This window comes from Salmo salar, chromosome 21 (genome assembly GCF_965601325.2).
Source record: "Salmo salar chromosome 21, fSalSal1, whole genome shotgun sequence".
Taxonomy (NCBI): Eukaryota; Metazoa; Chordata; class Actinopteri; order Salmoniformes; family Salmonidae; genus Salmo; species Salmo salar.
In genome coordinates this window covers 54,043,230-54,187,408 of record NC_138311.1, presented here as the reverse complement: position 1 = coordinate 54,187,408, position 144,179 = coordinate 54,043,230, and the positions used below count along the sequence as shown (strand labels likewise).

At 41.6% G+C, this 144,179-nt stretch overlaps 1 protein-coding gene and 1 pseudogene across 2 annotated transcripts; both read right to left on the bottom strand.

Moving 5' to 3' along the window:
* Positions 1 to 32,434: 32,434 nt before the first annotated feature.
* Positions 32,435 to 113,116, bottom strand: LOC106582518 (integrin alpha-V). 2 transcript variants are annotated; one of them, XR_014382078.1, is made up of 31 exons: positions 112,572 to 113,116; positions 110,249 to 110,379; positions 91,935 to 92,026; positions 89,223 to 89,337; positions 88,945 to 89,006; positions 88,217 to 88,262; positions 82,339 to 82,461; positions 81,931 to 81,975; positions 78,838 to 78,881; positions 76,293 to 76,349; positions 74,213 to 74,265; positions 70,804 to 71,009; positions 69,717 to 69,908; positions 67,691 to 67,736; positions 66,879 to 66,986; positions 66,418 to 66,473; positions 63,166 to 63,320; positions 50,920 to 51,057; positions 50,024 to 50,091; positions 49,159 to 49,306; positions 46,683 to 46,775; positions 46,252 to 46,331; positions 44,473 to 44,553; positions 43,875 to 43,980; positions 42,987 to 43,145; positions 42,123 to 42,251; positions 41,641 to 41,754; positions 37,995 to 38,105; positions 37,656 to 37,775; positions 36,408 to 36,904; positions 32,435 to 35,443 (listed from the first exon to the last, which is right to left on the bottom strand). XR_014382078.1 is itself a non-coding variant. In XM_014165693.3 (30 exons), the coding sequence occupies exons 1-30, from the start codon at positions 112,733 to 112,735 to the stop codon at positions 36,806 to 36,808; spliced, it is 3,141 nt and encodes a 1,046-aa protein (XP_014021168.1). In that variant the 5' UTR covers positions 112,736 to 113,116; the 3' UTR covers positions 32,435 to 36,805. The 2 variants fall into 2 exon arrangements, 1 of the variants encoding a protein (XP_014021168.1); XM_014165693.3 differs by having other exon boundaries at positions 32,435 to 36,904.
* A 13,199-nt stretch (positions 113,117 to 126,315) lies between these two features.
* On the bottom strand, positions 126,316 to 131,653 carry LOC106582513 (zinc finger CCCH domain-containing protein 15-like; annotated as a pseudogene).
* Positions 131,654 to 144,179: the final 12,526 nt, after the last annotated feature.

Sequence of the window (144,179 nt, the reverse complement as noted above, 5' to 3'; positions counted from 1 at the left end):
TAGCTAAATGTTGCTATAGTAAAGGCCTAGCTACATGTAGCTATAGTAAAGGCCTAGCTAAATGTAGCTATAGTAAAGGCCTAGCTAAATGTTGCTATAGTAAAGGCCTAGCTAAATGTAGCTATAGTAAAAGCCTAGCTAAATGTTGCTATAGTAAAGGCATAGCTAAATGTAGCTATAGTAAAGGCCTAGCTAAATGTAGCTAATAGTAAAGGCCTAGCTAAATGTAGCTATAGTAAAGGCCTAGCTAATTGTAGCTATAGTAAAAGCCTAGCTAAATGTTGCTATAGTAAAGATCTAGCTAAATGTAGCTATAGTAAAAGCCTAGCTAAATGTAGCTATAGTAAAGGCCTAGCTACATGTAGCTATAGTAAAGGCCTAGCTAAATGTAGCTATAGTAAAGGCCTAGCTAAATGTTGCTATAGTAAAGGCCTAGCTAAATGTAGCTATAGTAAAAGCCTAGCTAAATGTTGCTATAGTAAAGGCCTAGCTAAATGTAGCTATAGTAAAGGCCTAGCTAAATGCTTCTATAGTAAAAGCCTAGCTAAATGTAGCTATAGTAAAGACCTAGCTAAATGTTGCTATAGTAAAGGCCTAGCTAAATGTAACTATAGTAAAAGCCTAGCTAAATGTAGCTATAGTAAAGGCCTAGCTACATGTTGCTATAGGAAAGGCCTAGCTAAATGTAGCTATAGTAAAGGCCGAGCTAAATGTTGCTATAGTAAAGGCCTAGCTAAATGTTGCTATAGTAAAGGCCTAGCTATATGTTGCTATAGTAAAGGCCTAGCTACATGTAGCTATAGTAAAGGCCTAGCTAAATGTAGCTATAGTAAAGGCCTAGCTAAATGTAGCTATAGTAAAAGCCTAGCTAAATGTTGCTATAGTAAAGGCCTAGCTAAATGTAGCTATAGTAAGGCCTAGCTAAATGTAGCTAATAGTAAAGGCCTAGCTAAATGTAGCTATAGTAAAGGCCTAGCTAATTGTAGCTATAGTAAAATCCTAGCTAAATGTTGCTATAGTAAAGATCTAGCTAAATGTAGCTATAGTAAAAGCCTAGCTACATGTTGCTATAGTAAAGGCCTAGCTAAATGTAGCTATAGTAAAGGCCTAGCTAAATGTAGCTATAGTAAAAGCCTAGCTAAATGTTGCTATAGTAAAGGCCTAGCTAAATGTAGCTATAGTAAAGGCCTAGCTAAATGTTGCTATAGTAAAAGCCTAGCTACATGTAGCTATAGTAAAGGCCTAGCTAAACGTTGCTGTAGTAAAAGCCTAGCTAAATGTAGCTATAGTAAAAGCCTAGCTAAATGTAGCTATAGTAAAGGAATAGCTAAATGTAGCTATAGTAAAGGCATAGCTAAATGTAGCTATAGTAAAAGCCTAGCTAAATGTAGCTATAGTAAAAGCCTAGCTAAATGTTGCTACAGTAAAAGCCTAGCTAAATGTTGCTATAGTAAAGGCCTAGCTAAATGTAGCTATAGTAAAGGCCTAGCTAAATGTTGCTATAGTAAAGGCCTAGCTAAATGTTGCTATAGTAAAGGCATAGCTAAATGTAGCTATAGTAAAGGCCTAGCTAAATGTAGCTATAGTAAAGGCCTAGCTAAATGTAGCTATAGAAAAAGCCTAGCTAAATGTAGCTATAATAAAAGCCTAGCTAAATGTTGCTATAGTAAAAGCCTAGCTAAATGTAGCTATAGTAAAGCCCTAGCTAAATGTTGCTATAGTAAAGGCCTAGCTAAATGTTGCTATAGTAAAAGCCTAGCTAAATGTAGCTATAGTAAAGACCTGGCTAAATGTTGCTATAGTAAAGGCCTAGCTAAATGTAACTATAGTAAAAGCCTAGCTAAATGTAGCTATAGTAAAGGCCTAGCTACATGTTGCTATAGTAAAGGCCTAGCTAAATGTAGCTATAGTAAAGGCCGAGCTAAATGTTGCTATAGTAAAGGCCTAGCTAAATGTTGCTATAGTAAAGGCCTAGCTAAATGTTGCTATAGTAAAGGCCTAGCTACATGTAGCTATAGTAAAGGCCTAGCTAAATGTAGCTATAGTAAAGGCCTAGCTAAATGTTGCTATAGTAAAGGCCTAGCTAAATGTAGCTATAGTAAAAGCCTAGCTAAATGTTGCTATAGTAAAGGCCTAGCTAAATGTAGCTATAGTAAAGGCCTAGCTAAATGTAGCTAATAGTAAAGGCCTAGCTAAATGTAGCTATAGTAAAGGCCTAGCTAATTGTAGCTATAGTAAAAGCCTAGCTAAATGTTGCTATAGTAAAGATCTAGCTAAATGTAGCTATAGTAAAAGCCTAGCTAAATGTAGCTATAGTAAAGGCCTAGCTACATGTAGCTATAGTAAAGGCCTAGCTAAATGTAGCTATAGTAAAGGCCTAGCTAAATGTTGCTATAGTAAAGGCCTAGCTAAATGTAGCTATAGTAAAAGCCTAGCTAAATGTTGCTATAGTAAAGGCCTAGCTAAATGTAGCTATAGTAAAGGCCTAGCTAAATGTAGCTAATAGTAAAGGCCTAGCTAAATGTAGCTATAGTAAAGGCCTAGCTAATTGTAGCTATAGTAAAATCCTAGCTAAATGTTGCTATAGTAAAGATCTAGCTAAATGTAGCTATAGTAAAAGCCTAGCTACATGTTGCTATAGTAAAGGCCTAGCTAAATGTAGCTATAGTAAAGGCCAAGCTAAATGTAGCTATAGTAAAGGCATAGCTAAATGTAGCTATAGTAAAGGCATAGCTAAATGTAGCTATAGTAAAAGCCTAGCTAAATGTAGCTATAGTAAAAGCCTAGCTAAATGTTGCTACAGTAAAAGCCTAGCTAAATGTTGCTATAGTAAAGGCCTAGCTAAATGTAGCTATAGTAAAGGCCTAGCTAAATGTAGCTATAGTAAAGGCCTAGCTAAATGTAGCTATAGTAAAGGCCTAGCTAAATGTAGCTATAGAAAAAGCCTAGCTAAATGTAGCTATAATAAAAGCCTAGCTAAATGTAGCTATAGTAAAGGCCTAGCTAAATGTAGCTATAGTAAAGGCCTAGCTAAATGTAGCTATAGAAAAGGCCTAGCTAAATGTAGCTATAGTAAAGTCCCAGCTAAATGTTGCTATAGTAAAAGCCTAGCGAAATATAGCTATAGTAAAGGCCTAGCTAAATGCTTCTATAGTAAAAGCCTAGCTAAATGTTGCTATAGTAAAAGCCTAGCTAAATGTAGCTATAGTAAAGCCCTAGCTAAATGTTGCTATAGTAAAGGCCTAGCTAAATGTTGCTATAGTAAAAGCCTAGCTAAATGTAGCTATAGTAAAGACCTAGCTAAATGTTGCTATAGTAAAGGCCTAGCTAAATGTAACTATAGTAAAAGCCTAGCTAAATGTAGCTATAGTAAAGGCCTAGCTACATGTTGCTATAGTAAAGGCCTAGCTAAATGTAGCTATAGTAAAGGCCGAGCTAAATGTTGCTATAGTAAAGGCCTAGCTAAATGTTGCTATAGTAAAGGCCTAGCTAAATGTTGCTATAGTAAAGGCCTAGCTACATGTAGCTATAGTAAAGGCCTAGCTAAATGTAGCTATAGTAAAGGCCTAGCTAAATGTTGCTATAGTAAAGGCCTAGCTAAATGTAGCTATAGTAAAAGCCTAGCTAAATGTTGCTATAGTAAAGGCCTAGCTAAATGTAGCTATAGTAAAGGCCTAGCTAAATGTAGCTAATAGTAAAGGCCTAGCTAAATGTAGCTATAGTAAAGGCCTAGCTAATTGTAGCTATAGTAAAAGCCTAGCTAAATGTTGCTATAGTAAAGATCTAGCTAAATGTAGCTATAGTAAAAGCCTAGCTAAATGTAGCTATAGTAAAGGCCTAGCTACATGTAGCTATAGTAAAGGCCTAGCTAAATGTAGCTATAGTAAAGGCCTAGCTAAATGTTGCTATAGTAAAGGCCTAGCTAAATGTAGCTATAGTAAAAGCCTAGCTAAATGTTGCTATAGTAAAGGCCTAGCTAAATGTAGCTATAGTAAAGGCCTAGCTAAATGCTTCTATAGTAAAAGCCTAGCTAAATGTAGCTATAGTAAAGACCTAGCTAAATGTTGCTATAGTAAAGGCCTAGCTAAATGTAACTATAGTAAAAGCCTAGCTAAATGTAGCTATAGTAAAGGCCTAGCTACATGTTGCTATAGGAAAGGCCTAGCTAAATGTAGCTATAGTAAAGGCCGAGCTAAATGTTGCTATAGTAAAGGCCTAGCTAAATGTTGCTATAGTAAAGGCCTAGCTATATGTTGCTATAGTAAAGGCCTAGCTACATGTAGCTATAGTAAAGGCCTAGCTAAATGTAGCTATAGTAAAGGCCTAGCTAAATGTTGCTATAGTAAAGGCCTAGCTAAATGTAGCTATAGTAAAAGCCTAGCTAAATATTGCTATAGTAAAGGCCTAGCTAAATGTAGCTATAGTAAAGGCCTAGCTAAATGTAGCTAATAGTAAAGGCCTAGCTAAATGTAGCTATAGTAAAGGCCTAGCTAATTGTAGCTATAGTAAAATCCTAGCTAAATGTTGCTATAGTAAAGATCTAGCTAAATGTAGCTATAGTAAAAGCCTAGCTAAATGTAGCTATAGTAAAGGCCTAGCTACATGTAGCTATAGTAAAGGCCTAGCTAAATGTAGCTATAGTAAAGGCCTAGCTAAATGTTGCTATAGTAAAGGCCTAGCTAAATGTAGCTATAGTAAAAGCCTAGCTAAATGTTGCTATAGTAAAGGCCTAGCTAAATGTAGCTATAGTAAAGGCCTAGCTAAATGCTTCTATAGTAAAAGCCTAGCTAAATGTAGCTATAGTAAAGACCTAGCTAAATGTTGCTATAGTAAAGGCCTAGCTAAATGTAACTATAGTAAAAGCCTAGCTAAATGTAGCTATAGTAAAGGCCTAGCTACATGTTGCTATAGGAAAGGCCTAGCTAAATGTAGCTATAGTAAAGGCCGAGCTAAATGTTGCTATAGTAAAGGCCTAGCTAAATGTTGCTATAGTAAAGGCCTAGCTATATGTTGCTATAGTAAAGGCCTAGCTACATGTAGCTATAGTAAAGGCCTAGCTAAATGTAGCTATAGTAAAGGCCTAGCTAAATGTTGCTATAGTAAAGGCCTAGCTAAATGTAGCTATAGTAAAAGCCTAGCTAAATATTGCTATAGTAAAGGCCTAGCTAAATGTAGCTATAGTAAAGGCCTAGCTAAATGTAGCTAATAGTAAAGGCCTAGCTAAATGTAGCTATAGTAAAGGCCTAGCTAATTGTAGCTATAGTAAAATCCTAGCTAAATGTTGCTATAGTAAAGATCTAACTAAATGTAGCTATAGTAAAGGCCTAGCTAAATGTAGCTATAGTAAAGGCCTAGCTAAATGTAGCTATAGTAAAAGCCTAGCTAAATGTTGCTATAGTAAAGGCGTAGCTAAATGTAGCTATAGTAAAGGCCTAGCTAAATGTTGCTATAGTAAAAGCCTAGCTACATGTAGCTATAGTAAAGGCCTAGCTAAACGTTGCTGTAGTAAAAGCCTAGCTAAATGTAGCTATAGTAAAAGCCTAGCTAAATGTAGCTATAGTAAAGGAATAGCTAAATGTAGCTATAGTAAAGGCATAGCTAAATGTAGCTATAGTAAAAGCCTAGCTAAATGTAGCTATAGTAAAAGCCTAGCTAAATGTTGCTACAGTAAAAGCCTAGCTAAATGTTGCTATAGTAAAGGCCTAGCTAAATGTAGCTATAGTAAAGGCCTAGCTAAATGTTGCTATAGTAAAGGCCTAGCTAAATGTTGCTATAGTAAAGGCATAGCTAAATGTAGCTATAGTAAAGGCCTAGCTAAATGTAGCTATAGTAAAGGCCTAGCTAAATGTAGCTATAGAAAAAGCCTAGCTAAATGTAGCTATAATAAAAGCCTAGCTAAATGTAGCTATAGTAAAGGCCTAGCTAAATGTAGCTATAGTAAAGGCCTAGCTAAATGTAGCTATAGAAAAGGCCTAGCTAAATGTAGCTATAGTAAAGTCCCAGCTAAATGTTGCTATAGTAAAAGCCTAGCGAAATATAGCTATAGTAAAGGCCTAGCTAAATGCTTCTATAGTAAAAGCCTAGCTAAATGTTGCTATAGTAAAAGCCTAGCTAAATGTAGCTATAGTAAAGCCCTAGCTAAATGTTGCTATAGTAAAGGCCTAGCTAAATGTTGCTATAGTAAAAGCCTAGCTAAATGTAGCTATAGTAAAGACCTGGCTAAATGTTGCTATAGTAAAGGCCTAGCTAAATGTAACTATAGTAAAAGCCTAGCTAAATGTAGCTATAGTAAAGGCCTAGCTACATGTTGCTATAGTAAAGGCCTAGCTAAATGTAGCTATAGTAAAGGCCGAGCTAAATGTTGCTATAGTAAAGGCCTAGCTAAATGTTGCTATAGTAAAGGCCTAGCTAAATGTTGCTATAGTAAAGGCCTAGCTACATGTAGCTATAGTAAAGGCCTAGCTAAATGTAGCTATAGTAAAGGCCTAGCTAAATGTTGCTATAGTAAAGGCCTAGCTAAATGTAGCTATAGTAAAAGCCTAGCTAAATGTTGCTATAGTAAAGGCCTAGCTAAATGTAGCTATAGTAAAGGCCTAGCTAAATGTAGCTAATAGTAAAGGCCTAGCTAAATGTAGCTATAGTAAAGGCCTAGCTAATTGTAGCTATAGTAAAAGCCTAGCTAAATGTTGCTATAGTAAAGATCTAGCTAAATGTAGCTATAGTAAAAGCCTAGCTAAATGTAGCTATAGTAAAGGCCTAGCTACATGTAGCTATAGTAAAGGCCTAGCTAAATGTAGCTATAGTAAAGGCCTAGCTAAATGTTGCTATAGTAAAGGCCTAGCTAAATGTAGCTATAGTAAAAGCCTAGCTAAATGTTGCTATAGTAAAGGCCTAGCTAAATGTAGCTATAGTAAAGGCCTAGCTAAATGTAGCTAATAGTAAAGGCCTAGCTAAATGTAGCTATAGTAAAGGCCTAGCTAATTGTAGCTATAGTAAAATCCTAGCTAAATGTTGCTATAGTAAAGATCTAGCTAAATGTAGCTATAGTAAAAGCCTAGCTACATGTTGCTATAGTAAAGGCCTAGCTAAATGTAGCTATAGTAAAGGCCAAGCTAAATGTAGCTATAGTAAAAGCCTAGCTAAATGTTGCTATAGTAAAGGCCTAGCTAAATGTAGCTATAGTAAAGGCCTAGCTAAATGTTGCTATAGTAAAAGCCTAGCTACATGTAGCTATAGTAAAGGCCTAGCTAAACGTTGCTGTAGTAAAAGCCTAGCTAAATGTAGCTATAGTAAAAGCCTAGCTAAATGTAGCTATAGTAAAGGCATAGCTAAATGTAGCTATAGTAAAGGCATAGCTAAATGTAGCTATAGTAAAAGCCTAGCTAAATGTAGCTATAGTAAAAGCCTAGCTAAATGTTGCTACAGTAAAAGCCTAGCTAAATGTTGCTATAGTAAAGGCCTAGCTAAATGTAGCTATAGTAAAGGCCTAGCTAAATGTAGCTATAGTAAAGGCCTAGCTAAATGTAGCTATAGTAAAGGCCTAGCTAAATGTAGCTATAGAAAAAGCCTAGCTAAATGTAGCTATAATAAAAGCCTAGCTAAATGTAGCTATAGTAAAGGCCTAGCTAAATGTAGCTATAGTAAAGGCCTAGCTAAATGTAGCTATAGAAAAGGCCTAGCTAAATGTAGCTATAGTAAAGTCCCAGCTAAATGTTGCTATAGTAAAAGCCTAGCGAAATATAGCTATAGTAAAGGCCTAGCTAAATGCTTCTATAGTAAAAGCCTAGCTAAATGTTGCTATAGTAAAAGCCTAGCTAAATGTAGCTATAGTAAAGCCCTAGCTAAATGTTGCTATAGTAAAGATCTAGCTAAATGTAGCTATAGTAAAAGCCTAGCTACATGTAGCTATAGTAAAGGCCTAGCTAAATGTAGCTATAGTAAAGATCAAGCTAAATGTAGCTATAGTAAAAGCCTAGCTAAATGTTGCTATAGTAAAGGCCTAGCTAAATGTAGCTATAGTAAAGGCCTAGCTAAATGTTGCTATAGTAAAAGCCTAGCTACATGTAGCTATAGTAAAGGCCTAGCTAAACGTTGCTGTAGTAAAAGCCTAGCTAAATGTAGCTATAGTAAAAGCCTAGCTAAATGTAGCTATAGTAAAGGCATAGCTAAATGTAGCTATAGTAAAGGCATAGCTAAATGTAGCTATAGTAAAAGCCTAGCTAAATGTAGCTATAGTAAAAGCCTAGCTAAATGTTGCTACAGTAAAAGCCTAGCTAAATGTTGCTATAGTAAAGGCCTAGCTAAATGTAGCTATAGTAAAGGCCTAGCTAAATGTAGCTATAGTAAAGGCCTAGCTAAATGTAGCTATAGTAAAGGCCTAGCTAAATGTAGCTATAGAAAAAGCCTAGCTAAATGTAGCTATAATAAAAGCCTAGCTAAATGTAGCTGTAGTAAAGGCCTAGCTAAATGTAGCTATAGTAAAGGCCTAGCTAAATGTAGCTATAGAAAAGGCCTAGCTAAATGTAGCTATAGTAAAGTCCCAGCTAAATGTTGCTATAGTAAAAGCCTAGCGAAATATAGCTATAGTAAAGGCCTAGCTAAATGCTTCTATAGTAAAAGCCTAGCTAAATGTTGCTATAGTAAAAGCCTAGCTAAATGTAGCTATAGTAAAGCCCTAGCTAAATGTTGCTATAGTAAAGGCCTAGCTAAATGTTGCTATAGTAAAAGCCTAGCTAAATGTAGCTATAGTAAAGGCCTAGCTAAATGTTGCTATAGTAAAGGCATAGCTACATGTAGCTATAGTAAAGGCCTAGCTAAATGTAGCTATAGTAAAGGCCTAGCTAAATGTTGCTATAGTAAAGGCCTAGCTACATGTTGCTATAGTAAAGGCCTAGCTAAATGTTGCTATAGTAAAGGCCTAGCTAAATGTAGCTATAGTAAAGGCCTAGCTAAATGTAGCTATAGTAAAGGCCTAGCTAAATGTTGCTATAGTAAAGGCCTAGCTAAATGTAGCTATAGTGAAGGCCTAGCTAAATGTAGCTAATACTAAAGGCCTAGATAAATGTTGCTATAGTAAAGGCCTTGCTAAATGTAGCTATAGTAAAGGCCTAGCTAAATGTAGCTATAGTAAAGGCCTAGCTAAATGTAGCTATAGTAAAGGCCTAGCTAAATGTAGCTATAGTAAAATCCTAGCTAAATGTAGCTATAGTAAAAGCCTAGCTAAATGTAGCTATAGTAAAGGCCTAGCTACATGTTGCTATAGTAAAGGCCTAGCTAAATGTTGCTATAGTAAAAGCCGAGCTAAATGTTGCTATAGTAAAAGCCTAGCTAAATGTTGCTATAGTAAAGGCCTAGCTAAATGTAGCTATAGTAAAGGCCTAGCTAAATGTTGCTATAGTAAAGGCCTAGCTACATGTAGCTATAGTAAAGGCCTAGCTAAATGTAGCTATAGTAAAGGCCTAGCTAAATGTTGCTATAGTAAAGGCCTAGCTAAATGTAGCTATAGTAAAAGCCTAGCTAAATGTTGCTATAGTAAAGGCCTAGCTAAATGTAGCTATAGTAAAGGCCTAGCTAAATGTAGCTAATAGTAAAGGCCTAGCTAAATGTAGCTATAGTAAAGGCCTAGCTAATTGTAGCTATAGTAAAAGCCTAGCTAAATGTTGCTATAGTAAAGATCTAGCTAAATGTAGCTATAGTAAAAGCCTAGCTAAATGTAGCTATAGTAAAGGCCTAGCTACATGTTGCTATAGTAAAGGCCTAGCTAAATGTAGCTATAGTAAAGGCCTAGCTAAATATTGCTATAGTAAAGGCCTAGCTAAATGTTGCTATAGTAAAGGCCTAGCTACATGTTGCTATAGTAAAGGCCTAGCTAAATGTAGCTATAGTAAAGGCCTAGCTAAATGTTGCTATAGTAAAGGCATAGCTACATGTAGCTATAGTAAAGGCCTAGCTAAATGTAGCTATAGTAAAGGCCTAGCTAAATGTTGCTATAGTAAAGGCCTAGCTAAATGTTGCTATAGTAAAGGCCTAGCTACATGTTGCTATAGTAAAGGCCTAGCTAAATGTTGCTATAGTAAAGGCCTAGCTAAATGTAGCTATAGTAAAGGCCTAGCTAAATGTAGCTATATTAAAGGCCTAGGTAAATGTTGCTATAGTAAAGGCCTAGCTAAATGTAGCTATAGTAAAAGCCTAGCTAAATGTTGCTATAGTAAAGGCCTAGCTAAATGTAGCTAATAGTAAAGGCCTAGCTACATGTTGCTATAGTAAAGGCCTAGCTAAATGTTGCTATAGTAAAGGCCTAGCTAAATGTAGCTATAGTAAAGGCCTAGCTAAATGTTGCTATAGTAAAGGCCTAGCTACATGTTGCTATAGTAAAGGCCTAGCTAAATGTAGCTATAGTAAAGGCCTAGCTAAATGTAGCTATAGTAAAGGCCTAGCTAAATGTAGCTATAGTAAAGGCCTAGCTAAATGTTGCTATAGTAAAGGCCTAGCTAAATGTAGCTATAGTAAAGGCCTAGCTAAATGTAGCTATAGTAAATGCCTAGCTAAATGTAGCTATAGTAAAGGCCTAGCTAAATGTTGCTATAGTAAAGGCCTAGCTAAATGTAGCTATAGTAAAGTCCCAGCTAAATGTTGCTATAGTAAAAGCCTAGCGAAATATAGCTATAGTAAAGGCCTAGCTAAATGCTTCTATAGTAAAAGCCTAGCTAAATGTTGCTATAGTAAAAGCCTAGCTAAATGTAGCTATAGTAAAGCCCTAGCTTAATGTTGCTATAGTAAAGGCCTAGCTAAATGTTGCTATAGTAAAAGCCTAGCTAAATGTAGCTATAGTAAAGACCTAGCTAAATGTTGCTATAGTAAAGGCCTAGCTAAATGTAACTATAGTAAAAGCCTAGCTAAATGTAGCTATAGTAAAGGCCTAGCTACATGTTGCTATAGTAAAGGCCTAGCTAAATGTAGCTATAGTAAAGGCCGAGCTAAATGTTGCTATAGTAAAGGCCTAGCTAAATGTTGCTATAGTAAAGGCCTAGCTAAATGTTGCTATAGTAAAGGCCTAGCTACATGTAGCTATAGTAAAGGCCTAGCTAAATGTAGCTATAGTAAAGGCCTAGCTAAATGTTGCTATAGTAAAGGCCTAGCTAAATGTAGCTATAGTAAAAGCCTAGCTAAATGTTGCTATAGTAAAGGCCTAGCTAAATGTAGCTATAGTAAAGGCCTAGCTAAATGTAGCTAATAGTAAAGGCCTAGCTAAATGTAGCTATAGTAAAGGCCTAGCTAATTGTAGCTATAGTAAAAGCCTAGCTAAATGTTGCTATAGTAAAGATCTAGCTAAATGTAGCTATAGTAAAAGCCTAGCTAAATGTAGCTATAGTAAAGGCCTAGCTACATGTTGCTATATTAAAGGCCTAGCTAAATGTAGCTATAGTAAAGGCCTAGCTAAATATTGCTATAGTAAAGGCCTAGCTAAATGTTGCTATAGTAAAGGCCTAGCTACATGTAGCTATAGTAAAGGCCTAGCTAAATGTAGCTATAGTAAAGGCCTAGCTAAATGTTGCTATAGTAAAGGCCTAGCTAAATGTAGCTATAGTAAAAGCCTAGCTAAATTTTGCTATAGTAAAGGCCTAGCTAAATGTAGCTATAGTAAAGGCCTAGCTAAAGGTAGCTAATAGTAAAGGCCTAGCTAAATGTAGCTATAGTAAAGGCCTAGCTAATTGTAGCTATAGTAAAAGCCTAGCTAAATGTTGCTATAGTAAAGATCTAGCTAAATGTAGCTATAGTAAAAGCCTAGCTAAATGTAGCTATAGTAAAGGCCTAGCTACATGTTGCTATATTAAAGGCCTAGCTAAATGTAGCTATAGTAAAGGCCTAGCTAAATATTGCTATAGTAAAGGCCTAGCTAAATGTTGCTATAGTAAAGGCCTAGCTACATGTTGCTATAGTAAAGGCCTAGCTAAATGTAGCTATAGTAAAGGCCTAGCTAAATGTTGCTATAGTAAAGGCATAGCTACATGTAGCTATAGTAAAGGCCTAGCTAAATGTAGCTATAGTAAAGGCCTAGCTAAATGTTGCTATAGTAAAGGCCTAGCTACATGTTGCTATAGTAAAGGCCTAGCTAAATGTAGCTATAGTAAAGGCCTAGCTAAATGTTGCTATAGTAAAGGCATAGCTACATGTAGCTATAGTAAATGCCTAGCTAAATGTAGCTATAGTAAAGGCCTAGCTAAATGTAGCTATAGTAAAGGCCTAGCTAAATGTAGCTATAGTAAGGGCCTAGCTAAATGTTGCTATAGTAAAGGCCTAGCTAAATGTAGCTATAGTAAAAGCCTAGCTAAATGTTGCTATAGTAAAGGCCTAGCTAAATGTAGCTAATAGTAAAGGCCTAGCTAAATGTTGCTATAGTAAAGGCCTTGCTAAATGTAGCTATAGTAAAGGCCTAGCTAAATGTAGCTATAGTAAAGGCCTAGCTAAATGTAGCTATAGTAAAGGCCTAGCTAAATGTTGCTTTAGTAAAGGCCTAGCTAAATGTTGCTATAGTAAAGGCCTAGCTACATGTTGCTATAGTAAAGGCCTAGCTAAATGTAGCTATAGTAAAGGCCTAGCTAAATGTAGCTATAGTAAAGGCCTAGCTACATGTTGCTATAGTAAAGGCCTAGCTAAATGTAGCTATAGTAAAGGCCTAGCTAAATGTAGCTATAGTAAAGGCCTAGCTAAATGTAGCTATAGTAAAGGCCTAGCTAAATGTAGCTATAGTATTGGCCTAGCTAAATGTAGCTATAGTAAAGGCCTAGCTACATGTTGCTATAGTAAAGGCCTAGCTAAATGTTGCTATAGTAAAGGCCTAGCTAAATGTAGCTATAGTAAAGGCCTAGCTAAATGTAGCTATAGTAAAGGCCTAGCTAAATGTTGCTATAGTAAAGGCCTAGCTAAATGTAGCTATAGTAAAAGCCTAGCTAAATGTTGCTATAGTAAAGGCCTAGCTAAATGTAGCTAATAGTAAAGGCCTAGCTAAATGTTGCTATAGTAAAGGCCTAGCTAAATGTAGCTATAGTAAAGGCCTTGCTAAATGTAGCTATAGTAAAAGCCTAGCTAAATGTAGCTATAGTAAAAGCCTAGCTAAATGTAGCTATAGTAAAGGCCTAGCTACATGTTGCTATAGTAAAGGCCTAGCTAAATGTTGCTATAGTAAAAGCCGAGCTAAATGTAGCTATAGTAAAAGCCTAGCTAAATGTTGCTATAGTAAAGGCCTAGCTAAATGTAGCTAATAGTAAAGGCCTAGCTAAATGTTGCTATAGTAAAGGCCTAGCTAAATGTAGCTATAGTAAAGGCCTTGCTAAATGTAGCTATAGTAAAAGCCTAGCTAAATGTAGCTATAGTAAAAGCCTAGCTAAATGTAGCTATAGTAAAGGCCTATCTACATGTTGCTATAGTAAAGGCCTAGCTAAATGTTGCTATAGTAAAAGCCTAGCTAAATGTTGCTATAGTAAAGGCCTACCTAAATGTTGCTATAGTAAAGGCCTAGCTAAATGTTGCTGTAGTAAAAGCGTAGCTAAATGTTGCTATAGTAAAAGCCTAGCTAAATGTAGCTATAGTAATGGCCTAGCTAAATGTAGCTATAGTAAAAGCCTAGCTAAATGTAGCTATACATGTTTATATGCCGGTCAGTGTTAAAATGAGGCTCCACATGGTCAACATACACCATGTCAGTTATGAGAGATTCAGGACTCCCCAAGGACCCTCAGACTGGGGGAAACCAACAATGTGTTCATAGATATACATATATAAACAGGACACCACAGGGCAGATTTTAGGTTTAGTCAGAAGAAGCATTCATTTAATTCTGGTAGGAAAACAGAAGAGTGGACATTAAAATGGACTCTGTTGGCATGTGTGCATCAGACTGTAGTCTGAGCAGAGAAGCACAGAGACAGTGAGAGAGAGAGAGAGAGAGAGAGAGAGAGAGAGAGAGAGAGAGAGAGAAAGAGAGAGGGAGAGAGAGTGATGGAGAAAGAGTGATGGAGCGAGAGTGAGAGAGAGTGGGAGAGAGAGTGAGTGAGTGAGTGAGAGAGTGGGAAAGAGAGCGAGAGAGAGAGAGTGAGAGATAGAGAGTCCTTTGTACAACATGTAAGTTTAGCCAAAAATTGGAGGTGTCTGCGATGTAGAGCTGTTTGTTTTGGAATAAGTAGACCTGCAACCTGAGCAGGTGTGGAATGATGTTATATACAGTACAGGTGGGTGGGTTTTCTACACACCACTAGAAGAAAGAACATGGTACTACATCCAGACGTGAATGAGTCCGACGTCGGGAAGTCCAAAAACATTCTGTGTAGCCTAACCTCAATTCGCCATCTCAAAACACGATGTTTACTCCTTAAGGCCAAGGAGTTCCTCTCGGACACCAGACTAGCTGCAGCAAGAGACAGTGTCAAAATAACAGCACATGCCTTGTCAAACAGATCCTGTTAAATACCCACCAACACCCATATTAGAGAGAATTCCCCCAGGCCCCAACAATCATTTCCTCTAACAATCATTTCCTCTTCCACACTTAGAGAAACCACCACACAGAGATGAACCTGTAATAACACTTAGAGAAACCACCATACTGAGAGATGGACTTTTAATAACGCTTAGAGAAACCACCACACTGAGAGATGAACAACACTTAGAGAAACCATCACACTGAGAGATGGACTTTTAATAACACTTAGAGAAACCACCACACTGAGAGATGAATCTGTAATAACACTTAGAGAAACCACCACACTGAAAGATGAACAACACTTAGAGAAACCACCACACTGAGAGATGAACAACACTTAGAGAAACCACCACACTGAGAGATGAATCTGTGATAACACTTAGAGAAACCACCACACTGAAAGATGAATCTGTAACAACACTTAGAGAAACCACCACACTGAGAGATGAATCTGTAATAACACTTAGAGAAACCACCACACTGAGAGATGAACAACACTTAGAGAAACCACCACACTGAAAGATGAATCTGTAACAACACTTAGAGAAACCACCACACTGAGAGATGAATCTGTGATAACACTTAGAGAAACCACCACACTGAGAGATGAATCTGTAATAACACTTAGAGAAACCACCACACTGAAAGATGAATCTGTGATAACACTTAGAGAAACCACCACACTGAGAGATGAATCTGTGATAACACTTAGAGTAACCACCACACTGAGAGATGAATCTGTAATAACACTTAGAGAAACCACCACACTGAAAGATGAATCTGTAATAACACTTAGAGAAACCACCACACTGAAAGATGAACAACACTTAGAGAAACCACCACATTGAAAGATGAATCTGTGATAACACTTAGAGAAACCACCACACTGAGAGATGAACAACACTTAGAGAAACCACCACACTGAGAGATGAACAACACTTAGAGAAACCACCACACTGAGAGATGAACAACACTTAGAGAAACCACCACACTGAAAGATGAATCTGTAACAACACTTAGAGAAACCACCACACTGAGAGATGAACAACACTTAGAGAAACCACCACACTGAGAGATGAACCTGTAATAAGACTTAGAGAAACCACCACACTGAAAGATGAACAACACTTAGAGAAACCACCACACTGAGAGATGAACAACACTTAGAGAAACCACCACACTGAGAGATGAATCTGTGATAACACTTAGAGAAACCACCACACTGAAAGATGAATCTGTAACAACACTTAGAGAAACCACCACACTGAGAGATGAATCTGTAATAACACTTAGAGAAACCACCACACTGAGAGATGAACAACACTTAGAGAAACCACCACACTGAAAGATGAATCTGTAACAACACTTAGAGAAACCACCACACTGAGAGATGAATCTGTGATAACACTTAGAGAAACCACCACACTGAGAGATGAATCTGTAATAACACTTAGAGAAACCACCACACTGAAAGATGAATCTGTGATAACACTTAGAGAAACCACCACACTGAGAGATGAATCTGTGATAACACTTAGAGTAACCACCACACTGAGAGATGAATCTGTAATAACACTTAGAGAAACCACCACACTGAAAGATGAATCTGTAATAACACTTAGAGAAACCACCACACTGAAAGATGAACAACACTTAGAGAAACCACCACATTGAAAGATGAATCTGTGATAACACTTAGAGAAACCACCACACTGAGAGATGAACAACACTTAGAGAAACCACCACACTGAGAGATGAACAACACTTAGAGAAACCACCACACTGAGAGATGAACAACACTTAGAGAAACCACCACACTGAAAGATGAATCTGTAACAACACTTAGAGAAACCACCACACTGAGAGATGAACAACACTTAGAGAAACCACCACACTGAGAGATGAACCTGTAATAAGACTTAGAGAAACCACCACACTGAAAGATGAACAACACTTAGAGAAACCACCACACTGAGAGATGAACAACACTTAGAGAAACCACCACACTGAGAGATGAATCTGTGATAACACTTAGAGAAACCACCACACTGAAAGATGAATCTGTAACAACACTTAGAGAAACCACCACACTGAGAGATGAATCTGTAATAACACTTAGAGAAACCACCACACTGAGAGATGAACAACACTTAGAGAAACCACCACACTGAAAGATGAATCTGTAACAACACTTAGAGAAACCACCACACTGAGAGATGAATCTGTGATAACACTTAGAGAAACCACCACACTGAGAGATGAATCTGTAATAACACTTAGAGAAACCACCACACTGAAAGATGAATCTGTGATAACACTTAGAGAAACCACCACACTGAGAGATGAATCTGTGATAACACTTAGAGTAACCACCACACTGAGAGATGAATCTGTAATAACACTTAGAGAAACCACCACACTGAAAGATGAATCTGTAATAACACTTAGAGAAACCACCACACTGAAAGATGAACAACACTTAGAGAAACCACCACATTGAAAGATGAATCTGTGATAACACTTAGAGAAACCACCACACTGAGAGATGAACAACACTTAGAGAAACCACCACACTGAGAGATGAACAACACTTAGAGAAACCACCACACTGAAAGATGAATCTGTAACAACACTTAGAGAAACCACCACACTGAGAGATGAACAACACTTAGAGAAACCACCACACTGAGAGATGAACCTGTAATAAGACTTAGAGAAAGCACCGTCCCAGGCTGTTGGTGGCTTATTGCACCTACAAAACAATTACACATTTACTATGTATCAGAACATGAATACAATACAATGTGCAATTATTCTTTGTAAAGTGTTACTGCTGTGTGCTAATAAATCAAGACATGGCTGTTCACTGTCCAAACGTTAGTATCCTCACAGCCCCATCAACAGAAGCCTCATCCGAAGTGGAGGACATGGAGAGTGCCCCTCATACTGAATCTAAACCACTATAAGATTCCTCAGCCCTCTGAGCCAACTGGTTCCCTGCATCCTCATGGTGTTTGTGTCCTCTTTACAGGCCATATGATATGAAACAGAGAATGTATCAGCTTTCTTCATGGTGTAGCTCTCTCTCTCTCTCTCTATCTCCCCTCTCTCCCCATCTCCCCATCTCCTTCTCTCTCTATCTCCCCTTTCTCCCCTCTCTTTCTATCTCCTTCTCTCTCCCCTCTCTCTATCTCCTTCTCTCTCCCCTCTCTCTCTATCTCCCCTCTCTCTCTCTCTCTCTCTCTCTCTCTCTCTCTCTCTCTATATATATATATATATATATATATATATATATATATATATCCTCTCTCCTCTCTCCTCTCCTCTCTCTCTCTCTCTCTCTCTCTCTCTCTCTCGCTCTCTTTCAACTTCCTCTTAGCAGATGTTCTCAAATCCAGGGCTACATCCCAAAATGGCACCCTATTCCCTATATAGTGCACTACTTTAGACCAGGGCCCTATGTGCAAAAAAGGGAATAGGGTGCCATTTGGGATGCCGGCCTGGAGAGGCATCCCTGCTTGTACTTTCCGACCGCGGGGTCGAGAAACAAACCACTAAACAGCCTGCTGCAGCACGACTTAAAACAAAAAACTCCCAACGAAAATACAAAAAAAAAAATCTGAAAGGGGGGGTGGGGGGGCTTTATTGAGGTTGCTGGTTTCGGCAGTGCAACCCCTTTTTTATGTGTGAGAAGGGTTCTCTGTCATTTTGTCCCCACCGACACCACCAGAGTGGCTTGTAATAAAACAGGCTTCTATTCTGAGATCCTCTGTAATAGTGGCCTCCTTTAGCTATTACTTCTCATGTTAGAGCCATGTCTTTCTTAGAACCCTTGTCTGGGTGAGGGGTATAGTGAAACAGGTGGCAGATGGATAGAGGGAGGGAGGGAGGGAGGGAGGAAGGGAGGGAGGGAGGGAGGGAGGGAGGGGGGGAGGGAGGGAGGGAGGGAGGGAGGGAGGGAGGGAGGGAGGGAGGGAGGGAGGGAGGGAGGGAGGGAGGGAGGGAGGGAGCAGTCATGGCAGTCAAATGTAAACCTCAACTTGAATAAAGCCAAAACAGACACCACTGACTGAGCATTAAGCCTATTGTATGGGTGTTAGATTATGAGCCAAAAAAAAACACGTTTCGAGCCAAGGTCTTCAATGTTGGCAACAACTTTTTAATGACTAATGAATTACAATTCACTAAATATAACCTTTACTGATATGACATCTCTGACCAAAAAGTTCACATACAAAGATCCCTTTGCCCTCAGTCATTTTGTTTCCCTGAAACAGAACGTCTGTATTGTTTAAATGTCCTCTTAATTGGACCTGTTGGTCTGTCTGTCTCTCCTACGTTCAGCCCTTACTTCAGAGTTTGTAAGGGAGCAGGACATTCCAGTGGTGCAGTGCGGTCACTCGCCCCACTCAATAAACCACAGGCTTATTTTCTCCAAACAGGGTTGAAAAAAAAAGGTATTCGGCCCCAAATAGCACCCTATTCCCTATATTCTACAATACACTATAATGCACTACATAGGGAACAGAGTCCCATTTGTGTCGCAGACCCAAGTAAATAAGACGCACTCTTGTTGCATGACAGAATCTCTCCCAACACAAGACTTGTCCTTTAATACCCAGAGCCTTTCATGTGGCTTCTCCACGATTACACGAGGGAAAGGGAAACCACATGGCCCGGGACGCTGTCTATTATATACTGACTGTACAGTGGGTGTATGTTTAACTCTATGTGTTTTCTTGGGAATGCTTGTAGCAGGACATGCAGCAAAACTTTAAATTGAAATGACACATCTTAATTTGTCAACAACCTCCAGGGGGGGAGAATACAGTGACTGCAGATGAACAAACGTATTGTAATCGATTCACAGGATTTTAATCTATGAAACAGTCTATGAACGGGTCTATAAACAGTCTATGAAACAGTCTATGAACGGTCTATGAAACATTGACACGCACACCCTTTCTACCTCTGTCCACATAGCATCCTCTCCTCTCCGTCTCTCCTCTCTGTCTCTCTTCTCTGTCTCTCCTCTCCGTCTCTCCTCTTCACTCTCTTCTCTGTCTGTCTTCTCCTCTCCTCTGTCTCTCCACTCTCCTCTGTCTCTCCTCTCTGTCTCTCCTCTTCACTCTCTTCTCTGTCTGTCTTCTCCTCTCCTCTGTCTCTCCACTCTCCTCTGTCTCTCCTCTCTGTCTCTCCTCTTCACTCTCGTCTCTGTCTCTCCGTCTCTCCTCACTGCCTCTCCTCTCCTCACTGTCTCTCCTCTCCTATACACTAATTTCTGTCTCTCCTTCCAGGTAGCAAGACGCTGAGGCTAGGTGTAGGGCCGGTGTAGAAAGCTAGTGGGCACCAGAGTAGAGTTGAGCCCGGACTGAAGTGCCACCCCATGGTCAAAGTGTTCCCATTCGACTGCCCACTAAATCCGGTCTGCCACGCATGGTTTGTCAGACACTGGAAAGTTAAAAAAGAGGAGTCTAAATGAAGTGCCCTCTCATTCCAGCATTTCATGGTTTGGTTAAAAGCAGGGTGCCAGATGATTCACATTTTATAAGCCCTCTCTTGCGGTCGGCTGCGTCACCCTGGCGCTTAGACTCGCGGTGCCGTTCACTCTCACACCTCCCCCTCTCCTCTCCCCTCTCCTCTCCTCTGCTCTCCCCCTCCTCCTCTGCTCTCCCCCTCTCCTCTGCTCTCCCCTTCTTCTCTCCCCTCTCCTCTGCTCTCCCCCTCTCCTCTGCTCTCCCCCTCTCCTCTCCCCTCTCCTCTGCTCTCCCCCTCTCCTCTGCTCTCCCCTCTCCTCTGCTCTCCCCCTCTCCTCTGCTCTCCCCTCTCCTCCCCCTCTCCTCTGCTCTCCCCTCTCCTCTCCCCTCTCCTCTGCTCTCCCCCTCTCCTCTCCCCTCTCCTCTGCTCTCCCCCTCTCCTCTCCCCTCTCCTCTGCTCTCCCCCTCTCCTCTCCCCTCTCCTCTGCTCTCCCCCTCTCCTCTGCTCTCCCCTCTCCTCTCCCCTCTCCTCTGCTCTCCCCTCTCCTCTGCTCTCCCCCTCTCCTCTGCTCTCCCCCTCTCCTCTCCCCTCTCCTCTGCTCTCCCCTCTCCTCTCCCCTCTCCTCTGCTCTCCCCCTCTCCTCTCCCCTCTCCTCTGCTCTCCCCTCTCCTCTGCTCTCCCCCTCTCCTCTGCTCTCCCCCTCTCCTCTCCCCTCTCCTCTGCTCTCCCCCTCTCCTCTCCCCCTCTCCTCTGCTCTCCCCCTCTCCTCTGCTCTCCCCTCTGCTCTCCCCCTCTCCTCTCCCCTCTCCTCTGCTCTCCCCCTCCCTCTGCTCTCCCTCTGCTCTCCCCTCTCCTCTGCTCTCCCCCTCTCCTCTGCTCTCCCCCTCTCCTCTCCCCTCTCCTCTGCTCTCCCCCTCTCCTCTGCTCTCCCCTTCTTCTCTGCTCTCCCCTTCTCCTCTGCTCTCCCCATCTCAGACTTTACCGTTCACTCTCCCAACCTCTCCTCCTCCCCCTCCTCCTCTCCCTCTTCCTCTCCTTCTATCTCTCTCTCTCTCTTCTCCCCCTATCTGAGCTGCTTGGGGTTAAGACACAGTTTTTTGAGGAAGAGATTAAAAAAATCAAGAGGATCCAAATGGAAATCAAGTAAAGAGAACGACAACAACAGAGAAAGCCTGGATATGATGTAGCCTGGGTGACAACAACAGAGAAAGCCTGGATATGATGTAGCCTGGGTGACAACAACAGAGAAAGCCTGGATATGATGTAGCCTGGGTGACAACAACAGAGAAAGCCTGGATATGATGTAGCCTGGGTGACAACAACAGAGAAAGCCTGGATATGATGTAGCCTGGGTGACAACAACAGAGAAAGCCTGGATATGATGTAGCCTGGGTGACAACAACAGAGAAAGCCTGGATATGATGTAGCCTGGGTGACAACAACAGAGAAAGCCTGGATATGATGTAGCCTGGGTGACAACAACAGAGAAAGCCTGGATATGATGTAGCCTGGGTGACAACAACAGAGAAAGCCTGGATATGATGTAGCCTGGGTGACAACAACAGAGAAAGCCTGGATATGATGTAGCCTGGGTGACAACAACAGAGAAAGCCTGGATATGATGTAGCCTGGGTGACAACAACAGAGAAAGCCTGGATATGATGTAGCCTGGGTGACAGTCTGTTTTTGTTTTCTCTCTTGCAATTGTCTCCTTAAGGAGTTTGTAAGGGAGCAGAAACAGTCTGGCACCCAGGCTACACCGTATCGAGGCTCTCTCTGTTGTTGGCACCCAGGCTAGATATGAACGGGTGTATGACCGTATGATGGTCATTTCCATCGCAGCACAGGAGGGATGGAAACAAGACTAAAATACACCAAACCAAACCCCAAGCCTCTACTACATTCATCCCAGCAGTCCACACTCTATCTGAGACAGTCAGGAGAATAAGAGTAAATGGTAAAAAAAGAGAGAGTGAGAGGACAGAGAAAAAGAAAGAGAGAGAGAGAAAGAGAGAGAAAAGGGAAAATAAAGTTTATGGAATGACATTCCACTAAATGGAGTTGACAGCCAGTGGCATTCTGACCGCTGTCCTTTATTATTTCCTCATCATGGCTTTCACACACACACACACACACACACACACACACACACACACACACACACACACACACACAGGGCCGCCGTGGGCCAGGAAAAACACCATGCTCCGCAGGACAGGGAGACTCCTGGGTAAAGCACATATCTGGGCGAGGTGAGACTGGACATCACAGATGCAGTAAAGAGGTCAGTGGAACTCGACCAAAACAAAGGAATTGCCATGGAAACGCGTGGAACTCTCCTCATTGCCCCCCAAGCAAAATTAGCCTACATTTAGGATATAGTTTAAATGTGTATTTCACACTATGTTGAGGTAAAAATCGGAGTATAATGCTTGTATGGATGTTAATCCCAACACACGTTCATGTCATCGTTACCAGTTAAAAAAACACAACATTCACTACCAACACCAATTTCTGTATGCTAGCTATGCTAACCACCTTATACGAATGGGAGTTAGCGTTTAGCAGAGTCACTTCTTCTAAACCTGAAAAAGGACAACTTCATATTATGCAGTGAAAACAGACAAATATATTCAATTTGGACTTAAGTAACCACGTTGTGGGTCTGTTACAATACATATGTAATGACGGATTTGACGAACATCCACTGTAAATTAAGATTTGTTGAATGTGTGCCAATCTGGTCAATGTAACATCTGAGCATGGGTATGGGAGATTTAGTTTGGACAGTCACAGCGAGGCAGATGAATCTAAATGTTGGGCTGTACTGCCCCCTCTGGTTGGTCCCTCACAGTGCCATGTATTTAGAGATTTGGGACGTTGAGGTTTCTGCGTTATGATGCATTTACATGACACTACAACATTATTTGGCAGCCGTGTTATCACCTCATTAACAACACCAGGGGAATATTTAAACAATGCTATGTGACTAAATGTCTTAGAATAAGAACAATATTTTATTATTTAAAAATTAAAAACTAATCTGAGTATATGTCTCTGGTTCTTTATAAGACGCTTTTTTATTTTCCAACGGTAACTACATAACTACACAAAAAATACACATCGGTCAACAATAAAAACATTAAAAAAATTAAAAATTAAAAAATATATTGAAATTCAGAATGATTTAATTGGCCATCTGAAACAAATTATATTTGCATAATTTCATTATGTGAGCCATCGTGTTATATGAGCATATTATGTTTCTGACTGTCTGAATTATAGCTGTTTACCACAGCATTCTATGGTCAGACATCTGAAGACATAACTGGAACCAGAGGATGGATAGTGCACTATATAGGGAATAGGGTGCCATTTCAGCCTGAACAGACCTGGTCAAATGTAGTGCACTATATAGGGAATAGGGTGCCATTTCAGCCTGAACAGACCTGGTCAAATGTAGTGCACTATATAGGGAATAGGGTGCAATGGCCTATAACCTGCCTTGCCACTCACTCCTAGAGGAACGTGTGTGTTTGTGTGTATGTGTGTGTACGTGTGTGTGTGTGTGCAGTGAGAGGAAGTATCGTGACCAGCCTGAGGTCAGCAGGAAGAATGGGAAGTATGCTATGCTGAGCTGCTGGTCAGACATAGGGCTTTAGGTTTTCCAGCAACTTAGCACGCCTCCCAAACGGCACCCTATTTCCTACATAGTACACTACTTCTGACCAGAGTCCTATGGGGCAGAGCCTTAAAGTAGTGCACTACGTAGGGAATAGGGTGCCATTTGGAACATATACTTACTGTGGTCCAGACCTCATCCCTCCCATCTCTCTCCTTCCATCTCCCCCCTCAAACCAGTCCTGCTATAAAATGCTTCCTTACTAAATACTGCTCCACCCTTCTCTTAAAACTGAGTGCATAAAAAAAAACCTACAACCCCCACACCACAGAGGAAATAAAACACTCCTTCTCTCCTTGTTAAACCAGCTGAAGGGGAAACCAGTCCCCCTGTTCATTCCACTTGTTCAGGTCCCATGGTTTACACTTTAGAACAGTACGACTAGTATCAAAACCATGAAAAGAATGGCGGAGAACTGGAGGTTGATCAACAAGGTTATTAAGGGCATGAGACAGAGGTTATTTTGTGAATGGGTTACTAGTCAACAAGGTTATTAAGGGCATGAGACAGAGGTTATTTTGTGAATGGGTTACTAGTCAACAAGGTTATTAAGGGCATGAGACAGAGGTTATTTTGTGAATGGGTTACTAGTCAACAAGGTTATTAAGGGCATGAGACAGAGGTTATTTTGTGAATGGGTTACTAGTCAACAAGGTTATTAAGGGCATGAGACAGAGGTTATTTTGTGAATGGGTTACTAGTCAACAAGGTTATTAAGGGCATGAGACAGAGGTTATTTTGTGAATGGGTTACTAGTCAACAAGGTTATTAAGGGCATGAGACAGGTTATTTTGTGAATGGGTTACTAGTCAACAAGGTTATTAAGGGCATGAGACAGAGGTTATTTTGTGAATGGGTTACTAGTCAACAAGGTTATTAAGGGCATGAGATAGAGGTTATTTTGTGAATGGGTTACTAGTCGATGATTGAGAGGTCTCCAGAAAAGCCATACGAGAAGACATTTTCCCCTGAAAATAACATAAGGCCTATTGAATATAAACAATGCAGTCAAATTGTGTATTTAACAAGGTGATAGCTGTCATGCTGTATAGCAACTTTGGGATTCTGGCTATATGATTCTGAATTAGAGCAATAGATTAGAAGTCCTGGATGAATATATGACTTGTTGGCAACTGAAGGACCTTTATTTTGAAAGTGGACTTTTATTCCCGCGCTTCCTGAGCTGTTATCGTGTGATTTATCACATAGAAATATAACGATAAATTACCACTAGATGGAGCTCTAATTCAAATTCAAACTTGACTTTTAATTTTTTTTAACTATGGCTTAATCTCTCGTGGACAGATTCACGTGTAAACGGCAATAAAGTGAACTTTCAAAAGAAATTTACTTCTGGGTAACCGAGATTAGTATGGCTTGACACCAACTAGAGTAGACTACAGTGTCACTGTCGAAATGTTTTACAAAAGTAGCTGTCTAACTAGTTGGCTACAACAAGTACAGAAGAGAATATTTCCTTAGCCAATTCCAGCTAGCTAGATAATTACATTGTGTAGCCTTCCATTCGAATTGTGTTGCTGCAAACCTCATTTTGTAGATACTTTAAATTGATTTGGACATTCAGTTTACGGGACATTGGAACTCAATAGATGCTGGTGTTGGCAATTGATGTTATTCTTCAATAACACAAACTCCAAAGCAAATCAGGGGGAGAAAAATAAGTTTATTTGAGAAGGACAAATGAAGATGTTATGCTAGGAGGTAGATGCTCAGATGTTCAAGTCTCCCCTGTCCTCAGCTTTTCTCCACCGAACAAAGGAACAGGATGCTTCATTACCCCCCACCCTAGTCTGGGGTTGACCAATCAGAAGTCCTTGCAGTACAACTGGCTAATGGACCAAATAACAAGTATCCTGCTCCAGACTCAATGTACAGAACGTAGCACATGTAGCTCTTGAGTTTAGGAGTGACATTCCACAGATTCTAACAGCTGTTGAACTGAAACCCAACTCTTATTTACAATTCCCTATTGACCATTAGTACTCTCGTCCTCTACGTTGTGTATTTATCTTCAAAATATTCTTATACTAGTCAGCCTGAAGTAAACATTGATAAAGGTAAGATATAAAGCATATAGGCTCTATAAAATCTGTGATGCATGCTGAAACAGTTATTTTCAACTTTTTTCCCCTCAAAAAACCTTCCCAATTAAATGTTGAATGCAAAGTAGGCCTGAATTATATCATGATGATTTGTATCAATCGGGTGCACATTTGTTTTGCATACTCTGTCATCACATGAGCAGTACAGAAACACTGCTAGCTACCACAAAAGTTACCTGTTTCAGGAAACTAGGCGAATATTGCGGGCCACTATTTCACAGGAGAGCGGTTTGAACCGCAAACTTATTTTTTTAAACTCAAAATGGGTTTCTTGAAATTTTGGTGCTTCGGCCTCATCAAGCAGCGCTTCAGAAACACTAGAGTGAACACGTTGTCTGAGATTGCTGGTGTTGTGAAGGACTGCACTGTGACAGGGTTGGTTGGACTGGAGGATGGTACACAGCTGGTGGAAAGCTATGGCTAGCAACAACACCTGACTCCATACTTCAGGCTGCCACAGATCAAGTAGTACCAGCACTTCAGGTGAATATCATTTTCATTGCATTGTATGAGGTTATTCTTCTTATCTAAACTTGGGAGGTGAATTGATGTTGTGCAAGGTTGTAATGGCTTCTCAATTTCTTTTGCTATTTCCTGTTTTACAGCTTCGATGCTCTGGAGCCTGGTGTTGTTGTTGCCAAGGAGAATTACTTTCCCATTGTTCCTCAAAAATGTAGTGTATGATATACCATTTTGTAGTTCTGAGTCTATACTTTCATTCAATGTAAAAAAAAAAAACCACTATTTTAAATTTTGCTACATAAGACCTATTGGAGCCGGTCGGTCACAAATAAACTGTGACTAAAACTTGGCTGGGACATGCTTTCAACGGTGCTCTCCAACACCTGACACCAATATAGTGGATTAGGCTTGGAGGGGTTACCCGGACTGGGACTCAAATCCTGGTCCCTGTGACTGTCATTCCAAAACCATTATACTGTCACAATCCTCGCAATATGAGCCATGATACAATTCCTACCAAGTGGGTTAACCCTATTGGCACGATGCATAGGGTGCTTGCCTTTCATGACAATGACCCGGTTTCACTTCCTTGTCCTGCCGTTCGCTACATTGGTTGTCGGAGGTGGGACTACCAAAAGGCTAAAACATCTCTTGGTGAGGTCGCTAGGTGTTGTACAAAGGTTGTTTAGTATTATTACAAGGGGCACAACTTTTATTTTATATTACGAATATTTTTTTATATTTTTTTTACTGGCTTACCTCACAACAACAACAACAAAAAATGGCCTTTGGGAAAATGCAATTATCCCACCTAGACTTGTTTACTTCACCACAATGCAATGAATAATTGAGTTAATGTTTTCAAGTGAGGACAATTTTACTCTGGGCTGTAAGGGCTTGTCAGTAAGCATTTCACGGTAAGGTCTACACTTGTTGTATTAGGCGCGTGTGACAAATTAGGTTTGATTTGATTTTGAAACTGCAGTGAAAATGTCCTTTGATTAATGCCGCTAAAGCCCTGTTATCTGAATCTTTCATTCCAATAATTCCATGTGCATCAGTTGTAGTTCGATTCTTTACAGATTATAAGGTCTAGAAAGACCCAGTACGGGACCGTCTGGATGTACTTTTTACTTCTGATACTGATGCGCTGTCTGTGGCCAATCATCATTTTCCCAAGTCGTCCTATATAGTGTGTCCATAGGCCTATATGTTTCCAGCAGGCCCAGTTATTATTCAGGAAAGCTTAACGTGCGTTCTGCCTCCTTCCCGATCTGATCAGCTATTCCTCGAACCGAATGTTTCAATAATCGCCTAAATATTTTTCATTTCAATTTAAAAAAAAATGTATTACCTTTTATGTGTGGCATAAACACAACCCGTCACAATGCTTTAATCTGATTAGACTACTTCTGTAAGGGCCGGGGATGAGAAGCAGGTACGGGGAGTTGAACATATAATCAGAAACAGACATAAAACAAGACAGGAACAGCGTCAGCACACGGGTATACAAGGACATAAGACAATCAATGTCTGTCTGAAGCAGGGCAGGGAACAGACAGATATAGGGAAGGTAATGACAGAGGTGATTGAGTCCAGGTGAATCCAGTAATTGCTGATGTACGTGATGGGGGAAGGCAGGTGTGCGTAATGATGATGGCAGGAGTGCGTAATGATGATGGCATGAGTGTGTAATGATGGTGACAGGAGTGCGTAATGATGGTGACAGGAGTGCGTAATGATGGTGACAGGAGTGCGTAATGATGGTGACAGGAGTGCGTAATGCTGGGGAGCCTGGCGCTCTCGAGCGCCGGGGGGGGGTGGGGGGGGGGGGTGAGAGTGGGAGCAGGCGTGATGACTTCAAAAGTCCCCTCTAGGCTACCTGAGCATGTTCATCCACTCCGCTGTAATATAATTCCAGCATCCAAACTGGAAAAGCACCGGACATTTGATGAATGGAAAGAGTCATCTGTTACAACACACCGAAAAGTTTCATGACATTCGGAGATTGTCAAACCACGTCTTCAATACTGAGTAGGGAGGAATGTATTTTTTGTTTGTCGAGATTGACATACTCTATTTGATTGTGGCGTTGGAAACACAAACTATGATGAATCACTCGAAGTCGGTAATCAGTATGTTTTGTTTATTGGTTGTGTGGTGTATTGGCACAGAAACCTGTTGGTGGAAATATTACTTGCATAATATGATGAACCACCCTTGCTGTCTTTGCCTGGCCCGGCTCCCCTCTCTCCACTGGGATTCTCTACCTCTGACACTATTTTGGGACATCAAGTCTCTGGCTTGCTAGTGCTCTCCCATGCCGTCCCTAAGGGGTTGCGTCACATCTTGCCAGGCTTTTTTTTGTTGCTATACTCAACTTGAGTGGGTTGCCACTGACATTATCATCCTGTCCGGTCTTGTGCCCCCTCGGGCTCGTGTGGTGGGGGAGATCTTCATTGGTTATACTCCGCCTTGTCTCAGGGTAGAAAATTGGTCTGTTGATATCCCTGTGGTAGTGTGCTTTGGCAAAGTGGGTGGGGTTTTATCCTGCCTGGTTGGCCCTATCTGGCGGTATCGTTGTCCTCCAACCTCTCCCTGTCTCAGCCTCCAGTATCTATGCAGCAATAGTCTATGTGCCGGGGTGTATGGTCTATCTGATGTATTTCTCCTGTTATGTCTGGTGTATTTCTCCTGTTATATCTGGAGTATTTCTCCTGTCTTCTCTGGTGTCCTGTGAGATCTTAATTATGCTCCCTGTAATTCTCTCCTCCCAGAGGACCTGAGCCCTAGGACCATACCTCAGACCTACCTGGTCTGATGACTCCTGGCTGTCCCATCCCCAGTCCACCTGGTTGTGCTGCTGCTCCAGTTTCAACTGTTCAGCCTGCTGCTCAGAACTCTTGATTCAACATGCAGACAGCTGAGCATAAAACTCTTGATTCATCATGCAGCTAGCTGAGCATAGAACTCTTGATTCATCATGCAGACAGCTGAGCATAAAATTCTTGATTCATCATGCAGACAGCTGAGCATAAAAAAACTCTTGATTCATCATGCAGATAGCTGAGCATAAAAAACACTGTAGAGAAACCAAATTTAGACATTGTATATTATTTCCATTTCACGTCATGCTGTTCATAGATGTACATTTCTCGTAGTTACTTATCCTGGCAAACGGGAGTGGGTTTGGACGGTAAATCTCGGTATCTCCGTTCTCTAACAGTGTGAGCTGATTGCAGATATTGCTACAGCAGATATTGCTACAGAGACATCATTAGTGTATTTTCTAATACAGATTTTAGTTCTGGGTTTCCAAGAATAAACCACTTCATATGCATCAAGAAATATAATCTTTATATGATCATGACTTTTTTTTTATGTAACGGGAACATAATCTAACAGGGAATAAAATGATCAGAACACATTTTTATTAAACGTGCTATTAAAATGTCCCTTGCTGTAAGACTCAATCATGGACACTTACTGACAGTTGTGACTGCTTTGCGTGATGTACTGTTGTCTCTACCTTCTTGCCCATTTGTGTTGTTGTCTGTGCCCAACAATGTTTGTACCCTGTTTTGTGCTGCTACCATGTTGTGCTGGTGCCATGTTGTTGTCATGTTGTGTTGCTACGATGCTGTATTTTTGTCTTTAGGTCTCTCTTTATGTAGTGTTGTCTCTCTTGTCGTGATGTGTGTTTTGTCCTATATTTTTGTATTTTATTATATTTTTAATCCCCTGTCCCCGCAGGAGGCCTTTTGGTAGGCCGTCATTGTAAATAGAATTTGTTCTTAACTGACTTGCCTAGTTAAATAAAGGTTAAATTAAAAAAATATATATATAAATAAGCCCGTCTCTTATGTCCTGTGCAGGATGGTGTGGCCTAGGTGGGCTCCAGTGCAGTCACTAACGTCTCTACTGTCAGCATCAACACCACTAACGCCATGCCCATCGTGTCCCCGCCCTCCTTCACTGCCACTGGTCTAGTGCTCTTCAACATCAACCCTCACTTCCTGGATACCGACCCTAACAGCAGGCATGGGGCTGAGTACAGGGTCTGCGTCTGAACATTTTATTGGTTGTCAAATCTTTGCTTCCTCAATCCACAATTCCTCTCAAACGCACAATCGGAATAGAAGAGCTAAGGTCCGCATCTCGGGAACTCCTCCTCCAATGAGCTTTCAGAAGAAGGGCATTGTAAATTATGGGCTAAATTGACATGACATATCCCGTCTGAATTTCATCTCTCACCTGGTGAGTATGAGAGAAAGCTGGGATATATTATTGACCATTATGTATTGATAACTGATTAACTGACAGATGGAAGCTGAGAAATGAAAACTAAAATTGTAGCCTAAATCTATCATTGCTATGTTATGGATTGAGATATCAGCTGATGTATATTTGATTTGATCAGTGATTGTTGTAAATTCTGTCATGTATTGACTGGTATATTGTATTGATTGTTGTCTCGGGGTCTGAGCGAGGGCTCCATGCTGATGGTGGAGACCAGGCTTCTCTACTGGGCACTTGCAAGGCATGACTGTTCGCCACGTACATGGAGCCTAAACAGGTACACGCACGCACGCACGCACGCACGCACGCACGCACGCACGCACGCACGCACGCACGCACGCACGCACGCACGCACGCACGCACACACACACACACACACACACACACACACACACACACACACACACACACACACACACACACACACACACACACACACACACACACACACACACACACACACACACACACCATTTTCTGCATGCATTTTCATGTCTATTTAAAAGGAAAACTCTAACCAAAAACAATATTTTTTGGTATTGGTTTCATCAGTCCGTTGTTGATATAGCCCCAAAAGCCCCAATATTTTCAAGACCGTATAACTTTCAAAATACAGAAATGGAGACGGTATGATGCATTTTGCCTCACATGATGCTGCGTAGTGACCCACGACCCAACCTATCCATATTCAGACAGAACATCCCAATCAGGGATCCACACTAACATTTTCCCCTGGTACCAATAAGCTTTTTCAGTTGGTGGCATCAGCCCATGAATTGGTCGCACCCAATAGAACAAAAAATGAGTCCTATCAAATATCTCAGTTGTAGAATAGTTGCTATTGAGCTCAAAATTGAGAGTTCAGAAATACAAATTATACCTACAGAAAGCTGATAACCATCCAACCTTTATGTCGGATAAAAAAAATGTCACAACAGGCCAAATGTCGACAAAACAAAATACGTTAGATAAGGTGAGATCTTTTTGTGTTGGTAAAATGTGTTACGCGAGAAATTGCAGTGCAAATGCTTTTATGCGCAAATATATATACAGTACATTCGTAAAGTATTCAGACCCCTTGACTTTTTCCAAATTTTGTTACATTACAGCCTTATTCGAAAATTATTATTTTTCCTCATCAATCTAAACACAACATCCCATAATGACATCACTATACCCCATAATGACATCACAATACCCCATAATGACAATGTGAAAACAGGTTTTTAGAAATGTTTGCAAATTTATGAAATATAAAAAACTGAAATACGGTATTTTGCTCTGACATGCACTGTCAACTGTCAGACCTTAAATTGACAGATGTGTGCCTTTCCAAATCATGTCCAATCAATTTAATGTAGCACAGGTGGACTCCAATCAAGTTGTAGAAACATCTCAAGGATGATCAATGGAAACAGGATGCACCTGAGCTCTATTTCAAGTCTCATCGTAAAAGGGTGTGTTTATTTTTAATACATTTGCAAACATTTCTAAAAACCTGTTTTTGCTTTGTCATTATTGGATACTTGATGAGGAAAAACATGTATTTAATCCATTTTATAATAAGGCTGTAACGTAACAAAATGTGGAAAAAGGGAAGGGTCTGAATACTTTCCGAATGCACTGTATATAGTGTATTTATGTCTGTAATGTCTCTTTCGTTATGTGTCATACCCCAGACAGACTAGCTGTCGTCATGGTCCGTGCAATTGGGATCTTTGGGACGTCCCTACCCCTTTGAAGTTAACATTTAAAATGGTACGGGTAGGGCTTGTTAGTGTTTAGGGTAGGGACGTCCCTAGGATCCCACATAGCTCTGACCCATCCGCTAATGGGGATCCTAATCAAATACAAATCAAATCATATATATAGTTGACTGAGTATGAAGCTAATGAAAAATCAGATGTCATCCCCCATTTCACTACTTTTATTTCATTTAGTATTCAGTTCCCTGCTCTTCGTTCTGTCTGTCTGCAGCCTAAACACTAGCCTATGCACCAAGTTTATCTGATAACGTTATCAGTTCCGTAAAAGGTTCAGGTCAGTTTTCAGTTCCGTAAAGGTTCAGTTCCGTAAAGGTTCAGGTCAGTTTTCAGTTCCGTAAAAGGTTCAGTTCCGTAAAGGTTCAGTTCCGTAAAAGGTTCAGGTTAGTTCCGTAAAGGTTCAGTTCCGTAAAGGTTCAGTTCCGTAAAAGGTTCAGGTTAGTTCCGTAAAGGTTCAGTTCCGTAAAAGGTTCAGGTTAGTTCCGTAAAGGTTCAGTTCCGTAAAAGGTTCAGGTTAGTTCCGTAAAGGTTCAGTTCCGTAAAAGGTTCAGGTTCAGTTCCGTAAAAGGTTCAGGTTCAGTTCCGTAAAAGGTTCAGGTTCAGTTCCGTAAAGGTTCAGTTCCGTAAAGGTTCAGTTCCGTAAAAGGTTCAGGTTAGTTCCGTAAAGGTTCAGTTCCATAAAGGTTCAGTTCCGTAAAGGTTCAGGAAAGTTATCAGTTCCGTAAAGGTTCAGTTCCGTAAAAGGTTCAGGTCAGTTATTAGTTCAGATAAATGGCAGATTTTCTCAGACAGCTAAGGTGTGTTAATAAAACAGGATCAAATGTGTATATTTAAACATTTCATTTATGTAAGAATAAGCTCAACCAGAAACATGTTTGTTTCTTGTGGGAAAAGAATACATAATTATCACCATTTTAAAAAATACAACCCAAAGTGAAATATGACCGAGGATGGAAGAGGTGGAAGTCTGAATAGTGGACCGGTCTCCCAGTCCATTCTCTGCTCACAGTGAAGTGTAGCCTGCCACGGAACATCAAACTAAATGAAGATACATAATCAAACCAACAAGTGAGAAGAAACAGGTGTGAAGTAGTGAATAAGTGTTTGATTGGTTAGTGTGACTCCTGTGTTACTGTTTGATTGGTTAGTGTGACCCCTGTGTTACTGTTTGATTGGTTAGTGTGACCCCTGTGTTACTGTTTGATTGGTTAGTGTGACCCCTGTGTTACTGTTTGATTGGTTAGTGTGACCCCTGTGTTACTGTTTGATTGGTTAGTGTGACTGTTTGATTGGTTAGTGTGACTCCTGTGTTACTGTTTGATTGGTTAGTGTGACCCCTGTGTTACTGTTTGATTGGTTAGTGTGACCCCTGTGTTACTGTTTGATTGGTTAGTGTGACCCCTGTGTTACTGTTTGATTGGTTAGTGTGACACCTGTGTTACTGTTTGATTGGTTAGTGTGACCCCTGTGTTACTGCTTGATTGGTTAGTGTGACCCCTGTGTTACTGTTTGATTGGTTAGTGTGACCCCTGTGTTACTGTGACTCTAATATGAACAACAAATGTGATGATCACCCAATATCAGTAAAATCATTCTTGGAAGACATTTTATACAAAACATTTACACAGAGACTTGCGATTTGTCGTACACCTACACACGTAGGAAAATAACATATTACAGTTGAAAACCCTAGTTATATATTAACCGCAATACATTTTTATAGAGCAGAAACAACACATCAATTCATTATTCATCAAAGAATTCATATGAATATACAACCCGTCCCAGAGTATGCCCTGCTATCAACACCTTGCAGTAGCCATACAAAATTATTTTAACACCAATCATGCCGTGTCTTTAAAGATCTTACATTATTATTATTAATAACTATCCCTCTGAGTTACACCACATATCATAATTGCTGTCTCATATTCACATTGTTGCAGCAATTAATTGAACTGAAAGTCTAGTGCACTAAGGCTACGTCTATACAGGTAGCCCAATTCTGATCTTTTGATCAACCACATCAGATCTTTTCACATCAGATGTTTTTCCAGAGCCGATCTGATTGATCCAAAAAGATCAGAATTGGGCTGCCTATGTCGACACAGCTTCTAAGACGCAGAAAAATAAACAGAAGAATAAAAAGGAGAGAGAGAAGAGAGAGAGAGAGAGAGAGAGAAAGAGAGAAGAGAGAATCTGGAAGTCAAAGATTATATACAACAGCACTTAATCAAACCACTATTTTTCACTCCTCTCATCCATAATCGTACAGGAAGTGTCGTCCAGACGCAGCTATATACAGCCAGGTGCCCAGGAGGAGTACTGGTACGGCTGATCCTACATCACCACACTTATTCTGAGATGCTTTGTAAACAGATACAGGACCAGGGCCCCGTATCCACAAAGCATCTCAGAAAAGGTCATAGGAATCCTATTACAACCTGGTTTAAGAACAAAAAACTCCCAGCTCAGAGTAGGTTTTAGGATGTTAAAGACACTGGTCTAGCCATAAATCAACTCAGAAAGTTTATCTCAGCTGGTAATCACGACAGTTAGAGGTTCTGCACAAGGAAAAAGATGGTGCTGACATTGACATGGTTGCAAATGACGGGGGAATTAACCAATAGCGATGAGGCATCGGCCGCTGTGAACTCCACAGCACTCTTCAGACAACCACGGTGAATGTAACTACATCAAATGTTGCAAGGGTAAAACGTTTATCATTTTCATCTGACAATCACTTGACTAATATGTTGGTAAACATAACCCTTTTTACATTATTTTTTTTTTTTAGTTTTTTTACAAATTCAGATATTTTGGATAATGAGATGCATGTGTGCATATTGCAATCATACAGTATGATGGTTGTTAAAATACATATAATGTTACTATCAACACACTGGTCACTCCCAACAATTCTAAACCGCTTTGGCACATTATAGGCATCACGTCACTTGCCGATAATGTTTCCTAACACGTTTGAAAGGTCTATCATTAATCAGCAAACACATTGCCCCTAGATGCTGTCAGCGCCATCTTTAGTTTTTTTAACAACGTGATACGGCGCTCCAAAGGGATGAACTTGAAATAACATGTTGTAGCTGAATGAAATATTCAGAGGAAAAATGTGATTCTTTATTAGCCTAGTGCAGGGCTGCCCAACCCTCTTCCTGGAGATCTACTGTCCTGTAGGTTATCGGTCCAACCCTCTTCCTGAAGATCTACCGTCCTGTAGGTTATCAGTCCAACCCTCTTCCTGGAGATCTACCGTCCTGTAGGTTATCAGTCCAACCCTCTTCCTGGAGATCTACTGTCATGTAGGTTATCAGTCCAACCCTCTTCCTGGAGATCTACTGTCCTGTAGGTTATCAGTCCAACTCTAATTTAGCGTATCTGATTCAGCTAGTTAAGGTCTTGTTGAGCAGCTAATTAGTCGAATCAGGTGTGTTAAATTAGGGTTGGACTGATAACCTACAGGACAGTAGATCTCCAGGAAGAGGGTTGGACTGATAACCTACAGGACAGTAGATCTCCAGGAAGAGGATTGGACTGAAAACCTACAGGACAGTAGATCTCCAGGAAGAGGGATGGACTGATAACCTACAGGACAGTAGATCTCCAGGAAGAGGGTTGGACTGAAAACCTACAGGACAGTAGATCTCCAGGAAGAGGGTTGGACTGATAACCTACAGGACAGTAGATCTCCAGGAAGAGGGTTGGACTGAAAACCTACAGGACGGTAGATCTCCAGGAAGAGGGTTGGACTGATAACCTACATGACAGTAGATCTCCAGGAAGAGGATTGGACTGATAACCTACAGGACGGTAGATCTCCAGGAAGAGGATTGGACTGATAACCTACAGGACAGTAGATCTCCAGGAAGAGGGTTGGACTGAAAACCTACAGGACGGTAGATCTCCAGGAAGAGGGTTGGACTGTAAACCTACAGGACGGTAGATCTCCAGGAAGAGGGTTGGACTGATAACCTACATGACGGTAGATCTCCAGGAAGAGGGTTGGACTGATAACCTACAGGACGGTAGATCTCCAGGAAGAGGGTTGGGCTGAAAACCTACAGGACGGTAGATCTCCAGGAAGAGGGTTGGGCAGCCCTGGCCTGTTGGCTATAGTTATTTAGTCATATCATGTGAATTAGGCCTCTTGTGAAATCGTTGTCAATAGCGACACATGTAAGTCTAGATTATTTATGGGTTGATCATAGAAATAGTTAAACATTCTTTCAACTCAAAAGCAATTGACTGTCTATGGTGCAGGAAACTGTCTATGGTGCAGGAACCTGTCTATGGTGCAGGAACCACTGACTAAGCTGCCTTTTTCTATTATCAAGACACCAACTGGTAACTGGTTAAGACAGCTCATGAGGTCTCCTAAATATCTGCTGGCTAGATGGGACTTTTTTTTGATTTGCGAAATGTTCTACTCGTAAGATGCTGTGTGGATGCGGGTCCTGGTGTTGCATTGAAGCCTGGATACCTCCAGGGGTTGCTGGAGGTCTCAGGCTTCATTGTTCCTGTCACCGTTCTCCTGCGGTGCCAGCTGTTCCTTCTCCGTGTTGTCCTCCTGAGGGGGGCGTACACGCTTGAAGAAACCCAGCTGGAGGGAGGGGAGGGGAGGGAGGCACAGACAATTAGGATCCTACATCCTCTAATTCTACTAATCACTTATTCAACTTCTATAGCGCTTTTTATTACAGAAGGAATCTCAAAGCGCTGTTATCTGAACAGGCAGATACAGTCTACAAAAGGCCTATCACAACTGCTTAGAAATCCATCCACTCCTTGTCAGGACTTGACAGGTTAAAACAAGAAGGTTCAAAAATGACAATTTCTCTCTCTCAAAAAAAAAACATTTCAAGAAATTACAAAATCATTTGTAAACCCTGTTTGTAAGCTTTTAAATGATATCAATCTCAACCGTTTTATATTTTCCAGTGACGTAAACACTCAACCGTTTTATATTTTCCAGTGACGTAAACACTCAACCGTTTTATATTTTCCAGTGACGTAAACACTCAACCGTTTTATATTTTCCAGTGATGTAAACATGGATGTCTCATGGTACTTTGGGATGTGCAAAAATCAACTTTGAGCCCCTTTATCTCATGAATGTTTTGGCATTCAGGTCCAAAACAAATCACTTTCTGAGCACTTCTACAATGGACAAATACGTTTGGAAGGTTTTCGTTCAAATCGAAAGGTGTGCTGTCAAAAAAATGGATTGAATTCAAAATGGATTTACCCTACAGTGTTTCTAGCTTATGCCTAATTTTCAACACAGGCCACTAGATGGACTTTAATGGAAACAAGAGAGGATAGGAGGCAAGGGAAGGAAAGGTTTAACTCACCTTATACATGATGAAGATAAGTAGAGCCAGCAACAGTAGTCCAGCCAGCACAGCCAGGGCCACCACCCAGCCAGGGACAGGTTCAGGATCAACTTTCACCCAGATCACTGACATACTCACCTGAAAGACACATCACAGGGTTTTACAGCAGAACACATCTCTATTCATCCAATACACAGAGACAATGGAAATGACTTATTTGCTGTGGTAGTAGTCAGCCATAAAGAACCATATAGGATCCTATGGACTCTGGTCAAAACTAGTGGACTATATAGAGACTAGGGTTCCATTTCAGAGGCAGGACCTGGTTCATCTCCATGATGCCTTCATGTGACTCACCGTAATAGCGTTGGAGGGCAGTTCAGACACCAGGTTCTTGTTATAAGGCATCTCTATGACGCTGAAGGAAGCGGAGGATCTCACGGTGAACGATCGGTTCTGGCTCTCAGTCTGGATGAAAGAAACACATCATCACAGCTCGATTTTATTACATCAAAAGGTAGCCAACATACTAGGCTTTTCTTTAAGTTATGGCCCATATAGCTAGCCTGGTGGTGCCAGATGTATTTAAGTTATGGCCCATATAGCTAGCCTGGTGGTGCCAGATGTATTTAAGTTATGGCCCATATAGCTAGCCTGGTGGTGCCAGATGTATTTAAGTTATGGCCCATATAGCTAGCCTGGTGGTGCCAGATGTATTTAAGTTATGGCCCATATAGCTAGCCTGGTGGTGCCAGATGTATTTAAGTTATGGCCCATATAGCTAGCCTGGTGGTGCCAGATTTATTTAAGTTATGGCCCATATAGCTAGCCTGGTGGTGCCAGATGTATTTAAGTTATGGCCCATATAGCTAGCCTGGTGGTGCCAGATTTATTTAAGTTATGGCCCATATAGCTATCCTCAAACAGAGGTGGAGGAGTGCAAGGTCTCTAACATCCACCAGCTCCATGATGTCGTCATGGAGGAGTGGAAGAGGACTCCAGTGGCAACCTGTGAAGCTCTGGTGAACTCCATGCCCAAGAGGGTTAAGGCAGTGCTGGAAAATGATGGTGGCCACGCAAAATATTGACACTTTGGGCCCAATTTGGACATTTTCACTTAGGGGTGTACTCACTTTAGTTGCCAGCGGTTTAGACATTAATGGCTGTGTGTTGAGTTATTTTGAGGGGACAGCAAATTTACACTGTTAAACAAGCTGTACACTCACTACTTTACATTGTAGCAAAGTGTCATTTCTTCAGTGTTGTCACATGAAAAGATATACTCAAATATTTACAAAAATGTGAAGGGTGTACTCACTTTTGTGAGATACTGTATGTACATTTCTGACCCACTGGAATTGTGATTAAGTGAAATAACCTGTCTGTAAACAATTGTTGGAAAAATTACTTGTGTCATGCCAACTTGCCAAAACGATAGTTTGTTAACAAGAAATGTGTGGAGTGGTTGAAAAATGAGATTTAATGACTCCAGCCTAAGTGGTGCCAGATTTATTAAAGTTATGGCCCATATAGCTAGTCTGGTGGTGACAGATTTATTTAAGTTATTTCCCATATAGCTAGTCTGGTGGTGCCAAATCTATTTGAGTTATGGCCCATATAGCTAGTCTGGTGGTGCCAAATCTATTTGAGTTATGGCCCATATAGCTAGTCTGTTGGTGCCAAATCTATTTGAGTTATGGCCCATATAGCTAGCCTGGTGGTGCCAAATCTATTTGAGTTATGGCCCATATAGCTAGTCTGTTGGTGCCAAATCTATTTGAGTTATGGCCCATATAGCTAGCCTGGTGGTGCCAGATCTATTTGTGCAGATCTAGTGTGGTGCGTCAATAGCGAGCTTACCAAGCATACACTATCCTTCAACCAGGTGTACCAGGCTCTTGCTCATTAGGGCACACCAGTGGCGACCCATCATTCAGGGCATTTTGGGTTGCCTGTTGTGCATGTTATTTTGGCATTAATACGTGTCGCATATCAGTTTGCAAACAATGTAAACAAAAAAACCCTAAAAATAATTATAATTGAGTTAATAAACCCTCCATACAAACATGGTCTCTTTTTGTCTCTCTTAATGCAGGTGTTTCAGCCTAGCTCAGTGCTTTCTGTGGTATTGGGGCAGCCAGTGGAAAATACGGAGCGTAAGGGTTAGTAATGTCCTCTTGTTGCGCCGTGATTGGCTCAGTGTTCTGTCACTCATGGGGACTACGTCACTGCCAAATCTAAGGGTAGACCTTGAAAATTCAAGCCCCTTGGGTGCTGCCATAGAGTTACATTAGAAGTGCCCATCCAAGAAGGCTTAAGGTCATTGGCCACAGATAAAATTATCAAATCACGTTATATCTACAGTAGCTTTGATTGGACTGATCATGTCAACAGCATACTTGCAAAATCTTAGCTAGCTAAGCTAGCAGTCATCATCATGAATCAAGTCGACAATCTACTGGCAAATCCTTTTTAGTTCTTGTAATATGAAGAGAAATAATGAAGAGAAATTATAGATAAAACATATTGGTGCTCATTGGCCATAAACATTACACAACAAGTTGGAAATCGCAAATTCAACAATGAGTGGTTTGGAAGGAATCTGTGGCTAACTGAAGATCACTGACGTCATCATGATTCGAACTTGTTTTTTTGCCGAGTTCCCAGTTTTGAAAGCACCATAAATCCAGAGAATGACAGACTTTGATGACAAAAAGGACCGTCGCGCCACCTTCCTGTTCAAGTGAGCACAGCACAACAAGGTGAGTCCAAAAATGTGTTGTACACAGCTGCATAAATTATATAATATGCCAGGTAGATGTGTATACTGTCGATAAGAAAGTAATACTAAGTGTATGTTGTGTAGTAAGCTGTTAGTAGCCCATGTGCCTCACCCTAATAATTTGGTCTATTTACCCCTCTTAATTTCACCTACTGTTCTGACTTGGTGTTGCACATGTAGCGTATAACCTGTTTTAGAGAAATGTAATCATAGAATATTGTAAGAGCTTTCATTGTCTGCTTGTATGCCCCCTTTATTTATCCTACGGTTCTGACTTGGTGTACAGGGAGAACACTGTAAGAACGGCCCATGTTCTGAATTCTGTCGCTGTACATTTGAAAAGTGCTGAACAAATAGTTATATTGACTATGTCCATCCTAGCTCGCTCATTAATATCTTAATCGAAATAACGGATTTCCTCTTATCTGCCTGTCATCCCTTTATGCCATAGTTTGTACATCTCAATTGTCTGTAGAAGCCATATTTGTTTAAGCAAGTCAGCCATATCAGCTATGTTTTTTTAAAGGCAGTAAATGAGTCTGAATGAACTGTTTCGCTGCAAGACAAGGCTCCGCTGATAGCCAGGTGTAGCAGTGGTAAGGTGTTGGGACTGCTGTTCGGACTCTGCTGTTGTGACAGCTTTATGTAGATCCTAACAGTTTGTGGGCACCGATTGTCACTGTTATAGTGCAATTCATGTATTGTTTAGTGTTGTGTTGTGTAGTGGCTTTGCTGGCATGCATCCCCTCCAAAAAATGTTGGTTTGCCCCACCAAGATTTACATGCTAAAATCGCCACTGGGGCACACTGTAGCAACATGTCTTGAAATGGAAATCAGAAACTGCATTTCTCATTGGACAGATAGTACCTCCAATGTTTCAGTCCCGTTTGGTGCCTAATGAACACAACCCTGCTGTATGCTTCAACTACAGTATGTGGGACGTCACATCTGGCGGAAGGTGAGTGGACGTACGAGACAGCACAGCACAAACACATCTGGGACCACCAGGCTAGTATATAACCTCTAGGGCCCTCAAACTAAACTCCATACCTCGAAGCCAGTTCCACTGCGTTTTTTCCCCCCATTGTTCCCCTCTAATCAGGGAGTGATTTAGAGGGTGCAATTAATTATCAGGTAGAAAAGAAAACCAGCAGGCTCCAGACCTCGTACATTAAGAGTTGCTAATCCCTGCTCTAGGGGATAACAAACAGGAGTCTCACCTTGAGGAAGGTGGCCACCCCCAGCCTGGAGTGGATGTAGAGGGTAGTACTCTGACCTCTCTCCAGACGGCCCACCTGACACCGGATCTTCAGGCACTGGGCTTTCGAACAGTCCTGAGTGAGGAGACACACATTCAGAGTGACATTAAACACACACACACACACACACACACACACACACACACACACACACACACACACACACACACACACACCACACACACACGACACACACGCACACACACACACACACACACACACACACACACACACACACACACACACACACACACACACAAAATCCATATGGCTAATGCTATCTGTATGATTGCATTAGTACTGTAGCCAACAGAGTTAACGATTCAGGAAGTACATTTCAGACTTGCAAGTTTACTTCCTGAATCAACTGAACTGAAATGGAATTGACCCGAAACCCTGGTATAAATGACAGTACAGCATTAGCCAGGTAATCACGCCATTACCAGAGTTTCCAGGTCTCCCTCCATCTCTTTCTTCGCCAGCTCTCTGCGGTGAACATGGTTCCTGTCCCTCCCCTCTGTATTGTCTCCACTGGTGGAAGCTGAACCATTTGTCTCTCCTGACAGAGGATTCTAGAATGGACAGAGAGAGAGAGGAGAATCCCTTCAATAACTTAGATTATTATGTCACCAATAGCAACGTAGGCTCTATCTATTAACAATCTGTTCCCTCATTGTCTCCCTCCTGTTCATTTGAACTGACAGAAAATGCTGACTGGTGTAACAACGCAGTGGCAGCTTAGTTTATCGCCAGGCTGACGTCCACCTGGGCGCCTGGCTGACGTCCACCTGGTCGCCTGGCTGACGTCCACCTGGTCGCCAGGATAACGTTCACCTGGTCGCCAGGCTGACGTCCACCTGGTCGCCAGGATAACGTTCACCTGGTCGCCAGGATGACGTTCACCTGGTCGCCAGGCTGACGTCCACCTGGTCGCCTGGCTGACGTCCACGGGCGCCTGGCTGCGCCACTGGCGCCTGGCGACGTCCACCTGGTCGCCAGGATAACGTTCACCTGGTCGCCAGGCTGACGTCCACCTGGTCGCCAGGCTGACGTCCACCTGGTCGCCTGGCTGACGTCCACCTGGTCGCCAGGCTGACGTCCACCTGGTCGCCTGGATGACGTCCACCTGGTCGCCAGGCTGACGTCCACCTGGTCGCCAGGATAACGTTCACCTGGTCACTTCTTTCAGATCAGTGCAATAAACGGGAGGAGCAAAGGAGAGGACAGACTGTTTTCAGACAATTGGAAAAAGAGCCAGTGTCTAGTCTGAATGGAAGTCTGAACGGAAGGGAAAGAATATCACATACTGAGACATTGAGTGGGTTGATCTCCATGTCTGTGCTGCAGTTCATTCCTCCGTCCACCTCTAGTTTAGTGATGTAGAGTAGAGAGCCGTTGTTGAACCTGTAGGGCCACTCGATGTCCAGCATGGCCTTGCTGAAGGTACTGGGACCTCTGTTACGCAACTGGAATAAGACAGATTGTAGTTACCGGTACTGCTCCAGCCTTCAGTGACTTATAATGGTGATTAATGGTATTATGTGAAAGGTCAGCTATGTCCGTTTTTACATTTATCAGTTGAGGGTCTAATGTCACGACACGGCGGGCCTAATGTCACGACACGGCGGGCCTAATGTCACGACGCGGCGGGCCTAATGTCACGACGCGGCGGGCCTAATGTCACGACGCGGCGGGCCTAATGTCACGACGCGGCGGGCCTAATGTCACGACGCGGCGGGCCTAATGTCACGACGCGGCGGGCCTAATGTCACGACGCGGCGGGTCTAATGTCACGACGAGGCGGGCCTAATGTCACGACGCGGCGGGTCTAATGTCACGACGCGGTGGGCCTAATGTCACGACGCGGTGGGCCTAATGTCACGACGCGGAGGGCCTAATGTCACGACGCGGCGGGCCTAATGTCACGACGCGGCGGGCCTAATGTCACGACGCGGCGGGCCTAATGTCACGACACGGCGGGCCTAATGTCACGACACGGCGGGCCTAATGTCACCACACGGCGGGCCTAATGTCACGACGCGGTGGGCCTAATGTCACGACGCGGTCGGTCTAACGTCATGAAATGGAACCCAATATAGTGCATTATTTTTGACCAGCCTATTTAGGGAATAGGGTGCCATTTGACCAGCCTATATAGGGAAAATGGTGCCATTTCAGACACTGTCATGGTTGACCTCATAGATGTGCAGTATTTGTGGACCGATGTCGTCTCCTACGACAGGTTTCTCTTTGCGCTTCCAGTTAGCGATGGGCAGGAAAACCTGGTCAGGAAGCGCCACCCTACAGCAGAGGGAAGGGGGGAGGGGGAGATTGGGGTTCAACGACTGGGCTATACATATTTATAAAGTACATTCTACATTTCTTCACATTCTGTGACCGTGAATCAGTAAAGTCATTACTATATCAGAGATGGTAGGGGTACATTAGTACTGTCTTTGCTACTAAACCATTTATCAATAATACAAACATTCCATCAAACTAAACCCTTCTGTACCAAACCCTCAGGTCTGAGGCACAGACAGACAAAGCTGAAGGTCCCACCTGGGATTTGAGCCGGCAGATATTTACTAATTACCTGCAAATTATAATATAAATGCAATCTGTTGGTGACCTCCCACCTGCCCATTAGGGTAGGATAAGGTGCAGGAGAATATACTAAAAAAGTGAAGAAGAATTCTTTGCACACTTCAATTAGATGATATTTCTGTACTTAACGGCTAAGCTTTTGTTCAGTAATGGCCTTCATTGGAGAAGAAGACATGTCAACATTACCCTCTGATATCCACATTGGCCAGAACAGCCAGCTTTGTGATGCTGGAGGCCAGACTGCTGGTGCTGTTGAACTGGTTGGAACTGAAAGACAATATTATATTATTAACTTATAAAAAAATAAAAAAAGACCAGATCGTGAAAACATCAGATAAGCAGTGTACACAGTACAGGTTGATGCTAAAACACAAAATGTCCACAGGGTGGAACCATTGCATTGTATTATAACTTTTGTCCATGATTTGAACAGGCTGCTAAAGCCTCATCATTTTGTATTTTTTTTTTTAAACCTCCAGACAATTCCACCACAAGACACATGGGCTCTCAACTATATTCTAAACAATTTAACAATGACTTTGATCAACAGAATATGGTTTGTAGAGAGGACCAGCGTGACCTTGGGTTAGCGGGAGACTAAACGAGAGGTTTTCCTTCATAACAACAAAGCCAGACAAAGGATACAGCTACTCTGTCATTTACATGCTCCTTTCAATCCAACCAGGGAAAACAGAAATACCATGTTTTAGGACGCATCCCAAACTTATTCCCTATGTAGTGCACTACATTTGCTCTGGTCAAAGCGGTTCACTATAGGAAGTAGGGTGCAGTTTGGAACACGACTTTAGTCTCACTGTCTGTTACTACAGAGTCAAGATGTGTGTGGAGAAAGTACAGGGAGTCTCTTCTCTAAAATGATTTTAGTTAAATTAGGTCCTAACTTCATGACCATTCGACAATGTGTGAGACACCATTTCATTCCTTTTTATTTATACAGGTTAGGTTCATTAAGATGTAAAAGTCTCACGAGAGAGACTTGTATACATACCCAGTTGTTTGAAAATAAATCTCAGGAAAAGTAATTTTATTTCCAAAAGCCATACCTATAAGAATGACTGTATTCTGAACCCGTTTTTTTTTGTTACCAGCTCATTACCTCTGTATCTGCAGGTCAAACTGAACCCGTTTTTATTGTTACCAGCTCCTTACCTCTGTATCTGCAGGTCAAACTGAAGCCGTTTTTATTGTTACCAGCTTCTTACCTCTGTATCTGCAGGTCAAACTGAAGCCGTTTTTTTTGTTACCAGCTCATTACCTCTGTATCTGCAGGTCAAACTGAACCCGTTTTTATTGTTACCAGCTCCTTACCTCTGTATCTGCAGGTCAAACTGAAGCCGTTTTTATTGTTACCAGCTCATTACCTCTGTATCTGCAGGTCAAACTGAAGCCGTTTTTATTGTTACCAGCTCATTACCTCTGTATCTGCAGGTCAAACTGAAGCCGTTTTTATTGTTACCAGCTCCTTACCTCTGTATCTGCAGGTCAAACTGAAGCCGTTTTTATTGTTACCAGCTCATTACCTCTGTATCTGCAGGTCAAACTGAAGCCGTTTTTATTGTTACCAGCTCATTACCTCTGTATCTGCAGGTCAAACTGAAGCCGTTTTTATTGTTACCAGCTCATTACCTCTGTATCTGCAGGTCAAACTGAAGCCGTTTTTATTGTTACCAGCTCATTACCTCTGTATCTGCAGGTCAAACTGAAGCCGTTTTTATTGTTACCAGCTCATTACCTCTGTATCTGCAGGTCAAACTGAAGCCGTTTTTATTGTTACCAGCTCATTACCTCTGTATCTGCAGGTCAAACTGAAGCCGTTTTTATTGTTACCAGCTCCTTACCTCTGTATCTGCAGGTCAAACTGAAGCCGTTTTTATTGTTACCAGCTCATTACCTCTGTATCTGCAGGTCAAACTGAAGCCGTTTTTTTTGTTACCAGCTCCTTACCTCTGTATCTGCAGGTCAAACTTAACAAACGTGTCCTGCTCCGAGAGCTGATGAACACTGAAACGGAGTCCGGCCAGCACCTGAAGACGACATCACACCAGAATCATCACCATTCTGATTGTTAAATCTCGTAACTCTTATACAGGCAGCACAATTCTGAAACGTTTTCCAAAAATTGTTTGACTTTTGACCAATCAGATCTGATTTTTTTTAAAATATTTTTTGCCAATAAATGATCAGATTTGTGGCAGCCTGTGTAAACTGATCAGAATCATAAAACATCTTTATTCACATGTACCAGGAATTTGAACTGGGGAAATGGTGCTGACTAGGTGTCTAGTCAACACCAACATAGAAATAGAATCCCTAGAACAGACATCCCCCATTCAGGTCAACGGGACGGATACCATCTGCACGCTCCATCCACTCACTTTAATTCCTCCTTTCATGGGGTTCCCCAGGTCACACACCACCACCCTGGTCTGGTTCTCTGTCTTGTAGGCACAGGACAATCTAGACAGAGTCTGCAAGGGAGAAACCGACAAAATGCATGATACTATGTTATGTTGATAGCTAGTCACTTTAACTATACCTACATGTACATATTACCTCAATTACCTCGACTAACCTGTGGCCGCGCACATTGACTCTGTACCGGTACCCCCTGTATATAGCCTCCACATTGACTCTGTACCGGTACCCCCTGTATATAGCCTCCACATTGACTCTGTACCGTAAAACCCTGTATATAGCCTCCACATTGACTCTGTACCAGTACCCCCTGTATATAGCCTCCACATTGACTCTGTACCAGTAACCCCTGTATATAGCCTCCACATTGACTCTGTACCGTAACACCCTGTATATAGCCTCCACATTGACTCTGTACCAGTACCCCCTGTATATAGCCTCCACATTGACTCTGTACCGTAATACCCTGTATATAGCCTCCACATTGACTCTGTACCGTAACACCCTGTATATAGCCTCCACATTGACTCTGTACCGTAACACCCTGTATATAGCCTCCACATTGACTCTGTACCGTAAAACCCTGTATATAGCCTCCACATTGACTCTGTACCAGTACCCCCTGTATATAGCCTCCACATTGACTCTGTACCGTAACACCCTGTTTATAGCCTCCACATTGACTCTGTACCGGTACCCCCTGTATATAGCCTCCACATTGACTCTGTACCGGTACCCCCTGTATATAGCCTCCACATTGACTCTGTACCGTAAAACCCTGTATATAGCCTCCACTTTGACTCTGTACCAGTACCCCCTGTATATAGCCTCCACATTGACTCTGTACCAGTAACCCCTGTATATAGCCTCCACATTGACTCTGTACCGTAACACCCTGTATATAGCCTCCACATTGACTCTGTACCGTAACACTCTGTATATAGCCTCCACATTGACTCTGTACCGGTACCCCCTGTATATAGCCTCCACATTGACTCTGTACCGGTACCCCCTGTATATAGCCTCCACATTGACTCTGTACCGTAACACCCTGTTTATAGCCTCCACATTGACTCTGTACCGGTACCCCCTGTATATAGCCTCCACATTGACTCTGTACCGGTACTCCCTGTATATAGCCTCCACATTGACTCAGTACCAGTACTCCCTGTATATAGCCTCCACATTGACTCTGTACCGTAATACCCTGTATATAGCCTCCACATTGACTCTGTACCGTAATACCCTGTATATAGCCTCCACATTGACTCTGTACCGTAACACCCTGTATATAGCCTCCACATTGACTCTGTACCGGTACTCCCTGTATATAACCTCCACATTGACTCTGTACCGGTACCCCCTGTATATAGCCTCCACATTGACTCTGTACCGGTAGCCCCTGTATATAGCCTCCACATTGACTCTGTACCGTAATACCCTGTATATAGCCGCCACATTGACTCTGTACCTTAATACCCTGTATATAGCCTCCACATTGACTCTGTACCGTAACACCCTGTATATAGCCTCCACATTGACTCTGTACCGTAATACCCTGTATATAGCCTCCACATTGACTCTGTACTGTAATACCCTGTATATAGCCTCCACATTGACTCTGTACCGGTACCCCCTGTATATAGCCTCCACATTGACTCTGTACCGTAATACCCTGTATATAGCCTCCACATTGACTCTGTACCGTAATACCCTGTATATAGCCTCCACATTGACTCTGTACCGTAACTCAATACTAGGAAGGTGTTCCTAATGTGTAATTTACACTGAGTGAAGCTGATGTTAGCTGGTTGGTTAAGTTTCCACCTGACACTGCAGAAAAATCGATTCCATGTTTATATATTCCCATAGACACAGTATGTGTACAGTGCCTGTTAGATATTGGGAGCATCCTGGGATGTGCTTTTGTACGTTATCGCTGTAAGAGAACGTGTTAGCTAGCATGCTCTAATAGTATGTTATCGCTGTAAGAGAACAAGTTAGCTAGCATGCTCTATTTGTACGTTATCGCTGTAAGAGAACGAGTTATCTTGCATGCTCTAATAGTATGTTATCGCTGTAAGAGAACGAGTTAACTAGTATTCTCTAATAGTATGTTATCGCTATAAGAGAACGAGTTAGCTAGCATTCTCTATTTGTAATGGTCGCATTAGCTCCCACTTGCTAATTCAGTTATTTCCCTGCTAAAAGACGAATCACGAATCTACAGCCATCGATATATACTGTTGTCCTGCACATCTAATCTGCTTCCTTGTGTCTATTTTCAGAATAAACACCAATCAACTGAGATCACTGGCTGGACAGTACTTTGGTTTAAAAACACAATGCAAGAGAGTTACGAAGTACGATCACATCTGTTACACCTGGTGCCCGAGACCAGTCTAGTTGTCTTCACTGGCCTCTATTTTATTTTACCTCACTGTTGCGTACGACCCCGGTGAAGTCAGCCTGGGGAGGAAGGAAGACATGTAGCTCTGCCTCGTACGCCCCCTCTCCTCTGTTCTCCGCCGTCACCTCCAGGGTCAAGGGGTTATCATCTCCTATGTAGATCTGCTTCTGGTCACTGGGGAGGTCAGAGATCAGATTAACAGAATGATCTGCTTCTGGTCACTGGGGAGGTCAGAGATCAGATTAACAGAATGATCTGCTTCTGGTCACTGGGGATGTCAGAGATCAGATTGACAGAATGATCTGCTTCTGGTCACTGGGGATGTCAGAGATCAGATTAACAGAATGATCTGCTTCTGGTCACTGGGGAGATCAGAGATTAGTTTGACAGAATGATCTGCTTCTGGTCACTGGGGAGGTCAGAGATCAGATTGACAGAATGGAGTTAGACTATGGGAAAGTTTCCATAATTTTTCTATGCCAAAATTCCTAGGTTTGTCAGAAATCCTGGTCGGAGGATTGCCTCCCTGGTTATGCTCGCCTGATTATGGGAATCCTCCAACTAGGATTTCAGAAAACCCTGGGACGATTTCTGGGATTTTCTAACGTTACTCAGTCAGGAAAATCTCCTTCTGGTCACTGGTAGTAGAAAGAAAACGAATGGAAAAGTTAGGACCATCTCACTGATGCCTGATTCACACTAGATGGTCAACCAGAACCTTACTGTGCTGGCTGGCTACATCACTTTGTCTTTTCCAGCATGGTTTCAACAACAACGGTGGATGTGTAACCAGACCAAAACAGCTTGACTTGGCTAGCTATGGTAGGAATTAATGAATGTGGCATGAGATCCTGGAAGAGGAGGTAACTTAACAAGTGACAGACCCCTCACCTCACTACAGACAGCTTGAGGTCTGGCTTGCAGATGTTGTCATCTCCACAGTCCAGTAGGACATGTGCCTGAAAAACATTGTCACAAGCAGACAGTTTGTTTACCCAACAAACCTGACACACCCTCCTACTAACCATGTGACCAACCTCTCCTACTCACCATGTGACCCACCTCTCCTAATCACCATGTGACCCACCTCTCCTACCACCTGGCCCACCCCCACCTGTGACCGGCCCACCTCTCCTAACCATGTGACCCCCCCTCCTGGCGCCCTCCCACTAACCATGTGACCCACCTCTCCTACTCACTATGTGACCCACCTCTCCTACTCACCATGTGACCCACCTCTCCTAATCACCATGTGACCCACCCCTCCTACTCACCATGTGACCCACCTCTCCTACTCACCATGTGACCCACCTCTCCTAACCATGTGACGGCCCACCTCTCCTAACCATGTGACCCCCCTCTCCTACTAACCATGTGACCCACCTCTCCTAACCATGTGACCCCCCTCTCCTACTAACCATGTGACCCACCTCTCCTACTCACCATGTGACCCCCCTCTCCTACTAACCATGTGACCCACCTCTCCTACTCACCATGTGACCCACCTCTCCTACTCACCATGTGACCCACCTCTCCTAACCATGTGACCCACCTCTCCTAACCATGTGACCCACCTCTCCTAACCATGTGACCCACCTCTCCTAACCATGTGACCCACCTCTCCTACTCACTATGTGTTACTCTGTACCTGATCACAACAGTTACTGTCCTTCCCAAATGGCTCCCTACTCCCTATATGGCACGCTAGTTTTGACCAGAGCCCTGTGCACGATATAGGGAATAGGGTGCCATTTGGGACGTATACTCAGTTAAAGACATATGTGTACTTGTTTGGAGATGTTGGTGGAGGTAGTCTGCTCCAGGATAGGCAGTAGGCCGGTCTTATCTGCAGCTTGCTGATAGTCCAGACTGAACTCCATGAACACAGAGATGGGAGTGATCTTATCCCGGAACTCAGAGTCCTCCTGCAGAGCAGAGAAAGGCTTGGGTTTAGGGATGAGCATTTGAAATATTACACAACTATTCTATTGATTACACAACCTGTAATATCAACTGGTTATATTATATCATATGGAACACCATCTGTAATATCAACTGGTTATATTATATCATATAGAACACCATCTGTAATATCAACTGGTTATATTATATCAACTGGTTATATTATATCATATGGGACACCATCTGTAATATCAACTGGTTATATTATATCATATGGGACACCATCTGTAATATCAACTGGTTATATTATATCATATGGAACACCATCTGTAATATCAACTGGTTATATTATATCATATGGGACACCATCTGTAATATCAACTGGTTATATTATATAATATAGAACACCATCTGTAATATCAACTGGTTATATTATATCATATGGAACACCATCTGTAATATCAACTGGTTATATTATATCAACTGGTTATATTATATCATATGGGACACCATCTGTAATATCAACTGGTTATATTATATCATATGGAACACCATCTGTAATATCAACTGGTTATATTATATCATATAGAACACCATCTGTAATATCAACTGGTTATATTATATCATATAGAACACCATCTGTAATATCAACTGGTTATATTATATCAACTGGTTATATTATATCATATGGAACACCATCTGTAATATCAACTGGTTATATTATATCATATAGAACACCATCTGTAATATCAACTGGTTATATTATATCATATAGAACACCATCTGTAATATCAACTGGTTATATTATATCATATGGGACACCATCTGTAATATCAACTGGTTATATTATATCATATGGAACACCATCTGTAATATCAACTGGTTATATTATATCAACTGGTTATATTATATCATATGGAACACCATCTGTAATATCAACTGGTTATATTATATCATATAGAACACCATCTGTAATATCAACTGGTTATATTATATCATATAGAACACCATCTGTAATATCAACTGGTTATATTATATCATATGGGACACCATCTGTAATATCAACTGGTTATATTATATCATATGGAACACCATCTGTAATATCAACTGGTTATATTATATCAACTGGTTATATTATATCATATGGGACACCATCTGTAATATCAACTGGTTATATTATATCATATGGAACACCATCTGTAATATCAACTGGTTATATTATATCATATGGGACACCATCTGTAATATCAACTGGTTATATTATATAATATAGAACACCATCTGTAATATCAACTGGTTATATTATATCATATGGAACACCATCTGTAATATCAACTGGTTATATTATATCAACTGGTTATATTATATCATATGGGACACCATCTGTAATATCAACTGGTTATATTATATCATATGGAACACCATCTGTAATATCAACTGGTTATATTATATCATATAGAACACCATCTGTAATATCAACTGGTTATATTATATCATATAGAACACCATCTGTAATATCAACTGGTTATATTATATCAACTGGTTATATTATATCATATGGAACACCATCTGTAATATCAACTGGTTATATTATATCATATAGAACACCATCTGTAATATCAACTGGTTATATTATATCATATAGAACACCATCTGTAATATCAACTGGTTATATTATATCATATGGGACACCATCTGTAATATCAACTGGTTATATTATATCATATGGAACACCATCTGTAATATCAACTGGTTATATTATATCATATGGAACACCATCTGTAATATCAACTGGTTATATTATATCATATAGAACACCATCTGTAATATCAACTGGTTATATTATATCATATAGAACACCATCTGTAATATCAACTGGTTATATTATATCATATGGGACACCATCTGTAATATCAACTGGTTATATTATATCATATGGAACACCATCTGTAATATCAACTGGTTATATTATATCAACTGGTTATATTATATCATATGGGACACCATCTGTAATATCAACTGGTTATATTATATCATATGGAACACCATCTGTAATATCAACTGGTTATATTATATCATATAGAACACCATCTGTAATATCAACTGGTTATATTATATCATATGGGACACCATCTGTAATATCAACTGGTTATATTATATCATATGGAACACCATCTGTAATATCAACTGGTTATATTATATCATATAGAACACCATCTGTAATATCAACTGGTTATATTATATCATATGGGACACCATCTGTAATATCAACTGGTTATATTATATCATATGGGACACCATCTGTAATATCAACTGGTTATATTATATCATATAGAACACCATCTGTAATATCAACTGGTTATATTATATCATATGGAACACCATCTGTAATATCAACTGGTTATATTATATCATATAGAACACCATCTGTAATATCAACTGGTTATATTATATCAACTGGTTATATTATATCATATAGAACACCATCTGTAATATCAACTGGTTATATTATATCATATAGAACACCATCTGTAATATCAACTGGTTATATTATATCAACTGGTTATATTATATCATATGGAACACCATCTGTAATATCAACTGGTTATATTATATCATATGGAACACCATCTGTAATATCAACTGGTTATATTATATCATATGGGACACCATCTGTAATATCAACTGGTTATATTATATCATATGGGACACCATCTGTAATATCAACTGGTTATATTATATCATATGGAACACCATCTGTAATATCAACTGGTTATATTATATCATATAGAACACCATCTGTAATATCAACTGGTTATATTATATCATATAGAACACCATCTGTAATATCAACTGGTTATATTATATCATATGGGACACCATCTGTAATATCAACTGGTTATATTATATCATATGGGACACCATCTGTAATATCAACTGGTTATATTATATCATATGGAACACCATCTGTAATATCAACTGGTTATATTATATCATATGGGACACCATCTGTAATATCAACTGGTTATATTATATAATATAGAACACCATCTGTAATATCAACTGGTTATATTATATCATATGGAACACCATCTGTAATATCAACTGGTTATATTATATCAACTGGTTATATTATATCATATGGGACACCATCTGTAATATCAACTGGTTATATTATATCATATGGAACACCATCTGTAATATCAACTGGTTATATTATATCATATAGAACACCATCTGTAATATCAACTGGTTATATTATATCATATAGAACACCATCTGTAATATCAACTGGTTATATTATATCAACTGGTTATATTATATCATATGGAACACCATCTGTAATATCAACTGGTTATATTATATCATATAGAACACCATCTGTAATATCAACTGGTTATATTATATCATATAGAACACCATCTGTAATATCAACTGGTTATATTATATCATATGGGACACCATCTGTAATATCAACTGGTTATATTATATCATATGGAACACCATCTGTAATATCAACTGGTTATATTATATCAACTGGTTATATTATATCATATGGAACACCATCTGTAATATCAACTGGTTATATTATATCATATAGAACACCATCTGTAATATCAACTGGTTATATTATATCATATAGAACACCATCTGTAATATCAACTGGTTATATTATATCATATGGGACACCATCTGTAATATCAACTGGTTATATTATATCATATGGAACACCATCTGTAATATCAACTGGTTATATTATATCAACTGGTTATATTATATCATATGGGACACCATCTGTAATATCAACTGGTTATATTATATCATATGGAACACCATCTGTAATATCAACTGGTTATATTATATCATATAGAACACCATCTGTAATATCAACTGGTTATATTATATCATATGGGACACCATCTGTAATATCAACTGGTTATATTATATCATATGGAACACCATCTGTAATATCAACTGGTTATATTATATCATATAGAACACCATCTGTAATATCAACTGGTTATATTATATCATATGGGACACCATCTGTAATATCAACTGGTTATATTATATCATATGGGACACCATCTGTAATATCAACTGGTTATATTATATCATATAGAACACCATCTGTAATATCAACTGGTTATATTATATCATATGGAACACCATCTGTAATATCAACTGGTTATATTATATCATATAGAACACCATCTGTAATATCAACTGGTTATATTATATCAACTGGTTATATTATATCATATAGAACACCATCTGTAATATCAACTGGTTATATTATATCATATGGAACACCATCTGTAATATCAACTGGTTATATTATATCAACTGGTTATATTATATCATATGGGACACCATCTGTAATATCAACTGGTTATATTATATCATATGGAACACCATCTGTAATATCAACTGGTTATATTATATCATATAGAACACCATCTGTAATATCAACTGGTTATATTATATCATATAGAACACCATCTGTAATATCAACTGGTTATATTATATCAACTGGTTATATTATATCATATGGAACACCATCTGTAATATCAACTGGTTATATTATATCATATAGAACACCATCTGTAATATCAACTGGTTATATTATATCATATAGAACACCATCTGTAATATCAACTGGTTATATTATATCATATGGGACACCATCTGTAATATCAACTGGTTATATTATATCATATGGAACACCATCTGTAATATCAACTGGTTATATTATATCATATGGAACACCATCTGTAATATCAACTGGTTATATTATATCATATAGAACACCATCTGTAATATCAACTGGTTATATTATATCATATAGAACACCATCTGTAATATCAACTGGTTATATTATATCATATGGGACACCATCTGTAATATCAACTGGTTATATTATATCATATGGAACACCATCTGTAATATCAACTGGTTATATTATATCAACTGGTTATATTATATCATATGGGACACCATCTGTAATATCAACTGGTTATATTATATCATATGGAACACCATCTGTAATATCAACTGGTTATATTATATCATATAGAACACCATCTGTAATATCAACTGGTTATATTATATCATATGGGACACCATCTGTAATATCAACTGGTTATATTATATCATATGGAACACCATCTGTAATATCAACTGGTTATATTATATCATATAGAACACCATCTGTAATATCAACTGGTTATATTATATCATATGGGACACCATCTGTAATATCAACTGGTTATATTATATCATATGGGACACCATCTGTAATATCAACTGGTTATATTATATCATATAGAACACCATCTGTAATATCAACTGGTTATATTATATCATATGGAACACCATCTGTAATATCAACTGGTTATATTATATCATATAGAACACCATCTGTAATATCAACTGGTTATATTATATCAACTGGTTATATTATATCATATAGAACACCATCTGTAATATCAACTGGTTATATTATATCATATAGAACACCATCTGTAATATCAACTGGTTATATTATATCAACTGGTTATATTATATCATATGGAACACCATCTGTAATATCAACTGGTTATATTATATCATATGGAACACCATCTGTAATATCAACTGGTTATATTATATCATATGGGACACCATCTGTAATATCAACTGGTTATATTATATCATATGGGACACCATCTGTAATATCAACTGGTTATATTATATCATATGGAACACCATCTGTAATATCAACTGGTTATATTATATCATATAGAACACCATCTGTAATATCAACTGGTTATATTATATCATATAGAACACCATCTGTAATATCAACTGGTTATATTATATCATATGGGACACCATCTGTAATATCAACTGGTTATATTATATCATATGGGACACCATCTGTAATATCAACTGGTTATATTATATCATATGGAACACCATCTGTAATATCAACTGGTTATATTATATCATATGGGACACCATCTGTAATATCAACTGGTTATATTATATAATATAGAACACCATCTGTAATATCAACTGGTTATATTATATCATATGGAACACCATCTGTAATGTCAACTGGTTATATTATATCAACTGGTTATATTATATCATATGGGACACCATCTGTAATATCAACTGGTTATATTATATCATATGGAACACCATCTGTAATATCAACTGGTTATATTATATCATATAGAACACCATCTGTAATATCAACTGGTTATATTATATCATATAGAACACCATCTGTAATATCAACTGGTTATATTATATCAACTGGTTATATTATATCATATGGAACACCATCTGTAATATCAACTGGTTATATTATATCATATAGAACACCATCTGTAATATCAACTGGTTATATTATATCATATAGAACACCATCTGTAATATCAACTGGTTATATTATATCATATGGGACACCATCTGTAATATCAACTGGTTATATTATATCATATGGAACACCATCTGTAATATCAACTGGTTATATTATATCAACTGGTTATATTATATCATATGGAACACCATCTGTAATATCAACTGGTTATATTATATCATATAGAACACCATCTGTAATATCAACTGGTTATATTATATCATATAGAACACCATCTGTAATATCAACTGGTTATATTATATCATATGGGACACCATCTGTAATATCAACTGGTTATATTATATCATATGGAACACCATCTGTAATATCAACTGGTTATATTATATCAACTGGTTATATTATATCATATGGGACACCATCTGTAATATCAACTGGTTATATTATATCATATGGAACACCATCTGTAATATCAACTGGTTATATTATATCATATAGAACACCATCTGTAATATCAACTGGTTATATTATATCATATGGGACACCATCTGTAATATCAACTGGTTATATTATATCATATGGAACACCATCTGTAATATCAACTGGTTATATTATATCATATAGAACACCATCTGTAATATCAACTGGTTATATTATATCATATGGGACACCATCTGTAATATCAACTGGTTATATTATATCATATGGGACACCATCTGTAATATCAACTGGTTATATTATATCATATAGAACACCATCTGTAATATCAACTGGTTATATTATATCATATGGAACACCATCTGTAATATCAACTGGTTATATTATATCATATAGAACACCATCTGTAATATCAACTGGTTATATTATATCAACTGGTTATATTATATCATATAGAACACCATCTGTAATATCAACTGGTTATATTATATCATATAGAACACCATCTGTAATATCAACTGGTTATATTATATCAACTGGTTATATTATATCATATGGAACACCATCTGTAATATCAACTGGTTATATTATATCATATGGAACACCATCTGTAATATCAACTGGTTATATTATATCATATGGGACACCATCTGTAATATCAACTGGTTATATTATATCATATGGGACACCATCTGTAATATCAACTGGTTATATTATATCATATGGGACACCATCTGTAATATCAACTGGTTATATTATATCATATAGAACACCATCTGTAATATCAACTGGTTATATTATATCAACTGGTTATATTATATCATATGGAACACCATCTGTAATATCAACTGGTTATATTATATCATATAGAACACCATCTGTAATATCAACTGGTTATATTATATCATATAGAACACCATCTGTAATATCAACTGGTTATATTATATCATATGGGACACCATCTGTAATATCAACTGGTTATATTATATCATATGGGACACCATCTGTAATATCAACTGGTTATATTATATCATATGGGACACCATCTGTAATATCAACTGGTTATATTATATCATATGGAACACCATCTGTAATATCAACTGGTTATATTAAATAATATGGAACACCATCTGTAATATCAACTGGTTACATTATATCATATAGAACACCATCTGTAATATCAACTGGTTATATTATATCATATGGAACACCATCTGTAATATCAACTGGTTATATTATATCATATGGGACACCATCTGTAATATCAACTGGTTATATTATATCATATGGAACACCATCTGTAATATCAACTGGTTATATTATATCATATAGAACACCATCTGTAATATCAACTGGTTATATTATATCATATAGAACACCATCTGTAATATCAACTGGTTATATTATATCATATGGGACACCATCTGTAATATCAACTGGTTATATTATATCATATGGGACACCATCTGTAATATCAACTGGTTATATTATATCATATGGAACACCATCTGTAATATCAACTGGTTATATTATATCATATGGGACACCATCTGTAATATCAACTGGTTATATTATATAATATAGAACACCATCTGTAATATCAACTGGTTATATTATATCATATGGAACACCATCTGTAATATCAACTGGTTATATTATATCAACTGGTTATATTATATCATATGGGACACCATCTGTAATATCAACTGGTTATATTATATCATATGGAACACCATCTGTAATATCAACTGGTTATATTATATCATATAGAACACCATCTGTAATATCAACTGGTTATATTATATCATATAGAACACCATCTGTAATATCAACTGGTTATATTATATCAACTGGTTATATTATATCATATGGAACACCATCTGTAATATCAACTGGTTATATTATATCATATAGAACACCATCTGTAATATCAACTGGTTATATTATATCATATAGAACACCATCTGTAATATCAACTGGTTATATTATATCATATGGGACACCATCTGTAATATCAACTGGTTATATTATATCATATGGAACACCATCTGTAATATCAACTGGTTATATTATATCATATGGAACACCATCTGTAATATCAACTGGTTATATTATATCATATAGAACACCATCTGTAATATCAACTGGTTATATTATATCATATAGAACACCATCTGTAATATCAACTGGTTATATTATATCATATGGGACACCATCTGTAATATCAACTGGTTATATTATATCATATGGAACACCATCTGTAATATCAACTGGTTATATTATATCAACTGGTTATATTATATCATATGGGACACCATCTGTAATATCAACTGGTTATATTATATCATATGGAACACCATCTGTAATATCAACTGGTTATATTATATCATATAGAACACCATCTGTAATATCAACTGGTTATATTATATCATATGGGACACCATCTGTAATATCAACTGGTTATATTATATCATATGGAACACCATCTGTAATATCAACTGGTTATATTATATCATATAGAACACCATCTGTAATATCAACTGGTTATATTATATCATATGGGACACCATCTGTAATATCAACTGGTTATATTATATCATATGGGACACCATCTGTAATATCAACTGGTTATATTATATCATATAGAACACCATCTGTAATATCAACTGGTTATATTATATCATATGGAACACCATCTGTAATATCAACTGGTTATATTATATCATATAGAACACCATCTGTAATATCAACTGGTTATATTATATCAACTGGTTATATTATATCATATAGAACACCATCTGTAATATCAACTGGTTATATTATATCATATAGAACACCATCTGTAATATCAACTGGTTATATTATATCAACTGGTTATATTATATCATATGGAACACCATCTGTAATATCAACTGGTTATATTATATCATATGGAACACCATCTGTAATATCAACTGGTTATATTATATCATATGGGACACCATCTGTAATATCAACTGGTTATATTATATCATATGGGACACCATCTGTAATATCAACTGGTTATATTATATCATATGGGACACCATCTGTAATATCAACTGGTTATATTATATCATATAGAACACCATCTGTAATATCAACTGGTTATATTATATCAACTGGTTATATTATATCATATGGAACACCATCTGTAATATCAACTGGTTATATTATATCATATAGAACACCATCTGTAATATCAACTGGTTATATTATATCATATAGAACACCATCTGTAATATCAACTGGTTATATTATATCATATAGAACACCATCTGTAATATCAACTGGTTATATTATATCATATAGAACACCATCTGTAATATCAACTGGTTATATTATATCATATAGAACACCATCTGTAATATCAACTGGTTATATTATATCATATGGGACACCATCTGTAATATCAACTGGTTATATTATATCATATAGAACACCATCTGTAATATCAACTGGTTATATTATATCATATGGGACACCATCTGTAATATCAACTGGTTATATTATATCATATGGGACACCATCTGTAATATCAACTGGTTATATTATATCATATAGAACACCATCTGTAATATCAACTGGTTATATTATATCATATGGGACACCATCTGTAATATCAACTGGTTATATTATATCATATAGAACACCATCTGTAATATCAACTGGTTATATTATATCATATGGGACACCATCATAGCCTTGTTTTGTTAATTTAACAGACAAGACACACTTATTTCCTGAGCCCTTATCACAGTCAAGACACACATATTTTATATGTAAAAAAAATAAAAATAACATCATGTAATATATCAAAATAAAATAGAACAATATTTGTCCATCTCGTATCTGGAACAGTTACTCTCAGAGTGATCATTTGAAACGGATCGGCAATTTGGCGAGTTGAAAGACAATTTCTTCAGGGTTACAAACCAAAATAAAATAAAAAATGTATAAAGATGTTTAATTTAGTTTATTCTGCGTGTTCTTTGGATGTTTCTAAAATTCTGCCCCTACAGACAGTGAATCACGTGGCCGTGGCTTGCTATATAAACCAGGCAGACAGGCATTAAGGAATTCAACTGGACAACTGAGGAGTGGAAAAACATCGCCTGGTCCGACGAACCACAGGTCCTGATGCGTCATGCTGATGGCAGAGTCAGGATTTGGCGTAAGCAGCATGAGTCCATGGACCCATCCTGTCTGGTGTCAACGATACAGGCTGGTGGTGGGGGTGGTGTAATGGTGTGAGGAATATTTTCCTGGTGCACGTTAGGTCCCTTGATACCAATTGAGCAACAAATGTTTTCGACAACTTGTAGAATCCATGCCCTGAAGAATTCAGGCTGTCCTGGAGGCAAAGGTGGGTCTGAACCCCCAGTCCATATACAATTTGTGATAAAACTGTCAGAATTTGGCAAGGAATGTAGCTTGTGTATAACATCAGTTAGATTGTTTTCATGGGCATTTATTTCTGTTGGCCTACGGGAGTTTGTGTGCGCACATTGGGCATGCGTGTATAAAGGCAGCGATAGGAACACAGTTGAGTGAGTTAGACATGGATGGGAAAGGAAATTTAAGGATAAGAACTGTGTGATGCTTGGCTTAGTTTCTTTTTTTTGTTGTGCGCCGCAAATGCACATGTACAAAAGGAACACTAGAGTCAAAGCAAATTAGCATTGTCTTTAAGAAAGCATTAACAACAACAAAAAATGGGCAGCCACAGATTGGGCAGCCACAAAGCACATTCCAACAAATAGCTTAGAATATCTCTCTGGTTAAAGTATGAATACTCATGATCATCCCTAGTAGGGTTTAGTAAACAGTAAGCAAAGCAGTGAAGTTGTAAACATAGGAGTCATGCCCGACCAGAACCCTACTGTCCTGTCACATTGTGCTCTCCAGTATGGTTAGAGGAACTAGGGGCTATGCCAGGCCAACATAGTACAGCTCGCCTTGGCTCAGCTCAGCACTGTGTAAAGGGTATTAGAGTGCTCAACACATTCCATGAACACATGCACACAGGACAATAAAACAGTGTATTGCTCAGCATCACTCACTAAAAGGAAGACCTAGTGCAGAGGTGTCAATCTCATTCCATGGAGTGCCTAGTGTCTTACTGGTTTTTGGTTTTTCCTTTCAGTGAAGACCTAGACAACTAGGTGAGGGGTGAATTCCTTACTAATCAGTGACCTAAATTCAATCAAGGACAAGGGAGGAGTGAAAAACCCGCAGACACTGGGGCCCTCCGTGGAATGAGTTTGACACCAGTGGCCTAGAGCAATACTTAACAACAGTAACTCACTATGAGGAAGGCTTCTTGCTCCTCGCAGGCCGGTCCTTGGCCGTTGCTGACAGTCATGTTTTTCGTGTACTGGGACGTTTTGCTGTGGAGGAACAGAACTCTCTTTGTCGCCCCCTTGTGTTTGAGTCTATCCAGGACAAGGTAAACCTGGAACTCTGACAAGTACACAGGCAGACGGTAAACATTAGGCCTGGTTAGTGACTAAAACAGTCACTGACAGCTAGTTTTACACTCATGGCACTAGTGTGATATAAGCAATGCTTTCAGGGGAAATACTAATTTTCCCGAAAGACAAATCAAATTCGTCACATGCTTCGTATCAACAGCTGTAGACTAACAGTGAAATACTTACAGGTCCTTCCCAACAATGCAGAGATAAATAAAATAGAGAAATAATAGAAATGTAATAATACAAGTAATATTAAATACACAATGAGTAACGATAACTTGGCTCTATATACATGGGGCACCAGTACCAAGTGGACGTGCAGGAGTATGAGGTAATTATGGTAGATATGTACATATAACTAGGAATAAAGTGACTAGGAAACAGGATAGATAATAAACACTAGCAGTAGCTTATGTGAGTCAAAAACGTTTGTGCAAAAAGGGTCAATGCAGATAGTCAAGGTAGCTATTTGGTTAAAGGGATACTTTGGGATGTTGGCAATGAGGCCCTTTATTCACTTCCCCAGAGTCTCTAACTGGCTGCACTGCTAGCCTGAAGCTATGATCTAACAGGCCGCAGGGCTAGCCTGAAGCTATGATCTAACAGGCTGCACTGCTAGCTTGAAGCTATGATCTAACAGGCTGCACTGCTAGCCTGAAGCTATGATCTAACAGGCCGCAGGGCTAGCCTGAAGCTATGATCTAACAGGCCGTACTGCTAGCCTGAAGCTATGATCTAACAGGCCGCAGGGCTAGCCTGAAGCTATGATCTAACTGGCTGCACTGCTAGCCTGAAGCTATGATCTAACAGGCCGCAGGGCCAGGCTGAAGTTATGATCTAACAGGCCGTACTGCTAGCCTGAAGCTATGATCTAACAGGCTGCACTGCTAGCCTGAAGCTATGATCTAACAGGCCGCAGGGCCAGGCTGAAGTTATGATCTAACAGGCCGTACTGCTAGCCTGAAGCTATGATCTAACAGGCTGAACTGCTAGCCTGAAGCTATGATCTAACTGGCTGCACTGCTAGCCTGAAGCTATGATCTAACAGGCCGCAGGGCCAGGCTGAAGTTATGATCTAACAGGCCGTACTGCTAGCCTGAAGCTATGATCTAACAGGCTGCACTGCTAGCCTGAAGCTATGATCTAACAGGCCGCAGGGCCAGGCTGAAGTTATGATCTAACAGGCCGTACTGCTAGCCTGAAGCTATGATCTAACAGGCTGCACTGCTAGCCTGAAGCTATGATCTAACAGGCTGCACTGCTAGCCTGAAGCTATGATCTAACAGGCCGCAGGGCCAGGCTGAAGCTATGATCTAAAAGCCTGTACTGCTAGCCTGAAGCTATGATCTAACAGGCCGCACTGCTAGCCTGAAGCTATGATCTAACAGGCCGCACTGCTAGCCTGAAGCTATGATCTAACAGGCTGCACTGCTAGCCTGAAGCTATGATCTAACAGGCTGAAATGCTAGCCTGAAGCTATGATCTAACAGGCTGCACTGCTAGCCTGAAGCTATGATCTAACAGGCTGCACTGCTACCCTGAAGCTATGATCTAACAGGCTGCACTGCTAGCCTGAAGCTATGATCTAACAGGCTGCACTGCTAGCCTGAAGCTATGATCTAACAGGCTGCACTGCTAGCCTGAAGCTATGATCTAACAGGCTGCACTGCTAGCCTGAAGCTATGATCTAACAGGCTGCACTGCTAGCCTGAAGCTATGATCTAACAGGCTGAACTGCTAGCCTGAAGCTATGATCTAACAGGCTGCACTGCTAGCCTGAAGCTATGATCTAACAGGCTGCACTGCTAGCCTGAAGCTATGATCTAACAAGCTGTACTGCTAGCCTGAAGCTATGATCTAACAGGCTGCACTGCTAGCCTGAAGCTATGATCTAACAGGCCGCAGGGCTAGCCTGAAGCTATGATCTAACAGGCTGAACTGCTAGCCTGAAGCTATGATCTAACAGGCTGAACTGCTAGCCTGAAGCTATGATCTAACAGGCCGCAGGGCTAGCCTGAAGCTATGATCTAACAGGCTGAACTGCTAGCCTGAAGCTATGATCTAACAGGCTGAACTGCTATCCTGAATCTATGATCTAACAGGCTGAACTGCTAGCCTGAAGCTATGATCTAACAGGCTGCACTGCTAGCCTGAAGCTATGATCTAACAGGCTGAACTGCTAGCCTGAAGCTATGATCTAACAGGATGCACTGCTAGCCTGAAGCTATGATCTAACAGGCTGCACTGCTAGCCTGAAGCTATGATCTAACAGGCTGCACTGCTAGCCTGAAGCTATGATCTAACAAGCTGTACTGCTAGCCTGAAGCTATGATCTAACAGGCTGCACTGCTAGCCTGAAGCTATGATCTAACAGGCCGCAGGGCTAGCCTGAAGCTATGATCTAACAGGATGCACTGCTAGCCTGAAGCTATGATCTAACAGGCTGCACTGCTAGCCTGAAGCTATGATCTAACAGGCTGCACTGCTAGCCTGAAGCTATGATCTAACAGGCTGCACTGCTAGCCTGAAGCTATGATCTAACAAGCTGTACTGCTAGCCTGAAGCTATGATCTAACAGGCTGCACTGCTAGCCTGAAGCTATGATCTAACAGGCCGCAGGGCTAGCCTGAAGCTATGATCTAACAGGCTGAACTGCTAGCCTGAAGCTATGATCTAACAGGCTGGGTACAGCCAGACATGATGTCTCTACAGAAACTCAGAGGTGAGATGTGGTGCTATAGCTACTCTATGCATCCTACATGGCATCTTATAGTGCACTACCCGTTATAGTGCACTACTTTTGACCAGGTTCCACAGGGCTCTGGTCAAAAGTAGTGCACCATGTTGGGAATAAAGGGTGTCCTTTTGGGACATAGGCACTATTTCATAGAAGTAGAAGGACAGACAGCTGTGTTTTGTGCTCTAACAGGAGTTCTCTGATAGAACAGCTTGTCGACAGGAGAGAAGCAAACGCTGTGCTTTAACACTATATCTCAGAGTAGCATTTGTTGAGTTGCAGAGCCCCGTAGGGATCCAATGTAGCGTAGAGTACTAGTAGTAGAAGATATCCTTCAGATACTTACTCAGTGAGGCTGGTGCACCTCTTCCACTCGCTTTGAGACAGTACTTCACTTTGAAACTGAGGGGAGAACAAGATATGACCAAAAACGAATCAGATTGAACTCTAAAACACAGGCTATAGTTTTCTCTAGCACCGAACAGTAACTAGATAAACATGTTGCATGTTCTGACATCAGCTTTGTCTGTCTGACAGATAGACATGACGTTACCAGAGAGGAAGTCTGTTTGACAGATAGACATGACGTTACCAGACAGGAAGTCTGTCTGACAGATAGACAGGACGTTACCAGAGAGGAAGTCTGTCTGACAGTCCAAAAATCACTGTCTTGAAGACACCACCACCCCCCCCACACTGTTCATAACATTTTGGCTCCTCAATGCAGTCCCTGATATGGACCATGTATCACACACAGACATCAATATTTTCTCTATTTAAAAAGTGAACATTAATTATATTACTCACCAGGACACTTTAGTGTCACTGTCAGGCAGCTTGCAGCTCCTTTCCTCTGGGTTGAGGATCTGAGGGCTGATGTCCAGGGTGGTGTTAACACTGATGACAGGCCGGGCCCTGGGGGTGGGGGGGGGGGGGGGTCAGAAGTCAGGCCATATGCCATATACAGAATAGTGAGCACAGGGGGGGGGGGGGGGGGGGTACCTCATGTCAACATCAGAGAGCTCCAATAGATCTCATTGTGTTGAGGTCAGACCTCACCAGCGACCGGTCGACAATCTGACACCGTACAGGGAGGAGCGTTGATTAAGCTTTTCAATAAAACCAGAGCAATCTGGTGTTTTATGTATTATTATCTTATTGTTGGAAGTCCTCTAGCAGCACAGGTCTCTGCTCTCACAGCCAGTCAGCCAGCGTGAGGAAAAAACTCACTCATCTATATGTGGGTTAGCATTGCTTTCCAGAGGCCATCGGTCACGACCACAACAACAGAGCTTAGCTATAGGCTCAATTCACCAGTTGATACTTTAGAGTTGTACAGTATTGCATGTCAAATCTATACTGTATATGTCTGTGTTGTGGAACGCCTGTATAATATGTACGTTATATTAAGACTTAATGTGGACTTTGTTCACCAAACACATTCACTTTTTAAATGAGAAACCGTTATTAAGGCTTAATGTGCCACTAATTGCATACAAATCATGTGGGATACTTTACATTAAACAGAAACACCTTGGATGGTTCAGGTGGGATGGATCATGAAGTACAGTACATTGAAGGCATGTGGAACATCAAAGGAAACCACAGTACTACTGTACCTGTATAGAATGGCTTTGTCTGCACCAAATACACCAACTATTAAGTCTGTGGTAGAGAAGGGAGAGAGAGAGGTAGAGAAGGGAGAGAGAGAGAGAGGTAGAGAAGGAGAGAGAGAGAGGTAGAGAAGGGGGAGGGGAGAGAGAGAGAAGGGGGAGAGAGGTAGAGAAGAGGGAGGGGGAGAGAGGGAGAGAGAGGTCGAGAGGGAGGGGGAGAGGTAGAGGTAGAGAAGGGAGCGAGAGAGGTAGAGAAGGGGGAGAGGTAGAGAAGGGGGAGAGAGAGATGTAGAGAAGGGGGAGAGAGAGAGAGTTAGAGAAGGGGGAGAGAGAGAGAGTTAGAGAAGCGGGAGAGAGAGAGGTAGAGAAGGGGGGGGAGAGAGAGTTAGAGAAGGAGGGAGAGAGAGAGTTAGAGAAGCGGGAGAGAGTGTTAGAGAAGGGGGAGGGGGAGAGCGAGGTAGAGAAGGGGGAGAGCGAGGTAGAGAAGGGGGGAGAGCAAGGTAGAGAAGGGGGGAGAGCGAGGTAGAGAAGGGGGGAGAGAGATGTAGAGAAGGGTGGAGAGAGATGTAGAGAAGGGTGGAGAGAGATGTAGAGAAGGGGGGAGAGAGAGGTAGAGAAGGGGGGAGAGAGATGTAGAGAAAGGGGAGAGAGAGGTAGAGAGAGGTAGAAGGGAGAGAGCGAGGAAGAGAAGGGGGAGAGAGAGGTAGAGAAGGGGGAGAGAGAGGTAGAGAGAGGTAGAGAAGGGAGAGAGCGAGGTAGAGAAGGGAGAGAGAGAGGTAGAGAGAGGTAGAGAAGGGGGAGAGAGGTAGAGAAGGGGGGAGAGGATAGAAACACATCAGTATAATGACAGCAGGTTTACCAAGCAACAAACAAATCCTTTTTTTTTTTTGCTAAGTAAGGGCCAATCGGTAAGCATTCAGGAACCACAAACCCAGGAAAAAACTAGCAGAGCTGGACTATGGTTTTTCAACAACACTCCAACCTCCCGTAAGGAAGCCTCGGTATCCATTCTAGTATCAAACTACCAGGGTATCCATTCTAGTATCAAACTACCTGGGTATCCATTCTAGTATCAAACTACCTGGGTATCCATTCTAGTATCAAACTACCTGGGTATCCATTCTAGTATCAAACTACCTGGGTATCCATTCTAGTATCAAACTACCTGGGTATCCATTCTAGTATCAAACTACCTGGGTATCCATTCTAGTATCAAACTACCAGGGTATCCATTCTAGTATCAAACTACCTGGGTATCCATTCTAGTATCAAACTACCTGGGTATCCATCCTAGTATCAAACTACCAGGGTACCCATTCTAGTATCAAACTACGTGGGTATCCATTCTAGTATCAAACTACCTGGGTATCCATTCTAGTATCAAACTACCTGGGTATCCATTCTAGTATCAAACTACCTGGGTACCCATTCTAGTATCAAACTACCTGGGTATCCATTCTAGTATCAAACTACCTGGGTATGCATTCTAGTATCAATCTACCTGGGTATCCATTCTAGTTTCAAACTACCTGGGTATCCATTTTAGTATCAAACTACCTGGGTATCCATTCTAGTATGAAACTACCTGGGTATCCATTCTAGTATCAAAATACCTGGGTATCCATTCTAGTATGAAAATACCGGGGTGTATGATCTAGTATGAAAATACCTGGGTATCCATTCTAGTATCAAACTACCTGGGTATCCATTCTAGTATCAAACTACCTGGGTATCCATTCTAGTATCAAACTACCTGGGTATCCATTCTAGTATCAAACTACCTGGGTATCCATTCTAGTATGAAAATACCTGGGTATCATTCTAGTATCAAACTACCTGGGTATCCATTCTAGTATCAAACTACCTGGGTATCCATTCTAGTATCAAACTACCTGGGTATCCATTCTAGTATCAAACTACCTGGGTATCCATTCTAGTATCAAACTACCTGGGTATCCATTCTAGTATCAAACTACCTGGGTATCCATTCTAGTATCAAACTACCTGGGTAACCATTCTAGTATCAAACTACCTGGGTATCCATTCTGGTCAATATCGGTGGCTCCGTGCAGGGAGTATCCAAAGCTGGGGGGCATGTAGGAGGAGGCCCACCTCCCCTCTAGGACCTGAGAAGGCACTAGGTCAGGCCCTGCAGCCCTCCCATTGTGGATGTACACTAGGCCACGGTGCTTCGGCCCGCCGTAGGGTGCAGCTATGGCAATGTCTGGAACACAGAAACATTACATGAAGAGGGAGATCATCAACAAACCTTAATGATGGTTTGGTCAATGTCTTCAAACCAGAGGATCTCCCTGAATAGTATGAGGTATCTTTCCCCCAAAAAGCCACAAAGCTATCTTAAAGGGTCCAGGAATCCTGGTTGGAGCATTCCCAGTTGGGCGACAGGCTTCTTTCCTCATGAATCCAGGAGTTGTCCAACCGGGATTTCTATAAAAAAACCTGTGAACTTTCGGAAAGTTTCTGTTATTTTGCTAAAGAACCAGGCAGCCTGTAGTTGCCTTGCGCATACCGCTGAGGCCTCGCACATACCGCTAAGGCCTCGCGCATACCGCTGAGGCCTCGTATACATACCGCTAAGGCCTCGCACATACCGCTAAGGCCTCGTACATACCGTTAAGGCCTCGTACATACCGCTAAGGCCTCGCGCATACCGCTGAGGCCTCATATACATACCGCTAAGGCCTCGTACATACCGTTAAGGCCTCATACATACCGCTAAGGCCTCATATACATACCGCTAAGGCCTCACCCGCTAGGCCTCACATACCGCTGGCCTCAACCCGCGGCCTCGTACATACCGCTAAGGCCTCGTACATACCGCTAAGGCCACGTACATACCGCTAAGGCCACGTACATATCGCTAAGGCCTCGTACATACCGCTAAGGCCTCGCACATACCGCTAAGGCCTCGCACATACCGCTAAGGCCTCGCACATACCGCTAAGGCCTCGCACATACCGCTAAGGCCACGTACATACCGCTAAGGCCACGTACATATCGCTAAGGCCTCGTATATACCGCTAAGGCCTCGCACATACCGCTAAGGCCTCGCACATACCGCTAAGGCCTCATACATACCGCTAAGGCCTCCTACATACCGTTGAAGCCATCCATATCCAGGTCCCCCAGTGTGGCGATAGAACTGCCGAAGCGTGAGTAGATCTCTGTCCCACTCAGTGTGATGGGTGTGTGGAAGGAGAAGCCTCCCTTCCCCAGGAACACAGACACCTGGCCCACCTCCCTCAGCTTCCCATCACTACCACGGTCCATGAACAGAGGGGCCCCCACAAACAGATCCACCAGCCTAAGGAGAGACAGAGGGAGACATACAGTCAGGGCCATAACTATTTGACCATTGACCAAGTTATTATTATTTTAGCTGTCTACCACAGCATATTGGAGTTGAAATTAAATAATGATTATGAGGTTAAAGTGCAGACTTTCAGCTTTAATTGGAGGGTATTTACATCCAAATCGGGTGAACGGTGTAGGAATTACAGCACTTTTTACATGTGCCAACCCCCCCCCCCCCCTTTTAAGGGACCAAAAGTAATTGAACAATTGTCTGCTCAGCTACTCCATGGCCAGTTGTGTGTTATTCCCTCATTAGTTCATTTACAAGTAAGCAGATTAAATGTCTAGAGTTGATTTCAAGTGTAGTGTTCGCATTTGGAATGTGTTGCTGTTAACCCTCAAAATGAAGTCCAAAGAGCTGTCACTGCCAGTGAAGCAAGCCATCATTAGGCTGGCAAATCTAAAAAAATATATATACATAAAAAAGATAGTAAAAAACATTAGGTGTGGCCAAATCAACTATTTGGTACATTCCTAAAAAGACAGAACGCACTGGTGAGCTCCGGAACACCAAAAGGCCTGGAACACCAGGGTGGATGACAGAAGAATTCTTTCCCTGGTGAATAAAAACCCCTTCACAACAGTTGGCCAGATCAAGAACACCCTCCAGGAGGTAGGCGTATCTGTGTCAGGCAATAATCAACAGCCGACTTCACCAGACTAAACACAGACGGTTTACCACAAGATGTAAACCATTGGTAAGCCTCAAAAACAGAAAGACCAGATTAGAGTTTGCCCCCCCAAAAAAACGAATCTAAAAAAGCCTGTACAGTTCTGGAACAACATCCTATGGTCAGATGAGACAAAGATCAAGTTGTACCAGAATGAAGGGAAGAGAAGAGTATGGAGAAGGGAAGGAACTGCTCATGATCCGAAGCATACCACTTCATCTGTGAAGCACGGTGGAGGTTTCCTATTTTATTATTTCATTTAACCTTTATTAAACTAGGCAAGTCAGCTAAGAACATATTCTTATTTACAATGACGGCCTACCCCTGCTAAACCCGGACAACGCTGGGCCAGTTGTGCGCCACCCTATGGGACTCCCAATCACGGCCGGGTTGTGATACAGCCTGGACTCTAACCACGGTCTGTAGTGATGCCTCTAGCACTGAGATGCAGTGCCTTAGACCGCTGCGCCACACGGGAGGTAGTGTTATGGCATGGATATGTATGGCTGCCAATGAAACTGGTTCCCTTTGTATTTAGTGATAATGTGACTGCTGACAAAAGCAGCATGGATGAATTCTGAAGTGTTTAGGGCTATATTATTATCTGCTGAGATTCAGCCAAATGCTTCAAAACTCATTGGACGGCGCTTCACAGTTCAGATGGACAATGACCCTAAGCGTACTGCGAAAGCAACCCAATACTTTTTTAATCGCAAATAAGTGGAATGTTCTGCAATGGCCAAGTCAATCACCTGACCTGAATCCAATTGAGCATGCATTTCACTTTGCTGAAGGCAAAACGCCCCAAGAACAAGCAGGAACTGAAGGCCGCTGCAGTAAAGGCCTGGCAGAGCATCACCAGGGAAGAAACCCAGCTTCAGGCAAAGGATTTGCAACCAAGTATCAAAATTCATAATTTAAATCATGCTTATGTTAGTTTGTTCAATTACTTTTGAGCCCCTAAAACTGTGTGGGGGGGGGGGGCTATGTATAAAAATGGTTGTAATTCCTACACGGTTCATACAATGATTTGGATGGGGGGAAAAAACTTAAATTAAAGATGAAAGTCTACATTTAAAAGCACATCTTGATTGTTTCCTTTCAAATCAATTGTGGTGGCGTTCAATGGAGATCCTCCATTGAAACTACATTTTAGTCCAGGAATAAGGTTAGTCTATGCTCGGGAAACCAACCCTTTGTTCTGTTACAATTTATTTTGGGTTTAATGGACCTGACCTACAGATAATATTCCCTAATGTTAAAGTGATCTATTACCCACTGTAAATGATATAACCCTGGGGTTCTCAAAGTGGGGTCCGTGGACTAACAACAACATATTAAACATATTTTGGCCAAGGGATCCGTGGAATATGTTTAGAGGGTGTAATACAATACAATATAATATTATTTTCCTAGAATTTTTTATTCCTGGGCAACTTGGGCCTGGGAGGCTCACAGGGATAATGATATCCACCAATTATACATTTCTCAACTCAATACTACTTGTTTTCCACCCAAAGTTTTTGTTTGATGTATTTTTACATAAATACACTGTAATTTAAGCTTTTTCTGGCAAAATGTGTGGTATTGCAGGATATTAGCTTTTAAGCTGCAACAACAACAAAAAATCTGTCCCATGACAAATGTGTAAAATTGCAGGAAATTTGCTTGAAAACTGCAATATGTTAATCTCCCATGCCAAGAGGCAGGCCTTTAAAATGTCCCTTTCCAGGGCCCGAGACTTGTTTCATCCAGCCATGCATTGCTGAACTCACAGTAAAACTCCTTTTATGCTATTTGAATCCCACTCAAGATGTGTTCTGAATTTGCTATCACAAAAGAGGATCCCCGGGCCACAAAACAAAGTTTGAGAACTCCTGAAATAACCTTCAAAAAAATTTGCCAAGATATTCAACTGCATCTGAAAGCAGTCAGGAGTCTAGAGAGGCTGTATCATTACCCGTCTACGGTCACGACTGTGTCTTCATCTAGAGATTAATTAGCTAGCTCTGCTACCGGATGAGAACATCTATCGCCTTGAGCTGATCCCAACAGTTTGTATAAGTCAGGCCCTCTATTTACCATGAACAAACATCCTCCAGGAGCAACGCGTGTTGACTAAACCGAAGAAAACAAACAAAACAGGGAGTGGCTACCTGAACTTGTCCAATAAGAAACGCTTGCTTTCCTTTTGCACCAATGAACACGACCCTGGATAGACTGTAGAGGTCACAAACTACTAAGATAGAGCCCAGGTCCCAAATGGTAACCTATGCCCTACGTAGTGCACTACCATTGACCAGGGTCCATAGGGCTCTGCCCTACATAGTGCACAACTTTTAACCAGGGTCCATAGGGCTCTGCCCTACATAGTGCACTACTTTTGACCAGGGTCAATAGGGCTCTGCCCTATGTAGTGCACTATATAAGGGATTAGGGTGACATTTGGGACATGGCAGTCAGTGTACCCATCATTACTTACCCATCGTTATTGATGTCGGTCGCTGCCACAGAATGGCCAAAGTAGGCAGCCATCTGAGGAAACAGGGAGAAATACAATGTTCGGTATATTCACCATCACCCCACAGAGAACAATACAGTGCTGAATAAGGTTTACTACAGTTCTACAGGGACCAATAAGGTTTACTACAGTTCCACAGGGACCAATAAGGTTTACTACAGTTCTACAGGGACCAATAAGGTGCTGAATAAGGTTTACTACAGTTCCACAGGGACCAATAAGGTTTACTACAGTTCTACAGGGACCAATAAGGTGCTGAATAAGGTTTACTACAGTTCCACAGGGACCAATAAGGTTTACTACAGTTCTACAGGGACCAATAAGGTGCTGAATAAGGTTTACTACAGTTCCACAGGGACCAATAAGGTTTACTACAGTTCTACAGGGACCAATACGGTGCTGAATAAGGTTTACTACAGTTCCACAGGGACCAATAAGGTTTACTACAGTTCTACAGGGACCAATAAGGTGCTGAATAAGGTTTACTACAGTTCTACAGGGACCAATAAGGTTTACTACAGTTCCACAGGGACCAATACGGTGCTGAATAAGGTTTACTACAGTTCTACAGGGACCAATAAGGTTTACTACAGTTCTACAGGGACCAATACGGCGCTGAATAAGGTTTACTACAGTTCTACGGGACCAATAAGGTTTACTACAGTTCTACAGGGACCAATAAGGTTTACTACAGTTCTACAGGGACCAATAAGGTGCTGAATAAGGTTAAGGTTTACTACAGTTCTACAGGGACCAATACGGTGCTGAATAAGGTTTACTACAGTTCCACAGGGACCAATAAGGTTTACTACAGTTCTACAGGGACCAATAAGGTGCTGAATAAGGTTTACTACAGTTCTACAGGGACCAATAAGGTTTACTACAGTTCCACAGGGACCAATACGGTGCTGAATAAGGTTTACTACAGTTCTACAGGGACCAATAAGGTTTACTACAGTTCTACAGGGACCAATACGGCGCTGAATAAGGTTTACTACAGTTCTACGGGGACCAATAAGGTTTACTACAGTTCTACAGGGACCAATAAGGTTTACTACAGTTCTACAGGGACCAATAAGGTGCTGAATAAGGTTTACTACAGTTCTACAGGGACCAATAAGGTTTACTACAGTTCTACAGAGACCAATAAGGTTTACTACAGTTCCACAGGGACCAATACGGTGCTGAATAAGGTTTACTACAGTTCCACAGGGACCAATAAGGTTTACTACAGTTCTACAGGGACCAATAAGGTTTACTACAGTTCCACAGGGACCAATAAGGTTTACTACAGTTCCACAGGGACCAATAAGGTTTACTACAGTTCCACAGGGACCAATACGGTGCTGAATAAGGTTTACTACAGTTCCACAGGGACCAATAAGGTTTACTACAGTTCTACAGGGACCAATACGGCGCTGAATAAGGTTTACTACAGTTCTACAGGGACCAATAAGGTTTACTACAGTTCTACAGGGACCAATACGGCGCTGAATAAGGTTTACTACAGTTCTACAGGGACCAATACGGTGCTGAATAAGGTTTACTACAGTTCTACAGGGACCAATACGGCGCTGAATAAGGTTTACTACAGTTCTACAGGGACCAATAAGGTTTACTACAGTTCTACAGGGACCAATACGGCGCTGAATAAGGTTTACTACAGTTCTACAGGGACCAATAAGGTTTACTACAGTTCTACAGGGACCAATACGGCGCTGAATAAGGTTTACTACAGTTCTACAGGGACCAATACGGTGCTGAATAAGGTTTACTAGTTCTACAGGGACCAATACGGCGCTGAATAAGGTTTACTAGTTCTACAGGGACCAATACGGCACTGAATAAGGTTTACTACAGTTCTACAGGGACCAACACGGTCTGTGTGGACCGTAACGGAGATTCCAAGAGGAACCCTCAAAACAAATCATATAAATTATGTCAACATTCCTTTCATCCTGCTGGCTCAGAGTCGGTATGCACCCACGCACGCAAGCACACACGCACATTCATGTAAAACCACTACCATCTTATACCGTACCTGTGTTCCTGTGAAGTTCAGGACAGACTGCATATTTCTCCCATTGAAGATGTTCACCTACATGGCAAGAGAAAATAACTGACTCGTTTTTCCACCCATAACGACTTACACACTTGACTCTACGTAATAATAGTGAAACTAGTTGATCTAGTCTGTGTGTGTTTTAGCCATCACAATAATAGTTGCCTATAGCACACACAGCATAGATGCAGTAAAGAGATAAATTGAACTGACCAAAACAATGGAAATGCCATGGCAACGCCACTCACGCCCCCCGCCCCTTAAAAATTAGCCTACATTTAAGCTATTGTTTAAATGTGTATTTCACACTATTTGAGGTAAAAATCTGAGTGTAATGCTTGTATGGATGTCAACCCCAACACATGTTTATGTCATCGTCACTAATCAACTGAATTACATTTCAAAATGGCTTCAAGTACCACCACCGATTTCTATATGGCTAGCTATGCTACCAGCGTATATGAACAGAAGTTAGCGTTTAGCCGTTATTTTTTATAAACTGAAAATAACTATATCTATATATATCTATTATACAGCGAAATAGATCTAAATTCTGATTTTAGTAACCACATCGTGGGCCAGTTAGAATACAAAAATCATGACGAATATGACGAATATCCACATTGTAAAATCAGAATGTTTGAATATGCGCCAATGATGGAGTCCTTGTTCTTCCCTCACGGTCTGTGTGCCGTCGACCTCTAACACATGTATAAGTACAGCTTTCAAAAATATTTCAGCTCAATGTCGGGAAAGCATTCAGAACCCTTCACTTTGTAGCAAATGTATAGAATAAAAAATTATTTAAAAAACTGAAATTTCACATTTACTTAAGTATTCAAACCCTTTGCTCAGTACTTTGTTGAAGCACCTTTGGAAGTGATTACAGCCGCGAGTCTTCTTGGGTATGACGCTACAAGCTTGGCACACCTGTATTTGGGGAGTTTTTCACATTCTTCTCTGCAGATCCTCTCAAGCACTGTCAGGTTGGATAGGGAGCGTCGTTGCACAGCTATTTTCAGGTCTCTCCAGAGATGTTCGATCGGGTTCAAGTCCGGGCTCTGGCTGGGCCACTCAAGGACATTCAGAGACTTGTCCTGAAGCCACTCCTGCGTTGTCTTGGCTGTGTGCTTAGGGTTGTTGTCTTGTTGGAAGGTGAACCTTCGCCCCAGTCTGAGGTCCTGAGCGCTCTGGAGCAGGTTTTCATCAAGGATCTCTCTGTACTTTGCTCCGTTCATCTTTCCCTCGATCCTGACTAGTCTCCCAGTCCCTCCCGCTGAGAAACATCCCCACAGCATGACGCTGCCACCACCATGCTTCACCGTAGGGATGGTGCCAGGTTGCCTCCAGATGTGACGCTTGGCATTTCGGCCCAAGAGTTCAATCTTGTTTCTCATGGTCTGAGAGTCTTTAGGTGCCTCTTGGCAAATGCCAAGCGGGCTGTCATGTGCCTTTTACTGAGGAGTGGCTTCCGTCTGGCCACTATCATAAAGGCCTGATTGGTCCCGTGTAGCTCAGTTGGTAGAGCATGGTGTTTGCAACGCCACGGTTGTGGGTTCGATTCCCACGGGGGACCAGTACGGAGAAAAAAAAAATGTATGAAATGTATGCATTCACTACTGTAAGTCGCTCTGGATAAGAGCGTCTGCTAAATGACGTAAATGTAATTGTAAATGTGGAGTGCTACAGAGGAACTCTGTCAAGGTAATTATCGGGTTCCTGGTCACCTCCCTGACCAAGGCTCTTCTTCCCCGGTTGCTCAGTTTGGCCGGCCGGGCGGCTAGCTGTAGGAAGAGTCTTTGTGGTTCCAAAATTCTTCCATTTAAGAATGATGGAGGTGTTCTGTGTTCTTGGGGTCCTTCAATGCTGCAGAAATATTTTGGTACCCTTCCCCAGATCTGTGTCTCGACACAATCTTGTCTCGGAGCTCTACGGACAATTCCTTCGACGTCAAGGCTTGGTTTTTGTTGACATGCACTGTCAACTGTGGGACCTTATATAGACAGGTGTGTGCCTTTCCAAATCATGTGCAATCAATTGAATTTACCACAGGTGGACTCCAATCCAGTTGTAGAAACATCTCAAGTATAATCAAAGGAAACAGGATGCACCTGAGCTCAATTTCAAGTCTCATCGTAAAGGGTCTGAATACTTATGTAAATAAGTATTTTTTTTTGTATTTTATACATTTGCAAACATTTCTAAAAACCTGTTTTCGCTTTGTCATTATGGGGTATTGAGCATAGATTGTAGATTTTTTTATTTATTTAATCAATTTTAGAATAAAACATAACAAAATGTGGAAAAATGTAAGGGGTCTGAATACTTTCTGAATGCACTGTAAATAAAGGTTAAATGAAGGTTCATCTCTCGTTGACAGACTACGTAAATATTGAGCATCTGACAAAAATACGCACAATTTTGGTTCTGGGTTAACGAAGATTAAATGAAAGCTAAATAATAAATAAATAAATAATTGTTATATACAAAATTCTGTTTGTATATATGAGCTCATAATACTTACATAGCCCAGAGCTTTGTCTCCCCTGGGTACCCCGGTAATGTAATCTGTACAACAGAAGAGAAATAACAGAAATAAGGTTAGAATGAGATCACCATTGAACTGTTCTATATAGAATGTTAAAGATAGATCACCATTGAACTGTTCTATATAGAATGTTAGAATGAGATCACCATTGAACTGTTCTATATAAAATGTTAAAAATAGATCACCATTGAACTGTTCTATATAGAATGTTAGAATGAGATCACCATTGAACTGTTCTATATAAAATGTTAAAAATAGATCACCATTGAACTGTTCTATATAGAATGTTAAAAATAGATCACCATTGAACTGTTCTATATAGAATGTTAAAAATAGATCACCATTGAACTGTTCTATATAGAATGTTAGAATGAGATCACCATTGAACTGTTCTATATAGAATGTTAAAAATAGATCACCATTGAACTGTTCTATATAGAATGTTAGAATGAGATCACCATTGAACTGTTCTATATAGAATGTTAAAAATACATCACCATTGAACTGTTCTATATAGAATGTTAAAAATAGATCACCATTGAACTGTTCTATATAGAATGTTAAAATAGATCACCATTGAACTGTTCTATATAGAATGTTAGAATGAGATCACCATTGAACTGTTCTATATAAAATGTTAAAAATAGATCACCATTGAACTGTTCTATATAGAATGTTAGAATGAGATCACCATTGAACTGTTCTATATAGAATGTTAAAAATAGATCACCATTGAACTGTTCTATATAGAATGTTAAAAATAGAGCACCATTGAACTGTTCTATATAGAATGTTAGAATGAGATCACCATTGAACTGTTCTATATAGAATGTTAAAAATAGATCACCATTTAACTGTTCTATATAGAATGTTAAAAATAGATCACCATTGAACTGTTCTATATAGAATGTTAAAAATAGATCACCATTGAACTGTTCTATATAAAATGTTAAAAATAGATCACCATTGAACTGTTCTATATAGAATGTTAAAAATAGATCACCATTCAACTGTTCTATATAGAATGTTAGAATGAGATCACCATTGAACTGTTCTATATAGAATGTTAGAATGAGATCACCATTGAACTGTTCTATATAGAATGTTAAAAATAGATCACCATTGAACTGTTCTATATAGAATGTTAAAAATAGATCACCATTGAACTGTTCTATATAGAATGTTAAAAATACATCACCATTGAACTGTTCTATATAGAATGTTAGAATGAGATCACCATTGAACTGTTCTATATAGAATGCTAGAATGAGATCACCATTGAACTGTTCTATATAGAATGTTAAAAATAGATCACCATTGAACTGTTCTATATAGAATGTTAGAATGAGATCACCATTGAACTGTTCTATATAGAATGTTAGAATGAGATCACCATTGAACTGTTCTATATAAAATGTTAAAAATAGATCACCATTGAACTGTTCTATATAGAATGTTAAAAATAGATCACCATTGAGCTGTTCTATATAGAATGTTAGAATGAGATCACCATTGAACTGTTCTATATAGAATGTTAGAATGAGATCACCATTGAACTGTTCTATATAGAATGTTAGAATGAGATCACCATTGAACTGTTCTATATAGAATGTTAAAAATAGATCACCATTGAACTGTTCTATATAGAATGTTAAAAATAGATCACCATTGAACTGTTCTATATAGAATGTTAGAATGAGATCACCATTGAACTGTTCTATATAGAATGTTAAAAATAGATCACCATTGAACTGTTCTATATAGAATGTTAAAAATAGATCACCATTGAGCTGTTCTATATAGAATGTTAGAATGAGATCACCATTGAACTGTTCTATATAGAATGTTAGAATGAGATCACCATTGAACTGTTCTATATAGAATGTTAAAAATAGATCACCATTGAACTGTTCTATATAGAATGTTAAAAATAGATCACCATTGAACTGTTCTATATAGAATGTTAAAAATAGATCACCATTGAACTGTTCTATATAGAATGTTAAAAATAGATCACCATTGAACTGTTCTATATAGAATGTTAAAAATAGATCACCATTGAACTGTTCTATATAGAATGTTAGAATGAGATCACCATTGAACTGTTCTATATAGAATGTTAGAATGAGATCACCATTGAACTGTTCTATATAGAATGTTAAAAATAGATCACCATTGAACTGTTCTATATAGAATGTTAAAAATAGATCACCATTGAACTGTTCTATATAGAATGTTAAAGATAGATCACCATTGAACTGTTCTATATAGAATGTTAAAAATAGATCACCATTGAACTGTTCTATATAGAATGTTAGAATGAGATCACCATTGAACTGTTCTATATAGAATGTTAAAAATAGATCACCATTGAACTGTTCTATATAGAATGTTAGAATGAGATCACCATTGAACTGTTCTATATAGAATGTTAAAAATATATCACCATTGAACTGTTCTATATAGAATGTTAAAGATAGATCACCATTGAACTGTTCTATATAGAATGTTAAAAATAGATCACCATTGAACTGTTCTATATAGAATGTTAGAATGAGATCACCATTGAACTGTTCTATATAGAATGTTAGAATGAGATCACCATTGAACTGTTCTATATAGAATGTTAGAATGAGATCACCATTGAACTGTTCTATATAGAATGTTAGAATGAGATCACCATTGAACTGTTCTATATAGAATGTTAAAAATAGATCACCATTGAACTGTTCTATATAGAATGTTAAAAATAGATCACCATTGAACTGTTCTATATAGAATGTTAAAAATAGATCACCATTGAACTGTTCTATATAGAATGTTCAAAATAGATCACCATTGAACTGTTCCATTCTGGAACATTAAGTATCAACCACAGAACTAAGACATTCCACAACACATTACTGTACCAAACCCAGAGATTACAGTATGGATCATCCCACTTTTACAAGAGACAAAATAACATGAGTAGGTGAAAGGCCATGTATGCAGTACTAAACAGAGGAAGGAGTGTAGATGGAGACAGAAGAGACATCAGTAGATGGGAACAGTTTGATGGCCAAGTCTTACCATCTTCTCCATCAGCATTGAAGTCACCGACAGTCACAGAATAACCTGGAAGTAAACATAAAATAAACACCAAACAACCCAGACGATATGGTGCCAGAGGAGTAGAGTACCATTGACGTACTACATTCTACAACAGATCATGCACAGTTTAAGAACATTGCTAAATCCTCTGCCACAAAACCCTAAGAGCTCATTAAATTCTTTAACGATAGTTATGAGCCTCTTACAGAGCCAAAACAAGAGCTTCAACACCACTTGAGAAAATGCTAATCAAAATGAACAAACATATAATTATCCAGAAAATGAATATGCCCCACACGGCACTCTATTCCCTATGGGCCCTGGTTAAAAGTAGAGCACTATAGAGGGAATAGGAGGCCGTTTGGGACTCAAGACAACAGGACTTACCTAAATAGCTGTCATCGTACTGAGCACTGGCAGACTTAGTGGTCAGCTGGTTACTGTAAGGAGTGTGATATTGTCTATTGAACCTGGTGATGATCTCAGAAATATCATCACTTATCAGCTGACCTGTGGAAATAACATAGAGCGTCTGCCATATATCACCTTATGTTATTAACAACACGAGGGGTTTCTAGTCCTTAATGACAAAAGGTTATTAAAGCAGGGTCAAGGGGTGAGAGAGGGTTTGTGTAGCCTAAATCTGTTTTTGGTCTAAATTGTGCTTCTGCTTACATTTTTCACAACACAAAAAAATGCTTCAAGGTTCACAGAATGTGAGAATCTAATATATACCGAGTGTACAAAACATTAGGAACACCTTCTACTATTGAGTTGCAGGCTGGCATGGCACCCATACAAATGTTCAAGGTTTTTCAATTCCACCCCTCCCTATTCAAATTCACTCAGTGCCTACCCAGCATAGCAGCAGCCAATGAGCCGCCCCATTACGAACAACTTTGACAGCTTTAAAAAAGGGCTGTATTTGCTCATTTGACTCACAACAGGATGTTACAACTAGCAGCACACCCAAAGGAAAACAACATCTCAGCATTTTCCCTGGGTCAGAGAATCTGTCACAGAATTAAGAGACCACCCAGCTAACAATTCTAGTGAGAGAGAAATGTTTTGTAATGTTACACGGTTCCCATGTTCTCAGAGTACAAGATATTAAATGTCCTAGACACATTTCGTGGGAATGTTGCAAGAACATTCCTGTGTCCAGTTTCCTGAGGGTTAGGAGACAATTCCATCAATGTCCCACCAAACATACACAGAACATGGCTGCTTTGTTCTCAGAACATAAGATATTAATGTTATAGACACATTGCAAGAACATTCCTGTGTCCAGTTGTCAGGACGTCACCTGATGGTCCCAGAGAAAACATCTTGTTACTGTTGCCAAGCCCATCAAGACCCTGATTGGTCAACCACTGTTACCAAGCCCATCAAGGCCCTGATTGGTCAACCACTGTAACTGTTGCCAAGCCCATCAAGGCCCTGATTGGTGAACCACTGTAACTGTTGCCAAGCCCATCAAGGCCCTGATTGGTGAACCACTGTAACTGTTGCCAAGCCCATCAAGGCCCTGATTGGTGAACCACTGTAACTGTTGCCAAGCCCATCAAGGCCCTGATTGGTGAACCACTGTAACTGTTGCCAAGCCCATCAAGGCCCTGATTGGTCAACCATTGTTAACTGTTGCCAAGCCCATCAAGGCCCTGATTGGTGAACCACTGTTACTGTTGCCAAGCCCATCAAGGCCCTGATTGGTGAACCACTGTTACTGTTGCCCAGCCCATCAAGGCCCTGATTGGTGAACCACTGTTACTGTTGCCCAGCCCATCAATGCCCTGATTGGTGAACCACTGTTACTGTTGCCAAGCCCATCAAGGCCCTGATTGGTTGGTGAACTTCTTGGTTCACGGCATTCAGATCTACGTCGACATGTCCATCTCAGTTATCAGTTCATTCGAATATTCGAGAGCTTGGGACAATCAAGCATTTTTTTGGGGTTATTTACATTTACATTTAAGTCATTTAGCAGACGCTCTTATCCAGAGCGACTTATTGACATCAGCCTTGTTCTGTACAATGTTCTCTCCCTATATAGCAATCTAAATACCACCAATTCATGTTGTTAAGTTCAGAAGAATAGAAGATAATAAGGCAGAGATGCAAAGAAAAAGCCATATCTCAGACTGGCCAATAAAAATAAATGACTAATATGGGCAAAAGAACACAGACACTGGACAGAGGAACTCTGCCTAGAAGGCCAGCATCCTGGAGTCTCCTCTTCACTGTTGACGTTGAGACTGGTGTTTTGCAGGTACTATTTAATGAAGCTGCCAGTTGAGGACTTGTGAGGTGTCTGTTTCTCAAACTAGACACTAATGTACTTGTCCTCTTGCTCGGTTGTGCACCGGGGCCTCCCACTCCTCTTTCTATTCTAGTTAGAGCCAGTTTGCGCTGTTCTGTGAAGGGAGTAGTACACAGCGTTGTATGGGATCTTCAGTTTTTGGGGGAATTTCTCACATGGACTAGCCTTCATTTCTCAGAACAAGAATAGACTGATGGGTTTCAGAAGAAAGGTCTTTGTTTATGGCCATTTTGAGCCTGTAATCAAACCCACAAATGCTGATGCTCCAGATACTCAACTAGTCTAAAGAAGGCCAGTTTTATTACTTCTTTAATCAGAACAACAGTTTTCAGCTGTGCTAACATAATTGCAAAAGGGTTTTCTAATGATCAGTTAGCCTTTTAAAATGATAAACTTGGATTAGCTAACACAACATGGCATTGGAACACAGGAATGATGGTTGCTGATAGTGGGCCTCTGTACGTCTATATAGATATTCCATTAAAAAAAAAATCAGCCATTTACAGTTTCAATAGTCATTTACAACATTAACAATGTCTACATTGCATTTCTGATCAATTTTAAGTTATTTTAATGGACAAACAAATTTGCTTTTCTTTCAAAAACAAGGACATTTCTAAGTGACCCCACACTTTTGAACGGTAGTGTAGAAGTCTAGGAAGCTGAGCATCTCAAAGATACAGTTGAAGTCAGAAGTTTACAGACACCTAAATAAAATACATTTAAACTCAGTTTTTCACAATTCCTGACATTTAATCCTAGTAAAAATTCCCTGTCTTGGGTCAGTTAAGATCACCACTTTATTTTAAGAATGTGAAATGTTAGAATAATAGTACAGAGAATGATTTATTTCAGCTTTTATTTCTTTCATCACATTCCCAGTGGGTCAGAAGTTTACATACACTCAATTAGTATTGGGTAGCATTGCCTTTAAATTGTTTAACTTGGGTCAAACTTTTCATGTAGCCTTCCACAAGCTTCCCACAATAAGTTGGGTGAATTTTGGCCCATTCCTCCTGACAGAGCTGGTGTAACTGAGTCAGGTTTGTAGGCCTCCTTGCTCGCACACGCTTTTTCAGTTCTGCCCACACATTTTCTACAGAATTGAGGTCAGGGCTTTGTGATGGCCACTCCAATACCAAGCCATTTTTGCCACAACTTTGGGTCATTGTCCATTTGGAAGATTCATTTGCGACCAAGCTTTAACTTCCTGACTGATGTCTTGAGATGTTGCTTCAATATATCCACATAATTCTCCTTCCTCATGATGCCATCTATTTTGTGAAGTGCACCAGTCCCTCCTACAGCAAAGCACCCACACAACATGATGCTGCCAACCCCGTGCTTCACGGTTGGGATGGTGTTCTTCGGCTTGCAAGCCTCCCCCTTTTTCCTCCAAACATAACGATGGTCATTATGGCGAACAGTTCTATTTTTGCTTCATCTGACCAGAGGACATTTCTCCAAAAAGTACGATCTTTGTCCCCATGTGCATTTGCAAATCATAGTCTGACTTTTTTATGGCGGTTTTGGAGCAGTGGCTTCTTTCTTGCTGAGCGGCCTTTCAGGTTATGTCGACATAGGACTCATTTTACTGTGGATATTGATACTTTTTTACCTGTTTCCTCCAGCATCTTCACAAGGTCCTTTGCTGTTGTTCTGGGATTGATTTGCACTTTTCGCACCAAAGTACGTTCATCTCTAGGAGACAGAACTCGTCTCCTTCCTGAGTGGTATGACGGCTGCGTGGTCCCATGGTGTTTATACTTGCGTACTATTATTTGTACAGATGAACGTGGTACCTTCAGGCGTTTGGAAATTGCTCCCAAGGATGAACCAGACTTGTGGAGGTCTGCAATTTTTGTCTGATTTCTTTTGATTTTCCCATGATGTCAAGCAAATAGGCACTGAGTTTGAAGGTAGGTCTTGAAATACATCCACAGGTACACCTCCAATTGACTCAAATTATGTCAATTAGCTTATCAGAAGCTTCTAAAGCCATGACACCATTTTCTGAAATTTTCCAAGCTGTTTAAAGGCACAGTCAACTTAGTGTATGTAAACTTCTGACCCACTAGTAGATGTCCTAACCAACTTACCAAAACTATAGTTTATTAACAAGAAATTTGTGGAGTGGTTGAAAAAGAGTTTTAATGACTTCAACCTAAGTGTATGAAAACTTCAGACTTCAACTGTAACTCTATCGTCTTCCTGAAATCAACACCACATACTGTTATACCATGTTGAACCACATACTGTTATGCCATGTTGAACCACATACTGTTATGCCATGTTGAACCACATACTGTTATGCCATGTTGAACCACATACTGTTATACCATGTTGAACCACATACTGTTATACCATGTTGAACCACATACTGTTATGCCATGTTGAACCACATACTGTTATACCATGTTGAACCACATACTGTTATGCCATGTTGAACCACATACTGTTATACCATGTTGAACCACATACTGTTATACCATGTTGAACCACATACTGTTATGCCATGTTGAACCACATACTGTTATGCCATGTTGAACCACATACTGTTATGCCATGTTGAACCACATACTGTTATACCATGTTGAACCACATACTGTTATGCCATGTTGAACCACATACTGTTATGCCATGTTGAACCACATACTGTTATACCATGTTGAACCACATACTGTTATACCATGTTGAACCACATACTGTTATGCCATGTTGAACCACATACTGTTATGCCATGTTGAACCACATACTGTTATGCCATGTTGAACCACATACTGTTATGCCATGTTGAACCACATACTGTTATACCATGTTGAACCACATACTGTTATACCATGTTGAACCATGTATTCATGATACAGCACTTCCTTAACCATGTATGTATGTTTGGTGGGACGTTGATGGAATATTCTCCTAACCCCTCAGAAAACTGGACACGTGAATGTTCTTGTAACGTTCCCATGAAACGTGTCTAGAACATTTAATATCATATGTTCTGAGAACATAGCAACCACGTTCTTGGTAAGTTCTATTTGACATTAAGGGAATGGTCTCTGGGAAACATTCCTTGCACATCACAGGAACATATTCCTATGAGACTCTTAAGGGAATGTTCTCTAAAGTTGTGGGAGCGTTTGTTGTTAGCTGGGCAGTCACTCCTGCAAGCCAGTGTCATGATCTCACAGACTACTGCTCACTTGTCAGCCTAAGAGCTGCATTGACCACAGCTAAATTTAGGCAGTCAAAGCATTACTGCATTGACAACAGCTATAGTTAGGCAGTCAAAGCATTACTGCATTGACAACAACTATAGTTAGGCAGTTAAAGCATTACTGCATTGACAACAGCTATAGTTAGGCAGTCAAAGCATTACTGCATTGACAACAGCTATAGTTAGGCAGTCAAAGCATTACTGCATTGACAACAGCTATAGTTAGGCAGTCAAAGCATTACTGCATTGACAACAGCTATAGTTAGGGAGTCAACGCATTACTGCATTGACAACAGCTATAGTTAGGCAGTTAAAGCATTACTGCATTGACAACAGCTATAGTTAGGGAGTCAAAGCATTACTGCATTGACAACAGCTATAGTTAGGGAGTCAAAGCATTACTGCATTGACAACAGCTATAGTTAGGGAGTCAAAGCATTACTGCATTGACAACAGCTATAGTTAGGGAGTCAACACATTACTGCATTGACAACAGCTATAGTTAGGGAGTCAAAGCATTACTGCATTGACAACAGCTATAGTTAGGCAATCAAAGCATCACCACAAATTCCCTGAATCACTACATGCCTCATCTCAGAGGAGAGCCACACAGAGCACAGTGTGTCTGATAATACCCTGGAATAACAGACCTGCTCAGTAAATATATAGAATTACACATCACTTACCTTGACCTGCTCAGTAAATATATAGAATTACACATCACTTACCTTGCCAGTAGAAACTACCAGGGCCTCCAACAACCACCCTGTTATTCTGTTGGAGAGAGAGAGAGAGAGAGAGAGAGAGAGGAGAGAGAGAGAGCCAGAGAGAGAGAGAGAGAGCCAGAGAGAGAGAGAGAGAGCCAGAGAGAGAGAGAGAGAGCCAGAGAGAGAGAGAGAGAGCCAGAGAGAGAGAGAGAGAGCCAGAGAGAGAGAGAGCCAGAGAGAGAGAGAGAGCCAGAGAGAGAGAGAGAGAGAGAGAGAGAGAGAGAGAGAGAGAGAGAGAGGGGAGAGAGAGAGAGAGAGAGAGAGAGGAGAGAGAGCCAGAGAGAGAGAGAGAGAGAGAGAGAGAGAAAGAAAAAAACAAAATCGAAAAAGATAAAATAAAGAAAAACAAATGTAAAAAGAAAGAAAGAAAGAAAGAAAGAAAGAAGGAGAGAAAGAAAGAAAGAAAGAAAGAAAGAAAGAAAGAAAGAAAGAAAGAAAGAAAGAAAGAGAGAAAGAGCAATAAGTTATGTTATTCCGAAAGAAGAAACCAAGACAATAAGATCTGAAATGGAATCCAAGCACCGGAGAATAATAGTTTATAATAATGTTTTTATTTATCTATTGTTGTATGGAACACTGCAAAGTATGCACCTTGACAAGAGGACACAATACACAATACGCACCTTGACAAAGAGGACACAGTACACAATACGCACCTTGACAAAGAGGACACAATACACAATACGCACCTTGACAAAGTCAATACTGAATCCAGCCTGACAGAAGCCTTGTCCCTCTGGAGAGTTGGCTTCTGTTCAGAGTAACACAAACACAGAACGATTTAATAATCTCTCAATGGTAGACCAGGTGGGGTTATCTCAATCTGCAGTTATTGATATAAACAGATATAGAGCCAGTTTCCCAGACAAGATCTAATCCCAGACTACAATGCACTTTTTAATGAAGAATCTCTAGGCTTAATTTGCTGGGTCGAGAGAAAAAAATTAAATAATTCTCAGTCACTTACTAGATCGGCAAGGAGAGTATTCCACGACTTCTACTCCTTTCTTCAGGAAACATGTTCCAACAGGCTCCCTCTCTGACACGCTGTATGTGCTCCACTGGTAGAGAGGAGCACAGGCCTGAGAGAGACATAACACCTCATGAGTACAGTCAACTACAGCAAGGCCAATCAACAGTCACAGAGACTCAATAGTCTAATGGGTAATATCTCATTACAGACTGTTCGCTAGCTAGCGCGCGCAAGATTAGGTTCTGGATTCCAAGATAAGGACATGACCGTCCCCAGGATGTGTTAAAAAATTTAAAATACAACGATATACAATCAATACAACAACAGAAATTAGTGTGTGTTAGAGCAGCATTTCCCAAACTCGGCCCTGACAGAGAATTTAATGTTCATTTCTCTACCATAAGCCGCCTCCAACGTCGTTTTAGAGAATTTGAAAGTCAACCAACCAGCCTCACAACCACAGACATTGTGTAACCACGCCAGCCCAGGACATCCACATCCAGCTTCTTCACCTGCCGAATCGTCTGAGACCAGCCACCCGGACAGAGGACGAAAGTGAGGAATATTTATGTCTGTAATAAAGCCCTTTTGTGGGGAGAAAAACCACTCCAACACCACTCCAGCCGACGGTTGGCATTGCGCATGGTGATCTTAAGCTTGTGTGCGGCTGCTCAGCCATGGAAACCCATTTCATGAAGCTCACGACTAACAGTTCTTAGTAAGTTCGGTAGTGAGTGTTACAACTGAGGACAGATGATTTTTACACGCTTCAGCACTCACTGGTCCCGTTCTGTGACGTTGTGTGGCCTACCACTTCGCGACTGAGCCGTTGTTGCACTCCTAGACGTTTCCACTTCACAATAACAGCATTTACAGTTGACCGGGGGCAGCTCTAGCAAGGCAGAAATTTGATGAACTGACTTGTTGGAAAGGTGGCATCCTATGGCGGTGCCACGTTGAGTCACTGAGCTCTTCAGTACGGGCCATTCTAATGCCAATGTTTGTCTATTGCAAGGCTATGTGCTCGATTGTATAACCTGTTAGCAACGAGTGTGGCTGAAATTGCCAAATCCACTAATTTGAAGAGGTGTTTACGAACTGTACTTTTGTATGTGTGTGTGTAATGTTGGGTTGAAGCTACGGACCCTGAAGCTTGGCTCTCTCATTCATCTCGGGCTTTTGGGAGGGAAGGTGGACAATGAGCCTGTCGTAGAGGATGTAAGCAATGTTCTCATGCTCTCTGTCAGCTTGAGAGCTGGGATAAATTATTTCCGCCACTGGCACACAGCTTCAGAGAAATCCTTGTTGAGGAAGATGTTGGTTCCTCTCAAATTCTTGGCTCTCTCCAGAACAGCCATCTTGTCCTTAAACCTCAGGAACTTGACCACTATCGACCTGGGTCTGTCACCTGGGCTAGTGACAGGTTTTCCAGACCTGTGGGCGTGGCTCCACCTGAATCTTCCTCTGATCCATCTGCAGCTTTTCACTGATCATTTTTCTTCCTTTCTCCTCATACTCCGTCCAGTTCTCATGAGAAGTCTCTGGTATGTCATCCACAACGATGTTATTCCTCCTGGATTGTCCCTCTAGATCCGGCTTTCCCATGAGAACTGGACGGGTCCTGGGGTCTCACCTTGGTGCACGTTTGAGTTTTTTGCTGATTCAAATCATCATAGCTTGATGATGAGCTGGTTATTTTGAATCAGCTGTATAGTGCTAGGGGGTAAAAAACTAAAACGTACACCCAGGAGGGGCCCCAGGACCGAGTTTATGGGAAACCCGGATCTAGATAGTCTGTTTTCCCAGTCTTTTGTAATACTGATTCACAGACAGTGCTGATGTCATCTCATGTCATCTCTAGTTTGTTGCCCTCTTGCTACAAGTCTCTTTCAGGACAACCACGTCTCCCTGGGGAGAACTGCAAACTGCTATTAAGGTCTTGGACAGTCTCTGGTCAGCTCGTCCATTCTTTTGTTAGTTGAATCAAATCAGTACTTGGACAAATCTCTTTAAAATATGTTCCGGTTGTTGTAACAACTGCTAGTAAAACCCTTTTTAGTTATTTTAAAAGATCCTTCACCTGTGATAGAGAAACACTACCCTCGCCATAACTCCCACCTTTGGATTGGGATGCCATGGTATCAATGTAGGCTAACGCTGATACTCCACACATTTCCAGATAAGGGGTAGGTTGCAGGGCAGATTTAAACATCAGCAAAAAGCAGGGATTTAGACAATCTGCTGTCCCAGCCACAAGGGCTAACCGCGCCGCGGGCTGTGTTCAAGCCGTCAAGGAAAACTTGCTAGATTGATAGCTAGGTAGCAGCTACGCTAGCTGCTACGCCAAGCAGCTCTTAAAACTTTTCGTTAGCAAGATCCCTGGATAGATATCCACGTCGCGGGATCCAAATTCAAAAAGGTAAGTAAGCAAACTTTTTCAATATAACTCTTTCTCAGAGACTTTCAAAACAAACAAAACGGGCTCTCCATCATTCAACACGTGATCCAACCATGGAGATAAGGTCCCTTTCTATTGTGTTATTGACTGTACTCTTGTTTATTCCATGTGTAACTCTGTGTTGTTGTTTGTGTCGCACTGCTTTGCTTTATCTTGGTCAGGTCGCAGTTGTAAATGAGAACTTGTTCTCAACTAGCTTACCTGGTTAAATAAAGGAGAAATAAATCAAATAAAAAAATGACACTCACCAGGATGTGTTCCCCATGTGACCGTACCGTGGCTCCAAACCACTGGTTGGACTTAAACTCCATCTGGAGCCCCTCGTTATTCTTACGATCATCTGTGAGGGAGAAATCATTGTGGTTTTAAATGAAGAAACACCATCACTTTAGGGGTGCCTGCTTGAAAGAACCTCTACTCTGTGTTTTCATTATGGCACAACTTTCTTTTTTTTTTAAATGTACCCCTGTTAAACAAGCATTTATTCTTGTCAAGTCAAGGTACTCCTTCCCTGTTTCAGTCCCTTTTCTTCCATTTGCTGCCTAATGAACATGACCCAGTTTAGGCTGAAAACAACGTTGAATTGCATAGAATTCTACATTGAGTAGAAATTTGCTTTTGGATTAGGAAAGTTTCCTCTCACGACCTCTACAAACCAGAATGCTATATAAAATTATACTTTACCGGTTGTCCGTGTGGTTGGTCCTTTTGCAGGTAGGAATGTGAGACAAAATGTCCACAGAGTAGTTTTATCAACCCGACCATCAGTATGCTGGTCTGTACATCGTTTTGTATTTCTGGTTTTCATTTTCAATACTGATGACAAACACTTGCACAATATGGCCGAGCCGAACCAAACAGAAAACACTTCCAGCTGATTGTGAGGAAACATGCTTCGATCGACTACATTCGGCAATTGCGTCAACAGATTGAAAATACAAGCGACAGAACCTACCGGCACCGCAAAAAGTCGGGTTAAACAACACTTTCCTGTGGATACTCTATCTCCACCTCCTGCCAAAAGGACCAACAACATGTACAACCGGTAAAGTATAACTTCATATAGCATTCTGTCTTGTAGAGACTATTGTCTTTTTTTTACAGCTACTTCTTCTGGACAGATAATAATGGAGTTACCATGGTAACCGATAAAGGAACAAGGTTGAATCCTATTACACAGGTTCAGACACCTGCCACATATGGCAGGGGTCTACAGTCCATTACGGATTAGAAAGGAAGACCCAACCGTGACCTGCCCAACAATGCCTCTCTACCAGATGAACTCAATACATTTTATCCATGTTTCAACAAAAAAACAACACAGAGCCGTGCATGAGGGCCCCTGCTGACCCAGAGGACTGGGTGATCTCGCTCTCCAAGGCCGACCTGAGTAAGGTTTTTAATCAGGTCAACACTCGTAAAAGCCTCATGGCCGGACGGTATTTCAGGGCATGTTTTCAGAGCATGCTCAGAACAGCTGGCAGATATATACACAGTCATTTCCAACCTATCCTTGTCCCAGTCTGTAATCCCCACATCTCAAGATGACCACCATCATTCCTGTTCCTAAGAACTCTGAGGCCTTATACCACAATGACTAACCACCCTGTATCATTCACATCTGTAATCATGAAGTGCTTTGAGAGGCTGGTTATGGCAACACATTAACTCCATCATCCCAGACACCCTTGAGACCCACTCTAATTTGAATACTGCACCAACAGATCCATAGATGACGCAAACCTCAATTGCACTCAACACTGCCCTCACCCACCTAGATAAGAGGAATGCCTATGTGAGAATGCTGTTCATCGACTACAGCTCAGCGTTCAACACCATTGTCCATCTCCAAGATTGTCACCAAGCTTAGGACTCTGGGTCTGAACACCTCCCTCTGCAACTGGATCCTGGGCTTCCTGACGGCCGACCCCAGGTGGTGAGGAGTAGGCAAGGAGCTGATCGTGGACAATAGGAAACGGGGGGGGGGGCGAGCACACCTCCATCCACATCGACGGGGCTGTAGTGGAGCTTCAAGTTCCTTGGTGTCCAAATCACACACACAAAAAGACCTCAGGAGGTGGAAAAAGTTTGGCATGGGCCCTCAAATCCTGAAAAGGTTCTACAGCTGTACCTTTGAAAGCATATTGACTGCCGCACAGCAAGAGGTACCAGTGCATCAAGTCTGACACCAACAGACTCTTGAACAGCTTCTATCCCCAAGCAATACGACTGATTAAATAACTAACAAAATAGCTACACGGACCGAGTTCACCTTGTTTTTTTCATTGATCTTTTATTTCAGTATTTTGAACTGTCTGTATGCACACTCACAGGGCCCTACACACTCACACAAACACTCACTCCATCATCTGATCACTCACACATAATATGCACATAAATGTATACTGACTCTACAAACCCACTCACATACAAGCTGCTGCTGCTACTGTGTTTAACTTACATCCTGTTGTCTAGTCTCCTTACCCCAATACATATCTACCTCCATCACACCAGTATCCCTGTCCCCTTACCCCAATACATATCTACCTCCATCACTCCAGTATCCCTGTCACCTTACCCCTATACATATCTACCTCCATCACTCCAGTATCCCTGTCACCTTACCCCTATACATATCTACCTCCATCACTCCAGTATCCCTGTCCCCTTACCCCAATACATATCTACCTCCATCACTCCAGTATCCCTGTCACCTTACCCCTATACATATCTACCTCCATCACTCCAGTATCCCTGTCACCTTACCCCTATACATATCTACCTCCATCACTCCAGTATCCCTGTCCCCTTACCCCTATACATATCTACCTCCATCACTCCAGTATCCCTGTCCCCTTACCCCAATACATATCTACCTCCATCACTCCAGTATCCCTGTCCCCTTACCCCTATACATATCTACCTCCATCACTCCAGTATCCCTGTCCCCTATACATATCTACCTCTATCACTCCAGTATCCCTGTCTCCTTACCCCTATACATATCTACCTCCATCACTCCAGTATCCCTGTCCCCTTACCCCAATACATATCTACCTCCATCACTCCAGTATCCCTGTCACCTTACCCCTATACATATCTACCTCCATCACTCCAGTATCCCTGTCTCCTTACCCCTATACATATCTACCTCCATCACACCAGTATCCCTGTCCCCTTACCCCTATACATATCTACCTCCATCACTCCAGTATCCCTGTCCCCTATACATATCTACCTCTATCACTCCAGTATCCCTGTCTCCTTACCCCTATACATATCTACCTCCATCACACCAGTATCCCTGTCCCCTTACCCCTATACATATCTACCTCCATCACTCCAGTATCCCTGTCCCCTATACATATCTACCTCCATCACTCCAGTATCCCTGTCCCCTTACCCCTATACATATCTATCTCCATCACTCCAGTATCCCTGTCACCTTACCCCTATACATATCTACCTCCATCACTCCAGTATCCCTGTCCCCTTACCCCTATACATATCTACCTCCATCACACCAGTATCCCTGTCCCCTATACATATCTACCTCCATCACTCCAGTATCCCTGTCCCCTTACCCCTATACATATCTACCTCCATCACTCCAGTATCCCTGTCCCCTTACCCCTATACATATCTACCTCCATCACTCCAGTATCCCTGTCCCCTTACCCCTATACATATCTACCTCCATCACTCCAGTATCCCTGTCCCCTATACATATCTACCTCCATCACTCCAGTATCCCTGTCCCCTTACCCCTATACATATCTACCTCCATCACTCCAGTTTCCCTGTCCCCTTACCCCAATACATATTTACCTCCATCACACCAGTATCCCTGTCCCCTTACCCCAATACATATTTACCTCCATCACACCAGTATCCCTGTCCCCTTACCCCTATACATATCTACCTCCATCACTCCAGTATCCCTGTCACCTTACCCCTATACATATCTACCTCCATCACTCCAGTATCCCTGTCCCCTTACCCCTATACATATCTACCTCCATCACTCCAGTATCCCTGTCACCTTACCCCTATACATATCTACCTCCATCACTCCAGTATCCCTGTCCCCTTACCCCTATACATATCTACCTCCATCACTCCAGTATCCCTGTCACCTTACCCCTATACATATCTACCTCCATCACTCCAGTATCCCTGTCCCCTTACCCCAATACATATCTACCTCCATCACTCCAGTATCCCTGTCCCCTTACCCCTATACATATCTACCTCTATCACTCCAGTATCCCTGTCCCCTATACATATCTACCTCCATCACTCCAGTATCCCTGTCCCCTTCCCCCTATACATATCTACCTCCATCACTCCAGTATCCCTGCACATTGTTAATATGGTATTGGAACTGACTTAAATATTTGCTGTATATAGTATGCTTACTTAGTGTATTTCATATTCTTATTTCTCATGTTTTTTTCTAGTAATATATTGTTACTGATTATTGCAATGTTGGATTTGCAAAAAAGGCATTTCACTGTACTTGTCTATGTGACATTAAAACTTGAAAACAGTCTGATGTTTAGGCAAGACACCGAGTACCCACATAACAAATGGACTGGTTGATGTTTGGTATTCCTGAAGGGAGCAGCAGTGATGAGTTTTCATCAGAGCCTGGAGATTAAACTATATTTTCCCAAGAGGAAATGACTCACAACCAACACCCATTAATACCCCGTCTAGCCAATGCAATCTCTGACACACATGTTACTCAATGAGGAGGGACATCCATGAGGCAATGTTTCCCCCTAGTGTAATAGAGTCGGTTATGTTTCCACCTAGTGTAATAGAGTCGGTTATGTTTCCACCTAGTGTAATAGAGTCGGTTATGTTTCCACCTAGTGTAATAGAGTCGGTTACGTTTCCCCCTAGTGTAATAGAGTCGGTTACGTTTCCACCTAGTGTAATAGAGTTGGTTATGTTTCCACCTAGTGTAATAGAGTCGGTTACGTTTCCCCCTAGTGTAATAGAGTCGGTTACGTTTCCACCTAGTGTAATAGAGTTGGTTATGTTTCCACCTAGTGTAATAGAGTCGGTTATGTTTCCACCTAGTGTAATAGAGTCGGTTATGTTTCCCCTAGTGTAATAGAGTCGGTTATGTTTCCCCTAGTGTAATAGAGTCGGTTATGTTTCCCCCTAGTGTAATAGAGTCGGTTATGTTTCCACATAGTGTAATAGAGTCGGTTATGTTTCCCCCTAGTGTAATAGAGTCGGTTATGTTTCCCCCTAGCGTAATAGAGTCGGTTACGTTTCCCCCTAGCGTAAGAGAGTCGGTTACGTTTCCCCCTAGTGTAATAGAGTCGGTTACGTTTCCCCCTAGTGTAATAGAGTCGGTTATGTTTCCACCTAGTGTAATAGAGTCGGTTATGTTTCCCCTAGTGTAATACAGTCGGTTATGTTTCCACCTAGTGTAAGAGAGTCGGTTACGTTTCCCCCTAGTGTAATAGAGTCGGTTATGTTTCCACCTAGTGTAAGAGAGTCGGTTACGTTTCCACCTAGTGTAATAGAGTCGGTTACGTTTCCACCTAGTGTAATAGAGTCGGTTATGTTTCCACCTAGTGTAATAGAGTCGGTTATGTTTCCCCCTAGTGTAAGAGAGTCGGTTTCGTTTCCCCCTAGTGTAATAGAGTCGGTTATGTTTCCACCTAGTGTAATAGAGTCGGTTATGTTTCCACCTAGTGTAATAGAGTCGGTTATGTTTCCACCTAGTGTAATAGAGTCGGTTATGTTTCCACCTAGTGTAATAGAGTCGGTTATGTTTCCACCTAGTGTAATAGAGTCGGTTATGTTTCCCCTAGTGTAATAGAGTCGGTTATGTTTCCCCTAGTGTAATAGAGTCGGTTATGTTTCCACCTAGTGTAATAGAGTCGGTTATGTTTCCACCTAGTGTAATAGAGTCGGTTATGTTTCCCCTAGTGTAATAGAATTGGTTATGTTTCCCCTAGTGTAATAGAGTCGGTTATGTTTCCCCCTAGTGTAATAGAGTCGGTTATGTTTCCACCTAGTGTAATAGAGTCGGTTATGTTTCCCCTAGTGTAATAGAGTCGGTTATGTTTCCCCCTAGTGTAATAGAGTCGGTTATGTTTCCACCTAGTGTAATAGAGTCGGTTATGTTTCCCCCTAGTGTAATAGAGTCGGTTATGTTTCCCCCTAGTGTAATAGAGTCGGTTATGTTTCCCCCTAGTGTAATAGAGTCGGTTATGTTTCCCCCTAGTGTAATAGAGTCGGTTATGTTTCCACCTAGTGTAATAGAGTCGGTTATGTTTCCCCTAGTGTAATAGAGTCGGTTATGTTTCCCCCTAGTGTAATAGAGTCGGTTATGTTTCCCCTAGTGTAATAGAGTCGGTTATGTTTCCACCTAGTGTAATAGAGTCGGTTATGTTTCCACCTAGTGTAATAGAGTCGGTTATGTTTCCCCCTAGTGTAATAGAGTCGGTTATGTTTCCCCCTAGTGTAATAGAGTCGGTTATGTTTCCACCTAGTGTAATAGAGTCGGTTATGTTTCCCCCTAGTGTAATAGAGTCGGTTATGTTTCCCCCTAGTGTAATAGAGTCGGTTATGTTTCCCCCTAGTGTAATAGAGTCGGTTATGTTTCCACCTAGTGTAATAGAGTCGGTTATGTTTCCCCCTAGTGTAATAGAGTCGGTTATGTTTCCCCCTAGTGTAATAGAGTCGGTTATGTTTCCCCCTAGTGTAATAGAGTCGGTTCTGTTTCCCCCTAGTGTAATAGAGTCGGTTATGTTTCCACTTGCCACTGCAGAAATAGTGCATTCGGAAAACATTCAGACCCTTTGGCTTTTTCCCCACCCCAAAAAATGTACGTTACAGCCTTATTCTAAAATGTATTAAATACAATGTTTTTCCTCAATCTACAAACAACACTCCATAATGATGAAGCAAAAACAGGTTTTTAGAAATGTTTGCTAATTTATTACAAATAAAAAAAAACTGAAATATCTTATTTACATAAGTATTCAGACCCTTTGCTATGAGACTCAAAATTGAGCTCAGGTGCATCCTGTTTTCATTAATCATCCTTGAGATGTTTCTACAACTTGATTGGAGTCCACCTGTGATAAATTCAATTGATTGGACATGATTTGGAAAGGCACACATCTGTCTATATAAGGTCCACAGTTGACAGTGCATGTCAGAGCAAAAACCAAGTCATGAGGTCTAAGGAATTGTCCGTTGCGCTCCGAGACAGGATTGTGTCGAGGCACAGCCGGCCGCGACCAGGAGACCCATGAGGTGGCATGCAATTGGTCCAGCATCGTCCGGATTAGGGGAGGGTTTGGTCGGCCGGGATTTCCTTGTCCCATCGCGCACTAGAGACTCTTTGTGGCAGGCCGGATGCGTGCACGCTGACTTCCGTCGCCAGTTGTACGGTGTTTCCTCCGAAACATTTGTGCCGCTGGCTTCCGGGTTAAGTGAGCAGTGTGTGAAGAAGCAGTGCAACTTGGCGGTGTCGTGTTTTGGAAGACGCATGGCTTTCGACCTTCGACCTCTCCCGAATCCGTACGGGAGTTGCAGCGATGGGACAAGACTGTAACTACCAATTGGATATCACAGAATTGGGGAGAAAAAGTGGTAAAAAATGTTGTTTTTTTTAAATATATATAATTGCAACATTTTTGGGGTGTTATGTACAAATCTGTCGTTCTGCCCCTGAACAGGCAGTTAACCCACTGTTTCTACGCCGTCATCGAAAATAAGAATTTGTTCTTAACTGACTTGCCTAGTTAAATAACGGTCAAATAAATACAAATAAAATTGGCTACACTTTCAGATAGGAGGAGATAGTGAACATCAATACTTCCCAGTCTGATATTAACATGAAAACGGTTGGTCACATTCTGAAATAGTGGGGGGGTCCGGTGGCATGCACCCCTGTGAGATTTTGTTTGTAGAACGACTGAGAAAGTCACTTCTGGTGACTTTTTAATAGGACATTCTACTTCAAAATGAATAAAAATGAATTAATGTTAAATATAATTAAAGCATTATAAACTGATGCAGCATAGTGGCTTTAAATAAATAGGCTGAAACCTGGACATCAGCATTTACCTCTTTGAAAAAAATCACAAAGACTCTGAATGCATCAAATTCTACAATCCTTTTTTTTTTCTGGATAAAACAAAAATGGGGCTTAAGGTGTACACATGCTTCCCATCTGAAAAAAGTTTGGACATTTTTGTGTGTTTTGGTCATCAGGCAAGGTTTTTTTCCAGGCAAGGTTTTTTTTCCAAATTATCGGCTACCAAACTTCGGCTTGCCTCTCGAAGTCTACGCCCCTTCATCAGTGATTGTCAACTGTAGGGGTGACCAGAGTTCCTACTTCTTCTCGATTCAGCCGGAAACTCTATGGAGTCAACATTGCGAACAACAGCAATGACAACTTTGAGCATTGCTCGGGCCAATGGGTATAGAAGTAAGCAAGACGGAAAGCAACATACCGTCTTCACCAGAGGTATTTGGTTGTATTTTCTATTGTAGTCGAGGAAAAGACTAGCCATGTTTGCTAACAATAGCTAGCCAGCTAGCTACTTGTCTGGTTAGTTAGCCTAGCAGCATACTCATGCAGAGATTAAGCAAGCCACCCAACTAAAGATCTTTACAACTTTTTGATCAAAATTTATTTTGTCAGAGAAAGCTTTCCACATTGCTAACACCGAAGTCAAAGTGTGGTATCAAGGTCCAGCTAGCTAAAATGTTGCGAACTTTGGTTTAGCTAGGTTGAGTAGCTAGGCCCGGCCTACTCAACTCTGCTCGACTGTTTGCAATATTATAGTCCATTGTAGGCTTAATTATAGGGTTCATTATATTTGATATGTTGTTCATTGATCGTTTTGGATATATGTACTAAAACAGCACTATACTTTTTAATTTTTCAAGGCACAAACATCAGTGAATGGGGACAGCACCAGGTTTTGTTCTCTGCATCCCAGCGCCGCCTCGTCACGGGCCCAAAAGCGCCGCCTCGTCACTAGCCCAAAAGCGCCGCCTCGTCACTGGCCCAAAAGCGCCGCCTGGTCGTCCGGCCAGATATTTCTGACACTTTAATGATATTTAATTGACACGTGTTATTAACACGTCTCCTCTTAGCAGACACTGTTGTATTGTGGTTCACTTTCAGAGCCCAGATGGTTTCTTTTTTTTGTGTGCTGAAAAAAAAGCTCTGCATCTTCATCTCAATACAAAGTGTTTCATTGCATTCTATTTGAACATCTCGCGCTGACAACGTACCCAGAGAGCTGTGTGTCACAGTACCCAGAGAGCTGTGTGTCACAGTACCCAGAGAGCTGTGTGTCACAGTACCCAGAGAGCTGTGTGTCACAGTACCCAGAGAGCTGTGTGTCACAGTACCCAGAGAGCTGTGTGTCACAGACTTTACAGGCTGGCTTCTACTAGTGGTGTAGTTCCAATCCAAATGAATGCACACAGACGTCATAGAATCAACTTTCATTTTATTAACAAGATTAAAAATCTACATTTTGGTACAAAGTACTTTGGTTCACAGTGCACACAAAGAAGAACTGTATGCATCCATCAAGTGTTATGTGTGTGTGAGCAGTGGAAAACAAAGGCCTATTCTGATTAGCTGGCCTTGGGTTGAGTTGTCCTCTCCTAACCATGTCTTCCTGCCATGGCACACGTCCAGGGGGGAGAGGATGAAGTCCCTGAGCTTATTTCTTGTTTTGCTTGCAAGCTGTGTCACCCTGGCACTTGGAGATGGTTGTCCCCTGCCACAAACCCTCCTCCACTCTCCAGGTTGGTAGTTGCCAGAAGGGAGGGGAGTGTCAGCAAAAAGCGTGAGGGGCACGTATCTTGCGTTTGGCTCATGAGCTTCATCCGTGGAGGACAGGTAGTTGTGGAGGGCCACACAGGTCTTCACAATGTCATTAGCCTTTTCAGCAGTGGTACACACGATTGGCCGAACAACAATCCTAATCCTTGCAGTCGTGACGCCAAATGCATTTTCTATGACTCTCCGACAACGAGAGTGGCGGTAGTATTAGGTAAGTCCAGGTTCATTGAGATGGACACCTGTGAATGAGAGGTGACAAGATAATATATGTCAGATATAAAATATAAACCTATTTTTGGTCAACAACAACAACCAAAACACCATATCATTTTCCAGGAAGCATATTCCAAAAGCCATGATAAAAATGTAATTGCTCATATACAGTGCCTTCAGAAAGTATTCATCCCCATTGACTTATTCCATAGTGTTACAGCCTGAATTAAAAAAAATGTATAAAAATGTATATTTGTTTCTAACCCATACAATACCCACACAATACCCCATAATGACATCACAATACCCCATAATGACATCACAATACCCCATAATGACAAAGTGAAAACATGTTTGTAGAAATGTTTGCAAATTTATTGAAAACGACATACAGAAATATCTCATTTACATAAGTATTCACACCCCTGAGACAATACTTTGTAGAAATCACTTTTGGCAGCGATTACTGTTGTGAGTCTTAGTGGGTAAGTCTCTAAGAGCTTTCCACACCTGGATTATGCAACATTTGTCAATTATTCTTTTCAAAATTCTTCAAGCTCTGCCAAATTGATCATTGATCATTGCTAGGCAACCATTTTCAGGTCTTGCTATTGTCACATTCCTCTTCGTCAGAAGATATGTTGAAATCGCTGTCGGACAAAGTGGACCAATATGCAGCGGATTGCGTGCTCATCATCATTTATTTTAAATGTGACCACGAGGAAAAAACAATAAACAAAACTCATGACAGGAACAGTGTAGCAGGCTAAACAACAGCATTACTAACATACAACTACCCACCATACAAAACAAACATACCCCTGCCACGCCCTGACCAAATAATACAAATAATCCTCTATACTGGTCAGGACGTGACAGCTATAGATTTTCAAGCAGATTTATGTCAAAACTGTAACTTTGACATTATGGGGTATTGTGTGTAGATCAGTGACACAATCTCAATTTAATCAGGCTGTAACAATAAAATATGGAACAAGTCAAGGGGTGTGAATAATTGATGAAGGCACTGTAGATGTGTATGCAGTAACAAGGGAAATAAGACACAGGAAAAAGGTTAAACTGATTCCAACATTGTATTATCAACATACCTGGGTAAGGGTGCATCCGGGTTTGATGTAAGGGGAAAAGTTCATCTCTCAGGACAACATGGACTTGGTGTTGGGCATACGGTGTTGGGCATACCTGGCAGGACAGCTGGTGGTGGTAAATCGAGAATCTTCTGCCGTAATTTGGAACAAAAATAACTCTTAAAACAGTCCACCAGCAATCTCTAGGCCGTATGCCCTTATATCCATCCTCCGTATCTTGCCTACTATTTATGTCTTGCTGGGTAAAGCATATCTAGTAGGGAAATACGTGAATTTCCTTGCCAGTCAAGTGTCTCTCTGTGTACACTATGTTATTCTCCTACGCGTGTCTTTGTGTTCAGTTCTCCTAGCCGAATTTGGCTCGGTGCTAGCCGAACTGAAGCACGATGACTCCTTAAGGTCGTGGCGAGTGCGTGGTAGTGGTGCGTGGCCAATGGCATGGTATCTGACTGAACATTTTAGAGATCTTCTTCTTGGCCGCAGAGACAACATTTTGCTCTTTTTAAAGCAAATTTTCTGCAATTCAACACATTTTGCCTCGGCTTATTTCGTGTTCTTATGCCATCTGAATGACTAACAAAATCAGATGGGGTGGGGTTATGACATTTTTATGCGTTTTAGATTTAGTATTTTCGTTTGTATTTCTGTGTTTTCCCTTTTGTTCTCAAAGAGGATCTGACTTGAAAAAAAAAAACACAGAAAAAGTCCCAGTTTTTTTTCTCTTCCAAATTTCACAATATGATGCATTCATTATATTGCTGCAAAACGCATCATCGTACTGTGAAACATCTGCCGTCTCTACATGGGTGAGGCAAGTGAGACTACGGTTAACATGTCTATAACGTTGTCTTAATATGGGGTGTGTCATGTTGATGTGGAAATTATCCATCTTTATCACAAAACACAAATCACCTGATATGACAAGCCAATGTAAAGCCTGTTGAAATATTCTGTTAGCTGCAATGTTGCACATTTGCTGGTAACGAAATACCACTGGTGCTTGTTCAGGCAGAGTTGAAGTGGTTTCCTGCCTGGTGCCTACAGGGCTAATAATGTGGAGGGTGACCTCAGACCTAGGAACGTGCTGAGACAGCATGAAGACAGAAAACACCTGGTTGTTGCAACAAGCTGAACCTTCCATAGTGTCTCACATCACAGACTATTACTAAAATGGTAACTAAACACCAACTCAAGTAGACCAGATTAGACTGTGGATGCAGAGATTATAGTTAGTTTACAAGCGTAAAACAGTTAATAACAATAATATGGTGAAGGAGCAGAAGAAGATATTGTTTTCTGATAATCACAGCCTTTATAAAGAAGATAGTGTTTCATGATAATCACGATAATCACAGCCTTTATAAAGAAGATACTGTTTTCTGATAATCACAGCCTTTATAAAGAAGATATTGTTTTCTGATAATCACAGCCTTTATAAAGAAGATACTGTTTCCTGATAATCACAGCCTTTATAAAGAAGATACTGTTTTCTGATAATCACAGCCTTTATAAAGAAGATATTGTTTTCTGATAATCACAGCCTTTATAAAGAAGATAGTGTTTCATGATAATCACGATAATCACAGCCTTTATAAAGAAGATATTGTTTTCTGATAATCACAGCCTTTATAAAGAAGATAGTGTTTCATGATAATCACGATAATCACAGCCTTTATAAAGAAGATATTGTTTTCTGATAATCACAGCCTTTATAAAGAAGATAGTGTTTCATGATAATCACGATAATCACAGCCTTTATAAAGAAGATACTGTTTTCTGATAATCACAGCCTTTATAAAGAAGATACTGTTTCCTGATAATCACAGCCTTTATAAAGAAGATACTGTTTCATGATAATCACAGCCTTTATAAAGAAGATACTGTTTTCTGATAATCACAGCCTTTATAAAGAAGATACTGTTTCCTGATAATCACAGCCTTTATAAAGAAGATACTGTTTCATGATAATCACAGCCTTTATAAAGAAGATACTGTTTCATGATAATCACAGCCTTTATAAAGAAGATACTGTTTCATGATAATCACAGCCTTTATAAAGAAGATACTGTTTCATGATAATCACAGCCTTTATAAAGAAGATACTGTTTCATGATAATCACAGCCTTTATAAAGAAGATACTGTTTCATGATAATCACAGCCTTTATAAAGAAGATACTGTTTCATGATAATCACAGCCTTTATAAAGAAGATACTGTTTTCTGATAATCACAGCCTTTATAAAGAAGATACTGTTTCATGATAATCACAGCCTTTATAAAGAAGATACTGTTTCATGATAATCACAGCCTTTATAAAGAAGATACTGTTTCATGATAATCACAGCCTTTATAAAGAAGATACTGTTTCATGATAATCACAGCCTTTATAAAGAAGATACTGTTTCATGATAATCACAGCCTTTATAAAGAAGATACTGTTTCATGATAAACAGAGACACTAGAAACAAAGTCAACTCCATAGTGGCACGCATGGTTAAACTGCTTGGTGATTGTACGGGGAATGATTAAGCCTACTGATTCAGTTCAACTTTTTATTTCAAATAACTTCAGAGAATGGAATGTGATATTCATTGTTATACTACATTGGAACCAAATGTATTGTGTGAAGGTTTGTGCAGATAGAATGAGAGAGAGAGTTGCATTCTGACATATTCGGGAGGATACTTACTAACCTTCAGAGCATACCATCTAGCCAACCACAAAGCTCTGTTCTTGTGTAACCCTGAGTAGAGAAACAGTCTTAGGAACAACAACTAACCCTCCTGGCTAGCCCTACAGCAAAACACATAGAAACATTAACCCTCCTAGCTAGCCCTACAGCAAAACACATAGAAACATTAACCCTCCTGGCTAGCCCTACAACAAAACACATAGGAACATTAACCCTCCTGGCTAGCCCTACAGCAAAACACATAGAAACATTAACCCTCCTAGCTAGCCCTACAGCAAAACACATAGAAACATTAACCCTCCTGGCTAGCCCTACAACAAAACACATAGGAACATTAACCCTCCTGGCTAGCCCTACAGCAAAACACATAGGAACATTAACCCTCCTGGCTAGCCCTACAGCAAAACACATAGGAACATTAACCCTCCTGGCTAGCCCTACAGCAAAACACATAGGAACATCTAACCCTCCTGGCTAGCCCTACAGCAAAACACATAGGAACATCTAACCCTCCTAGCTAGCCCTACAGCAAAACACATAGGAACATTAACCCTCCTGGCTAGCCCTACAGCAAAACACATAGGAACATCTAACCCTCCTGGCTAGCCCTACAGCAAAACACATAGGAACATCTAACCCTCCTAGCTAGCCCTACAGCAAAACACATAGGAACATTAACCCTCCTGGCTAGCCCTACAGCAAAACACATAGGAACAACTAACCCTCCTAGCTAGCCCTACAGCAAAACACATAGGAACATTAACCCTCCTGGCTAGCCCTACAGCAAAACACATAGGAACAACTAACCCTCCTGGCTAGCCCTACAGCAAAACACATAGGAACATTAACCCTCCTGGCTAGCCCTACAGCAAAACACATAGGAACAACTAACCCTCCTGGCCTAAATCAAAACTCCTCCATGTTATGTACTAAAGCAACAGTCTTAAGAGCAACAACCCAGCTCCTCCTTAACCTTGACTCGCGCAACAGTCACAGTCCCAACACCCCCACCCCTCCTCTACAGCCCTGACTGCACCTGGTCAAACATCACATCCACCCATGGGCCATCTACAAGTATAGTTATTATGAGACTCTAGTCTGCTGTAAATCTGTCACTTTAGTCTGTCTAAATCATTTGGAGTAATTATTTTTAGTTTACCAGGTAAGTTGAGAACATATTCTCATTTACAGCAACGACCTGAGGAACAGTTACAGGGGAAAGGAGGGGGGATGAATGAGCCAATGGGAAGCTGGGGATGATTAGGTGACTGTGATGGTATGAGGGCCAGATTGGGAATTTAGCCAGGACCCCGGGGTTAACACCCCTACTCTTACAATATGTACCATGGGTTCTTTAGTCACCACAGAGAGTCAGGACACTGGGGTTAACACCCCTACTCTACAATATGTACCATGGGTTCTTTAGTCACCACAGAGAGTCAGGACCCAAGGGTTAACACCCCTACTCTACAATATGTACCATGGGTTCTTTAGTCACCACAGAGAGTCAGGACACCAGGGTTAACACCCCTACTCTTACAATATGTACCATGGGTTCTTTAGTCACCACAGAGTCAGGACACCAGGGTTAACACCCCTACTCTACAATATGTACCATGGGTTCTTTAGTCACCACAGAGAGTCAGGACACATGTTGGTTTTTTTTAGACCAGAGGAAAGAGTGCCTCCTACTGGCCCTCCAACACCACTTCCAGCATCATCTGGTCTCCCATCCAGGGACCGACCAGGACCAACCCTGTTTAGCTTCAGAGGCCAGACAGCAGCGGGATACGGCGTGGTATGCAGCTGGAATTAGAGAGCGCTCTCAATTTGTTTAGACTTCCCTTGTTCTGTTTTTTAAGGTTTGCCTGTCCACCATGAGTAGACTGACAGAGCTGGGAAAACAAGGACTGACAGAGCTGGGAAAACAAGGACTGACAGAGCTGGGAAAACAAGGACTGACAGAGCTGGGAAAACAAGGACTGACAGAGCTGGGAAAACAAGGACTGACAGAGCTGGGAAAACAAGGACTGACAGAGCTGGGAAAACAAGGACTGACAGAGCTGGGAAAACAAGGACTGACAGAGCTGGGAAAACAAGGACTGACAGAGCTGGGAAAACAAGGACTGACAGAGCTGGGAAAACAAGGACTGACAGAGCTGGGAAAACAAGGACTGACAGAGCTGGGAAAACAAGGACTGACTGGGACAGTGGATGAAATAACAGATCAGGAGGAAGACTTTCAGGACACGTGGTAAGACAGCTAGTTCGGTAATGGCCATGTAGGAGAAAACCCCCTGAGCACACACTAACTAATTACAGTCATTCCCCCCTGGCCCTTGGCTGCTTGGACACAAACACTCACCTAGACCACTGACTGAAGACAGCCTCCCCTCACAGTCTGCAAACACTCACCTAGACCACTGACTGAAGACAGCCTCCCCTCACAGTCTGCACAAACACTCACCTAGACCACTGACTGAAGACAGCCTCCCCTCACAGTCTGCACAAACACTCACCTAGACCACTGACTGAAGACAGCCTCCCCTCACAGTCTGCACAAACACTCACCTAGACCACTGACTGAAGACAGCCTCCCCTCGCAGTCTGCACAAACAGATCAGCCATCACAAAGACACCCATTGTGGCAATGTCGTCACTTCCCGTATAATTACGAGGCCAGGTCACTGAAGCACTGACTGGCAAACCATCAGAAATGGCAGCAACGGTAGGAATAATATGGGGAAAAAAACATTACATGGAAATATATCTGCATGTAGCTTTGAACCTGTTTCCAAGTCACACAGAATAGTGTGGTGCAGACTTTCCCAACAGACTAGTGTGGTGCAGACTTTCCCAACAGACTAGTGTGGTTCAGACTTTCCCAACAGACTAGTGTGGTGCAGACTTTCCCAACAGACTAGTGTGGTTCAGACTTTCCCAACAGACTAGTGTGGTGCAGACTTTAATACTCATTTGGCTCCTGGAACTCAATTAGTCTGTCTATTTTCTGTCTATATAAGGAAAAATATGTTGTTCTGCAGTTGCCTATTAATCACAATAAACAAACCAATGTAACTTCTTACCGATGAACCAAATGTAACTTCTTATCGATGAACCAAATTAACTTCTATTGATAGAGAACGGTGTAAATAGCACAGGAGGTAGAGATGGAGGCCATTGGTTTGGATGGGGACTTGGAGCCCAGAGAGAGATGGAGGACATTGGTTTGGATGGGGACTTGGAGCCCAGAGAGAGAGAGGGAGGCCATTGGTTTGGATGGGGACTTGGAGACCAGAGAGAGAGGAAGGCCATTGGTTTGGATGGGGACTTGGAGCCCAGAGAGAGAGGGAGGCCATTGGTTTGGATGGGGACTTGGAGCCCAGAGAGAGAGGGAGGCCATTGATTTGGATGGGGACTTGGAGCCCAGAGAGAGAGAGGGAGGCCATTGGTTTGGATGGGGACTTGGAGCCCAGAGAGAGAGAGGGAGGCCATTGGTTTGGATGGGGACTTGGAGCCCAGAGAGAGAGGAAGGCCATTGGTTTGGATGGGGACTTGGAGCCCAGAGAGAGAGGAAGGCCATTGGTTTGGATGGGGACTTGGAGCCCAGAGAGAGAGGAAGGCCATTGGTTTGGATGGGGACTTGGAGCCCAGAGAGAGAGGAAGGCCATTGGTTTGGATGGGGACGGAGCCCAGAGAGAGAGGAAGGCCATTGGTTTGGATGGGGACGGAGCCCAGAGAGAGAGAGGCCATTGGTTTGGATGGGGACTTGGAGCCCAGAGAGAGAGGAAGGCCATTGGTTTGGATGGGGAGGGAGGTCATCCACATGGTTGTGGTTGGGTTTCTGAGAGGATCTTTGGCTCATTGTACCGCCTTACAGTGCATCCTAAAAGGCACCCTATTCCCTACATAGTGCACTTATTTTGACCAAAGCCCTTTGATGCACTATCTAGGGAATAGGGTGCCATTTTGTACAAGCCCTTAGTCTAACTTTGGGCTGCCTACCTCTGTACCTCTTACAGACACAGAATGTCAATGAGATCTGGGACAGAATAAACTGCAAAATAGCCTTATGTCTCCCAAAATAGCTTAATTACAGTGGCTGTCTGAATGAGCGTTTGTCATTGACGGGGCTTGGCTTTGTATTGTGTGTTTTTGTTAAGTTTGTGCTGAGTCAAACTCCTAAAATGCAGGGAAGTGCCGTAGTGTAGATATTACTAAACACCTTGACACATATCTGTGTGTAATGGATGATTCAACAAGGGAAATGACTAATGTCGTCTGTTATTCTGCAGAGCAGACAGTCCTTTAAAGGTGATGGAAGTCTTTCTATCACCCCTCCCCGCTATCTCTTTCTGTCTCTGTCTCTCTCAAACTTAACATTGAGCATGTTGGCACATCTCCAATATAGGCGTCCTACATTCCTGGATGAGTCCTAACGTGAGACAACATTTGCCTGTGCTTACTGAACTGTTGTCCTCGTGTCCTCCTATGGAAAGACACATATCTGACTGACATACATTTGATGAAATGTCCAAAACCCCCACACTGATGAAAATGACCCTTGACTGACTCTATTGATCTTCACTTTGGATATCAACTCATAGTGTTCCCTCCCTGTTTGATACAATACAGATATAGATACCAGACAACGTCAGAAATCGATGAACGGGATACTAAAGTAATAGGACCTTCTGTACTCACCAGTATTGTCAAACTGTACTTGGGTACAGTCACTAGTCTTCTGCCATGGGCAGGTATAGACTGCCCCTCGCTCCACCACTGTGGAAGCTGAGGAGGTGTTGGCTCTGGGAGCTCCTATAAGAATGTTTGACCTGAAGAAGAGAAATGTGCTTAAATAAATAAATAAATAAATAAATAAATACAAGAAAACATGCATCACCAGACTTCCTCACCAGACTTCCTCTTCTACTGGAGCCTACAAGGGTCAACAACAAGACTGTCACATGATACATAGAATAAATACTCTACATGACCAAAAGTATGTGGACGCCTGCTCGTTGAACATCTCATTCCAAAATCATGGGCGTTAATATGGAGTCGGTCCCCTCATTTACTGCTATAACAGCCTCCCCTCTTCTGGGAAGGCTTTCCACTAGATGTTGGAACATTGCTGCTATAACAGCCTCCACTCTTCTGGGAAGGCTTTCCACTAGATGTTGGAACATTGCTGCTATAACAGCCTCCACTCTTCTGGGAAGGCTTTCCACTAGATGTTGGAACATTGCTGCTATAACAGCCTCCACTCTTCTGGGAAGGCTTTCCACTAGATGTTGGAACATTGCTGCGGAGACTTGCTTACATTCAGCCACAAGAGTATTAGTGAGGTCAGGCACTGATGTTGGGCAATTAGGCCTGGCTCACAGTCGGCATTTCAATTCATCCCCAATTTGTTTTATGGGGTTGAGGTCAGGGCTCTGTGCAGGCACAGATTTCTGCATGGACCTCGCTTTGCGCACAGGGGAATTGTCATGCTGAAACAGTTAAGAGCCTACCCCAAACTGGTGACACAAATTTGGAAGCACAGAATCGTCTAGAATGTCATTGTATGCTGTAGCATTAAGATTTACCTTCACTGGAACTAAGGGGCCCGAACCATGAAAAACAACCCTAGACCATTATTCTTCCTCCACCAAACTTTACAGTTGCCAATATGCAGTCGGGCAGGTAGCATTCTCCTGGCATCCGACAAACCCAGATTCGTTCGTGGGGCTCCAGAGAACACTTCCACAGTTCCAGAGTCCAATGGCGGTGAGCATCACACCACTCCAGCCGACACTTGGCATTACGCATGGTGATCTTAGGATTGTGTTTGGCTGCTCGGCCATAGAACCCCATTTCATGAAGCTCCGGACGAACAGTTCTTATGCTAACGTTGCTTCCAGAGGCAGTTTGGAACTCGGCAGTGAGTGTTGCAACCGAGGACAGACGATTTTTTTACACGCTACAGCACTTGGCTGGTCCCGTTCTGTGGCCTACCACTTTGCGGCTGAGCCGTTGTTGCTCCTAGACGTTTCCACTTCACAATAACAGCACTGACAGTTGACCGGGTCAACTATAGCAGGGCTGAAATTTTACAAACTGACTTGTTGGAAAGGTCACATCCTATGACGGTGCCACGTTGAAAGTCACTGAGATCTTCAGTACGGGCCATTCTACTGTGAGTGTTTGTCTATGGAGATTGCATGGCTATGTGCTTGATTGTATACATGCAAGTCTGTCCCTGCTCCTGTCCATCTCTTTCTTTCACAGTCCCTTCAGTTGCCCTTAAGTCCTGTTAGTTTGGCTGCTAAGGCTACCTAAGTTATCCCTCACCAATCATATCCCTACCATTCCCAACCAAATCAAAGTTCTTGGAAATGTGCATTTGGACAGTGTACCGACCCACTCCAGTAAGAGTGTTCTCCGGAAGGGGGGACGCTTCGTGACGACTTTTTATTGTCGATAGTAACACTAAATGTCTGAATGTTACGCGTGAATTCGAAATAACCACAACAATATGATTCCATGTCATTCAGATTTACCAAAAGTCATATAAACATCTTAGAATAATTGAAACAGCTGTGTGTGTGTGTGTGTGTGTGTGTGGTGGTGACTATCAAGAGTACAGTGATGAGCCTCAACATCATGTTCTAACAGGACAGATCAGTTCTAAGTATATAACAGGTGAGGGCCCAGGCGGTGAGGGCTCACCAGCCAACCGTTTTAACATGGTCCTTCAGGCGGAAAACCGGATTTAGTGACCAACGGGCGTTTTTTTTTTTTTACATTGTCCGAAATTTCTCCGGATTCAGCACCAATCATTTTTACAATACACCTGTCAGCAACGGGTGTGCTTGAGACACCCTAATCCACTTATACATATTATATAGAAAATATACAAAACTACGTATTGTATTTCAAATAACATAATTCTATGTCATTCAATAAACTAAATAAAAGTAGAAAACATTTAGTTCTAAAAAACCTGACATCCCAAACATTATTATATAAAACTCAGTCTTACTGCTTGGCATCTGGCTGGAAGAAATCCACTGAAAATCCAAAATAACTTCCTTCAGGTCCAGAGAATACATAGGGCTTGTCAATATCCAGATTAAAACAAGTTGTCCATTGTAAACAAGGCAGGATCAAAGCCAAAGATATACAAAGTGTGCCAAGTCGTTCCATCTTGAAGTCCTCAGTGGAGTAGGTAGTCTTAATAACTGAGTATGTGTGGAGATAATACACTACTGTGATGACTTCCCCTTTCTCTTTGTAGTCGTTCTAATGACGATACAGCGACAACCCACACACCATGTGCATGTTAACTCCAACCACTTCAGCAAAACCCCTCACGGATACAAACTTTTACTTCTTCTTCTTCTTTCCGGTGAAAAGATTCCAGTTGGAATCAGTGCGTGTCCTTAAATCCACGCTTCAAGCGATACAATGTAACAAATGTGTGTAAATGGCAACACTACCTCAGTAGCCAACAGCGATGTTTTGTGTTTAGTAGTCTTAAAACCAACTGTACAGGAAGTGCTCGCGTTGTTCCCCATTTAAAAAAAAAGGACTTCCGCAATGTTTCACACTATCCCAACAGCAGTTCTATTGCCTCACCGCCCGCTCCATAGCCATGTATGGAGCTACTGTGTAACAACTGTACTGTACTGGTTTACGACGAAATGTTTCACTTGGAAACACAGAGGCATCGAGTGTTTGGAGATTTTGGAGCCTAATAATCTCGCTCTGGAAATATCACGTGACACTTTTGGAATCAACTCCTCATCTGTGTCATTAGGAAGGGTCAATGAGGGGATTTTGATTACACACTATAGCACACACAGGCAGTATTAAACAAAAAAAGATAACAAAATATTTAACCTTTTATTTAACTAGGCAAGTCAGAAATTGTTATTTACAATGAAGGCCTACCAAAAGGCAAAAGGCCTCCTGCGATGACGGGGGCCTGGGATTAAAAATAAAAATATAGGACAAAATACACATCACGACAAGAGATACACCACAACACTGGGCCAGGGTTGGGGCTCAACCCTGGCCCAGCCAAACTACCTGTGTGCCCCCCCCAAAAAAATGTCTTGGGGCTGCCTCTCAGGCTTCCATGCTAGTCGTGTTCCAATATAACAGTCCCGGTCCTCTCCAGCCTTCCTCCATGGTCCCTCTCCGGCTAAAATCTCCTCCCAAGTCCACGACTCAAAATAACTCCTCTCTAGCTCCTTACCCCGCTGCTTGGTCCGTTGGTGGTGGGAAGTTCTGTAACGGTCGTCGTATGAAATGGACCAAGGCGCAGCGGGTTGAGTGCTCATTTTAACTTTTAATTAGAACACTGAAAACACAAAACAAGAAAACGCACAAACGCACAGCAGTGCAATAACAACTTCCCACAAACCACTTGTGAAAAAAGGGCTACCTAAGTATGACTCCCAATCAGCAACAACGATGTACAGCTGTTCCTGATTGAGAGCCATACCAGGCCAACAAAGAAATACACAACCTAGAAAATCATAGAAATACAAAACCAGAACAATACCCCTAAACCCCGGAACACATAAAACAAACACTCCTCTTACATAAGACATATCCCAACAAACCCCGAACCACATAAAACAAACACCCCCTGCCACGTCCTGACCAAACTACAATAACCAATAACCCCTTATACTGGTCAGGACGTGACAGTACCCCCCCCCCCCCCCAAAGGTGCAGACCCCGGATGCACCTCACAAAAACAACCCCCAAACAAAAATAATCCCAAAACTACATGGGAGGGAAGGGAGGGTGGCCACCGTCACCGACGGTGCTTTTGCAACACCCCCCCTTCCCAATACTCCCCCCTACGGAGGTGGCTCAGGAGCGGGACGCAGACCCCGCTCCACCCCTGGCTCACCCCACTCACATAACGTCTCTAGAGCGAGGTCCCTCTCCGTCGACCCCAGACTGGGGACCCTCGCAACGGGCGACTCTGGCTGCGTCGTACTGTAGGGCGACTCTGGCTGCGTCGTACTGTAGGGGGACTCTGGCTGCGTCGTACTGTAGGGCGACTCTGGCTGCGCCGGCTCCAGACTGTAGGGCGACTCTGGCTGCGCCGGCTCCGGACTGTAGGGCGACTCTGGCTGCGCCGGCTCCGGACTGTAGGGCGACTCTGGCTGCGCCGGTTCCGGACTGTAGGGCGACTCTGGCTGCGCCGGTTCCGGACTGTAGGGCGACTCTGGCTGCGCCGGTTCTGGACTGTAGGGCGACTCTCGCTGGCTCCGGACTATGGGCCGTCTCTGCCTGCTCCGGACTGTGGGCCGTCTCTGCAGGCTCCGGACTGTGGGCCGTCTCTGCAGGCTCCGGACTGTGGTCCGTCTCTGCAGGCTCCGGACTGTGGGCCGTCTCTGCAGGCTCCGGACTGTGGGCCGTCTCTGCAGGCTCCAAACTGTGGGCCATCTCTAGACGGGGTACTGTCGCCGGACACTCTGGACGGGGCACTGTTGCCAGACACTCTGGACGGGGCACTGTTGCCGGACACTCTGTACGAGGCACTGTTGCCGGAAGCTCTGGACGAGGCACTGTTGCTGGAAGCTCTGGACGGGGCACTGTTGCCGGACACTCTGTACGAGGCACTGTCGCCGGAAGCTCTGGACGAGGCACTGTCGCTGGAAGCTCTGGACGAGGCACTGTCGCCGGAAGCTCTGGATGGGTTACTGTCGCCGGAAGCTCAGGACGGGGACTGCGCACTGAAAGCCTGATGCGTGGGGCTGGATTAGGAGGCGCCAGCCTAAGGACATGCACCACAGGGCTAGTGCGAGGAGCAGGAGCAGGACGAGTTGGACAGGCTGACGCACTGGAGGCCTCGAGCGCAGGACTGGCACCACCCCTACTGGCTGGGTGCCCGCTTCCCCCTGGCAAATGCGGGATGCTGGCACTGAGCACACTGGCCTGTGAATGCTCGGCGTCGACGCCGTGCGCATCACCCCATAACACGGGGCCTGACCAGTATCATGCTGCCTCCGGTAAGCATGGGGAGTTGGCTTGGGACTCAACCCTGGCCCAGCCAAACTACCCGTGTGCCCCCCATTTTTTATTTATTGTGGCTGCCTCTCAGGCTTCCATGCTAGTCGTGTTCCAATATAACAGTCCCGGTCCTCTCCAGCCTTCCTCCATGGTCCCTCCCCGGCTAAAATCTCCTCCCAAGTCCACAACTCAAAATAACTCCTCTCTAGCTCCTTACCCCGCTGCTTGGTCCGTTGGTGGTGGGAAGTTCTGTAACGGTCGTCGTATGAAATGGATCAAGGCGCAGCGGGTTGAGTGCTCATTTTAACTTTTAATTAGAACACTGAAAACACAAAACAAGAAAACGCACGAACGCACAGTAATACAGGCTAACACAGCAGTGCAAAAACAACTTCCCACAAACCACTTGTGAAAAAAGGGCTACCTAAGTATGACTCCCAATCAGCAACAACGATGTACAGCTGTTCCTGATTGAGAGCCATACCAGGCCAACAAAGAAATACACAACCTAGAAAATCATAGAAATACAAAACCAGAACAATACCCCTAAACCCCGGAACACATAAAACAAACACCCCTCTTACATAAGACATACCCCAACAAACCCCGAACCACATAAAACAAACACCCCCTGCCACGTCCTGACCAAACTACAATAACCAATAACCCTTTATACTGGTCAAGACGTGACACCTAACTACTTATATTGCAACTATAAGTGTCCCCCCCCCCCCCCCCCCATCCTAAGGGTTAATTACTATTACATATAGAATATAGAGCCAAAATATGATAAGTGTTTATTTATTAGGCTACATATAATTCAATAGAAGAAACTAGAGAGAGAAGGAGAGAGAGAGACTGCCAGTAACTTAATGTTTTGGCTGTAGCCAATGGTAACATTAAGGAACTGGGAGTCTCTCTCGCTCTGTTTTTTTAATCTATTGAATTCAATATTACAACCTTCTGTGTTTGTCGAAGAACGATGCCGAGGGAGACTTTTGTCGTGCCCTCTTCACGACTGTCTTGGTGTGTTTGGACCATGCTAGTTTGTTGGTGATGTGGACGCCAAGGAACTTGAACCTCTCAACCTGCTCCACTACAGCCCAATGAGAATGGGGGCGTACTCAACCCTCCTTTTACTGTAGTCCACAATCATCTCTTTTGTCTTGATCACGTTGAGGGAGAGGTTGTTGTCCTGGCACCACACGGCCAGGTCTCTGACCTCCTCCCTATAGGCTGTTTCATCGTTGTTGATGATCAGGCCTACCACTGTTGTGTCATCAGCAAACTTAATGATGGTGTTGGAGTCGTGCCTGGCCGTGCAGTCATGAGTGAACAGGGAGTACAGGAGGGGACTGAGCACGTACCCCTGAGGGGCCCACGTGTTGAGGATCAGCGTGGTGGATGTGTTGTTACCTACCCTCACCACCTGGGGACGGCCCGTAAGGAAGTCCCAGATCCAGTTGCAGAGGGAGGTGTTCTGTCCCAGGGTCCTCAGCTTATTGATGAGCTTTGAGGGCACTATGGTGTTGAACGCTGAGCATACTCACATAGGTGTTCCTTTTGTCCAGGTGGGAAAGGGTAGTGTGGTGTGCAAAAGAGATTGCATCATCTGTGGATCTGTTAGGGCGGTACGTAAATTGGAGTGGGTCTAGGGTTTCTGGGATAATGGTTTTGATGTGAGCCATGACCAGCCTTTCAAAGCACTTCATGGCTACAGACGTGAGTGCTACGGGGCGGTAGACCCTCTGGAAATTCTACCCCTTCTGCTACTACCCCTATGGACATTCTACCCCTTCTGCTGCTACCCCTATGGATATTCTACCCCTTCTGCTGCTACCCCTATGGATATTCTACCCCTTCTGCTGCTACCCCTATGGATATTCTACCCCTTCTGCTGCTACCCCTATGGATATTCTACCCCTTCTGCTGCTACCCCTATGGAATTCTACCCCTTCTGCTGCTACCCCTATGGACATTCTACCCCTTCTGCTGCTACCCCTATGGATATTCTACCCCTTCTGCTACTACCCCTATGGACATTCTACCCCTTCTGCTGCTACCCCTATGGATATCCTACCCCTTCTTCTGCTACCCCTATGGATATTCTACCCCTTCTGCTGCTACCCCTATGGATATTCTACCCCTTCTGCTGCTACCCCTATGGACATTCTACCCCTTCTGCTGCTACCCCTATGGATATTCTACCCCTTCTGCTGCTACCCCTATGGATATTCTACCCCTTCTGCTGCTACCCCTATGGACATTCTACCCCTTCTGCTGCTACCCCTATGGATATTCTACCCCTTCTGCTGCTACCCCTATGGACATTCTACCCCTTCTGCTACTACCCCTATGGACATTCTACCCCTTCTGCTGCTACCCCTATGGATATTCTACCCCTTCTGCTACTACCCCTATGGACATTCTACCCCTTCTGCTGCTACCCCTATGGATATTCTACCCCTTCTGCTGCTACCCCTATGGATATTCTACCCCTTCTGCTACTACCCCTATGGACATTCTACCCCTTCTGCTACTACCCCTATGGACATTCTACCCCTTCTGCTGCTACCCCTATGGATATTCTACCCCTTCTGCTGCTACCCCTATGGACATTCTACCCCTTCTGCTGCTACCCCTATGGATATTCTACCCCTTCTGCTGCTACCCCTATGGACATTCTACCCCTTCTGCTGCTACCCCTATGGATATTCTACCCCTTCTGCTACTACCCCTATGGACATTCTACCCCTTCTGCTGCTACCCCTATGGATATTCTACCCCTTCTGCTGCTACCCCTATGGATATTCTACCCCTTCTGCTACTACCCCTATGGACATTCTACCCCTTCTGCTGCTACCCCTATGGATATCCTACCCCTTCTTCTGCTACCCCTATGGACATTCTACCCCTTCTGCTGCTACCCCTATGGATATTCTACCCCTTCTGCTGCTACCCCTATGGATATTCTACCCCTTCTGCTGCTACCCCTATGGATATTCTACCCCTTCGGCTGCTACCCCTATGGATATTCTACCCCTTCTGCTGCTACCCCTCTGGACATTCTCCTACCCCCTCCCCGTTGCTCCCTGTATGGACATTCATTCAGGTACTTTTGTGACCCACTGTCTCTTTTCAGTCTTATGTTCCAATATTTGAAATAGTGGATTTTACATCGTATACATCGTTCACAGTCTTAGACCTTACATCCATCTCTTAAAGAATTCACATTGGAACACATGCGAATGTAGCCATGTTCTAAAGCAGTGAGTTAGTGTGTAAAAAAACAAACAGATTTCAACAATAAAATACTTTATTAACTTCAAGTGCTAAAAATAGTTGCTTACATTTAGGAAACACTTAAAAGACTTAAAAAAAACACACACAAGTTAAAAACAATATATAGACCTAGGCCCATATCATAAGATCCTTTGAGTAACTTTGGTTCAGGTTATGAGCCTTGTCTGGCAGCGAAACAGTTCATACAGCCTCATTAACTGCCTTTAAAAAAACATAGCTGATATGGCTGACTTGCTTAAACAAATGTGGTTTCTAATGACAATTGAGACGTACAAACTATGGCATAAGGGGACGACAAGTGGATAAGAGGCAATGCGTAATTTTGATTGAGCGAGCTAGGACGGACATAGTCAATATAGCTAAATATAGCAACAGAATTCAGAACATGGGCCGTTCTTACAGTGTTCTCCCTGTACACCAAGTCAGAACCGTAGGATAAATAAAGGGGGCACATAAGCAGACAATGAAAGTTCTTACAATATTCAATGATTACATTTGTCTAAAACAGGCTATAGGCTACATGTGCACCACCAAGTCAGAACAGTAGGCTAAGTTATGAGGGGGAAAGCAACCAAATTATTAGGGTGAGGCACATGGGCTACAAACAGCATATTAAACAACATACAGTTAGTATTTTCCATCTTGTTGTGTAATGTTTATGTCCAATGGCCGATGAGCACCAATACGTTTTATCTATAATTTCTCTTCATATGCCAAGGATTGAAAAGGATTTGACAGTAGATTTGACGTGATTCATGATGATGACTTAGCTTAGCTAGCTAAGATTTTGAAAGTATGATGTTGACATGATCAGTCTAATCAAAGCTACGGTAGATATAATGTGATTTGACGTAATTTTATCTGTGGCCAATGACCCTAAGCCTTCTTGGATGGGCACTTCTAATGTAACTCTATGGCAGCACCTAAAGGGGCTTGAATTTTTGAGCTCTCCCCATAGATTTTGCGGTGATGTAGTGTCCCCATGAATGACAGAACACTGAGCCAATCACAACAGAACTAGAGAACATGACCAACCCTTACGCTCTGTATTTTCTGCTGGCGGCCCCACCACCACAGAAAGCACTGAGCTAGGCTGAAACACCTGCATTTTGGAGCTGCCTTACTCATAAAAGACAAAAAGAGACCATGTTTGTATGCGGCTTTATTAACTAAATTACTATTATTTGTTTTACATTGTTTTCAAGCTGATATGTGACACGTATTTAGTGCCAAAATAACATGCAAAACAGGCAACAAAAAAAGTATCATTATTATAATAATTATTTTAGCGAAACAGGTGGTGCTCAATGACGCGTCACCCTGAATGACGAGTCGCCCTGAATGACGGGTCGCCCTGAATGCCGGGTCGCCCTGAATGACGGGTCGCCCTTAATGACGGGTCGCCACTGCAGCTAGCTGTCTTAACTTTGCTTCATCCCGCAACAAGCCATCTGTAAACAATGGCTCGTGGTGGGACGAAGCAAGCTATAACGGTACCTGTGTGCAACTGTGTAGCTAGTTAGCTAATATAGCGAGCAATAGCTAGCGATGAAAACAACTTTTTGATACTGTTGAGAAAATAACGCATGTACATGGTAGCTATCTTAAATGTAGTGAATCACGGCAGACTGAAACACTTTTAAAATAATCCTTCCCAGTCAGCTTCAAGCAGCCCAGACTGCTTTAGCCACAGAAGACAGAGCTGTGTCTATACCAGTAGCTGTATTCAGGATAACACTGGTATTTGAAAGCTGGAGCTAACTTTGCAATTAGTCCATGATGAAAATATTAGTAAATCCTATGGATATTTCAGATATCTGCGGTAAGAGAGAAGGATGTGCCATTTGACAGAAAAGCCTTGAGTGACAGAATGGTGTCGTACACATTCTTGTGAATGACCCAGCCCCCTCATTATCTCAACAAATCATGACTAGGCAAGATTCAGTATTTTCTCCATGTCTAAATATTGTCATGATTTGAAATTGTATTTATATTTCCAGATACGTTCGAGTTTGATATTAAGGCATGCATGAGAACACCAGCTGTTCCAGACGACTGTGTGGTCACGCTCTCCTTAGCCGATGTGAGGAAGACCTTTAAACAGGTCAATATTCACAAGGCCGCAGGGCCAGACGGATTACCAGGACGTGTATTCAGAACATGCACAGACAAACTGGCAAGTGTCTTCACTGACATTTTCAACCTCTCCCTGACCCAGTCTGTAATACACATACAGTACTTGAATGAGACGAGGGAAATTCAATTCAATCTCTGTAGTACAAAGTATATTCATTTTCCCCTCAAATAGCACTCCAGACTATTTTTGGACACAGTGGGCACAAAGGTAGTTAGTTAGAGCCTGTTTTGTAATAGCTGTGAGTCATTTGACTAAAGCCTGTCTAAATCCACCAAATCCTTGCTGCTTGACAATTATAGATGACTAACGCCGGGGATATTTCACTCATATTTGGCCATGTCTGAGTCTCATACAACTTCACTCTAAATAGTGTACTACTTTTAGCCAGGGCCAAAGAGCACCCTGCTCCCTAACTAATGGACTACTTTTAGCCAGGGCCAAAGAGCACCCTACTCATTACATAGTGCACTACTTTTGACCTGAACAGACCCCTAAAGGCAGGAGTATTGGGGGAGGGATGGAGGGATGCTAGAAGTAACGGAGGGAGGGATGGAGGAGGTTAGAAGTAATGGAGGGAGGGATGGAGGGAGGGATGGATGGATGGAGGGATGGAGAGAGGGATGGAGGGAGGGATGGAGGAGGTTAGAAGTAATGGAGGGAGGGATGGAGGGATGGAGGGAGGGATGGATGGATGGAGGGATGGAGAGAGGGATGGAGGGAGGGATGGAGAGAGGGATGGATGGAGGGAGGGATGGAGGGAGGGAGGGATGGAAGGAGGGATGGAGAGAGGGATGGAGAGAGGGATGGAGGAAGGGATGGAGGAAGGGATGGAGAGAGGGATGGATGGAGGGATGGAGAGAGGGATGGATGGAGGGGGTTAGAAGTTCTGGAGGGAGGGATGGAGGGTGGGATGGAGGGATGGATGGAGGGGGTTAGAAATAATGGAGGGATTTTGGGGTTAGAAGTAATGGAGGGATGGAGGGAGGGATAGAGGGAGGGATGGAGGGATAGATGGAGGGGGTTAGAAATAATGGAGGGATGGAGGGGGTTAGAAGTAATGGAGGGATGGAGGGAGGGTTGGAGGGGGTTAGAAGTAATGGAGGGATGGAGGGATAGAGGGGGTTAGAAGTAATGGAGGGATGGAGGGGGTTAGAAGTAATGTATGGATGGAGGGGTTTAGAAATAATGGAGGGATGGAGGAGGTTAGTAGTAATGAAGGTTAAGGATCAGGTACAGTAGGTTAAATGGTTTATGTGTTGTGCTTGGCAGACACTGCCCTCTGCTTGTATAGATGATTGAATTACAATATTGGAGAAATATTTAACACCATATACAGTCTCCGTACAGAATATAGGAGGTTAACATCATATACAGTCTCTGTACAGAATATAGGAGGTTAACATCATATACAGTCTCTGTACAGAATATAGGAGGTTAACATCATATACAGGCTCTGTACAGAATATAGGAGGTTAACATCATATACAGTCTCTGTACAGAATATAGGAGTTTAACATCATATACAGTCTCTGTACAGAATATAGGAGGTTAACATCATATACAGTCTCTGTACAGAATATAGGAGGTTAACATCATGTACAGTCTCTGTACAGAATATAGGAGGTTAACATCATATACAGTCTCTGTACAGAATATAGGAGGTTAACATCATATACAGTCTCTGTACAGAATATAGGAGGTTAACATCATATACAGTCTCTGTACAGAATATAGGAGTTTAACATCATATACAGTCTCTGTACAGAATATAGGAGGTTAACATCATATACAGTCTCTGTACAGAATATAGGAGGTTAACATCATGTACAGTCTCTGTACAGAATATAGGAGGTTAACATCATATACAGTCTCTGTACAGAATATAGGAGGTTAACATCATATACAGTCTCTGTACAGAATATAGGAGGTTAACATCATATACAGTCTCTGTACAGAATATAGGAGGTTAACATCATATACAGTCTCTGTACAGAATATAGGAGGTTATGACAACAGAAGGCCCAGTGTTATTTATGAATAGCAGAAAGGAGATTTGTACCTTTCTTCAGGATTATTAGTAGATTTCTCTCAGTGGTTTCTTATGTGCGGAATGTACTTTTAGTCATGAAGTTATTTGTTAAATGTAATAATTTAGAAAGGCTTATTCTTTCCTGAATACATTGTTGCAGGCAGCGTTCAGAGTATGACTGACCGAGCGAGCCTCAGCCCAGCCAACGACTACAGTATTTACAGATTAAAGGAGTGAGGCCTTCTCGTTTTCATTGAAAAAACAATCTGTCTTTTGTATTGTGGACCAGGGCAGTCATGCTTGTGGCTTTCTGGTTTTTGTGACCATGTGACGCAGCATGAATGTGTTCATTGTTGAGTCCCAAATGGCATTCTACTCCCTAAATAGTGCACTACTTTTGACCAGAGCCCTATGGAACCTAGTCAAAATTAAGGGCCTGGTCAGAAGCGTTGCACTATTTTGGGACGTAGACTAATGATTGTGTTGGTATCTGACTGACTGCCTGGCTACATGGGCACATTTACTAATGACAAAAGACTACTGGCCCATTTCAAATGGCATAATCATAGGACATTGGATAGACGTCCGGGGGTAATGATGCCAAGCCCTACCATAGGATAGATGCCCGGGGCTAATGATGCAAAGCCCTACCATAGGATAGATTCCCGGGGGTAATGATGCCAAGCCCTACCATAGGATAGATGCCCGGGGCTAATGATGCAAAGCCCTACCATAGGATAGATTCCCGGGGGTAATGATGCCAAGCCCTACCATAGGATAGATGCCCGGGGGTAATGATGCCAAGCCCCATCAAAACAAGATGGCCAACTATCAACTACTGTATAGGCTAAAATGTAAAACCAAACATAAAATAATGTCCGTCTCGTTCTCAAAAGTGAATAAATGACAGACAATATAAAACAAAACATTTTAGAGGTTATATCTGCAATTTACAATTCATCTTAGTATATTAGTGAGAAGAAAGTTAAAACCATATAGTACACAAAGATAGACTAACGCGAGTATTTCAGAAATCACCTCAGCTCCTCTCTGTCACCTTAACCACTGAGCACACACTGGTTAAATCAACGTTGTTTCCATGTCATTTCAATGAAATGACGCAGAACAAACGTAGAATAGAGGTTGAATTGACATCTGTTGCCCAGTCGATAGATAACACCTCAGCTCATCTCACCGTTCTCCTTTAAATCCTCAGTGTAAAAGTCAAACCAGAGTTAGAGGTGGCATGTAAATGGCATTCATTCATCCTTACATCAGCTTCTCTCTATGGATTGGTCATCCAGCTCAAATCAAACTTGATTTATTATCCTCAATAGACAAATCACAGCTACAGTGCTAACTGTTCACCCAGAGGTCTTGTTTTACAGAGTCATTCTCCTGTCTGGCTGTCACCATGTCTTCTAGAACCTGATTTACACAGTCATTCCCCGGTCTGGCTTTCACTGTCTTCTAGAACCTGATTTACAGTCATTCCCCGGTCTGGCTGTCACTATGTCTTCTAGAACCTGATTTACAGTTATTCCCCTGTCTGGTTTTCACTGTCTTCTAGAACCTGATTTACAGTTATTCCCCTGTCTGGTTTTCACTGTCTTCTAGAACCTGATTTACAGTCATTCCCCGGTCTGGCTGTCACTATGTCTTCTAGAACCTGATTTACAGTTATTCCCCTGTCTGGTTTTCACTGTCTTCTAGAACCTGATTTACAGTTATTCCCCTGTCTGGTTTTCACTGTCTTCTAGAACCTGATTTACAGTCATTCCCCGGTCTGGCTGTCACTATGTCTTCTAGAACCTGATTTACAGTTATTCCCCTGTCTGGTTTTCACTGTCTTCTAGAACCTGATTTACAGTCATTCCCCTGTCTGGCTTTCACTGTCTTCTAGAACCTGATTTACAGTCATTCCCCTGTCTGGTTTTCACTGTCTTCTAGAACCTGATTTACAGTCATTCCCCGGTCTGGCTATCACTATGTCTTCTAGAATCTGTTTTCTGGAATCCTCTAGAATTCAGACCTGTCGTGAGTGAGTCTGTTTTGAATTAGTCAACAACACACATATTCATTCAACATTCTATACATTTTCATCCTGATACAGGTATATGGATTATTTAAACCCAATGAGATCTCTGTAAGCATGAATGGCACAAAGACACATTTCAAAGAGGAGGAAACTCAGTATTAACCCGAAATATTACAAACAGATAGTGCTACTGTATACAATTAAATTAAGCTGCCAGAAAAGCCAGTATTTATGAAACACCTAGTCGACAATTTTAGGCCATGACTACAATTTATTAACAGCAAATCAAAATCACCAGGAGTAAAATACCTTGCTTTAAATGAATACAAATACTCATGAATCGATAGAACCAACTCAATAAATATTTAAGTTTTGAAGCCATTCCCACTTCTTTAGATCATGTTTAAAAGCCGTATGGAGGAAAAGACATGGCAGATCGACATACGTAAAATAAGAATGAGAATCTCCTGTTTAACTGTGATTACAGAGGGGCAGACAAACCAGATGCATGTAAAACACTCATTTGTAAAAGTTGCCAACATCTATTCCTCTAATAAATTCTGCTGGAAAAAATGATATTTTGTCTTTCAGATGGCAGACAGGGAACAAAGAGGGTTCTGCGATATTCCCCTTGCCCAGACTATTATTGTAATTGTTTGGACATAGTCATTCACTTCAAGCCTTGTGTACCATTGTACATGGAATTCAAAAGGTCTCGAGTGTTGAGCTCCTTCTCTAACTCATCCAGATCCTCTCCTGTGAACAGGTTCAAGTCTACATGGACCTCTTTCTGTGTCCCTGTCCTTCTCCGTGTCCTCCTCTCCCTCCTTCGTGCACTTCCGTTCTCCTCCACTCCTCCTGAAGCCTCACTTCTCAAGTTTATTTTCAGCAGGGAGAGGCAGAGTAGAGCAGGCCATGAGCCAACAATATCAGCGGATGAAGAGATCATTGAAACCAGCAGACCCCCCCCCCCTCCCCTGCACATTACTACGCCTAGTCAGATAAAATGATTACAACAGGAAATGGTATTAGATTAGACCGTTTTTACTGTTCGTATATCATCTAGCTCCTCTAACATGCTCATCAGGAGACAGTAAGTGACGTGATTGGAAGCCAACAGTTCCTTATTTCAGTTCCTTATTTCAAAAGTAGTACAGTTTTTCAGAGAAAAACTTTATTGGACTGATATCCTGTAGAAAAGGTAATCAAGACGGATTATACAAGTGTGCTCACCATCAGTGTCCTTAACTGGCCGAGGTCTGGTCTGCTGATGCCACTGTGATCCCATCATTATCCACCCCTTTAGGAACAAACATGGCCACATCAATGTTCTGGAAGTCTCCAGCATGTACTAGCTAAGACAGGGAAGCACATATAAATATCTTAATAGTAACAGACGTATTACATCCAAAATATCATTCAATAGGCCTATAGTCAAAAACACATCCAAAATACTGTACCATTCAATAGGCCTACAGTCAAAAACACAACCAAAATACTGTATCATTCAATAGGCCTATAGTCAAGACAAAAAACACATGCCATAACAGACATAACAACAACAATAGGATACGCTCTTCTTTATAACCTCGGTTTTCATTCCACATGGCATGATATTGATACATGGCATGATATTGATACATGGCATGATATTGATACATGGCATGATATTGATACATGGCATGATATTGATACATGGCATGATATTGATACATGGCATGACATTGATAGTAAATTTACCTCATGAATGTCACCATCACCATCATCATCACCCTTGGAATATTTTGTATCGTCTGCCTCTTCGTCATCATCACCCTTGGCATATTTAGTATCGTCTGCCTCTTCATCATCATCCACCAGGTCAGAGCGGAACTCAAACACGACCCCTCACTTGGAAAAGAGCGAGACATTTTCATGCCATATAGGCTGTCGCTACAGACAATGTTCAGGTCTGGACATTTCATTCCAAGAGCTTTGTAAACACCTTCTAGGAAACATTTCTTTTAATCTAATAATGTAAATGTAAATGTAATGTAAATCTGGTAGCTGAACTCACCACAAGTGACCTTCCAGGTGAGAAGTCATCCGTCTTTCTCTCCATGTCCCGCTCATCCTTAGCGATCCTCTCCTGTCTCTTCCTCTTCTTCTTTCAGGCTAGGAAAGTTTGCAGGGTGATGCGGGTGATGTTTGGACCCAGGGCTGATCGCGAGTGTTAGTGTTATTGTTGTTGGTGGACATTTATGAATAAGCATGAATAAACTATTTATAAACTATTAATAAGCATTTTACATGCATTTATAAAGGCTTATTCATGAAACTTGTTATAATAAAGAGTTAACTACAGTCAATTTCATTTCACAACTCTTCCTCCATTACATTAGGAATGATCATAGAAACAGAATGACATAGATTCTATTTCTATGGTAATGCTCATAGAAACAGAATGACAGATTCTACTTCCATGGTAATGGTCATAGAAACAAAATGACAGATTCTATTTCTATGGTAATGATCATAGAAACAGAATGTCAGATTCTATTTCTTTGGTAATGATCATTACATTTACATTTTAGTCATTTAGCAGACGCTCTTATCCAGAGCGACTTACAGTAGTGAATGCATACATTTCATGCATGTTTTTTTAGTACTGGCCCCCATGGGAATCAAACCCACAACCCTGGCATTGCACACGCCATGCTGACGTTGCAAACACCATGCTCTACCAACTGAGCCACAGGGAAGAATCGTAGAAACAGAATGTCATAGATTCTATTTCTATGGAAATAATCATAGAAACAGGATGAAATAGATTATATTTCTATGGTAATGATCATAGAAACAGAATGTCATAGATTCTATTTCTATGGAAATGATCATAGAAACAGAATGACATAGATTCTATTTCTATGGTAATGATTGTAGAAACAGAATGTCATAGATTCTATTTCTGTGGGAATGATCATAGAAACAGAATGACAGATTCTATATCGATGGGAATGATCATAGAAACAGAATGAAATAGATTATATTTCTATGGTAATGATCATAGAAACAGAACGTCACAGATTATATTTCTGTAGGAATGATCATAGAAACAGAATGACATAGATTATATTTCTATGGGAATGATCATAGAAACAGAATGAAATAGATTATATTTCTATGGTAATGATCATAGAAACAGAACGTCACAGATTCTATTTCTGTAGGAATGATCATAGAAACAGAATGACATAGATTATATTTCTATGGGAATGATCATAGAAACAGAATGTCATAGATTCTATTTCTGTGGGAATGATCATAGAAACAGAATGACAGATTCTATATCGATGGGAATGATCATAGAAACAGAATGAAATAGATTATATTTCTATGGTAATGATCATAGAAACAGAACGTCACAGATTATATTTCTGTAGGAATGATCATAGAAACAGAATGACATAGATTATATTTCTATGGTAATGATCATAGAAACAGAATGACATAGATTATATTTCTATGGTAATGATCATAGAAACAGAACGTCACAGATTATATTTCTGTAGGAATGATCATAGAAACAGAATGACATAGATTATATTTCTATGGTAATGATCATAGAAACAGAACGTCACAGATTATATTTCTGTAGGAATGATCATAGAAACAGAATGACATAGATTATATTTCTATGGGAATGATCATAGAAACAAAATTACATATGTTCTATTTCTGTGGGAATGATCAACCTACCTCATTCTCGATCAGCTCCTCCAGTGAGACCTCTTTCTCCAGATTCTCTTCCTTCTTCTTGATGAATCTGGCAGGAAGAGGATGGAGGTACATGCAGTTGATTCCTCCCCCCGGACAGACCCAGAACCAACCATACTTGTTGTTTTCTATGGCACATAGGAAGTACTTACACACCTATGGGGGAAACGCAATACTTCAGTCAACTGGCTAAATATCCCCTACGAGAGCAAACAAGCGTTTAAAAAAAAAAGTATTGTTACAATATTTGCATTTCACCTTTATTTATCCAGTAAGTCCCATTAAGGACAGAATACTTATTTTACATGCAAGACCGGTAATACACAAGACCGGTAAGTCTCCGTTTACGTTTGAGTTCTGGTTGAATTTGGTGACCAATATGCCTTGTATACTGTTTTTTAGGATAGTTATCATTGTTTTATAGCCCCATATACCACCCACCACTGCGACCTGTATACTCTCGTCGGCTGGCCCTCGCTACATATTCATCGCCAGGCCCACTGGCTCCAGGTCATCTATAAGTCTTTGCTAGGTAAAGCTCCGCCTTATCGCAGCTCACTGGTCACCATAACAACACCCACCCATAGCACGTGCTCCAGCAGGTATATCTCTCTGGTCACCCCCAAAGCCAACACCTCCTTTGTCCGCCTTTCCTTCCAGTTCTCTGCTGCCAATGACTGGAACGAATTGCAGAAATCACTGAAGTTGGAGACATATCTCCCTAACTAACTTTAAACATTAGCTTTCTGAGCAGCTTACCGATCACTGCAGCTGTACATAGCCCATCTGTAAATAGCCCATCCAACTACCGACCTCATCCCCATATTGTTTTATTTACTTTTTTTGCTCTTTTGCACACCAGTATTTCTACTTGCATATCATCATCTGCACATCTATCACTCCAGTGTTAATTTGCTAAATTGTAATTACTTCACTACTATGGCGTATTTATTGCCTTACCTCCTCACGCCATTTGCACACCCTGTATATAGACTTTTTATCTATTGTGTTATTGACTGTATGTTTGTTAATTCCATGTGTAACTCTGTGTTGTTGTTTGTGTCGCACTGCTTTGCTTTATCTTGGCCAGGTCGCAGTTGTAAATGAGAACTTATTCTCAACTGGCCTACCTGGTTAACTAAATAAATAAATATTACAATATGTAAAAAACATTGTAGCAATGGTATGCAATAAGCATGTATCAAGCAATGTTACAATATTTAGCCTACCAGTAATTTGTAAGTTGATACGTACAATCTGTTTTTTTTTTATTTTTGTCTTTCGTCTTCTTTGCCAGTCCATGTTTCTTGTTTACGACTTCCTCAAGCTTCTTTCTCATCCCAGTTATCCATGGTATCTACACAACAGCCGATTCATGTACATTTATCACCACAAACGTGATGATATAGTCCACAACAACAGACCTATGATTAGAAGGTTGCGAGAATACAGTGTTACCTTTTTCCAGGTCTTCATCTCTCCAATTTCGACGTACAGACTGAGCTTTTCACATTTCCTCTCAAGTGTCAGGTCGTGGGAGAACTTGCATTTATCCCCTTTAGTACACTGGCCTTGCTTCAAGAAAACACCGAGCACTGATTTGGGACCTGACCTGACAACAAGAATTAGGAGACATGGGGAAGAAGAATTGTGTGGCTCAGTTGGTAGAGCATGGTGTTTGCAACGTCAGGGTTGTGTGTTCGATTCCCACTGGGGACCAGTACGGGAAAAAAAATGTATGCATTCACTACTGTAAGTCATTCTGGATAAGAGTGTCTGCTAAATGACTAAAATGTAAATGTAAGAATTAGGAGACATGGGGAAGAAAAAAAACATTGCAATACTCACTCTAAATGTAGTGTTGATTTGAATATAATGAGAGGCAGTTATTACACCATTTTATATTTCGGGGTGGGCCTAGTATGTATAGATGTGGAAAATAAGCAATTGGAAAATTAAAGAACAGGACACATTTTTTACAACCCTGCCTCCATCCTATTCGCTCTATCATAAGTAATCCAGTAACTTTTGACCGGCTTGAAAAAGCTTGTTCAACTCTTCCAGCTCCTTCTTCTTGTCAATCGTTTAATTCTTATCACCTTCAGCAGCTGCAACCTGGAGACTTTACACACACAGACACACATTGTTGACTTGCTACAAGTGCATTATTATACTATAAGAGGTGAGTTGGGGGTTGCACAGACTGGACCACAGACACAACAAAAACCTATTGGCTTCTGTTATAATCTCCACCCGGCGCAGCCAGAAGAGGACTGGCCACCCCCTCATAGCCGGGTTCCCTCTCTAGGTTTCTTCCTAAGGTTCTGGCCTTTCTAGGGAGTTTTTCCTAGCCACCGTGCTTCTACACCTGCATTGCTTGCTGTTTGGTGGTTTTCGGCTGGGTTTCTGTTCAGCACTTTGTGACATCAGCTGATGTAAGAAGGGCTTTATAAATAAATGTGATTGATTGTCTAGGATCTGTCTAGAAATATTGTGGTCCTCCTTTGTTAGTTCTTCATACCCTCCTGTACAAACATGTATAGTACATGTATAGTACACATACACATGCACCTGTCTTGCGATCTGCCGTCCATACTTGACTTGTGGTCCCGTGTTGCTCAGTTGGTAGAGCATGGTGTTTGCAACGCCAGGGTTGTGGGTTCGATTCCCACGGGGGACCAGTACGGGGGGAAAAAATGTATGAAATGTATGCATTCACTACTGTAAGTCGCTCTGGATAAGAGCGTCTGCTAAAATGTAATGAGTGACAGTTTTGATGAACTTGTTCCTGATCCGCACTCCTTCTGACAGCTTCTGCTGGGTCATGTCTAGATGGGATACAGGCTTTTATCCTCACTCTTTCACCTCAATAATCTTTTCCATCTTCTTCCTTTCATTTTTTTTTTTTTTTACTACCTGCTGTTGGAGCCGGTTTCTTTGGTGTCAATAAATGAATCCAAGCTCTGCTAATGTGATGGTGTTATTGTTAGGGCTTTTGTCAAAATGTACTTTTCGTAGCAGGTTTAGGAGAACATAGGCATCGGTTTAGAATAATTAAGGCTAGTAGGTTAGTATAATTAGGTTAAGGTTAGGAAAATGGTTAAGGTTAGCTAAAATCCCCCCAAAATCTACTTTTGATGTCAATTTGATAAAACCTGTATCATATCTAGACATAACCCAGCAAAAGCTGTCAGATGGTTTCCACTAGTTATCCCAGCCACAAAGTCAAAATAGTCAAAATATCGTAAAAATGTATAATATTTTTGTTGTTGTTGCCTTTTGTTCTTAATTTAAGGTTTGGGTTAGGCATAAGGTTAGCAGTTTGGTTAAGGTTAGGGTTGGGGTTAGGTTTAAAATCAGATTTTAAGAAGGTAAAATGGTAGAAATGGGGGGTACTTCGTATCTCTGCACATTGATCTGGTACCGGTACAATGGCGCTGGAGGGGATGGATGCCGTTTTACGGGCTCCGAACCAACTGTGCTATTTTGTTAGGTTTTTTTTGCATTGTTTGTAACTCATTTTGTACATAATGTTTCTGCTACCGTCTCTTATGACCGAGACGAGCTTCTGGACATCAGAACAGTGATTACTCACGTCAAACTGGACGAAGATTTTTACTTTAATGAGTTCGACGCGAAGGATATAGGCCCAAATCCGCGTCATCAGCTTGAAGAAAAGACGGAGGAAAATGGGGAAGAGGGCAGCGTGTAAGAATTTCCCGACGAGTAGGTTAACCACCACTTCCCTCCGTATTATTGGCCAACGGGACATTAAAAACTGTAATATCTTATGTTTCACCGAGACCTTGCTAAATGAAGACACGGATAACATAGAGCTGGCTGGCTTCTCCGTGCATCAACAGGACAGAGCAGCTATGTCTGGTAAGACGAGTGCGTCTATTTGTCAATAACTGCTGGTGTCTAATATTAAAGAAGTCTCAAGACAAACGCTCGGCTGAAGTAGAAAACCTATGATAAGCTGTAGACAACATTATCTACAAAGAGAGTTCTCATCAATATTATTCGTTGTCATCTATTTACCACCACAAATCACTCAACAAGCTGTATAAGGCCATAAGCAAACAAGAACATGCTCATCCAGAAGCGGCGCTCATAGTGGCCGAAGACTTTAATGCAGGAAAACTTAAATCCGTTTTACATCATTTCTACCAGCTTGTCACATGTTGACCAGAAGAAAAAAAAACTCTAGACCACCTTTACTTCACACACAGAGACGCATGCAAAGTTCTCCCTCGCCCTCCGTTTGGTAAATCTGACCAATATTCTATCCTCCTGATTCCTGCTTACAAGCAAAATCTAAAGCAGGAAGTACCAGTGACTCGCTCAATATGGAAGTGGTCAGATGAAGCAGATGCTATGCTACAGGACAGTTTTGCTAGCACAGACTGGAATATGTTCTGGGATTCATCCAATGGCATTGAGGAGAAAACCACCTCAGTCACCGGCTTCATCAATAAGTGCATCGATGACGTCATCCCCACAGTGACCGTACGTACATTTCCTAACCAGAAGCCATGGATTACAGGCAACATCCGCACTGAGCTAAAGGCTAGAGCTGCCGCTTTCAGGGAGTGGGAGACTAATCCGGATGCTTATATGAAATCCCACTATGCCCTCAGACAAACCATCAAACAGGCATATCATCAATACAGAACTGAGATTGAATCCTACTACACCAGCTCTGAACCTCGTTGGCTGTGGCAGGGCTGGAAAAATACTATGAACTACAAAGGGAACCCCAGCCGCGAGCTACCTAGTGACACGAGCCTACCAGATGAGCCAAATGCGTTTTATGCTCGCTTCGAGGCAAGCATCCCTGAGGCATGCATGCGAGCACCAGTTGTTCCGGACGACTGTTTGATCACTCTCTCTGTAGCCGATGTGAGCAAGACCTTTAAAAAGGTTAACATTCACAAAGCCTCTGGGCCAGACGGATTACCAGGACATGTACTCAAAGCATATACACTGTTCTTTCCGCTACTGCACAGCAAGCGGTATCGGAGTGCTAAGTCTAGGACCAAAAGGCTCCTTAAAAGCTTTTACCCCCAATCCATAAGACTGGTGAACAATTAATCAAATGGCCACATGGACTATTTACATTGACCCCCCCTTTGTTTTTACACTGCTGCTACTCGCTGTTTATTATCTATATTATATAACAACAAAAAAATCACAAAGATATTTAGTAAATATTTTCTTAACTCTATTTCTTGAACTGCATTGTTGGTTAAGGGCTTGTAAGTAAGCATTTCACAGTAAAATGTGATTTTATTTTATTTTATTATCTTTTATTTTACTCCTCTTGTGTTTCTATTTTTTTTTAAACTCTGCACCGTTGGAAAGGCTCGAAAACAAGCATTTCACTGTGAAGTATACACCAGTTGTATTCGGCTTATGTGACACATCAAAAATTGATTTGATTTGTTTTATGACTTTGTGGCCGTGGTAACTAGTGACGACCCTGTCAGATGGAGTTGCATGCTCACACCGCAAAGTGGTCAGAAGGAAACGCAGTGTACGCTGGGTAGCTTAGTCTTTGGATTGAAATAAATGCCTACTGTAAATCATTTGTTTCCCCCCCATCACAGGAGGCTTCTGAGGGGAGAACGGCTCATAATAATAGCTGGAATGGAGCAAATGGAACGGCATCAAACACCTGGTTTGATGTATTTGAAACCATTCCACTAATTACGCTCCAGTCATGATCAATTAAGGTGTCACCAACCTCCCGTGGCCCCCACCCAACATTATGTAACATTGCACACTAAAATAGATTCATATTAGTACCATCATGGAATATTTGCACATGTTTGAAGTACATGTAATCAATACAAGTATTCCATCATATGACATTTCTTTAGGCCTACAACATCTAGGATAAATTCATGCTAGCATTAATAACAGTGTGCTATCATTTGGAAGTCATTAGGTTTAATAATATCCGCCTTAATGTGTTCCCCTTGCCTGGCTGATGGCTAGTGGCTAATGCCTAATCTCAAATGGACAGTGACACCCTGCTGTAGAGTCATCATTAACGTGGTGTAATTCACACACGGGTCCTATCAACTCCCTCCATCTACTGGACAGGGCTGAGGTACCTGATGACTTTCCTATACACCAGGCTAACTCCGCTACGGAGGGTTGATTATAATCTATTACACTGCCTGCATGTAGAGTTCGTAAAACGATATGCGTTAATGACAGACACAGATTGGCAAACCAGAGCCTGTCTGGCTCATAAGCGTATACACAGCAATGCATAAATGTATTATATTTTGACACATTTAAGCTTGTAACAAAGGGCTTTTCTCTCTTAAAATCCCCTTCCTTACATGAAAATCCATAGCCTTTCCCGTGTGGTCATATTGTTTAATTTAAAAGCAGCATGTCCATCTGTCCGTCCATCTGTCCATCCATCTGTCTGTTAACCAGAATTGACTTGGAGCTGAAGGCTTTGACTAATCGCCTGACTGAGTTATCTACAGTTCCTTTTGTGCGCTTGTTTCTTTAAATCACTCATTACCTGAACATATCTGTCAGCTGCAGCTTTCTCTTAGCTAATTGGAAAACAGCCACATGAAAACTTGGGACGGAGTGTCCATTGTCTTTGCTGGAGGATCAATGCTGAAGGTTTTTTTTTGCTCACACAATGCAAAACAAAAACAACAACAATATTTTGGACATGCCAAACACCTGAGCGATTTCCCAACACCTGAGCGATTTCCCAACACCTGAGCGATTTCTCAACACGATTTCCCAACACCTGAGCGATTTCCCAACACGATTTCCCAACACCTGAGCGATTTCCCAACACCTGAGGGATTTCCCAACACCTGAGGGATTTCAACACCTGAGGGTAAATGGAAATGATACATATCCCGTAGCTGAACATGATGTATGGCAGGATAACAGCGAATTGTTTTGCTGTCCAGTGACCAGTTATCAGTGTCCAGGTCACCATTGCAATACGGCAGTCAAAATGTGTATGTGGTGAATGAAATGAGTCTGTTTGCTCTACCTGTTCTGCTGTAGGCCTACCTGTTCTGCTGTAGGCCTACCTGTTATGCTGTAGGCCTACCTGTTCTGCTGTAGGCCTACCTGTTCTGCTGTAGGCCTACCTGTTCTGCTGTAGGCCTACCTGTTCTGCTGTAGGCCTACCTGTTCTGCTGTAGGCCTACCTGTTCTGCTGTAGGCCTACCTGTTCTGCTGTAGGCCTACCTGTTCTGCTGCAGGCCTACCTGTTCTGCTGTAGGCCTACCTGTTCTGCTGCAGACCTACCTGTTCTGCTGTAGACCTACTGTATCATGCTGAGCAGAACTTATGTCTGTCTCCAGGCAGTCCTTACAGTAACAAGCACTTAGCAGAGTTTACCAACCTGGCCCCTCTTAGGCATGACAGATGTGATGCTGCTGTCACTGATGTCTCTTCTCTCCCCGGCTGCCTAATCCACTTACCACACTCTGGAACAGCAGCATTTAGCCAGACACATGTTCCTCAGCTCAAATGCGTCTCAAAATGCACCCTATTCCCTATATAGTGCACTACCTTTCACCAGACTCTGGTCAACAGTAGAACGCTACTGTAAATAGAGAATAGGGTGCCATTTGGGATGAACCCTGTAAGGGAAAAGGTCAACACTCTTGAGCAAGAGGAAGTTACGGCACTGCACTGATAGAATGATATCGAATTTGTCTCCTCACTCGTTACAGTCTTCATGTGTTGGCAAATTGAATGAAGAGGGCTGTCATTTAAAGCCGCAATGTGTAACTTTTTAGGCTACCCAACCAAATACACATAGAAATGTGTGCTATAGATCTGCCATTCTCATTGAACGCAAGTCTAAAAAGCTGTAGATTGGTTTTATGTGCTCTATATCTATGCTTTAAGTTCTTAAGTTTCAATTATATGTCTTTTACTTTAGGTTTTGTACACTAGCTTCAAACAGCTGAAAATACAATTTTGGGGGGTTAATGAAAAGATATTTCACAGAGGTTTAGATGGTACAATGATTTTATTCACTTTACTTGCTTGTTTTATCACATAAACTGAAATTAGGCTAGCTATTAGAATTTAAGCAACCAGGAAATGACAGAAAGCCAGTTGAGGAAATGTTGTCAATATAGAAAGTCTTAGGGTTCTATGAATAATGTGGAAATTGAACTGGAAACTGTCCCTGTCATTTTTAATACACCTGTTTTGGCTTCGGCCCTTTTTAAATGTTTAATTAAATGTCTTTTTTTTACCTTTATTTAACTAGGCAAGTCAGTTAAAAACAAATTCTTATTTTCAATGATGGCCTGGGAATAGTAACTGCCTTGTTCAGCGGCAGAACGACATATTTTTCCTTGTCAGCTCTGGGATTCAATCTTGCAACCTTCCGGTTACTAGTTCAACGCTCTAACCACTAGGCTACCTGCCGCCCCTACACTCTAACCACTAGGCTACCTGCCGCCCCTACACTCTAACCACTAGGCTACCTGCCGCCCCTACACTCTAACCACTAGGCTACCTGCCGCCCCTACACTCTAACCACTAGGCTACCTGCCGCCCCTACACTCTAACCACTAGACTACCTGCCGCCCCTACACTCTAACCACTAGACTACCTGCCGCCCCTACACTCTAACCACTAGGCTACCTGCCGCCCCTACACTCTAACCACTAGGCTACCTGCCGCCCCTACACTCTAACCACTAGGCTACCTGCCGCCCCTACACTCTAACCACTAGGCTACCTGCCGCCCCTACACTCTAACCACTAGGCTACCTGCCGCCCCTACACTCTAACCACTAGGCTACCTGCCGCCCCTACACTCTAACCACTAGGCTACCTGCCGCCCCTACACTCTAACCACTAGGCTACCTGCCGCCCCTACACTCTAACCACTAGGCTACCTGCCGCCCCTACACTCTAACCACTAGGCTACCTGCCGCCCCTACACTCTAACCACTAGGCTACCTGCCGCCCCTACACTCTAACCACTAGACTACCTGCCGCCCCTACACTCTAACCACTAGGCTACCTGCCGCCCCTACACTCTAACCACTAGGCTACCTGCCGCCCCTACACTCTAACCACTAGGCTACCTGCCGCCCCTACACTCTAACCACTAGGCTACCTGCCGCCCCTACACTCTAACCACTAGGCTACCTGCCGCCCCTACACTCTAACCACTAGGCTACCTGCCGCCCCTACACTCTAACCACTAGGCTACCTGCCGCCCCTACACTCTAACCACTAGGCTACCTGCCGCCCCTACACTCTAACCACTAGGCTACCTGCCGCCCCTACACTCTAACCACTAGGCTACCTGCCGCCCCTACACTCTAACCACTAGGCTACCTGCCGCCCCTACACTCTAACCACTAGGCTACCTGCCGCCCTTTGACAGTTCTTCCATGTTATTTCACTTCTATAACCCCATTGAGGGCAGGAACTGCTCCACTTTCACACAGGCAATGACCAGAGTCCAGATCTTACAGTACATTTTCACCACTAGTAGTATACGGCACATCTTTTCATGCTTTAATGTACATATTGAGAGGGGATAGATGCCTTTGTGAAACAACTTGTTACTTTTTCCTGCTTGTTTACTTGTGTTTGGGGAGCGTTATCGGTGCAGCAGGCACACATGCGGATGAGTTCTGTTTAGTCAATTCCAAGGAAGCCTGCCTGTGGGCTGTTTGCTTACGTTTCAGTCTGCTAAGTCTTCAGAGCCCAACTCCAGCTCAGAGTGAAGGTACTCCCTGCTTCAACACCTTGGCAGCCGGTCTGGTTCTTCGGATGGAGCTCAGCAAGATGTCTAGCCTGATGCCTGGCGCCAGAATGGCACCTCCTCGCGTGGCTCTGTGTTTGTCTGTGGAGCAGTCCGGGCGTCTGTCTTATCTGCAGCAGCAGTCATGTTCAGTTTGCAGGGCTGAGCGTGAAGGGCAGGGGAGAGGGAGAGTGAGAGGGGGGATAGTGGGAGGGGGGAGAGAGGAAGAGGGAGAGAGAGAGACGGGGGGGGAGAGGGAGGGTGGCATAGGGAGAGGGAGGGTGGCAGAGGGAGAGGGATGGTGGCAGAGGGAGAGGGAGAGAGGAAGAGGGAGTGAGAGAGACAAGGGGGGGGAGAAGAGAGCGAGTTCTGCCGCAGCAACGTCTCCCTTTCTGCTCAGTGAGCACATTGAAGCTGACAGGTAGCTATCCCCACAGTGGGCTGGAAGCAGATGGCTTGAGGACGTAGCTCCCATCAGCAGAAAATCAGGAGCTCAGGCTGGTAGGCAGCACCTTGGCCTCTTGCTCTTTTACCACCACCGACCCTGCAATACTCATCTTTCTTTCTTTTTCAATATGTTTCTCTCTCTCTTTTTTTTTGTGACCAAGTTTTAAAATTAGTTTTGGCATTTTTTTTATAGCTGCTACAATATTAATATCAACTCATATATTCAGTTTATTTAACATTTACCCGTGAACTAAGATGATCATAGTGATCGAATGACAGGATATTTTTTTCAAATATACAACCGATAAATAAAAATAAACAAGAAGAGGTGTGCCTACACCTCCGACTCCTCATCCCATTCCCCCCACCCCCCACCCCCACCCTGCTTAGCAACACACGTGGGTTGTCAGTCCCTCCCCTCCATATCTCTATCTGCCCACCTGCCCCTCCACCCCCCACCACTTATCCACTAAATACCCCCCCCTTTACCCCCAAAACATTGAACGTTACTTGTCAACCAAGGATGTTTTGACAACCATCCTCCCACCCTTTTTTTGGTTGCTTCAGTGCTGCCTGCCAGTAGTTATCGTCTCTGATTGATTGACAGATTCAAGGACCTATCATCATCAAGTAACATACCGTAGTAGATGCAAAGCATTGAATATTTACATTCATGCACTTTCAAATTCATGTTGTTATTTTTTCCCCCCTGAAGCATTTAACTGCAGGGCACTCCCTCATCATATGAAGGAATGTGCCTACCTGATTTAGGGGGACACAGTGAACAGTAGGGAGAACAAATGGTTTACGTGACCAAAAAGTCAAAGTACTACAGCCTCACCATCGAGAGCATCCTGACGGGTTGCATTACCGCCTGGTATGGCAACTGCTCGGCATCTGACCGTAAGGCACTACAGAGGGTAGTGCGTACAGCCCAGTGCATCACTGGTGCCAAGCTTCCTGCCATCCAGGACCTACAGTATATACTAGGCGGTGTCAGAGGAAGGCCCAAAGATTGTCAAAGACTCCAGTCACACAAGTTATAGACTGTTCTCTCTGCTACCGCACGGCAAATGGACCAAAAGGCTCCTTAACAGCTTCTACCCCCAAGCCATAAGACTGCTTGTCATGTCTACTCTAGCTCCACCTCTCTGGGGCTCGTTGTCGCCCGTTTATTCATTATTACGCACACCTGCCACCATCGTTACGCGCACCAGTGCCTCATGACACTCACCTGGACTCCATCACCTACTTGATTATCTTCCCTATATATATCTGTCCCTCCCCTTGGTTCTTTCCTCAGGTGTTATTGACTCTGTTTCTGTGTTTTATGTCTGTACATTACTCGTGTTTCTTGGTTTGTTCCATGTTTATTTATTTATTAAATTAACTCCCTGTACCTGCTTCCTGATTATTAGCATACACGTTACACTGCTGAACAACTAATCAAATGGCCACCCGGACTATTTACATTTGTCTGCAAGTGTATCTTCCAGCAAGACAATAACCCCAAGAATACATCAAAATTCACAAAGAAATTGTTAATTGACCACAAAAACAACATTTTGCACCGGACTTGAACACCTGTTGGTTTAAATTGAAGATGGCAGTTTTTTTTTTGCATAAAATATAGCTCAGTTCTTCTTTGCTCTTTTATATCAAGGGTGCCAATAATTTTCAAACTTGACATTTTATTAATGCAGTCTGAAGCTGATCACATCCTTTTTATTTTGTTACAGCTCATTCGTTTTGATATCTACGATGTAAATAGGTTAAGCTACATTTAGTTTGTTTTCCTGGCGTCTGAGAGAGAGAGCTAAAATCCCTTTCTCTGGTAGGGGCGTCTAGCACTTGGGCACATGGAAGCTGAGAGAGAACATACCACTGCTAACATATTTCTCTGGCTTGTCAGAAACAAAGTCTGTGTCCCACAGGAGGCTGGTGAGAGGAGGACGGCTCATAATAATGGCTGGAATGGTATCAAACACATGAAAATCCATTTATTCCATTCCAGCCATTACTATGAGCCTGTCCTCCTTAATTAAGGTGCCACCGGCCACCTGTGCTGCGTACCTATATGAAGATGGGTGACTTGGCCTGAGGCATAATCAACAGGCCTCTGATTGGTCTCAATGTAATGTCCAACTTATTGTTTGCCTTCGGCATATTCTGTCCAGAGAGGGACTGAAACAGACTTTGACGTTATGAAATCAAATCAAATTGTATTTGTCACATGCTCCGAATACAACAGGTGTAGACCTTACAGTGAAATGCTTACTTACAAGCCCTTAACCAACAATGCAGTTTTAACCTGTTTGGGATAGGGGGCAGTATTTTCACGGCCGGACAAAAAAAAATCCCGATTTAATCTGGTTACTACTCCTGCCCAGAAACTAGAATATGCATATAATTAGTGGATTTGGATAGAAAACACCCTAAAGTTTCTAAAACTGTTTGAATGGTGTCTGTGAGTATAACAGAACTCATATGGCAGGCCAAAACCTGAGAAGATTCTATACAGGAAGTGCCCTGTCTGACAATTTGTTCTCCTTCTAGGGCATCTCTATCAAAAATACAGCATCTCTGCTGTAAAGTGACATTTTCTAAGGCTTTCATTGGCTCTCAGAAGGCGCCAGAAAGTGGAATGAGAGCTCTCCAGTCTCTGGGCGAAAAACAGCAGGGGTTTTTGTGAGTGGTCCTTCTGAGAACAATGACACTGGAGCGCGCCTGCACGAGACGACTTTTTCTTTCAGTGTTTGAACGAATACAATGTCGCCCGGTTGGAGTATTATCGCTATTTTACGAGAAAAATAGCATAAACATTTATTTTATATAGCGTTTGACATGCTTCGAAGTACGGTAATGGAGTATTTTGACATTTTTTGTCACGAAATGCGCCGGCGCGTCACCCTTCGGATAGTGACTTGAACGCACGAACAAAACGGAGCTATTTGGATATAACTATGGATTATTTCGAACCAAAACAACATTTGTTGTTGAAGTAGAAGTCCTGGGAGTGCATTCTGACGAAGAACAGCAAAGGTAATCCAATTTTTCTTACAGTAAATCTGAGTTTGGTGAGGGCCAAACTTGGTGGGTGTCAAATTAGCTAGCCATGATGGCCGGGCTATCTACTCAGAATATTGCAAAATGTGCTTTCACTGAAAAGCTATTTTAAAATCTGACACCGCGATTGCATAAAGGAGTTCTGTATCTATAATTCTTAAAATAATTGTTAGGTTTTTTGTCAACGTTTATCGTGAGTAATTTAATAAATTCACCGGAAGTTTTCGGTGGGTATGCTAGTTCTGAACATCACATGCTAATGTAAAAAGCTGGTTTTTGATTTAAATATGAACTTGATTGAACAAAACATGCATGTATTGTATAACATAATGTCCTAGGAGTGTCATCTGATGAAGATCATCAAAGGTTAGTGCTGCATTTAGCTGTGGTTTTGGTTTTTGTGACATATATGCTAGCTTGAAAAATGGCTGAGTGATTATTTCTGGCTGGGTACAATGCAAATAGTCCAGGTAGCCATTTGATTAGATGTTCTGGAGTCTTATGGCTTTGGGGTAGAAGCTGTTAAGAACCCTTTTGGACCTAGACTTGGCGCTCCGGTACCGTTTGCTGTGCGGTAGCAGAGCGAACAGTCTATGACTAGGGTGGCTGGAGTCTCCGGCAATTTTTAGGGCCTTTCTCTGACACCGCCTGGTATAGAGGTCCTGGATGGCAGGAAGCTTAGCCCCAGTAATGTACTGGGCCGTTCGTACTACCCTTTGTAGTGTCTTGCGGTCGGAGGCCGAGCAATTGCCATAACAGGCGGTGATGCAACCAGTCAGGATGCTCTCGATGGTGCAGCTGTAGAACTTTTTGAGGATCTGGGGACCCATGCCAAATCTTTTCAGTCTCCTGAGTGGTTAAAAGGTGTTGTCGTGAACCACTTCACGACTGTCTTGGTGTGTTTGGACCATGATAGTTTGTTGGTGATGTCGACACCAAGGAACTTGAAGATCTCAACCTTCTCCACGACAGCCCCGTCGATGGAAATGGGGGTGCGCTCGGTCCTCCTTTTCCTGTAGTCCACGATCAGCTCCTTTGTCTTGATCACGTTGAGGGAGAGGTTGTTATCCTGGCACCAGACTGCCAGGTCTCTGACCTCCTCCCCATAGGCTGTCTCATCGCTGTCAGTGATCAGGCCTACCATTGTTGTGTCTTCGGAAAACTTAATGATGGTGTTGGAGTCGTGCTTGGCCATGCAGTCACGGGTGAACAGCGAGTACAGGAGGGGACCGATGGGTCCCCGTGTTGTGGGTCAGTGTGGCAGATTTGTTGTTCCCTACCCTTACCAGCTGGGGGCAACCCGTCAGGAAGTCCAGTATCCAATTGCAGGTGGATGTGTTTAGTCCCAGGGTCCTTAGCTTAGTGATGAGCTTTGAGGGCACTATGGTGTTGAATGCTCAGCTGCAGTCAATGAATAGCATTCTCACGTAGGTGTGTTCCTTTTGTCCAGGTGGGAAAGGGCAGTGTGAAGTGCAATAGAGATTGCGTCATCTGTGAATCTGTTGGGGCGGTATGCAAATTGCCATGACCATCCTTTCAAAGCACTTCATGGCTACAGACGTGAGAACTACAGGTCGGTAGTCATTTAGGCAGGTTACCTTGGTGTTCTTGGGCACAGGGACTATGGTGGTCTACTTGAAAATTGTTGGTATTACAGACTCGGTCAGGGACAGGTTGAAAATGTCAGTGAAGGCACTTGCCAGTTGGTCAGCGCATGCTCGGAGAACACGTCCTGGTAATGCGTCTGGCCCTGCGGCATTATGAATGTTGACCTGTTTAAATGTCTTACTCATGTCGGCTACGGAGAGTGTGATCACACGGTTGCCCAGAACAGCTGGTGCTCTCATGCATGCTTCAGTGTTGCTTGCCTCGAAGCGCACATAGAAATCATTTAGCTCATCTGGTAGGCTCAAGTCACTCTGCAGCTTGCGGCTGTGCTTCCCTTTGTAGTCGATAATAGTTTGCAAGCCTTGCTTCATCCTATGAGCTTTGTAGCCGGTGTAGTACGATTCAATTTTAGTCCTGTAATGACGCTTTACATGTTTGATGGTTAGTCGGAAGGCAT

Bases quoted from the DNA above. Each gene is read 5' to 3' on its own strand.
- LOC106582518 (XM_014165693.3), bottom strand. From the start codon at position 112,735: ATGGAACGACTTGGCACACTTTGTATATCTTTGGCTTTGATCCTGCCT. The intron at 89,338-91,934 runs GTGAGTGTCATT...TGTCTCTCTCAG, and splicing joins CACATGGGGAACACATCCTG to GCCTGTGCTCCTCTCTACCA. The intron at 82,462-88,216 runs GTAAGTGATGTG...TTATTTCCACAG, and splicing joins TGGTAGTTTCTACTGGCAAG to GTCAGCTGATAAGTGATGAT.